Here is a 144,179-nt window from a genome sequence, read left to right as displayed (position 1 = left end):
ATAGTTTCTAATAATTCCTTTTACATTTTTTGTTTGTAATTTAGTTTTTCACCTTTCTTTAAATAAGCTTGCCTAATAGCTTAACTATTTAGGGTTTTTTTTTCCTTCTTTTTTTAAATCATTAGCTATAGTACCTGTTAAATCATTAGCTATAATACCTGTCAATGACAGCTTTTTATTGGGTTTTTAAGTTTCTAGTTTATTTATTAATTCAGTTAGTTTTTCCTTTTAATTTTTAAAATCTCTTTTATGAGCTTCAGGATTTTCAGTTTTATGCTTAAATGAGATGTTTTAATTTATTGGCTTTCTAAGGTTATTTTTGAGTTGCATATTCAATTCATTAATATGTTCCTTCTCTCTTTTACTATTAAAGTGTTTGGAGAGAAACATTTTCTCCTAAAGATTGTTTTGGTTGCATCCTCAAAATTTTGATGTGTTATCTCATTTTGTGATTATCTTCAATAAATTATCTATAATTTTTGTTTTTTGTTAATTCATCAATTCTTTAAGATTATATTATTTATTTTCCACTTAATTTTTAACTCTGTCTCCATCAGCTCTTTTTAAAGTATCATTTTATTTTATTTCATTGTGTTGAGCAAAGAATATGTTTAGAATGTCTGCTTATCTGCATTTCTGTAGAAGATTTATGCCTTAAAATATGTTCAATTTTTTTAAGTAGCATATGTAACTAAAATATATGTGTGTATCTATATCTATATAGACATAGATATTTAGATATAAATTCTCATTCAATAATTGACATCAGTGTATCTAAAATGTTCAAAAATTCTATTTTGGTCCTTAACTTTTTTTTTAACTTTTATTTACATTTGTATAACTCTGAAATGCATTGAGATCCTCCATTGTTATAGTGTTATTGTTTATTTCTCCCTGAAATTCAAATTCAGTAGATCCTATGTCTTTTGTTCCAAATATATTAGACACTTATATTAGTCATTACCTAAAGTACTTTATCATAATGTAGTTTCCATGTTTATCTCTTTTAAGCAAGGCTATTTTTTCTGTTGCCTACTCTGAGATTATATATATATATATTTATTTATTTAAGTCCAATTAAAATAAAATAGATTTTACTTTCACCCTTTATTTTAACTCTGTGTTAATCTTTATGTTTCAAGTGTGGTTCTTATAAACAATATGTGGTTGGATTCTACTTTCTAACCCATTCTTCCTTTTTCTCGGTTTCTTATGGCTAAGTTTATTTCATTCACATTCAGTTATGATTCTTGATTGTATATTTCTTTCTATTTTTTTCTATTTTTATTATACTTCTGATTTATTTCTGAATCTTTTTTCCTTTTCCCCCTTCCTTTCTCTTGTTCCTAGTTCTTGCTGCCACTATATTCCTTGAATAATATCTGCTATGTTCTTCAAAGACCACAAGAGTGCTTGGGTCAAAAATAAACTTTAATCAGATCCTATGTGGTCTGACTAAAGACCCACTCTGGTATCTGCCTTTCTGAGATTTCTAGGAACCCTAACATGGGTTTTGGCAATACACATGCAGATTTGGATCTGGAAGCTGAAGGGTCAGAGAGATAGCATTACCTCTAAAAGCATCTAGGTGGCACAATAGATAAAATGCTAGGCCTGGAGTTTGGAACACAAGTTCAAATCCAGTCTCAGAAATTACCTAATTGTATGATTCTGGTCAAGACCATTAAGCTCTGTCTGCCTCAGTTTCCTCATCTGTAAAATGAGGCTAACAAAGGTATTTCACCAAGAATATCAACTGAAATAATATTTATCAAGTGCCTAGTATATAGTAAGCATTTAATAAATATTTATTCCCTTCCCTTATCCCTGTTCACTTGCACTCATGTTCTCTCTCTCTCTCTCTCTCTCTCTCTCTCTCTCTCTCTCTCTCTCTCTCTCTGTCAAAGGGATAACACTATGGCTTGTTCAGTACCCAAAGTCCAGTTCATAGATTCCTTCTCCTGTATTAGAGCCACAATTAGAGTCAGAATGGCCTTTCTGTTTCTGAGATCTGATTCTGAGATTTTCTCCCATGGGTTAGTGAACTAGCACTATATCCTAGTTCTGCCCCTCAGGGTTTGAGATCCACTTTCATGGGTTAAAGCAACAATACCACATCCCCTAAATCCACTTAGGAGTTAAAGATCCAAATCCCTTCCCAGGGATCAGATATGGGGTCAGCACTATGACCCCGTTCTCCTGGAATTTGGGTCCTTGATCCCAAGCAACCTCTGTCTCTGTTCTGATCATTTGCTGTGCTTGTGATCTTGTGTTGGAAAGTTGACCCACAATGATTTTCTTAGATTTCAGATCTCTACTCAGACTGGTGATTTTCTGAAATCTTTGTGGAGTAGTTGTAAGGAGAGCTGGGTTGCACTGCTTACTCTTGCTGTTCCATTTGGGTTTGCCTGCTAGGTTTGGGGAGTGTTTTTATCAACTTTGTTATAATAATTACCTCCTGTGCCAATAAGTAGAACATATTGCCAAATGCTAGTTCCTAATGCTGAGTCTATATTTACTTCCCCCACATGATGAACTATGATAGGAAAATACTTGGTTATGCATATAAAAAATTCTGATGTGATTATTGGACTAAAAGGGACTAAAATTAGTATACTAGCAGTAGGAATGAAAAGAATGACTATGTGATGGTGATATTCAAAGAAGAATTGAAAAACCTTGGTGATTCGCTGAATTTAGGGATGAAGGAGAGATGCAAAAATGACATCATATTTTATAAGCTTGAATGATTAGAAGAAAGCTGAAACCATTGACAAAGATGAGAAAAAATAACAAGAAGAGATAATGTTATGAGAAATTGATAAGTTTTACTGGGAATTGTTGAATTCCTTATGACAATGAGAAAACAAAGTGGAAATTTTAGTCAGTAGGCAGCTGAAGATGTAGAAGTCAAGTTCCAGCAAGAGGCAACAACTAAAGATACTGATTTAGGAATAATAAACATAAAGGTGATGATTGAAAACATCAGAATGCATGAGCTTTCTGAAATATGTCAGAGAATGAGATACATTGGCATAGAAAAAAAGAGGTAAGAGAGTGAGACAGAAGATAGGAGACAAGAAAAATGGCTAACTAACTCACTGATAATAGCTCAGTTTAGATAAACCAATAAATCTACTGATTTGCTATTGCACAACTCTACTTTAAGCTATTACCTCAAACCCTACTCAAGCTGACAGTTTTCCTGTCTCAAGAGCAGCTCACAGCTGAAGAATGATTTTCTAATATTAATGACATTCTTATTTTAAGAGAAATTCAATATGTCATTGATATCATCATTTCATTCATCTTCTACACTAGCTATTCTGAAATTGCCTCTTCTAGATTAATCATTTCATTTGACTGTCTTTGGAAAAGTAATGTTATTCAACAAGGAGAACATTAATTTTCCAAGACTATGACATACAGCAAAAGGGAAGCATAATACTGTAGAACTCACCTTGGCTCCAAAAATCATCACCTCTCTTCAGGAAATAGCTTCAATTTGCCATCAGTTCTATATTATTTCATCTATAACACTTTGTACATAGTGAGGAAATTAATTGATTCTTTTAAAGTGTAATCAGAATGAGTCAAGTGTATGTGATTAAGTCTTTAATAACAGAATGGATTATATATACATACACCCATACACATATGCACATATGTAAACACAATAAATATATATACATGTACGTATATACATTCACATATACATATATTACAATACATGTATGTCCTTATTCTTTATATTATATTTACATGCACATATATATGATTCGTCTATTAAAGACTCAATCATACACTTGACATATACACATACATTCATATATACATACATACATGCATGCATACACATGTGTATATTTCCTTTCTTGCATTAGGTCCCTAGATACTACTGATTTTAGGATTCTGTAGTAGCTTTGTTTCTAAAACATCTCATAAGCCCCCTGCAATGTATTTTCATTTAACAATCAGTTTTACATTTAAATGTGTCTGTTTTTAGCTCTCTTAAACCTTCAATTTTTGTTGGTCTCTCCCCTTATATATACATTACACCAATCATCCAAATGAAAATCGAAAAAAATCTAATTAATTGTATTGATGTATCCAAATATGAGAGTTTGACATCATGTGAACTAAGTGTCTAGATATTTCAGTGAAATTGAAATCTATTCAGGGTGAAATGAGTTATTTGCCATCATTTATTATGTTTGTCTTTGCTTAGAGAGGCTGATTTTTCCATTGAGGCACTGTGCAAAACAGCTATCTAGGCCCAAAATTTTAGTTTATCCCAAGGGTAGATAACTGAAATAAAATATGAAGGTAGCACAGATTCAGAATGCCATCATTTCCAATCTTTCTTCACTTTCATAACTAAACGAATAATTATTTCTCCTATTTCCTTCTACTTACTTTTAAACCTCTAGCTTATAGCCCTACTATTACAATGAAATATATTTAAGTTTATTAAAAATCTACTAAATTTGGAGTAGTTAGATAGCACACTGGATAGGGTACCAGCCCTGAAGTCAGGAAGACCTGAGTTCAAATCTGATCTCAGACACTTAACAGTTCCTAGCTGTGTGACCTTAGACAAGTTACTTAATCCCAAATTCCTCAGCAATAATAATAATAATAATAATAATCTACTAAACTACCAGTTCTGGGGAAGGTCACTTCTGACCCTTTTCCGGTTGTTATTCTCCTCAATGTTTCCAGTTTCTGATAATATAAACCACTTTGTCTTCTTAGATTTCTCTCCTTTAGGTTCTATGACCTTAGAACCTAATGACATATCCAATGATAGATCACCTTCCATATTCTTCCCTCTTAGCAAGGTGCTCCCCAAAATATCTGCTTTCCACATTCTCCCTTGTAACATCTTCATTTACTATGGATTCAGTTTTCATCTCTGTGGTGAGGATGCCCATGTCATGCAGCCTTCATCTCTTTCCTTGACTACAGTTTATAATCCTCCACTATCATCTGAACATCTTCATTATGTATCCAAGGGAAAATGATTGTCTTTAACATGTCTCTCTGGGGGAAAAAAATCCTGTTTCTAGTGAGAAAACTGTTATTCCTTAGTCACCTAGATTCATAATTTTAAAGACATCCTTAATTCTTTCCCTTTCTTCACTCATCAAAACTAATAAGTTGCCATATTTTGTTAATTCTACCATTGTTCCATATGCTTGTTCAAGCCTTCAATATTCTCATTATTATAATTATAATGGACTTCTAATTTATCTCCTTACTTCTAACTTTTTCACTCTGTAGGACACTCTGATTTATTCCCTCTACTACTGTGTTTTCAGATTGCATTGCTAGGGGATTGATTACTCCTCGATTCTCAGGTATAATCTGTAGATACCTCATAGTGTACTTCTTATTAATTGTCAGTTAATAAACACAATTACCACATAACAAAGAAATTTTCCAGGATGGGATAGAAGAACCAGAAGCTACTAATCATTTCCATTATAACCTTTTGCATTCTCCCACAAATACACACAGTGTCTTTAAGAAGAGTGGGGATAAACACTGTATGGTGGCAATGAGACGTGTGCAGGGAACAAATAGAGACAAGACTACTTACTCTTCTGTTATAAGTGGGTCTTAAAGATTCCTATGGGGCCCTCACAAAGCTTCCCTCTGGATCTAACATCTCTGCTAGAAAGCAAGGTCTTCTCTTCTCTACATGTCTACTTTTGATAGTGAGAGCTAACGTTTTCTCAAATCCTTAGATATTTATCTTCTTTGCTTGTTAAAAGCCATTCCCTGAAACTGATTCTGTCTTTAAGTGTCTACCTTTTTGTGTCTAGGTCTATCTGAATTATATATGTGTCTGCTGCCTCAGCAAGGCCAGAAATTTTCATGAGCTGACTCTCTAACTGCTAGGTATAGTATCCCTTACAAACTGAGTAATTCTACTGTTAAGTTTCCTAATGCATTAGAAATAAAGAAGTTGAAGAGAGGGAAAAACATTCCAGATTCAAGATTGTTTCTCTCTTAAGAGTCAATTTCTTCTTCCATACTGGCTTCCAAGATGGACTCAATTTTTTTTTTTTGGGGGGGGGGGTTTAAGTGACTTGCCAGGTTCACACAACCAGGAATTGTTAAGTACCTGAGGTCAAATTTGAACTGAGATCCTCCTGACTTCAAGGCTGGTACTCTATCCACTACACCAACTAGCTGCCCCTCAAAGATTAATTTCAAAGAACTCAAGATGGACAAATCATTTATGTGTTGTTCCTGGAAATGTATTACATATATTTAAGATTGACATCAGTAGTTAAATAACTCACAAGAAAGACTTGGGCAGGGTTGAGTATGATCTGATTCTAAAATGCCATATTGTTTAAGAAAAGATAAAAATAGTAATTATGTTATACAAATGAGGTACAAAGGAAGAACCGATGCAGAGGCATTAGAAGGGAAGAAGAACTCATAGTTCCAAAAACCTACTCATGTTGGGAATGAGTTAAATAGGGAACACGACATATAAATACTATGATGGTTATAGCACCCTCCAAGATCTATAAAGAATTAAGGGGGAGGGAATAAGATAAGGTGGAGTATAGGAAAATATGTAGCTTTATGGCAGTGGGACAAGGTATGTAGATTAATGAGAAAGGAATAAAGTGAGGGAAAAGGGTAGTAGAAGATAAGGTGGGGTACAGAAGGGTGTTAAAGGGTGGAGGGAGAAGATAAGGGAGGGAGAAGATAAAGGAGAGATCCATGGGTGAGGGGAGGCTATGTAACAGCAAGGCAAGTTAAGGAGCAGAATTAAAGTACAAGATTTAGCAGGCATAGGAAATAAGAGATATACACAAAGACTGCAAGGATCGGGGTAAAATTTATTAGAAAAAAAGTGGGGCTAGTAATCACTGATCTTAAACAAAGTGACTTAAAGATGCAATCAAGAGAGAAATGTCAGCAATATTATTATTAATTATTAAGATTGTTTTAGGTCCATGTTTACATATGGGTAAATGCATATGCATATATATGTGTATGTGTTTATGTATTTCTGAGTATATGTGTGTGTGTATATATATATATATACACATAGTACATGTGTATGTACATAGATATATGTATATATGTATAGTATATATATACATAGTACATATGTATGTACATAGATATATGTATATATGTATGAATCTGTATCTGGGTGGTATGCTTAACTGTAGCCTGCTTAGGAGAGGAAAGGGGGAATAAAAAGAGAAAAAAGAATAAAGTAAAAAGTTCATAGAAGAGAACAAAAGAATAATCTACAAGGAAGCAAAGAAAACATGGACACTCATAACTAGAATTTTTTCTATTATTATATATTCTTTCTCAAAATGGAAATTTATTGTTATATATTTTGAACCCTCCCTGATGTTCTGCTAGGCACATGGCAATATTTCATTTTGTTTTGTTTATTTTCCTTTTCTGTCTTCTTTCTATGCTTTTTTTTTTCTTATTTTCTATTTAGTTCAACAAATAAAGTTAAAAAATATATAGAGAGAGAAGCCAAAAGAGAAGTTTTCAGAAGGGGACACAGAAAAGCAGAGTAATATTAGTACCATCATATTAAATTTAATCAGTTAATTAATAAACAGTTATTAAATACCTACTATATACCAGGCTTATGATAACTCTCTGAAAGTATAAGTTGCAATGAATGTGCAAATCTTCACAGGTAAGGGAATTTCCTTATATGGATATTGCTTTTTATTCCCAAATTTATTTTATTTAAAGAAACAAGATAAGAAAAAAGAAAAATAGAAAAGGAATACAAAACAAAATTAAACAAAACAAAAGAGAATATTGTTAAGTACTTACAGAACGTCAGGGAGGATTCAAAATATATAACAACAAATACCAGTTCAAAAAAGTATATATATAATATTAGTAGAAGAAATTACATTCATGAGTGTCCATCTTTTATTTCCTTATAAATTGTTCTTTTATTCCTTCCTATTACTTAACCTCCCCTAACCCATGGATTTCTTCCTTGTCTTCTTCCTTTATACTTATCCTCTCATCCCTCCCTCCTTATTTCTATAAGGGGATGCTATACCCTTCTTATATACGTAGTGTTGCTGATTTAACTCCTTCCCAATGTGAATAGATTTTCAGAACCATGAGCCCTACTCTTCCCTCCAATACCTCTGTAGCTATTCTTTCTCTGCACCTCATTTGTATGACATAATTACTATTTTTACCTTAATTCTGCCCCAATCTTTCTTTTGAGCTGTTGATAATCTTAAACGCATTATATGAATTTCCCATGTAAAAAAAATAAATAAATAAACAATTAATTTATCCATGTTGAATTCCTTGAAATTGCTCTTTGATATTGGCACTTACATGTTAAATTTCCTGTTGTCAGATTTAGTTGACAGAAAGTCCTGAAAATCTGCAAGTTCATTGAGTGTCCAATTTTTCTTCTTCAATATTATAGATAACTTTGTTGGATATAATATTTTTGGCTGAAATTCTAGTTCTTTTGATTGTCAGTAGATATGATTCCAGAACCTGCAGTCTTTTATTATGACTGCTGATAAATCCTGTTCAATTCTAATTGTAGTTCCAGAATATTAGCATTGTTTTTATCTTATTTCTGGCAAAATGTTCTCTTTGATCTGAGGTTTTTGAAATTTGACAATAATATTCCTATATGTCCACAAATGATATTACTGAGATAGTGATCAATAGAATTTTTTCTGTTTCTACTTTCCCCTCATATTCTATCATTTGAGTTATTCTATGCATTATTGTATCAAGGTCCTTTTTCTGGTCACAACTTTCAGGCAGTCCAATTATTCTTATTATTTCTCATCTTGATCTGTTCTCCAGATCTGCCATTTTTCTTATAAGATGTTTCACCTTCTGCTCTATTTTTTCATTCTTTATAATCTGTTTTTTTTTAACTTGTAGGCCTCTCATAGCTTCACTAGCTTCCCCTTGCCCAATTCTAATTTTTAAAGCGTTATTTTCATCTTTCAAACTCTGTATTTCCTTTTCTAGGGTTTTTTTTTTAATTTTTTTTGTTTCTCTTGGATGGTTTTCATTTATTATTTGTTTGTTTGTTTTTAGTTTTTCCTCAGTGTCTCTCATTTGATTTCAAAATTCTTTTTTCAGCTCTTCCACAAATTTTCTCTGGGCAGGGAGCCAGTTCACATTACTATTTGGAGTGGAAGCTTTTTTTTACTTCAGTGTCTTCCTCTGAAGATGAACTCTGGTCTTCCCTGTTCCCATAGTAGGGTTCTTTCTTCTTTACCAGCTCATTTTTTTTAAAATAAGAGGCATTAGTGTAAGCATATCTAATCTTGGAGTGGGAGGGATGGTGTCTCTGACTTCTCAGAGCTTCTCAGAGCTCTCTTCTCTGACTTGGAACCCCAAACCAAAAGCTTGGCCCTCCAGCAAGTGCCTGCAGCCAGCAGTGTGCTTGTCCCAGTGCCTCTGCACTTATAGGATGTTGATACTCTCTCACCCAGGGTCATATCTCTGCAGCACAACTAGAATTCCTAATCAGGTTTACTCAGTCTTCCCAGACTCAGACCCCAACTTGACCAACAGTCCAGGGAAAGGAAAGTTTCTGTATTTCCTGCTGGGGCTCAAACCACATCCAGCTCATTCTGGAGCTCCCCAATTGGTGTTTCTGTGGAGCTAGCCTGGAGGTGTTTGCACTTCACAAGAGTTAAATTCAGCCCAGGGTCTTTCTTTGGATCTTCTTCAGTTGTATAAAGAGGACCCCTGTTCTACTCCAAATCTTCCTGATTTTTTCATGTCTATTTTCTCCCTGAAGCACAGAGTTGTTCTGTTTATAGGAAAATCAGAAGAGTTGAAATTTATGAACCTACTCCACCCTCTTCCCAGAATCCTCCCCCTATATGGATATTCCTATGCTAATGAAAGCACAGGCCTAGACCGTATACATAACAGCAACTACTACAACACACATTTATATTGAACTTGAAGTTTATAAAACTGCTAGAATACTGAGTGAAAGCAAGATGGTAGAATGAAGGTCTCTAACTAAACCCACTTCTCTTACTTCCACCTAAAAAAAATGTGTCAAATGAAATAAAATAACCATCATCAAAAAAAAGTAAAAATCAAATAAATTCCCACGAAGTATATCTCTTAGAATTTTTTTGAAAGCACAAGTTATACCATGGACATATTGTCTGTCTACCCTCTACCCAGGCCCCTCATTTCAAGCTTGTAATGATGTAAAATAAAAGAAAAGTTTTAATTATTTGAAGCTGGATCAGACAACCATGAACCTATCCATCCCAAAGTCCATCACAATTTTTGACTCTTCAAACCACTTCTAAGAGAAAAGCAAACATTCATTTTACATTTTAATTTTATAATTGATTTTGTCCTGTAACTGCATGTCATGGTTCGTTATCTTTGAAAAGTGTTCAAAACTTCATCTGGCCTAAAAGAAATCAAGTCTAGAAATCCAAATTTTTGAGAGGTAGAACCAAGATGGCAGGAAAAAACCCAACAATTCCTCCAAACCACTCCAAATTCCTTTAAATAATGACTCTAAACAAATTTTAGAGCATCAGAACACCTAAAAATATGGAGTAGAACATTTTCCAGTCAAAGATCAGACCCAGCCCCAGCCCAGGCCCAGCCCTGGCCCCAGTGTCTGAATCAATGGCAATACAGGTGACTTCCAGACCTTTCAGCCCAGAGACAGGCTTCAGGGGTTTGGCCCAGGCTTCAGGGGTTTTGTGCAGCGGTTTTCAGAGTCCTTCTGGGAATCTGACCACAAGCACCCTTTTCTGCTGTGGAGCTGTTAGGAATGTCCCTGCCCCACTGTAGCTGTAAGATCTAGTGTACTAGATCTTGTACTAGTGATCTTGAAAGATCAGCAGAAAAGGTCTGTGGAATCAGGGAGGGAGCCCAATGCACAATCCCAGCATAGGTCACACCAGCACAGCCCCAGCCCAAACCCCAGTGTCAGTGAGGCAGGAGCTCTGAATCAGCAGCAGTGCTGGAGGCTTCTGGACCTCTCAGACCAAGGACACCAGAGAGGACTTAGAAGGTCAATGGAAAGGGTCTATGGCAATAGTATAGGAGTTTTCTGTGCAATCCTAGACCTAGTCAGCAGAGCCCAAGCCCTGGCTAGTACACTAGATCTTACAGCTACAGTGGGGCAGGGACATTCCTAACAGCTCCACAGCAGAAAAGGGTGCTTGTGGTCAGATTCCCAGAAGGACTCTGAAAACCGCTGCACAAAACCCCTGAAGCCTGGGCCAGTGCACTCTCTACCCTGGAAACAGAGGCCTGTTTTAACAAAGAGTTAAAAGCAGAGTAATAGACTAGGAAAATGAGCGACAACAAAAAAAGTTTCTGATTATTGGAAGTTATTATGGTGACAAGGAAGATCAAAACACACACTCAGGTTGAGGAGAAAATATTGCAAACCTCCACAAAGAAACAATTCAAATATAGTGGAACCACAGTCAGGATAATACGAGACTTAGAAGCTTCTACATTAAAGGACCAGAGAGTTTGAAATATGATATTCCAGAGAGCAGTGGAGCAAGGATTACACCAAGAATCACCTACTCAGCAAAACTGAATATAATCCTTCAGAGAAAAAGGTAGTCATTCAATGAAATACAGTGTTTTCAAGCATTAACGATGAAAAGACAAGAGGTGAATGGAAAATTTGATTTCAAATATAGGACTCTTGAGAACTATAAGGAAGTAACCAGGAAAGTGATATCATAAGGGACTTAAGGTTTATTTATTTACATTCCTACATGGGAGGATGATACTAGTAATAACTCATTAGAACTTTTTCATTGACCGTTAAAAGGAGTATATATAGACAGAGGACACAAGTATGAGAATATGAAGGAATAATATCTTTTTTTATGATGAAATAAAGGGGTGAGAGAGGAATGTACTGAGAGAAAGGGAAAGAAAAAAAATGGAATTGTATAAATTATCTGTCATAAAAAAGAGGCCAGAAAAAGCTTTTACAGTAGAGAGGAAAGGAGGAGGTGAGAAGTGAGTGAGTGAACCTTACTCTCATCAGAATTGACTTAAAGAGGAAATAACATATATACTCAATAGGAATATAGAAATCCATTTTACCCCGCAGGAAAATAGAACAGGAATGGAATATAAGAAAATAAAGATGATATAAAAGAGAAGACTTATTGGGGGAGGGAATCATCAATACCAAAACACTTTTGAGGAGGGACAAGGTAAAAGAAGAGAGAGAATAAATGGGAGAAATACAGTTAGCAATAGTAATTTTAAAAAATAAAAGATGAAGCGGTTTCTTTGATAAGGCCTCATTTCTCAAACATAGAAGGAACTGAGTCAAATTTATTAATATATATAATCGATAAAAATTGATAAATGATCAAAAGATATGATCTGTGCCCAAAGGGCTATAAACTCATAAATATCCTTTGACCTAACAACACCACTACTAGGCATGAATATCAAAAGAGATTTTTAAAAATCAGAAAATGACTGATATGTACCAAAAAATATTTATAGCAGGTCTTTTCTCAGGGCCAAAAAAAAAATGGAAATTGAGGGGAAGCCCATCAATTGGGGAGTGACTCAATAAATTGTGGTATGTGTTTGTGATGGAATATTATTTTTCAAAGAGAAATGATAAGCAGGATGCTCTAAGGAAAAAAATAAAGACAACAACAATCTGGAAAGTCCTCTATGAGCTCAAGCAAAGTGAAACATACTGTATACAAAGTAATAGCAATAGCAATGTTCTGGGATGATCAGCTGTTAATGACTTTACTATTCTCAGTAGTACAATTATCCATGATTATGCTGAAAGATTTAATGATGAAAAAATTTATCCATATCCAAAGATGGAATTGATTGTGTCTGGATAGAGATTAAAGTATTTTCTCTGTCTCTCTATCTCTCTGTCTCTCTGTCTCTCTTTCTCTCTCTGTCTCTCTGTTTCTCTCTTTCTCTCTCTCTCTCTCTCAGTATGTGTGTGTGTGTGTGTGTGTATGTCTGTCTGTCTGTCTGTCTCTTCCCCTTTCTCTCCCCTTAATTTTTCTTGAGAGTTTTTATTTTTATTTGTTTTGCTAACTTCACATATGGCTTCTTAATTGTGGCTAGGGATAAGGGAAAGAACCTACAGTGGTTCTCAAACCTTTGTTCTCAATATCTTCATGTTGTTAAAAAACTATCAAGGATCTGTTCAAAGAGTTTTTGTTCACATGGTCTATATTTATAGCTATTTACTATATTAGAAATAAAAAATAATAATTTTGAATTTGTAGACCCTCTGAAAGGGTTTCAGAAACTCCAGCAATTCTTTGGACTACACTTTGAGGACCACTGAACCTAAAACCAAAAATTTTAAAAACAGATGTTTAAAAACACTTTCTTTTTAATGTACTTGAGGGGAAATATTAAATAAACAAGAAGAAGAAATCCAATTCTTCTGCTAATTATTGTTCTGTTCTTACTTCAAAGAAACCTGCTATCCTTGAAAGATGCAGATAGACACCAAGAAGATTGGTCCAGTATCTATATACCAATAACTTATCCTTTGAGGATGTTTGGTGCATTGTCTCTGGCCTCATAGGTAGACTCAATCAATAAACATTTCTTAGTCACATAATGAAAGGAGAGAATGGTTCCTAGGCCCTCTTTCCCGTCTTAGAACCAATCAAATTGTTACCTGCGCCTCATCCATGTAACCAATCATGTTGTCATCAGCCTCATGATGTTATCAACCCAATAACCAATTATGGTATTTCCTCAACTACCTGATCTGTTCTTTGTTCCAATTCATTTTTTTGAAAAAATCTCTGTCTTGATCTAGTGATCTTAGGCTGAGACAGAGACATTGACCTGCTTATTAAATTATCTTGCTTGGAGAAAATATGCTTCAGTCTATGTTTGTTGAATTTCACTCACAATATTCAGAAATAGGCACTAAAAATTTGAACTTCACCTAACAGCACTGGAGTAAAAAAAAAGTATGAAATTAAATGAAGTTTAGATAATTAACAAGGCCCTAAATAAATGACTTTGGAGTCTCTCCTCAACATCAATTCATCTGTCCCTCAATTGGTAGAATATTAAAAGTTAATTTTTTATCACAGAGTATAAAGAAAATGAAAAAAGCAAAAATCTCCCAATACAATGAAGAAACACTGTTATTAGATAAATTCCCAGAATAATTTTGCAATAATAAAAACCAAGGGAGTTGTTAGAAGATATAGAAAAAATAACAAAAGAAATGAGTACAAAATTGAATTGATCCCCTAGAATAGAAACTAAGAATCTTGGCAAAGCTGTGATTAATAAGTAGCATGCTTTGTCCTAAATAGTGGACTACAAAAGGTAATGGTCTCTACTTTCAAGCACCTAATGGGGGAGACAACATTTAAACAACTAAGTGCATGTGTATGTTGTGTATTAGGGAGATTATATATATATGAAATAAATGGGAAGTGGGTAGCTAGATGGTCCTGTGGTTAGCATACAAGATCTAGAATTTAAATCTGCTTCAGACAGTAGCTTGTGAGCCTGGATAAGTCACTTAGCCCTACTTGCCTCAATTTCCTCATCTGTAAAATAAGCTGGAAAAGGTAATGGCAAACTACTCTAATATCTTTGCCAAGAAACTCCAAATGGAGTCATGAAGAGTCAGACACAACTGAAAAATAATAAACAACAAAAATGGAAGGTAATCTTAGAAAGAAGGTACTAGCAGTGACGATGGAAGTGGGGAGAGAAAACAAGCCTTCTTGCCAAAAGTGGAATTTAAACTGAGTCTTAAAGTAAGCCAGAGAAGTTAATAATCAGAGTTAATAAGGAAAAGCATTCCAGGCATAGCCAACAGTTAGTGAAAAGACACAAGGTCAAGAGAAAAAGTTTCATGTACAAGGAACAACACAAAGGCCAGTGTTACTGAAGATAGAGCAGTGGTATCAAATTCTTATAGAAACTGGGGCCATTAAATCTTACCCAAGATTTCCTTACATAAGAATGTCCACCTCCCAATTACTCTGCGTGTGTGTGTGTGTGTGTATATATATATATATATATATATATACACATACATACAGAGAGAGAGAGAAAAAGAGACAGAGACAGAGACAGAGAGAAAGAGACAGAGAGAGAGAGAGACACAGAGAGAGAGAGAGAGAGAGAGAGAGAGAGAGAGAGAGAGAGAGAGAGAGAGAGAATTTGATCCTGAGAATAATAGTGAGCTACTGGAATTCATTGAGTAGGAATGGTCAGATCTGAGTTTTAGGAATGCCACTTTAATTTCTGAGTGGAGAATAAACCAAAATAAAAGAAACTCCAAGCAAAGAAATCAACCAGCAGGAAAAGTCTGGGATACAGGTATGAGGATCTATATGGCTGCATAAGGGTGGAGAAAAGATGTGGTATATAAGAGATGCTTCAAAGGCTTGGCAACAGCTTGGTTATATGGAATGAGTGAGAAGAGGTAAGGATGTCACCTAAGTTATGAGTGCCCTAAACAGAAATAAGGGAGTGAGGAAGAATAAAGGATTTAGGGGGGAAATTAAATCATATGAAGTCAGTGATTGCCAGACTTTTTAATCCCACATCCTTATCAATAAAAAATGTTTGAGGATGCACTTTAAATATGGATATACTTATTGTAAATTACATATATGCACTATTGAGTGGATAATGTATCATCTATATGATAAAATATACATAAAAATCAAATTAAAATGATACAATAAAGATAAAATAAACCTTTTAGTTAACAGAAAAAGACATATGAACTGAGAAGGCATTTAATTGTCAGTCAATATTAAATGTTAGTATTATTAAATTATTAAAATTTTTGTTAATTTAATTTTTATTTTATTATTATTAAATATTATTAAAGCTCCTTTTCATTCTTACTTTTTTTTTAAATAAAAATAAGTAGAAATTGAAGTTGCAACATTTTCCCCACATCCTAATGGATCTTCTTTCATCCTCCCTTCCCCCATCCACTTTGGAGACTATTGATCTAGGTAGTACAAGCAATTTTCCCAATTTAACAAATAAGGACCTAAGATCCAAAGAGTGGCCATTTCTATTCTCCTCCTGCCCCATTAAAATTCCGAGACCAGGGCCTTGTTCTTTATTATCTGACTCTGAGACTCCTTTTTTTTCCAAGCCAATCTCTGAGGCACTTAATACATGGTATATACCTTATATCAAGAACCAAATGCTCAAAGCTTTCTTGGCTATGTGTCACTATTAACCCCCCAGCAGCCCTTCTTCTATGTAGGGACCTCCTCACTGACAAAGATAAAATGAAGGTAGGAAAGATTACTTGCCTCTTGGTATTAATAATAAAAAGATATGGTCACTTTAAATGTTTAGGTATGCATATTTAATTTTCAAGATGTGTTTGCAATTACAAAGAATTGAAATTGTAATTAGAGTAAAATGTCACCAGGTGGAGATGGTGTCTTCCTGGGAACAATAGGCTTAGCCAGAAATTAAATTTGCTTGAAACTACAGTAATAAAAAAAAAAAATTATTGTTTTGCAAAACCAGAATAGCTCTTAAAGAGCATAAACCTCAATATTAGACAGTATTACCGAGCTTTAGATTTAAACTAGGATCTTAATAACACACTTTTAAATAAAATTAACATTTTATTTTCATAAAAGCCTTAAATATTATCACATTAGCTATTCAAGGTTTTTTATAGTTTACTCCCTTTTATCTTTATATGAAACATAGAATATGAATTTCTTAAAGGCAGGATTGTTAAATTTTTTACTTTGTAATACATAGTACTTAACAAGATACCTTGTGTATGGCAGAAATTAGGCAAGGACCCATACTTAACACCACATACCAAGATAAGATCAAAATGGGTCCATGACCTAGGCATAAAGAACAAGATTATAAATAAATTAGAGGAACATAGGATAGTTTATCTCTCAGACTTGTGGAGGAGAAAGAAATTTGTGACCAAAGATGAACTAGAGACCATTACCGATCACAAAATAGAAAATTTTGATTATATCAAATTAAAAAGCCTTTGTACAAACAGAACGAATGCAAACAAGATTAGTAGGGAAGCAACAAACTGGGAAAACATCTTTACAATTAAAGGTTCTGATAAAGGCCTCATTTCCAAAATATATAGAGAACTGACTCAAATTTATAAAAAATCAAGCCATTCTCCAATTGATAAATGGTCAAAGGATATGAACAGACAATTTTCAGATGAAGAAATTGAAACTATTACCACTCACATGAAAGAGTGTTCCAAATCACTATTGATCAGAGAAATGTAAATTAAGACAACTCTGAGATATCACTACACACCTGTCAGATTGGCTAAGATGACAGGAAAAAATAATGATGAATGTTGGAGGGGATGCGGGAAAACGGGGACACTGATGCATTGTTGGTGGAGTTGTGAACGAATCCAGCCATTCTGGAGAGCAATCTGGAATTATGCCCAAAAAGTTATCAAACTGTGCATACCCTTTGATCCAGCAGTGTTTCTATTGGGCCTATACCCCAAAGAGATACTAAAAAAGGGAAAGGGACCTGAATGTGCCAAAATGTTTGTAGCAGCCCTGTTTGTAGTGGCTAGAAACTGGAAAATGAATGGATGCCCATCAATTGGAGAATGGCTGGGTAAATTGTGGTATATGAATGTTATGGAATATTATTGCTCTGTAAGGAATGACCAGCAGGATGAATACAGAGAGGACTGGCGAGACTTACATGAACTGATGCTAAGTGAAATGAGCAGAACCAGGAGATCATTATACACTTCGACAACGATATTGTATGAGGATGTATTCTGATGGAAGTGGATTTCTCTGACAAAGAGACGTAACTGAGTTTCATTGGATAAATGATGGACAGAAACAGCTACACCCAAAGAAGGAACACTGGGAAATGAATGTGAACTATCTGATTTTTGATTTTCTTCCTGAGTTATTTTTACCTTCTGAATCCAATTCTCCCTGTGCAGCGGGAGAACTGTTCGGTTCTGCAAATATGTATTGTATCTAGGATATACTGCAACATATTTAACATATATAGGACTGCTTGCCATCTTGGGTGGGGGGAGGGAGGGAGGGAAAAAAAACGAAACATAAGTGATTGCAAGGGATAATGCTGTGTAAAAATTATCCTGGCATGGATTCTGTCAATACAAAGTTATTATTAAATAAAATAAAAAAAAAACAAGATAACTTGTACATAATTACCACTAAATAAATAAATGTCATTTAAAATTGAATTAAAATGAAATCTTTTATAGGATATGTAAATATCCAAGTTTTATCTGGTGTCAAATTATCTTCAACATTTTCCTCTATAGAAAGAAAATTTAAAATCATTAGAAAAATACAATTCTCTATCTGTACTGACTTTCAAAAGAAACATTAATTTGCTTTTCTGGCTTCTCAGTTCTTCAATTCCAACCTTTTCTTCCAAAGGTTAAGTTAAATGTAATGGCTACTGTTTATTCATCATTGACATAGATGATCTCATTTAATCCTTACAAGCAACCCTTAGTCTTTAATATTAGTGTAAAATAGAGATAAATCAGTACCTAACTTACAGGGTTGTTATGAGTATAAAAAGACATATTTTAAGGCACTTAGCAAAGTGCCTAGCACATAGTAGGTATTATATAAATATTTATTCTCTTCCATTACTCTTTCCCTCTGAGATTATTTTCAATTAATTCTGTATAGATTTTGTTTGTACATATTTGTTTGCATGCTGATTAAAGTTCCTAGAAAGCCTTTTTTTATTCTTTATTTTTGCCTTTCTTTATATTCTCAGAGTTTAGCACATGCCTGACATATAGTATGTACTTCAAATTGTTTATTGACATATTATTTGTATCCATATGACACTATACATCAAGAACTTCCTAGGGATTGTGTTTCTAATGCAAAAATTAAAGATAAACCATCATAGCTAACAATTTTTATCCCTGGAAAAAGCATTTATAAAATCCCACAATAGAATCAAAAGTGAATTTTTAAACCACTGGTTAGCTGAGAGATTTTCATAGCATTCTATGGCTTTAGCCAGGGAACAAGAGTAGCTTACATTGACAGTTTGATGGGGCTGTCTGGCTTGCTTTATTTACCATCAAACTTCAAATTTCGGTTTCTCAATCTGAATGTGACATGGTGACAGGCCTAAAGCTGATTAAAAAAAAAAGGCAGGTAAAGTCTGTAAGAAAAGACACAGAACAGGAGGCAGCCAACAACTGGAATATCATCAAAGCTAAAAACAAAAGACCCCAACTCTTGTTCACAATTAACCTGATGAGACATGATCCTAAAATTTGAGTAATTTTTGTTACTGTCTCTAAAGTCCCAGAAAGAAGAGGGGGCAGGTCATGACAAGGGAGAAAGAGTAACACTAACAGCAAGTGTCAGTTCTTATATAATTAAGATTTGTCCATGTGATTTTCATGAAAAGGTGGCTCTTGCTAAAAAATTGTGACCATGATGACTAGAGGGAGAGTGTTGAAATGTAGCAGGCACTAAAATGGGAGTCAGAAGAGACTGAGATTCAAATTATATTTCTAGTATTTTCTACTTGGGGACTATGGGCAGGTGATTTATACTTTCTGAGCCCTAATTTATTTATCCAAAAATGAAAATTTATATCACTAGTACCTTGACCTCACAAATTGATGTAAGAATCCAATGAAATAATGTAAATGAAATATTCCTCAAATTGTAAAGTCTTACACATATATAAATGTCATGTATTATCATTATTTTCTTATTCCCCCTTTTGGATGATATTCAAATTAAAAACTATACTAGGACAAGTTGCTCCCTGCAATTATCTCTTTTAACATTGTATTTACTTTTATTCATTTAAAACAGACTACTATGTCACTGGATAAAATAGATTGCATCTTGTTTCCATACATGATTTTACTTTCTGTCACTAGGTTTCTAGATTTTGAAAGCTTTCCATGCCATGTTTGTTCCTGTTGTTCAATCATTTTTAGTCATGTCCAATTTTTCATGACCCCTTTTCAGATTTTCTTGGTAAAGATATTGGACCATTCCAATATTTTTTCTTTTCCAACTCATTTTTACAAATGAAGAAACTGAGGCAAACATAGTTAAGTGACTTGCTGAAAGTCATACAGCTAGTAATTATCTAAGGCCAGATTTGAACTCAGGTCTTCCTGACCCCAAGCCTGGTGATTTATCCATTATACTATCTAGTAACCCATTCGTGGAATGTTGGACATTATAGCTGTAATAGGGATGATTCAATGGGACAATCACTCTGGCTCCATGGCAATAGGTATGTTCATTAATCTCTTATGGAGGGACAAGAGTTTCAGTTTTACTAATTTAATAGACTTTATTAGTCCCTGTGACTATGGCGTAGTTGATTGTATCACCTCAGAAATAGGCAAATACAACAAATCAAGATTTGCTTCACTTTTTTTGGTTGATTGTCTAGACAAGAAAGTGATGGAGAAAATATTATTAACATTTTAAATTTTTTGTTAACATTATTAATGCAGATTAAATTTAAAACTATGTCATGCATTTGCAAAGAGCTGGGTGTTACATTTGCCAGAACACTCATGATTATAATCCCTTGCTATGCTTGACTTTTTATTCCTTCCAATAAATTTTGTAATTATTTTACCTAATTCCTAAAGCATCTTCTTGGTAACTGTGTTTTAATTTAAATCCATGAATCATATGAGTAGTGTTATCATTTTGACCATATTGTTGCAGCCAAGCCACAAATGCTAAATATATGTCCAAGGTTTTCCTTTTTTTCCCATAAATTATTTTGGAATCTTATTTCTGTAAATCTTACATGCATTTTGGGGTTTTCTTGATAAATTTTTTATTCACTTTAAGCCTAAATACAAAATGAGAAAAGAAAAGGAAAAGAATCTTTTCATATACCTAGCAGAACATGAGAGGATTCAATATAAAACAATAAATTTCCCTTTTAAGAAGAATTACATAATAAACAGTACACATTGTTTTCAAAGGTATTTATTTAGCTTTCCTTTGCTTCCTTCTAGGTTTTCTTTTGTTTTCTGTTGTGCATATTTTACTTCATTTTTTTCTCCTCTCTCCCCCATCCAACTCTAAAAAAAGGTACAATTAAATGCAGATATAGATAGATATAGACCTAGATTTATACTTATCTATAAACATAGATAGATATAGATATATACATCCATATACATAGATATAAGACTATACTGTGAATATTTCCACTTGTCATCTCTTTTTCTGGAGGCATATAGTTTCTTCCTTTATAGGTCCAATTAAAGACTTGTTTTTCTAAATCAATTCACTCATGATTTCCTACATCACAGCAATATCCCAAAACAATCACTATCTATTTAAGAGATTGTTTATCCAACTCTGAGATACCACTACACACCCGTCAGATTGGCTAAGATGACAGGAAAAAATAATGATGAATGTTGGAGGGGATGCGGGAAAACTGGGACACTGATGCATTGTTGATGGAGTTGTGAACGAATTCAACCATTCTGGAGAGCAATCTGGAATTATGCCCCAAAAGTTATCAAATTGTGCATACCCTTTGATCCAGCAGTGTTTCTATTGGGCTTATATCCCAAAGAAATACTAAAGAAGGGAAAGGGACCTGTATGTGCCAAATGTTTGTGGCAGCCCTGTTTGTAGTGGCTAGAAACTGGAAATTGAATGGATGCCCATCGATTGGAGAATGGCTGGGTAAATTGTGGTATATGAATGTTATGGAATATTATTGTTCTATAAGAAATGACCAGCAGGATGAATACAGAGAGGACTGGCGAGACTGACATGAACTGATGCTAAGTGAAATGAGCAGAACCAGGAGGTCATTATACACTTCGACAACAATACTGTATGAGGATGTATTCTGATGGAAGTGGATTTCTTTGACAAAGAGACCTGAGTTTCAATTGATAAATGACGGACAGAATCAGCTACACCCAAAGAAAGAACACTGGGAAATGAATGTGAACTATTTGCATTTTTGTTTTTCTTCCCGGGTTATTTTTACCTTCTGAATCCAATTCTCCCTGGACAAGAGAACTATTTGGTTCTACAAACATATATTGTATCTAGGATATACTGCAACATATCTAACATATATAGGACTGCTTGCCATCTAGGCCCATCTAGGGGAGGGGGTGGAGGGAGGGAGGGGAAAAATTGGAACAGAAGTGAGTGCGAGGGATAATGTTGTAAAAAATTACCCTGGCATGGGTTCTGTCAATATAAAGTTATTATAAAATAAAATAAAATGTTAAAAAAAATAACTGGTTACCAGGTGAAACCATAGATAAAGTCTTGGATTTGGAATCAAGATGACCTGTGTACACATGTACTCAGGTACTAATAAAGTGTATGACTGGAAGCAAGTAAAAAAAAAAAAAGAGAGAGATTGTCTAACAAAGTTTTCCCAAAATTTTCTGCATTCCTTCTATTCTTAATTATATTGGTTTTATTTATATGAGAAAATTTTAATTTCAAATAATGGAAATTATCCATTTTATACTTCAACAATGCTGACACTTTATGATAAAGTTTAAGGTCTAACACTGCTAATTCCCCGTTCTTTATATCTCTTCTCCTAGTGTCTTTGAAATTCCTGACCTTTTGTTCTTCCAGATAAACTATTTTTTTCTAACTCAGTAAAATAATTTTTAGTAATTTAATTGGGATGGCATTAAATATATTAGACAAAAAATTATCATTTTTATTATATTGGTTTTACCTATTCCCTGAATAATAAATATTATTCCGATTACTTAAGTCTAACTATCGTTGTATAAAAAATGTTTTATGTTTATGTTCATATAGTTCCTTTATCTGTTTTGGCAGATACACTTTTAGGTATTTTATACTGTCTGGATATTTTAAATGGTTTAAAATAATATTGAATAATATTGGCAACATGTAGTATAGTTCTCCTGGTTTTTCTTTTAATTCAATCTATGTTAATTTTAACTTAGAGCTCATAAATGCTATCTTTTTTTTTACATAATAAATTCTACTCTAGTCCTTTATTTTATCTTTGTATGTAGTTCTCATTTTTGTTGTGTTTTCTGAAAGCAACATATTGTTGAATTCAGATTTTTAATCTGCTATATGTTTCTGCTTTATGAGCAATTTAGTATGAGCTATAATTATTTGTTGTGTGTTTTCTCCTTCCTATTTTTCTTCACAATCCTTCTCAACTTAATTACCCTATTCCTCCTCAGTCCTTTAATTTACTTCTACCTACTACCTTGCCTTCCTATTTCTTAGCCTACTTACTCTGAGATCCTCCCTATTCTCTTCCCCAACCTTATCCCTTCACCCTCTTATTTCTCTCTAAATTTAGAAGACTGCTCTAAATGTGTCTATCGATATAAACATATAATAATGTATATATGTTGTTCTCTCTTAAACCCTTTTCTGATAAGAGTGAGTTTCTAGTACTACCCACCCATCCGTTTTACTTCCTTGTTCGGCATCAATTCTTCCTTTCATGTTTCATTCACTCTCTACACAGTTTTATATTTTTAGAATCACCTTATCATATACTACTCAGCCCAAGCCTTTATGTCAAACTATCCAAATAATGATAATAAGAATACTGATAACATTTTCACATATTAGATGTAAGCAATTTACTTTATTGAGTCCTTTATAATTGATCTTTAATGTTTAATATATTTATCTTGAATTTTTTATGCTGAATTTCTATTAAATTCTGCTGGTTTTGTCACAAATACCTGAAAGTCTTTTAGTTTATTGCATATCCTCTTGTTTTTCTATTCAGGATTGTACTTAACTTTGCTGGATAAGTTATCATTGGATGTAACCTTAGCTCTTTTGCTCTACAAAATAAAGTATTCCAAAGAACGGATCATGTCTGAATGCACATCGAAGCATAGTTTTTTTTTTTTTTTTTTTTTACTTTTACTTTCTTTTTTTGTGGTGGGGGAGAATCTTTTCTTTCACAACATGACTTTTATGGAAATGTTTTACATAACTACACATGTGCCTTCTCAATAGGGGAGGAGAGGCCAGGAGGGAGGAAAGGGAAAAATCTAGAACTCAATGTTTTTTAAAACAAATGTTAAAAATGTTTTACAAGAAACTAAGGGAAAATAAAATATTAAATTATATATATATATATATATATATATATATATATATATATATATTATATATATATATATATATATATATCCAAGACTTACAAGCCTTTAGTGTAGTAACTACTGGGTCTTATGTAATCCTTATTGTAACTTCATGATATTTAAATTGTATTTTTCTTGTTTATAATATTTTCTCTTTAACTTGGAAGCTTTCAAACTTGGCTATAATCTTCCTGTAAGTTTTCTTTCTGATATCTCTTTCAAATGGAGATAGTGGATTTTTTTTTCTATTTCTGCTTTCCCTTTTTGTTCTAGAACTGTAGGAAAATTTTCCTTGATAATTTCTTCTAATATTACAATATTGATTCTTTTTTTATCATATCTTTCAGACAGTACAACCACTTCAGTATTGCCTGTCCTCAATCTGTCCTACAGATCAGTTGTTTTTTGATGAAATGTTTCATATTCTTTTCTATTTTTTTCATTCTTTTGATTTTGTTTTATTATTTCTTGGTGTCTTAAAACATCATTAGCTTCCCCTTGCCCAATTCTAGTTTTCAACGAATTATTTTCCTCCTTAAGTTTTTGATTTCCAGTTGGTTGACTTTTTTTTTTATAATTTTCTTGATTTCCTTGGATTTCTCTTTTCCCCCCTAATTTTTCATTAATCTCTCTTATTTTATTTTTAAAGCTCTTTTTGAGTTTTTCCAAGAACTCTTTCTGGGCTTGGGACAACTTGATGTTTCTCATTGAAAAAGGAATAGCATTTTTTAATTCCACTATCTTCCTCTGAATATGAAGCCAAATCTTATCTATTAACTTATTCATTTTTATTTTGTTTTATTTTGTTTTTATCAGCTATTATTATAATCAAGTTCTAGTCTCAAGATATGGGAATGATAACACAAGCCTCAGACCTTCTTACTCAAATTTTCTGAACTTCGCCCTTAGGACCCAACCCTTGGGCATTCCTCACTACCCTGAAGTCATAGCTAGGACCTCAGCTATGTTGTTCAAAAAATACTCTTGCTCTCTGTAGTGCCTCTGGTAGCTTCAGACTATAGCTTTCCTCTCCACCCTGGAACTGAAAACAGGGGCTGTGCTCTCCTGCAAGTGCCCACAGCAAGCAGGATCCCCATCCCTCTGCTGTCATACTCACCAGACCTGTGCTAGCTCCTTCTCTGTGTAAATGAGCTGTTGTTGCTTCTCTGTGCTAAGCATTAAAGTTCTTCAGACTATATGAGTGGAGTTTTTCATTAACCAGTTAGTATTAACTTATCTAATTTGAAAGTAAAAAAATAATTGCTTCCCCAATGAGCCAAACTTATTTAAGATCCACTGAGGACATGTTCTAAGTTCTGTCTCTATTTGCATCTGTGACACCTGCCATAATACAGCACATATTCAGTCAGATCTGACTCTTTGTGACTCCATGTGCAGTATTCCTGGTAATTCTACTAAAGTGGTTTGCCATTTCCTTCTTCAGCTCATTTTATAGAAGAGGAACTAAGGCAAACAGGGTTAGGTGACTTGTCCAAGATCACAGAAGCTGGATTTTCAATCACAAAGATGAATCTTCTTTACTCCAGGCCCAGCACTATACCACCTAAAAATCTTTCATAAATATTCACTGGATTGTCATAAAAGAAGTTGAAGTTCACTAAGGCCTGATGGTCTAATCAACCAGATCTTCCCTAGAAAAAGAGATTCTTCCCCATACAATGAAACTACTATTCTTTCTGGTATTATAATTTTAAAAATAAAAATATGATGTTCAACTCAAAAGATAAGAATAAACATTAATCAATGTATTCTGTAGGATAATTAATAGAAATAATTCAGCTTCTGCCTCTGACACTGTCAGACTGACTATCATGATTCATCTAAGTGTTAGAGTTGACAATAAATAAATGATCTGACAACAAGCAATGAGTAAGTATATGGTTATCACACACATTGATCAAGGATGTAATTTATTTATTAACTATTCATGCCATATGTATCTTATGTATGGGGCAGCTAGTAGTACAGTGGATAGAACCTAAAGTCAGGAAGCTATAAGTTCAAGTCCAGCCTCAAACACTTACCAACTATGTGACCCTGAGCAAGTCATTTATTCCTATTTGCTTCAGTTTCTTCATCTGTCAAATGAGCTGAAGAAAGAAATGGCATACTACTCCAGTATCTTTGCCATGAAAAGCACAAATGCAGTCACGGAGACTTAGCTGTGACTGAAGTGACTAAACAACACAAACAACATTTTATATGTACTTGCAGGTTTCTGGGAATGTCATTTAATATGCATTTATCTGTTTCCCCATCTGCAAAATAGGGATCATAATAGCATTTATCTCACAGGGTTGTTGTAAGGATCAAATGAGGTGACATTTATAAAGCTCTTACAGTGCCTGGCACATAGTAGGTGCTATATAAGTATTAGTTATTATTGTTGTTGTTATCTGCCACTAAAATCTTAAGTTCTTTGTGAATAAAAAAACTTCTCTCTTTGTACTTGTATTCTAACACTGAGGACATGTTCTAAGTTCTGTCTCTATTTGCATCTGTGACACCTGCCATAATACAGCACATATTCAGTCAGATCTGACTCTTTGTGACTCCATGTGCAGTATTCCTGGTAATTCTAACTAAAGTGGTTTGCCATTTCCTTCTTCAGCTCATTTTATAGAAGAGGAACTAAGGCAAACAGGGTTAGGTGACTTGTCCAAGATCACAGAAGCTGGATTTTCAATCACAAAGATGAATCTTCTTTACTCCAGGCCCAGCACTATACCACCTAAAAATCTTTCATAAATATTCACTGGATTGTCATAAAAGAAGTTGAAGTTCACTAAGGCCTGATGGTCTAATCAACCAGATCTTCCCTAGAAAAAGAGATTCTTCCCCATACAATAAAACTACTATTCTTTCTGGTATTATAATTTTAAAAATAAAAATATGATGTTCAACTCAAAAGATAAGAATAAACATTAATCAATGTATTCTGTAGGATAATTAATAGAAATAATTCAGCTTCTGCCTCTGACACTGTCAGACTGACTATCATGATTCATCTAAATGTTAGAGTTGACAATAAATAAATGATCTGACAACAAGCAATGAGTAAGTATATGGTTATCACACACATTGATCAAGGATGTAATTTATTTATTAACTATTCATGCCATATGTATCTTATGTATGGGGCGGCTAGTAGTACAGTGGATAGAACCTAAAGTCAGGAAGCTATAAGTTCAAGTCCAGCCTCAAACACTTACCAACTATGTGACCCTGAGCAAGTCATTTATTCCTATTTGCTTCAGTTTCTTCATCTGTCAAATGAGCTGAAGAAAGAAATGGCATACTACTCCAGTATCTTTGCCATGAAAAGCACAAATGCGGTCACGGAGACTTAGATGTGACTGAAGTGACTGAACAACAACAAACAACATTTTATATGTACTTGCAGGTTTCTGGGAATGTCATTTAATATGCATTTATCTGTTTCCCCATCTGCAAAATAGGGATCATAATAGCATTTATCTCACAGGGTTGTTGTAAGGATCAAATGAGGTGACATTTATAAAGCTCTTACAGTGCCTGGCACATAGTAGGTGCTATATAAGTATTAGTTATTATTGTTGTTGTTATCTGCCACTAAAATCTTAAGTTCTTTGTGAATAAAAAAACTTCTCTCTTTGTACTTGTATTCTAACACTTAGCACAATACATAGTAGGAGCCTGATCATATCTTGTTGATTAATCTATTATGAACCAATAGTTCTAGTAGTCTAAATCTATTTTGACTCTCTATTACCCTAACAATGGATGGGGCAATGCAGTGGGCTTAAGGAGGCTCAGACCATCCCAACACCATTCCCCATCCCACTTCTTCCTTCCACTGGATAACTTTATTTCTAGTTGAGTTTGCCAGGCACTATCTCACCAGGGTAAAATCTTTGTTTTAACAAAGAAACTGTCATGCCCTTTCCATTTGGTTACAGGCTATATGTAGGTTATAGATTATATATAGGTCAGTTTTAAGCAAAAATACTAGACTTTGTGTATTGTCTATTGGTTTTCATGTTCTTAAATCTTTTACTTATTTTAATTTAAAAAAGGAAATTGTGTATATTTATGGTATTAACAGATAAAATATCTTGATATTTCATGCATTTCTGAGTTTCTAAACTACTTCTGTCTCATCTGCTGGACTTTATATGTCATCTATGGCTTCTGCAAAACTCTCAAAAAATTCCCATTTAATTTCTTATGCTAACCTGTAATATATCAAAGCCTCAATAGAATAAGTCATAATATAATATGAAAGGAATAACTGGCTATAGCTTTATTTTGTGAGAGGCAATTTCTTTAAAGGTCACACAGCTAGTAAGTGTTAAGTATCTGAGGCTGGATTTGAATTCTAGTCCTCCTAACTCCAAGGTCAGTGTTCTGATACAGCACTATCCACCTCAGCATCGAGCTGCCCCTGGCCATAACTTTATCATGATCTGGAAAAAGTCACCTGACTTTGTAATATTCCCAGGAAAGTTTCTGACATTTAAAATTTTTTAACTTTTTTTCATAAATTCACTACTCAATGGATTTGTTCATTTATGTCATTTACAAACTACACATGAACATAAATTCCTAGAAATCAAGCATTGAAACCAATCCTTTGAAACCATCTTTATGAATAGTATGTAATAAAAAGCTATAAAATGTACTAGAAAGAGATTCTGTCCACTGTCACAAAATAAAGCCTGTTTCTTTTCTGGAGATGCATTAAGACAAGGTCTACTGTAAAAGCTAACTGAGCAGTCTGATTCTGATCCAGTCACTTCTATGAATGGCATCAGGACTACATCTCAATAAGCATTTGATAAGCAGTGCTACCATTATAATGTCTACTAATGGAGATCTTCATTTATTCTGCAATAAGTTGCTTGAGACATTGAAAAGTTAAGAGTTTTGCCCTCAGACTCACAGGCAGTATGCATCAGAAATAAGACTTGATCCAGATCTTCTTGGGGGAAGATAGGTGGCACAGTGAATAGAGTACCCACCCAGGAGTCAGGAGGATTTGAGTTCAGATACAGCTTCAAACTCTTACTAGCTGTGTGACCCTAGACAAGTCACTTAATTCTGTTTGCCTCCAGTTTCTTCTTCTATAAAAATAAGTTAAAGAAGCAAACCACTCCAGTATCTTTGCCAAGAAAATCTCAGATACAATTGAAATGACTAAATAACAACATATCATCCTGATGCAGGCTAGATTTCAATCTGATTCCATGTGGTAATATTCATTAATACTTATGCTTAATTTCTTACTAAGGTATTTTTATATTAAAACTTAAACATGTAAAATCAAAGATTTAGAAAACTAGGAAAGATCTTAGCAACTATTGAATCCAACCCTCTGGTTGTACACATGATGAAACTGAGGAACAGAGGAAAAAAAATAACTTGCCCATGATCATAATGTTAATAAGTGTCTAAGACAAAATCCAAATTCAAATCTTCCTGACTCCAGAATGAGCTCTATGCTCCATACCATGTAGAAATGCTTCCATGTGTACTGGAATCAGAAAGATCTAGTTTGAAACACATAGGGTTAATAAGATTTTGGACAAATAACAGCCTCTTTAGTGACCAAAGCATCTCCTTAATACTGTAGGTTGCAGAGAAAGTGTTGATCTGAATTGGAAAATTCTTCCCTGGTAGCTCCCTTTGCCAGGTCTAGAAAGAAAGACAGAGAGAGTAGAGTCAGAGACAAAGAGTCAGAAAGATGGAGACAGAGTAAATCAGAGATAGAGACAAAGAGAGAGGCAAGAAAGAAAGAAAAAAACAAAGAGATAGAGAAAGAGAGAGAAGAGACAGAATTACAAAGAGAGAAGAGACATAGTCAAAGTCAGAAAAACAGAGAGACAAAAAGAGACAGAGACAGACACAAAGAAAAAGAGAGAGAAACAGGTAAATCGAGAGAGAGAGAGAGAGAGAGAAGAGAGAACAGAGAGAGAGAAGAGAGAAGAGAGAGAGAGAGAGAGAGAAAGAGAAAGAGAGAGAGAGAGAGAGAGAGAGAGAGAGAGAGAGAGAGAGAGAGAGAGAGAGAGAGAGAGAGAGAAAGGGGGGGAGGAGAGAAAACTGAAAGAGGCATAGAGACAGAGGTTAACAATGATACAAAATGTCAACAAATACAAACCTTAGATACATTTTAATTTGTTTCTTGATATTTAACTTTCATTATTCTCAATTAGATTCTAATTTCATCCCCTGATTTGTATACACCTAGTTTTTCAATTCTATTTATCTTTATATGTCCAATCAAAAATCTTTTGTGCTTCCAGACACTGTAGTACCAAAAATCCTATCAGCTTCTGTTGTTAATAAGCAGTGACTTCCATCCATCAGACCCACAAATGTCCTAGTACCCAGTTAAGTCAGCAGATCCAAGCAGAGACTTTTATTCCTATTTCCCCAGCTTTTCCATGAAAAGACAGAAAGTGGGAAGTTACAATCATGCAGGATATACTCATTACAGAAATATTATATTAGTAAGAACCAACATTTACATAAAGGTTGAAGGTTTACAAAACATCTTACATGTTTTCTCAGTTGATACTCACAACAACCTTGTAAAGTCAATATTATTATTAATCCCATTTTACAGATGAAGAAACAGATGCTAAGAAAAGTTAACTGATTTGCCTACGCTCAAATTGTAAGTATCTGAGGCAAAATTTGAACTCAGGTCTATTTCTGATTGCAGCACCTGAAATCCTACCTATTGTTCCACTCAGCTGCTCAAAAAATACAACTTTCCTACGCCTGCCTTTCCTAATGAGAAGAATGTTCCTTTATTTCAAGATGAAGTACACAAAGAGTCACAGAATGTTAAAGTTAGAAAGGCACTTTGAAATTCTTTTGTACAATCCTCTGGTTTTTCAAATGAGGAAACTGAGACCTAGAAAAGTGAAATGATCTGTTCAGGGTCACAATAAGATTCCTTTTCCCAATAGAGAATACGAGATACAAGCTGTTGCTTTAAAAATTTTAAATATAATAGTTTTGTTTATTCATTAATCATTTTTCTGCAGTTGCAATTCAGAAGCTTGATTTAAATATATCCACTTCCTTATATAGATTATATATATTTTAACGTGGACTATATCCTTTCACATTTACAATAAATCCAAACAGTGTAATATAGCTTTTAAAAAAGTAAAAATCTAAACAAAATTTAACAAGCTTTAAAATGGTTTACTTGCAAGTCACATCTCTAAGAGACTGCTGATGGCTAAAAAAAAAAAAAAAATATCACAAAATATACCCTCATACCAATTTTTTAAAAAAATATTCAAATTAAGTAAAAAAAATAAGAAAAATCATTAATTAGCATCACTGAGCATTCTACTCAAAAACATGATACAAAACTAAATTAATACTTAAATACAAACACAAATGTTAAGTATTTTTCTTGTCAACTCTTAACTTTTATCAATCACTTCTTAATCTAACACTCTTCCATGAATTTATCCGCATCCTTGAACAGAATTTGTTTTTCAGCTCACCCTGACTAAGTGAAAAAGAAATCAAAGATTCGAGTTCAATTCCGAACTGTTAAATATTATCAGTGTGACTCTAAGTAAGTCACTTAACTTCTCTGGGTCTTAGTTTCCTATTTTATAAAATGAGAGGGTTATGCTAACTAGTCTCCAGAGTTCTTTCCCTTTATAAATCTATGTTCTAGAACCAAGCTTCTTAACTGTGGGTCATGACACTAAATGGGGTCTCATAACTGAATGTGGGGGGGTCACAAAATTATGATTTATTATCATTAAATTTTTAGTTTGTATACCTATTTTATATACCTCTATACTCGGGATAATATCATAATTTCTCAGATGAAAAGAGGTCATAAATGGAAAAGTTTAAGAAACCATGCTCTAGGACAAGGATTCTTCATCCCTTGTATAAAGTGGATCCCTTTGACAAAATGATAAAGCCTAGGGAATTCTTTTCAGAAAAATTTAACTAAATAAAATAAAATACAAATAATCACAAAGATTTTGCAAAAAATGGTATTAAAACAGCTACCAAAATATTTTTTTAAAGTTTAGAGAACCCCTGATCCAGATCCAGAAAGAATTATGCCCCTATTCCATATGCCACCATCCTGATAGTTAAGTCCGTTAAGTTTGCTTAAGAAAGAAATTTTTTTAAATTCCATTTTACCGTCTTTGTACAACAGAAATTATTGGCCCTTTTTGTGCCACAGAACCTTTTGACAATTTGATAAAGCAATAGCCCCTTTCTCAGATTAATGATTTAAATTCATAAAATAAAATACCTAGCACTCCAAAGAAAATCAACCATATAGAAATATAGCTCCCAAAATATTCACAAAACAACTGCTCATTTAAGAACCTCTGAGCCTAGATCCTAAGCCTAGCATACAAAAATTTTTCCTGTTTAAGGAATAATTTCATTAATCAAAAATGCATCTTTAACCTGAATAATCAAAATTAAATTATCATTAAAATTTTATCTGCAGAATTATTTCCACCTCAAATCATGATACAAATAATGGAAATTTGAAGCATAGGACTCAAAGACTAAAAAGAGAGAGATTTATGTGACTCTATTCTTATAATAGGACCAACTGTAAATCTAGCAAATATTAATCAGTAAATGTTCATTTATTATGATGATTAAGTCATAAAAGAACGGTTTCTTCAAATAGTCTATTGCATGTAATTACACTTATCAAAAGATTTTTGCCCAGAATAAATAGTTAAAACCCTGTTAAAAATTAATCTGAGGTTATCTCAGTATCATATGATATGCAGAATTGCTTTCTTACCCCTTCCCTTTTTAAGTCTTAACTTGAAAACATAATTGAATCATAACTTGGGAAGGAGAGTAGAATGGTCTGCAAGTTTTTTCCCCTCAATAGTGTTATGTCTTTTCCAAATACATGTCAACATAGTTTTCAACATTCATTTTTGTAAGATCTTTTGCTCCAAATTTTTCTCCCTCCTCCCCAACATAGCAAACAATCTAATTTAGGTTAAATACGTGCAATCCTTTTAAACATATTTCTATATTTGTCATATTGCGCAAGAAAAATCAGGTGTTCTGCAAGTTTAAAAGCATATAGAATACCTCATTAAAAAGAAATATGAATATGAAAATAAAAATCTGTTCCAAGCAATAACCACATTACTTGTTTCTATGATGCACATTAACCCTCATCCTCACAGGCTCACAAGTTACATAAGTGACATAATGAACTCTGATGATCTCTTTCCTTTGTGTCTTCCACTTCTATTCAGATCTACCTGTTTTACCTTCTGTTTATGCTTGACTATCAAGGAATGCCATGGCAGAGTACATTGAGTTGGAACTTGATGTCACAAAGACCTAGGTTAAAATTTTATCTTAGACATGTACTAGCTATGTGACCATGAGCAAGTCACTCTACATTTCAAAGCCTCAATTTCTTCATCTGTGAATTAGACATTATAGTATCTATCTCAATGTTTTCTACAGTGTTCAAATGAGAAAAAAGAAATAATTTGTTATTATGGTTGAGTCACATCTGACTCTTCATGACCCCCTTTGGGATTTTCTTGGCAAAGATACTGGAGTGATTTGCTGTTTCCTTCTTCAATTAATTTTACAGATGGGGAAATTAAGGCAAATAAGGTTAAGTGACTTGTCTAGGATCACAAAATTAATAAGTGTGTGGAGCCAAGTCTGAACTCAGAAAGATGAGTCTTCCTGACTTTAGACCCAGCATTCTAACCACTATGACACCTAGCTACACATTTTAATATTCATTCTCTCATTTAAATCTCACAACAATCCTGCAAAAAATAGCAGATGTTGAGAAGCTAAATGGCTCCATTAAGAAAGCACAAAACCTGGAGTCAAGAAGAGCTCGGTTTAAACTCTGCTTCAGATATATACTAGCTGTGTATCACTAGACAAGTCATATATCACTTTCCTCATCTGTAAAACAGGGTGCAATAAAAACGTGTTTCATTCAGAATTGTAAAGATAAACTAAAATAATATTTCCAAAATAATTTATGTTAGGATAGTAGTATTTTCATTTTCCCAATGGAGGTTAAGTGACTTGTAAGATATAGTAATAAAAGATTGAGCCAGAATTGTTTTGACATATTCCAACTCCTGGCTAGGTGGTCTTCATTCTATACCCCACTGCTTCTGGAATTAGTTGAGCAACATGACAAAAAAATTGACTGGATTTTTCATGAATATGAATAAGAAACATAGCAGAATCCAGCAAAAAACCAGAATCTTCTCTTGAACACAGAATGTGTCCTAAACATTATGCTTAATATTCAAAGATCTCACCAGGCATATTGAGCATGTAAATTTGAAAAGGGAACCAAACATAATGCATTGTGAGAAAAGACAAACTTGAAAGGTTTCATTTCATTTATCCATAAGGAAGAATTTCATTATTGTAAGAATAATATATTAGAATGAATCACTAAGGAAAATGATTGCATTTATACCTCTGGAAATTTCTTTTAAGAAAAACATGGAGGACCTTCAGTCCTTGAAAGTTCTGATAAATGCATGAAGACTGGATGAGATAATCTCTCAGGTTCTTTTTGAAGGCCTCATCCTCAAGGAAAGGCATAAAATCTTGAAGAATTTTTTTTCTGAGAATCTCAGATAAGTCTCACCATTCTATTTTAATGAAGTTTTATCAAACTTTTAGTGTTGCTCTAAATTACAAGGATTTTTTCTTTCTCATATTGTCTTATATCATCATTTCCAGTGAGATCAATTATGACTTCTATGCAAATAACTCACAAATCCAATCATTTAACACCAAATGCTTACTGGCATCTCCAAATGGATTTCCCATTAGTTTCCCAAACTCTACGTATCCAAAACAGAAACCCTTAGCTTTACCATCTTCTTATTCCTCCTCTGAATTTCCCCCTGTTGAAGGCAACACCATCCATTTGCTCAGGTACCTTAGATATCTTGGAGTCATCCTCAACTACATACTCTTCTTGACCTCCTCTACCCCCATAACTAGGCATTTAACAAGTCTTATCAATATCATCTTTTAATCATTTCTCATATTCAAATCACTTTTTGCACTACGGCTAAAATAACCTAATTACTCTTCCTGATTCTAATCTTTAACTTTTTAAATCCAAATCACACAGATTATCTGAAATAATCTTCCTAAAATGCACATCCCTCTATATCACTTTTCAGTTCAAGAGTCATTATTGGCTCCTTCATCTCTAAAAGGTCCCACAGTGTGTGTGTGTATATATATATATATATATATATATATATATACACAGAGAGAGAGAGAGATAACAATACACTCACATATATACATATATTTATACATACATATGTATATTTATAGGTTGCATGTTGGGGTGATCAGATATGCCTTTTCTCTTCTCCCCTCCTCCAATCTCCCTCCCACCCCACCTCTTCACCATCTTCTTCAGCATGGAGGGATCCCTAAGCCTGTCATTTGGAAATCTGGAACAAGACATATGTGCTGGGGATATTTTTCATAAATTGGGGGAGTGTCTTTCTCTAACCCCTCACTGTCTGAAGCTCAGAGATGTTATATTTTACTCCCTTCCCATATTTCTCCAGGACCTTTAAGGGGATTTAGGAGTGCCTGGTTTCTCTGACATTTACTCAAACCTTCTCCAATTATGTTCTCCAGTTTTATAATTTCCCTCCATCCTAGTTCCATTTAACCACTTACCAGATTAACTTTAACAAAGGAATAATTATTTCAAAGGTATAGTGAGAATAAATACAAATGTGCCTCCTCCAAGTACCAGGAGAAACATAATACCCATTTATACCTTATGTCTGGAGAGGGGAGGGAAATTAGGTTCACAGCTTAACACAGTTTCTGCATTGCAAAAGTCTCATCAAGTTCTGAGTCCAAAGTTCCTCTAGGCCTGCATAACCCAATAGACTGGCAGCAACATCCAGTTGGGAATTCTGGCTTCAAGTTCTCCATGGCTCAAGTTCCATAGTCCAGGAACTCTACTACTACCTGTTGAATGAAAGGATCAACAAAATAGATTTTTAGTACTAGTGCTATGTTTGAACAAGACAGGAGACTTGGGGAGGCGTAGGAGGAGAAGAGGAAGGAAGGAAAGAAGAGAGGGAGGAAGAGAGGAAAAAAGAAAGGGAGGAAGGAAGGAAGGGAGGGAGGGAGGGAGGGAGGGAGGAAGGAAGGAAGGGAGGGAAAAAAGAAAGGGAGGAAGGAAAGGAAGGGAGGGAGGGGAAGGAGGGAGGGAGGAAGGAGGGAAGGAGGGAAGGAAGGAAGGAGAAAAAGTCTGGTAGTGTTAAAACAGCATCCTATTCCTGTTATACAGACTATAAAAAGAGCTTTCTCCCATCCATGTGTTTGAGAAACACAATATGTTTTCTCTCAGGAGAAGCAGACTCCTGTTATCTCTCACAATCATAGGTAATTTGGTCACATGCATCACATATGTGTGTAGGACACTTTGAATAAAAGATACTACCACCTGGAGACATCAGGAAGGGCTTCATATAGAAAGTGACACTTGAGATGAGATTTGAAAAAACTAAGAGGTGGATATGAGGAGATGAGCTCATTCCCATAGCAGGAAATGGGCAAGGCAATGGCACAGAGATAAGCGATGGAGCTTCATGTATTAATAAAAGTAAGAACTCAATATGGCTGAACCCATAGTGTTCATGAAAAGGAATAATGTGTTAAAAGGTTGTAAGATTGGTTGGAATAAGATTGCAAAGAGTTTTCACAGCCAAATAACTTGTATTTCATCCTAGAAGCATTAGAATTTATTGATTTACATAGTCAGATCTGTACTTTAGGAAAATCAATTTGGCAACAGTGTGGAATATGAATTTAAGTGGGAAGCCATCTAGGGCCATTTAGTTCCTAAGGTTCCTAATGAGATTTGAAACTAGAGTGGTAACTGTATGAGTGAAAAAGACATATAAAAGAAATTTGAAGGTAGAAATGAAATTATAAGATTTGGCAACTGATCGGCAATATGGGCTAAGTGAAAGTGAGAAGTTCTTAAATTGAAAACATGATAAGTTGGTACAAAAAAAAAAAAGAGAAAAAAAATCTTGTTTCAGATCTTCTTGTATAAAGTGATAAATTAAATTTCTGACCTTGGAAAACTGAGGAAGAAGTACTACAGTCTAAGTGGAAAAGGCAAGCAAAAGTGAAACCTAGTCTAAACAACCAAAACCCCATTTAGAATAGTCAGTAAACATGTTATCTTATTAGCATTTAGAACTCTTTGACAAGGAAATTTCTTCTACCAATGCAGAATAGTATCTTTTCTGAAATGTAGTCTTAAAGAATAGCCTAGATGAGCAGACAAGTGATTTGACCAGGTTCCTAGAGGCATGAGGCAAGTATTAGCCCAGGTCTCCCTGGCTGGGAGAACTTTGTTTCCTCATTACCACATCATTATTATAATACTGAATCCATACTCAACACCTAAAAATGGGTTACATATTTTTCTTAGCAAATCTTTGCAGTTTCCTTTTTTGTGTTTAGATTTGTTTACTTTGAAAATGTGTTAAGATAAATAATCTCCTTGCCCATCGATAACTTCTAGGAAGCAGTCATCCATTGGCTGATAATAGTCTGGGAAAAGTCAATTGGTTTTGTTTTAAAAGAACAGGCATCAAGGGGTCAAAGCTCTATAGTTCCATGACCTTTGCTAACCTTGCATGCTATGAGTTTTGTTCTTTCCTTGGCAGTCATTCTCTGTTTGCCTTAAAATAATTAACAGTGACTTAGGACAAAGGACTGCTTCAAGGAAAATTATTAGGGTCATTAAATAATATGACAATTAGTGATGAATTATAGATATTTACCTCAGGGAATTCTACCTAAAAGAGACTGCCTATTAATTAAGCAAAGTCTATCTGAATGAGACTATTTCAAAGTATGGTATCTTCAGCAAAAACATTGTGTACTATAATACATAAGCCTTTTCTAGATCTAATTCCAATATAGGACAGTTAGGTGGTACAGTGGGTAGAATATAAGGATTGAAATCAGGAAGAACTTTTATCAAATCTGCCATTTAATAACTGTGTGATCCTAGCATAGTCACCTAACCTCCATTTTTTCCCTGCAAAATGGGTTTAATAATAGCACCTACCTCCAGGAGTTATTGTGAAAATCGAATGAGATAATAATTGCAAAGCATTTAGCACTAGGTGCCTGACACCTAGTAAGTGCTATATAAATGTTAGCTACTATTATTTCTGAGTGGACTGACTCCCAAAATAGTATCTTTTCTGCCAAGAACTTCAGGCTTTGAGACTCTTATAGTATAGAAATATGTAGTCAGGAGATCATGATAAGACTTACTTATGTCATCTGTGCTTTATATGCAATATTGTACATGTCTAATAATAAATCTGTTAACTATTGCCTGTTCTGAATTATGCTGGTATTCACTGCTTATATGCATTTGTTTTTGCACCAGGGTCATGTAAAAAAAAAAACCATAGCTACATTTAGCTAATATATACTAATGTTTAAACATGTTCTTTATTTAATCTGCTCAAAGATATTACATTGCTTGCTGTTAAGCTTCTTTGCTAGTGGTTTTTAGATATCCATGTAATAGTAAGACAGATGTATGGAACATGTGCAACATATACTTTAGATACGATTCTTGTCCCTGAAACAATCTGTCAAGTTATGCTTTGCACTGTGTTATGTCATTGCTTTGAGGTTTTCTGAGAGTAGCATCCTAAGGAATACTAAGATAATCATCATCATTTTTTTAAGTATAGATTGCTATTTTGTTACTCCTGCCATATATTTACAGATATCTTCCATACCACTACAGATTTCACAGAGGACTAATAAATTTTCTGGCTCCAACGAGAAACGTAAACTGCCTTAGAGTGGAGAAATTTAGGGAGAGGGAGTAGTCTTAATTTCCAAGCAGGAAGAGGAGATTAGAAAGATGAGTAAATAGGAGGAAAAGATATGAGAGTCAAGATGGCAAAGAGCAGCTGTTGAGAAATAAATTATGATAGTGCATAATAAAATCTAGACTAACACTGTGCTATAATACTCTAGTAAACAGACTCATAGCACCAGAGATCTGCAGTCCTAGTGTGGTAGTCAAACAAAGGAACAGCCACACAAGTACTTTTTTTCTCTTCCTATGAGTTGGGTGTGGAAGTTTCTATATCTATTGATTTCATATTAGACTTCTTTTACTTAAAATAAACCCTAGTAACCTACAGAAATAAAAAGTCGTGCTTATTTTTTATTCCAAGCCAAGCAATAGAGAGAAAAGGAAAAACACATTCCTTATTCTAAGAAAGTGAAAGATTTGATCAGCAATAGCTGACATAAAGGGCAGCTAGACCTGGAATCAAAAAGACTCATCTTCATGAGTTCAAATCAGGTCTCAAACTAACTGTGTGACCTTGGGCAAGCTACTTAACTCTATTTGCTTTGGTTCCTCATCTGTAAATTGAGCTGGAGAAGAAAATAGCAAAACATTCCAATAAGTTTGCCAAGGAAACCCCAAATAGAGTCATGGACCTATTGGTGCCTGAAAAATGACTTAACAACAACAGTCGATATGACAGCTAAGAGTTATTGGTTATTAGACAGGTATAAGCTGGCTATATGAAAATGGATTTCAAATACTCCTCAAAATAAATCACAAACTAATTTGAATAGGCAATGAGTTTTTCATTTAAGAGATGCCATTTTTGGCAGTTTGGATTAAAAAGAAAGCTACTCCCCTTGAAGGAGACTCCACAGAAGAATTTTCTTCCTTCCCCAGGGCATCAATGGTTTTTTTTAGCTCTTTCCTCTTAGGACACTTTCTACCTTCAATTGTGATGGGTTTTATGTTTGTTTGTTTGTTTGTGGGGGGGGGGGGGTTCAAATGTTCTGGCATCCATTTCATTCACTTAAACTGGCCTTTCTTCTAGTTTCTTCAAATAACATTTAACAGAAAATCATCACATAGAATCCATCGGATAGAATCAGTCAGTACAGAGAGAAAAATGGTTCTAGTTCACATCAGAATGGAGAAAGAAGAAATGTGAGGATTGAGAAATCAGGTGAAAATGTGAAATTATGAATGCTATAGTTAGCTATTAGAAAATATCTAGTTCACTCATCCCAGATAAAGAAACTGAGGCAGGAAAAAGTTAAGTTTCAGAAACTGAGACACAGAATGGTTAAGATATTTGCCCAAGATCCCTCAAGGAATAAGCATCAACTGCTAGAAGCAGCAAGGTGACATAGTAGGTAGTGTGCTGAGCTCAAAGGCTGAAAGACTTGAGTTCAAAATTCATTTCACATATTCATTAGTTGTTTACACATATATAAATTGCCTCAGTTTTGTCCTCTCTAAAATGAGAATAACAGCACTAGAGTTAACAAGTAAAGTGCTTTGCAAACTTAAAATGCTATGTAAATGACAACTATTATTATCAAGTCTAATTGCTTCATCAGGGAAGGATTTTAGAAGTGAAATGACTTGTCAAAGATCATTCAGTTATACTCTGTCAAAGGGAGAACTTGAACCCAAGTAGTCCAGATTGAACCCCACCCCACCATTTTAAACCATTCTACCTCTTACTTGGTATAGTTATTAAATTAAGTTGTTAACTTACCTGCCAAAGTGTTATAAATTCATGCATATTCTTTGATCTAACAATTTCACTACTAGGCATGAATACCAAAAGATTTTTTTTTTTTAAGGAAAAGGATCTATATTGGGGGGGGGGGGAGTATAGCAGCTCTCTTCTTAGGGAAAAAAAATGGAAATTAAGAAGCCACTCATTAACTGGGGAATGGCTGAATGAATTGTGGTATGTGCTTGTGATAGAATTTTGTTGTTCTCTGTGAAATGATGAACAGGATGCTCTCAGAATAAAAACCTAAAAAGTCTTCCATGAACTCAAGCAAAGTGAAATACACTTTATTCAAAGTAATAGCAATGTTCTACTATGACCAGCTGTAAATGTTTGCTATTCTCAGCATATAATTAATGATCCATACTCCTTTGAAGGATTTATGAAAAATTCTATCCCTACTCAGAGAAGGAACAGATTGTATTTGAATATTTATTGAAGCATTCTCTCTCTCTCTCTCTCTCTCTCTCTCTCTCTCTCTCTCTCTCTCTCTCTCTCTCTCTCTCTCTCTCTCTCTCTTTCTCTCTCTCTCTCTCTCTAATTTTTCTTAAGGAAGTTTTTATTATGGTAGGGAACTGTTTTCTTACACAACATGACTTTCATAAAAATGTTTTGCATAACTTCACATGTATCTTTTAATGAAGGCTGGAAGCGAGAATAAGGGAGAGAACTTGGAAATCAAAAATTTTAAAAAGTAAACGTAAAAAAGTCTTTTAAATGTAATTGGGGAAAACATTAAATAAATATTTTTTTAAAATAAGGTAAATGCCTACTTTAGGAATTAGTTATATTGTCTTAGAGGAAATCACTAGTTGGGAAAGTGTAAGAAGCTAAAAATGGGATTATTAAGGAAACATTCAACAGAATGAAGTTAATAGAAATTAACTTTGCAAATAAATAAAAACAATTTGTGAACAAGTTACTATAAAGATTTTTTAAAGGAGTCATCTGTAAACAGTGTGCCTCTTTCCAAATTACAGAGCAAACAAAGGCAAGAATTGCGTTTATCAGTCGAAATTGGGGGCGGGGGAGAGGGAAGCAGACAAAAAAAATGGTAAAAGTTAAAGTTCATCTTCAACCCATCTTATCAGGAGCATAACGGCAAAGAAGAGAGCAAAGAGCAATGGATGTTTACGCTTTAGTTGAGGTTCCCAGCTGCAGTTAATAAAGTAACAAGATCACTAGGAACCTCTGGGGAAAGGTGAGTAGGTCCTGCCTCCCAGTAAAGCCTGAGGTGTGGTGTGGTAGTACCAAGTGCTGATCTCGCGCTAACACCGGGGACAGAGGGTGGAGACACTAAAGGTACCTCACAGGGTGCTCTATAAACTGGCTGTGCACTGGGAGGGACTGAGCCTCTGCGCGCTGGATGCTGCTAGCCAACTGGACCAGAAGGTAACGACCCAACCTGAACCATAAGGTAAAAACGCACCTACAGCCCAGCTTCCCCTATCCTCTTGGTAGTAGTACGAGATCTAGACCTGAGCCCGGTGCGCTGGAGTTATTTCAGCTTGGCACCAAGACACAGGTGCCGGGAGCGAGCATCTTCCTATTGAGCGCGATCCAGCTCCATCAGTCGCTAGCTCTCGGACACGTCTCCCTTGACGCTGGATTGGAGCTGTCTTCGCAGCTCAATTAAATCTGCTGGAAGGCTGCCTGCTTGACTGTGTGGTTAGCGGCGCCGGCAGCTGTTCTCTGCACCTAGCCCTGTGAGAACACAGTTTCCTAAGCGGGTCAACTGGTGCTTCCCAAGTTACTGAAAGTTCCTAAGAAGACGATGAACAGATTCTTGAAAACTGGAAGGGAACTTAAAAAAAAAAAGATCTAGTCAAGGGATTCCTAACCGTTTTTGTGTCCTGATCCCCTCCCTCACTCAGATAAAACCCATGAACCTCATTTCAGCATGTTTTTTTTTAATTTAATAGTTTTACTTTTTCTCAATTACATTTAAAGCATTTTATATCCATTTTTATATTTTAAAAAATCTGTGGGTTCTAAACTCTCTCCCTTATCTCCACCTTCATCCCCTATTAAGAAAGCACATGTGAAGTTATGCAAAACATTTTATATTATATATTTATAATTAAATATTTTATATTAAAATTCTGAATCTGCTACTTAACTACAAATGTTATTCTACCTCAGGTTTATCATCTGTAAAATTTGAAATGGGAAGGGTATGGACTAGATATAAACTTTCTCACAATTCTCATTCTTTTGAACAGTTATGAAACTGACTTATAATTTATGAAAATTACTGGTTAGCTAGAGTTTTGAAAAATTGGAACTGTCTAGATATCAGTTTTCCTCCAATAAATGGAGGAAGTTACTCCATTTGAACCTTTCCTTTCCAAACCCATGCTACAAGTGCAGAAGTGAGGAAAGGAAGACCAGAGTCCTCCCCACCTCTCCTTGTGATTATATCTTTGACCTTAGTTGCCCATTTGAAAAAGTTGGCAAGCTGCTAGTACAAAAGAATTGAAATAAAGAATTAGCTAATAAAAGGGATTGTTGTCCCAAGCTGGTTAGTAAGGATAATAGTGTCCAGATTAAAAGAAATGATTGTTCTAGTCTGCCCTACTTAGACCACAATTTAGAATACTATGTTCAGGTGTGGGAAATGTATTTTTGCAATGATATCTGTCAATAAACTATCAAAGAGAGGTCAACTACGAGAGTGACAAAATGATGGCATGTGAAGCAATCAACTGGAAAAGAGAAGACTTAAGTAGGAAATGACAATGGTTTTCATGTTTTTGCAAGGATGTCACATGGTAGAAATATTAGATTTGTTCTGTTTTGACTCTAAAAAACACAACTAGGACCAATGAATGAAAAGTACAAGGAAGCTGATTTTGATTCAGAATAAGGAAAAACTAATAATAATAATAATTAGAATTTTATAGAGCTTTAATAGTTTCAATGTGCTTTAACATATTTTAACTTATTTGATCCTCAGGACAATCCTGTGAGATAGGTGCTAGTATTATCTTGATTTAGATGAGGAAACTGAGGCTAAATAGAGTTGCCTAGGGTTATACAACTGAGTATCTGAAGCAGGATTGAAATTTGAGTGTTCCTAACTTTGAGTCCTACATTCTATCTGCTGCCCACTTATTTATTTGATAATTAGAGTTCATTCTAAAATAAAGGCGATTGCCCAGGGAAATAAATGAACACCCTTTCATTGGAGGTATTCAAGTAGATGATCTTTGGTTGGGCCTTGGTGGTAGGGACTCATGTTTCAGATAAGCTGGATTAAATCTAGGGTCCCTTTTCAACACTAAGGTACTGTGATTCTCAGTGTTATAAAGTTTTAGATTTCTGCAGAAGGGAGCTGGAACTAGAACACTTCTCTTTTGCCTGTCCAGTGCAAAATGTTTGGGATTCCATAGCTTTGTGCTCCTGGAATTTCCTTGCTACTCACAGTTTAAAAAATAGTGATTAACACTAAATTGCCCCATGGTGAAAGCTCCTGGAAAGAAAACCTAATGAAACTCAAATATAGAACTCTTAGACACTAGGGCATTCTCATTATTAAGCAGTCACACTTTTTACTTTCCATAATTATTTAATTAAGAATCAACTTAAACCAGAATAATCACAGGAGAAAGAATTTTCATAGTGTCCACTGAATTAAATTATACAATAATAGCATATCTCCTGGGAGAAAGAGTAGTTTAATTGTTAAAGGATGGGCTTTGCAATCAGGAATTGTTGTGCAGTTGTTTTTTCAGTCATATCCAAGTTTTTGTGACCCTGTTTGGGATTTTCTTGGCAAAAAAAAAAACAAAAACCAGGAATAGTTTGCAATTTCTTTCTCTAGCTCACTTTACAGGTGAGGAAACTCAGGCAAACAGGATTGTTTAAATAGTTTTCCCAGGGTTACACAGCTAGTGAGTGTCTGAGGTCATTTTTGAACTCAGAAAGATGAAGTTTCCTAACTCCAGGTCCAGTACTCTGCATTCTGATGCCATCTAGCTGTTCTTGGAGTCAGAATACCTGGTTTTAAACTCTATTTCACACAGATAAAAATGGTGTGACCTTGAACAAATCACTTATTCCCTCAGAGTCAGAGACAGCTTTAAAGTAATAATTATAGATTAGTTGCAGATTTGTGTCTATATGCCTCAGAAGATTCCCACACCAACGAAATCAAAGGTCAAAACTCTATTTCCAAGATAGCTCTACTCAGTTCTCTACAGGAAGATAAAGTGTCAAGGGTAGGAGTAGAACAAGAAATATTTAATAATTAGCTCTCAAAAATAAATCACATATATAACACTTAGGTTTAATTTACATTATTAATATTTATCCATCATTTTCTTGAGTCTAGACAATTAACAAAACAGTAAATCAAGACCTGATTTGTAGCATTTGCCAATTTGCAAGGTGTAGCATCTACATAGAAAATATAATAATCAGCGTTCATGAACAGGTTTGAGATGGCTCTATCATATTTCTGGTATGAGAAAATTCTCTTGGTAGAAAAATATTTGTAGACACTCATAGTCACATGCTACAGACCAGAAAATTCCTATTTTTTATTAGAAGGTTAAACACCCTCAGTCCATCATGGGTGCCTTCAAGGATGTTTAACTGATTGAAAGGATAAATTAAGTAATAATACAGATTGTAGAACTCAAGACAAATAATCCAAATTTCAATGTAGCAAATGTGACTTCTTCAAAGAAACCTCAAGTCAAAAGACTAAAAGCTAGAACCAATATATCCCTTATGGCTCAAGCTGTCAGAAAATCTGATTTCTAGAAATGGGTTCTACCTTGAGCAACTTAATTTTTTATGCTCTCCTCTTCCATTTTAATTCCTGATTAATCAATTCAGTTCTTCTTGAGCCCCTTGTCCCTTAAACTCATCACCAATGTTGCACAGCCAAGTTTCATCTTAACATTACTTCCTACATTTGCTGCCCCCATTCTTATTCATTGGTTACTCAACAAAGCTATAGAAAGTAATGAAATCTGCTGACTGAGTCTACTACAAACATATTTAATATTATTTCAACTGGGCTCTCACTGCTCCCAAAGCAATCCTTTTACATCTCCCTAATTGATTCACTGAGGTGGGTAAATGGAAGAATGAATAGGATGTCTGACTTGGAGTCAGAAAGATTCATCTTCATGAGTTCAAATCCAGCCCCATTTACTTGCTAGCTGTGACTCTGGAAAAGTCATCTAACTCTGCTTGAGTTCCTCATTTGTAAAATGAGCTGGAAAAGAAAATGGCAAGCCATTCCAGTATCTTTACAAAACAAACAAACAAACAAACAAAAGCCTCAGGAAAAGTTAAAAAACGACTGAATAACAATAATTAACTTACTGTCCCATTTATCATGATGGTTTCTCCCAAACTTTTCATTTTTTTGTCATTTCCCAAAGCTTCTTTCCCCTGCTTCAGCTGAGAACTGTGCTTAATGTTTCACTGAAAAAAATTGAAATCATTTGCCAGAGATTCTCCATCTCATATGATCACTCAGATGCCTTTCCTTATTATCTCTTTCTTCACCCCAAGGCAAACCCTCTCCATATACAAGTGACACCATTCCATCCCATCTTCTTCAGCTGATTACTTATCATATCCCACTGCAATTAAATTCAGTCACTCCCTCTATGCCTATTACTTCTCTGCTTCCTACAAACATGCCCAAGTTTCTCCTATCAAAAAAATTCTCACTTGATCCATCCATTTCCATTAGCCATTATCCCTATTTGTGGCTTGGCTCTTTGAAAAGAAATTCACAATCTTGCCTCCACTTGCTTTTCTCTAATCTGTTCTTTACTCACTGATATTGTAAACACCCTGGTATAAACCTTCATCCTTTCATACATAGATTACTATAATTGTCTTCTGATTGTTCTTCCTGTCTCAAGTTTCTCCACAACTCTATTCTTCCACCCTGTCAAATTGATTTTCCTAAATTACATGTCTTACAATGTCATCACTGCTACCATCAGTTCACTCCCTCTTACCCTCAGGATCAAATATGAAATATGTTATCTGGTGTTCAAAGTCCTTTATGTTTTCACCTTACCTAGTTTTCTAATTAACTTATGCCTTTCTTTACCCCCATATACTCTGTAATGCAGTGATCCTGGCCTTTTGCTGTTCCCCACATTTGCACATGTTCTCCCATAGTGCTCTGGATTCTCTTCCTCATTGTATTTTTTTTTCTGGTTTCCTTCAAACCCCAGCTAAAATCCCACTTTCTAGAAGAAATGTTTTCTGATCCCCCTTAATGCTAGAGTCTTCCCTCTGATCACTTTTAATTATCTTATATGTATTTTCTTTTTATGTCCTATTTCACTGTTGACTCACATTGTTTGTAGTCTGAAAAGATCCCAGATCTTTTTTTATAAATCCCCCATCTTGTATTTCTGAAATTGTTTTTTTTTTAAATTTTGTTTTCTATTGTCCAAATATTCAAATGCAAATCACTCTGGTTTTCATTGATTGGCCAACCAACAATAATTGGTCCCAGCCCAAGCTTCACTTGGCCATTTTAGGGTCCTGATTGGCTCAGTGAATGTAAATAACAATTGCTTAGTTTGGCCAGAAACCTCAAACTCTTCCCCTCACAGATTGATTTTTTTCCCCGTTTTTCTTTCTTTCTTTCTTTCTTTTTTTTTTTTTTTTTGAGTAGGTAATATAGGTCATTTTTTGCCTCATTTCTCACCTGGCTTTAATCATTGAATGGGTGTTGCCTCAGTCTAAATGAGACCTCTTAAAGACCTTAACTTTAAAAGTCTAAAGCAGGGGTCCTCAAACTTTTTAAACAGGGGGCCAGTTCAATGTCCCTCAGATTGTTGGAGGGCCGGACTATAGTAAAAACAAAAACTTTGTTTTGTGGGCCTTTAAATAAAGAAACTTCATAGCCCTGGGTGAGGGGGATCAACGTTCTCAGCTGCCGCATCTGATCTGTGGGCCATAGTTTGGGGACCCCTGGAAGTCTCCAACTGCTTCCTGGGTAACCTCCAGTTGTCTTGATCTATATTTTACCAGTGGACCCAGATGGGTGTGGAGAAAAGAGTGAGGTTATTGCCCAGCCCTCCCTCATTTAAATCCAATTTATTTGCAAGTCACTGCATCATCTCCTTGATATCCTAGTCCTCTCTGAAAAGAAAGAACAAACAGTGATTCAGGTATAACACATTGCATTTATCTTTCAGTCAGATTTAATCCAATGCCTTAGCTGTCAGGATTATTTGGGATCCCAATTTAGCCATCTAATATGTTAGCTATTCCTCTGAAGATATCCATAAGTTTAATGAGCATTCAAATCATCTGTTTTTTCAAATCATTGGTTAAGAAAAATATTAAGAGTATTATTCTTTTGGGGACATATTGAGTTTTAGACACCTTTGGGGCATCCAGACAGAGATGCGGGCAATTGGTAATGAAGGCTGGAAATGAAAATCTTTTGCATTGAGATGATAATTGAACTTGGGGTCAAGCTGAACTAGGACTTAATGATCTGTAAAGTACCTTCCAGCTTTCAAATTCTTTGATTCTGTAATTTATGCTACTGAGCCTGATTGAGAATTACAAAGACTCTAAAATCTTCCCTCTTGCAAAATAGAGTACTTTTTTTAAAGGGCAAGATTCTGTAGAGTTTGTTATTATCTGAAACCCTCTCAGAAATCCACATAATAAGATTACAAATATAGATCTTTTGTCAATAGGAATACATTTAACCATAATGATTCAAGGTGGCTTCTGTTGTTCCCCCTCCAGAAGTACCATGCTGCGTCTCCTGGCCCCCCGGTTATCTGGTCTTTGTAGAAAGGTTGCTCCCTTCTCCTCTGCTGCATCTCTTCCGAACCCTGTGCTACAGCCAGATGTCCGCTATGACAAACTCTTCATCAATAACGAGTGGAGGGATGCAGTCAGCAAGAAGACATTCCCAACGGTCAATCCCTCCACGGGAGAGGTCATCACTCATGTAGCTGAAGGGGATAAGGCAGATGTGGACTTGGCTGTCAAAGCTGCCCGGGAGGCCTTTCGGCTGGGGTCACCATGGCGACAGATGGATGCTTCTGAAAGGGGGCGGTTGCTTTACCGCCTAGCTGACCTGGTAGAGAGAGATCGAGTCTACCTCGCCTCCCTGGAGACTCTGGACAACGGCAAGCCTTTCCAAGAATCCTATGTCCTAGACCTTGATGAGGTCATTAAGGTGTATCGGTACTTTGCAGGCTGGGCAGACAAATGCCATGGGAAGACCATCCCTATGGATGGAGAACATTTCTGCTTCACAAGGCATGAGCCTGTTGGAGTGTGTGGCCAGATCATTCCATGGAACTTCCCCTTGGTCATGCAGGGCTGGAAACTTGCCCCAGCTCTTGCTGCCGGCAATACCGTTGTCATGAAGGTGGCCGAACAGACCCCACTCTCTGCCTTGTACCTTGCCTCCTTGATTAAAGAAGCTGGCTTTCCTCCCGGAGTTGTAAACATCATCACAGGTTATGGACCTACTGCGGGAGCTGCTGTGGCCCAACACATGGACGTTGATAAAGTGGCCTTTACTGGCTCTACCGAGGTTGGGCATCTGATCCAGAAGGCAGCAGGAGACTCCAATCTGAAGAGGGTCACCCTAGAGCTGGGGGGGAAAAGCCCCAGTATTGTCCTGGCCGATGCAGACATGAATCACGCTGTGGAGCAATGCCATGAAGCCCTCTTCTTCAACATGGGTCAGTGCTGCTGTGCAGGTTCTCGGACCTTTGTGGAAGACTCGATCTATGATGAATTTCTGGAAAGGACTGTAGAAAAAGCCAAACAGAGGAAAGTTGGGAATCCCTTTGCGCTTGACACACAGCAAGGGCCCCAGGTGGACAAGGAACAGTTTGAAAAAATCCTGAGTTACATCCAAGTGGGCCAGAAAGAAGGAGCTAAGTTGATGTGTGGGGGAGAACGCTTTGGGGAGAAGGGCTTCTTCATCAAGCCCACTGTCTTTGGCAATGTACAAGACAGCATGAGGATTGCCAAGGAGGAGATCTTTGGGCCCGTGCAGCCCGTCTTCAAGTTCAAAAAGATCAGTGAGGTTATTGAGAGAGCCAACAATACCAAGTATGGATTGGCAGCGGCGGTGTTTACCAAGGATCTGGACAAGGCTATGTATTTGACCCAAGCCCTGCAAGCTGGAACTGTGTGGGTCAATACTTATAACATCGTAACATGTCACACGCCTTTTGGAGGCTTCAAGGAATCTGGAAATGGAAGAGAGCTAGGGGAAGATGGGCTCAGAGAATATGTGGAAGTAAAGACTGTAACAGTGAAAATTCCTCAGAAAAATTCATGAAAAGCTCATGGATCAGACTCCAATGGATCCTACAACAACCTGGGTTTTACAGATTGCTCTTTTGTTCTATGTGATTACTTTCAAAAAAGACAATGATTCTGACTCAAAAGTAGACTCTGGTGTACTTTAAGTATGAAGTCTTAAAAACGGACAGATTTTTCCAATCTTGATTCTTCTTCACTTTGAATTGTTGGGTTCTATGGTTTTGATTTTTATTATCTTGTTTGTTGTTATTTTTTCTAACTTACAACCAGAATCTCTTTCCCTTTTACTATTGATTTGTACTTACATTTTATCTCTTTTTTGAAAAAAAATACAGTTAATAAATTCTGATCTTTAAATCAAGATTGTAAAATGATTTTTGTCTCCAAATATACCGTATTGGTACACCTTAAATTGACATCTCAATAATGTGCCATAATTAAATAAATACACGATGAATATAAGAGATAAGATAGTTTAGAGTTCTGAATTAGGAGTCAATGGATTCAGGTTCAAATTCTGTTACATATTATCCATGAGCCAGTCATTTCACTGTTCTGTGCCTCAGTTTCTCCATGTGAAAAAATGAGGGGCTTCTTGATTACGAGTCCACATACAACCAGATATCAGACATTGCATGAACTTGAATAAGAAAAAAATGACCTTTTTATTTCAATGTAATTGAAATATAAATGAAATGGAATAGGTTCTCATTTTCTTCTACAGCTGATTTTACAGATGAGGAAACTGAGGCAAACAGGGTTACATAATTTGACTAGGGTCACACAGTGCCTATAAGGGACATAAGTGTCTGAGGCTAAATTTGAACTCATGAAGCTGAATCTTCCTGCCTCTAGGCCCAATACTCTAGCCACTCTGCTACCTAGCTGCCCTGAAAGTGACTTTATAGCCCATAAATTCCAACCTCCTTGTTTTACAGTTGAAGAAACTTGAGACTTTTCTCATTACCTATTATTTTTCTCTCTTCTCTTTCCTTCTACATAGAATGCATAGCACTGTGTAAAGTTCCTTCAGTGATTTTCTAATCTCACTACCACCTTACCACTGCCAAAAAATCCTATTCTTGATAAAAGTCTGCTTCATTTCTGAGGATCATTTCTTCAATAATTAGGTAATCTTAGTGGCTATTCACTATAACCCAAGCACAGAATGACAGTTCAATAGTTATTCACAATGTTTGCTAGTTCTGTACTAGAAGAAAAAAACATTATTGCTGCTAAATTATATGTTAGACTATGAAAACACCTCAAAATAGCCCACTAGTTCAATGTTATTAGACACAAACAAGGTTAAGAATACTTTTTCTAAATCCTGGAGCATATGAGCTGAGTATTTTCCCAATTCTTTGCTCTTTGATTCAGTTAAAACTAAGTATTTTACTTCAAACATTTATGTTCTTTCTCTTATTTCCTAACGTGATAAAAACCTAAAGGCAGATGTGAAAATGGCTAAGTAAAGGCTAAGTAAAAATGGTTATCCAATACAAGTCATGAGTTAGCATGACATCACAGTATCTTATGAAAATAAACTAGTAAAAATTTAGGATTAGAAAACAGCTTCCCCCCCAAATCACAACAGCAACCACATCACAAAATCTCGGCTTTAGACTCCTCAGTTGAGGAAATGTTTAGAGTGTCACAGTGTAAGCATGAGGGAAGACAGCTAAGAAATATAATTGCCATCTGACATACATCAGACTTGAACAGTACCAGATTTAATTTTGTGAGACCCTAACCCATGAAGTCATGAGTCACCATGACCAATCATCAGATAATTGCAATAGCTCAGGTATGAAATGATGGGGGCCTATGTCACTATGGTAACACTGTTAAGGAAGAGGGCAAGACAGTGGTTTGTGTCTATCCCATTTACCATTATAAAGAGTATCTACAGGGACAAGGAATCTACAATTCCTTTGATTTCGTTTCATTATTTGAAAATCAGTTGGAGAGGCAGTTATTGGGAACTGGGCCGTATAAGTTGCAGTGGACTTGAAGTCAGATGCTAGCTCTGTAACTATAGCTACATCGTTAATTCTCTATGAGACTTAGTATTTTTTATGCCCAATTTAGAGATGAGAAAACTATCTAGCCAACTGTGAAGAAAGCTTAATTACTTTAAAAGATTAATGGTAACAGAATATTAAATAATAGCAGGTAAAGCCATAATGTGGATTAAAAGAGTATTTCTCCTACTGTTCTATCCCCCAAATTCATCATAGGCTTCCTCATTTTCCATGTCTTTGCTCGTGTTGTTCAACACTGAGAATGTCTTCCCCTGTTGTTCCCATCCGATTTCTCGTGTTTCTTGAAAGCAAACCAATTCTATTATTTCACTATGAAGCGGTCCCTTCACTCTCCACTTCATAATAATCTCTCCCCTCCTCAGATACAGCTTTTTTTTTTTTTTTTTTTTTTTGGCTGAGGCAATCAGGGTTAAATGACTTGCCCAGGGTCACACAGCTAGGAAGTATTAAGTGTCTGAGGCCAGATTTGAACTCACATCCTCCTAATTTCGGGGCCAGTGCTCTGTCCACTACGCCACCTAGTTGCCCCACAACATTTTTATATGATGCTTACCATCTGTGTTAATCACAGGAAGTCACCTAATCCTTCTGACCTTCAGTTTTCTCATCTATGCAATGGGCATAAAAATTCTTAGAGTTGTCATGGAGAAATAATTCTGTTAGCCTCAGAGTACTATGTAAATATGAGTTACCCTCTATTTGGTCCTTAATCACACATATTCCGTTGCCACATTTTGTATTCTGCTAGTGTTCCTTTGATTTCAAAGGAGTAGCGTCAGCATCCTCCAGGTATCTCTGCAGCCAGAAGCCTGCCAGGGAATGATATAATATTGTGCTAAATCCATCCAAGTTACCTTCAAGGAATGAATAAAGCATTTATCAAGTGCTTACTATGTGCAACACACCATGCTAAGTATGGTTGCTACAAATAGAAAAAGCTCTTATTTTAATGGAAACCACATATGGAAGGTCTCATTTTAAGTCAGATGGAACAATCTCATGGTTCTTAGGATGCAGCAGCAAAGCAATGTTAATGCATCTTCCTTAAGGAAATTTTCAGTGCTTCTGGAATCTAATTTTTAATGCTGAACCATTTGACCATACCAAAGACTTTGGGGGCAAGAATGTTTCATCCTTGGAGCTAGGATAGCCAGATGGCCAGAACTAACATCCTCAATTAAATTGAAGTCACTAAAGTTCTTCAAACTGACTAAGGATGAGAGTAACCATTAAGAACCTATGATGTTGGTATCAGGCTCTATACTAAGTGCTGTATAAATATTCTCATTGGATCTTCACAACAACCTTATGATGGAAATGCTAATTATAATCCCCATTTGAAAGTTGAGGAACCTGGAGGGAAGCAAAGGTTAAGGGGTCTAGCTGGGGTTACACAATTAGGAAATCTCTGAGGCTAGATTTAAACTGGGATTTTCCTGCCCAGCACTCTATCCACTGCACCACCTAGCTGCCAGGCATAAAATCAGGAAGATACATCTTTTTTTTAATTCAAATCTGACTTCAGATACTAGCTGTATGACCCTGGGCAAATCACTTAACCCTGTTTGCCTCAGATTTCTCATCTATAAAATGAGTTGTGGAAGGAAATGGCAAACCACTCCAATATTTTTGCCAAGAAAACCTCAAATAAGGTCATAAAAAGTCAGACACAATTCAACAAAATCCGTTTTTTTTTTTTACTTCAAAACTATTTCCTTCTCAGAATCAATTTTAAAAAAAGAAATAGAACAACATTTTTTGGGGGGGAGGGGGAGGTTTGTTTTGTTTTGCAAGGCGGTCAAGGCTAAATGACTTGCCCAGGGTGATATAGTTAATAAGTACCAAGTGTGTAAGATCATATTTAAGCTCAAGTCCTCCTGATTTCAGAGTTAATGTCTATCCATCATCCCACTTACCTGCCCAGAGACTACCTTTATAAAAAATCTTAAAAAGCTATTTCTGACCTTTGTGAAATAGTTTTAGTTTTAAGATAGAGAATAAATACCTTTAAAATTGATTAGTGCTAGGAAAAAGGATCACAGAAGAAAGAAATATTAAAGTAAACTATGTATAACATAAACAAGAAATAAGTATGTTCACAAGCACGTTAGGAACATTAATCAGCCCTCAGATGTCAAGAGTCAAATGGAAATGGAGCACTGGGAGATAGATACCATCTAGGTGGTGTATTAATTAATAATTATCAATGCAATAATATAAGTAATAATTAATGTTTTACTGTATCTGATATATCTGATGTGAAGTAAAGCATGGAGGTGTGAATGAAAATGGGAAATGTGAAAGGATAATAAAGGGGATGGAATAAATACAAGTCTATTTGTCTAATTCCAAACAACAAGACTGAACACACAACTTCAAAATAGTTTATTTTCAATGTACAGAACTATGTGACATCACAGTATCTTATGAAAATAAACTAGTAAAAATTCAGGATTAGAAAACAGTCCCCCCCCCAAATCGCAACAGCAAACACATCACAAAATCTTGGCTTTAGACTCCTCAGTTGAGGAAATTTTCAGGGTGTCACAGTGTAAGCATGAGGGAAGACAAAGATATCTAAAAAAATTACTACATTTTTGGGATGTGAAAATTCCAGAAATGGCTACAGATATCCTTCAGAAAGACAAAAAGCAGTTGGAGCTTCCAGTATTATCAAAATGACTGAAAAATAGTTTTGATCTTGAAGACTAAGACCTGATAGCATTAACTGAATTTTTGCATATAAAAAAAGATGCTGATATTGCCCTTTCCAATCCTCAGCCCCCACCAAATCGATGACTGGAAGATTTTGTGGTCTACTCTGTATCTTCAATCAAGGCTTCAAATGTGTTATTGAAGATGGAGTTAAGTGACCAGTCCTGCCTCCAGAAGACAGATGAGGAGCTAATTGTCCTACCTCACAGGGTCAAGGTGGTAGACCACAGTGCTGTCAGATGCTGCTGCAGTGATGCAGTGACAGGAGTCACCTAGAAAGCACTGGTGACTCTTTCTGCAGAAGGTCCTTAATCAGAATGTACTCATAAAATTCATTACAAAGAAAAGTAATATCCATGACCTTAGTCTACTATGATTTGTCCCAGATTAGAATTTGGTTTCAAAATATCGAATTTGGCCTAAAAACAATCTCCAAAGTTTGAAATGTAGTTTATTTAACTTTAACCAGGAGAATAAGATATTTTCTATCAGGGAGGAGTGCCATATTTGAGAGTCCAGAGACCAGAGTTTAAAATCCTCTCTATGACACCTACTAGCTGCAATTCATTTTCTCATGCTGAGCCTCAGCTTTCCCATCTATAAAATGGGGATAAAAATATTTGTGCTGCTGACATCATAGATCTAAGTGAAAGTGTTATGAGTCTTTAGAGTTTTAGATGGGCAGCTAGGTGACACTGGGCTTGGAATCAGAAAGAAGAGTTCAAATCCAATCTCAGACACTTAATAGCTGTGTGACCCTCATTTGCCTCAGTTTCTTTGCCAAGAAAACCCCATGGACAACGCCATAAAATCACAAAGAGTCAGACATGACTAGAACAATAAGAGATTTAGACATCCAGGATCGTATTATATAGCTCAGATCTGCAATATTTAAAAAAAAGAAATCCCACTATATTCATTGACAAAGTAGAAATATTCAAAAGTAAAATCTATACTATTACAACATTTCTATTTTCATATCCAACTAGATGCAGTTAGCATTTGACATTGTAATTCTAACACAATGTTCACCAAATAATGTATAGGTATTCTCCCCAGATAGAAACTGTGTTACAAAAAATTAGCATCTTGATTGCCTAACGTGAACCTGTGGCAAGTACCTTGTAAGTTTCATTAACTATCAGTTGATAGAATATTATATGCTTCAAAGTAGAATGCAAAACAATAAGGGGACCTTTTATTATTCAATACTTTATCCCCTGAGGCAGTATAATTTTTAAAAAGAAATTTTCCCTCTTACAAGGTCACCTGAGAGGTAAGGACACATCATCTAAACAATCATTATGCAGTTGGAATAAATTAAGAAGCAGGAGTGTGAATACTTCCACTTCTAAGCGTACATGTACACAAGGGAGAGATTTCCCTTGGGAGACATCAGCTTAAAAAAAAAAAAAAAAACCACAAGTTATATACAGAAAGTCATTTCTCAAAAGCTGCCTGTGATTTTGTTTTGATTTGTTTTCCTTGTTCATTACTTCCCAGCTAAAAATTACATCTGTATCTTTTTTGTTCTAGTTTTTAATCTAAATTGAAAAGCACATAAAAATGGGTCAGTGTTTTCTAGCTCATGCTGCACAATAAAACAAAACAATCCACTAATTGATTCTTCTCCGTTTTTCGATCAGCTTCCCTGGCATCCTAGAAGGAAAAGAAAAGAAGAAAAATGGGTTTAGAGAAAAGAAATCCAGAGCAGTGTGGCATATAACTTGATTTATGTACACAAAACAAATCATTTTTAAAAACCAGATTAGATCTTAACATAATTGTATAAAGTCAAGGGGCAAATAGACATTATTTGTCAATCAATAAAAATTTATTAATCACCTACTATGTGCCAGACACTATGCTAAGGGTGGAGGATAAAAAGGGGAGGGAAGGGAGCAGATAGTCCCTGTCTTCAAGGATCTCACAGTCTAATGTGTGAGATAATAAGTAAACAGATGTGTACAAATTAGCTGCATATAGGATAAATAGGGAAAAAAATGAGTAAGAAAGAAAACACTAGTTTTCTTTTTTTTTTTTTAATAGAATCTCAGCTGAGACTTAAAAGAAGTGAAGAAAGATAGGAAGAGAAATAAAAAGGCAGCACATTCTAGGCACGAAGAACAGCCAGAGAAAATGCCTAAAGCTAAGAGATAAGGTCTTTTTTTTATAGAACAGCAAAGTGATCAATGTTACTGAATCAAAGAGTATATGGTGAATCAACTTAGTGCAACTCTGCTTGACTTCAATGGTTTTGCACCTTCATCGTCCTTCCTGATTTCCTTTTATTAATAAGGATAGCCTACTCATAAATAGAAGAAAACATTCTATTACTATTAACAAATAAGCATCAAATATGTGACTTTTTGGTTTTTTCTCATTCACAATCAAACAACCATTTACTGAGTTGCTGCTGCACTGTACTAAGTGATGATAGATACAAAGAGAAAAGTGAAACAATCTCTGCCCACAAAAAGATTACATCCTATTAGAAGAATCAACATGTTCATCACATTTACACAAAGTCTTGTGTCTGAGACAGGTGATTTCCAGGTGAATGTGTCCTTGGTTAATATTCTCATCCAGGTCAAAAGGAATGCATCCTTTCTTTGACAAAGAGATCTAACTCAGTTTCACTTGATCAATGATGGACAGAAACAGCAACACCCAAAGAAAGTACACTGAGAAATGAATGTAAACTGCTTGCATTTTTGTTTTCCTTCTCAGGTTATTTTTACCTTCTGAATCCAATTCTCCCTGTGCAACAAGAGAACTGTTCAGTTCTGCACACATATATTGTATCTAGGATATACTGTGACATATTCAACATGTAAAGAACTGCTTGCCATCTGGAGGAGGGGGTGGAGGGAGGGAGGGGAAAAGTCAGAACAGAAGTGAGTGCAAGGGATAATGCTGTAAAAAATTACCCAGGCATGAGTTCTGTCAATAAAAAGTTATAATTATGAAAAAATTTAAAAAAAAAAAACTAAACACAAAATAAGAAAAAATACAAAAAGAAAGATAGAAAAAGGAAAATAAAATAAAACATTGTCATGTTCCCAGCACAACATCAGGGTTAATTCAAAATATGTAACAAATTTTCTTTTCAAGAAAGAATATATCATAATAGAAAACATTAAATTCATGACTGTCAAAAAAAAAAAAAAAGGAATACATCCTATCCTGGGGAAAAATACACACAGTTCCTTCAAATTATTTGAGTCTCAAATCTAATAGCTCCCAAACCTGAGTCTAAAGCAGTATAAAGATTCCTCATAAGACAGCCTACATTCATTCCCTCAGAACCAATTTCTCTTGATGCTTGGCTATTAAGGAAGGAAATATTTGCCAATCATACAAAGGATGTTTTGACCCATAAATCTAACAGCATAGAAACTGGAATAGTGAGAGAAATGCTTATTAATAACTATTTGGGGAAATCCAGCTTCTCCTCTTTTCCTAAAGACCTGATTTTTAAGAGTTCAGTTTCTTGAAGGTCATTATTGATAACAAGGTTGTTCTCAGAATCAATTTTTTAAAAAAGAAATAGAACAACATTTTTTTAGGGGGGGAGGTTTGTTTTGTTTTTCAAGGCAGTCAAGGCTAAATGACTTGCCCAGGGTGATATAGTTAATAAGTACTAAATGTGTAAGATCATAGATCATCAACTTTCTTGTTCAAATTCCATCCATGTGGAGTAGCAACTATGTTCTGACCAGGCTTTGGTAGGGCATAAATTCTTTAACACATTGCCCAAGGCTGGGAGTGGTCTGGATATAGAGATAGTCTCTCTAAGAGTGATATGATGTACCTCTCCTCCTTCCACTGTAATTAATATTCATTTTGTGATTAATTGTTAACTAATCAGAGTTCATTGTCACTCTTTCAAAAGAACATATAGGTCTACTTTGCCATGATTTGTCTCTAAGAGACACAGCCAAATAGCCATATTTTTGTTAATAAATGTGGTGGCTTTATTAACAGTGATTAAATTACCCAGAAATTATGTCTCTCAAACCTTTTTAATTGCCAGAATAGTTATGCATGGTCCCTCACATCCCTTAGGCCTTACACATCCACTTGCACTCTCTTAAGAAAGAGAATATGGAGTGAGATAGGTATGGCATTTCTCTGAGCTGCAGCTTTCAACTAGAATTCAGGTCCTTAAGAAAGAAATAATTCCAAATCACGGTCACAAAGTGATGGTGCCTATCAATGGCCCTTCCAGGAGAAAAAATAAATGGAATCAGGATCTTGCCAAAGATTCCATGAAATTCCCAGAGAGGGACAAATATCCCCAAAGAGAAGTAACAAAACTATGACATCACTATAACCAAAATGTCAGCTAGAAAGAAGCTTGATTTGGTTCAGATGAAGCTTATAGTCAATGATGAATTCTTGGAAATGGTTTTATCAGCCGTGGCTCCTAAGTTGAGTTCTCCCTTTAGAAATATGATACTATTTTTGGTGTATCTATATTATAGCCCAAATAAACCAACTTTGCATATGTTCAGAACAACAAATCAACAAATAGCAATGAAAGTCGCATGGTTGGTATGTTACCCTTTAGTAGCTAATTCACTCTGGGGTGCTGAACTATTTACTTCTGGCAGCAATATTTGTATTGGGTGTTTTTCATGCCTGATTGAAGAAACAATTGAGTCCTCTCTAAGATCACAAGTTAAGGAAGTCAATTTTACTCAATGCTTTCTGGAAATGAACAACCTTAGAGGTCAAATCTCATAGATCTGTGGAGACAATGAAGGACATCGATAAATTGGAAAGCTGTCCAAATTGGGTGAACAGATTTGAGATTATGATCTAAGAGGTTCAGTTGAAAGAAATGAAGAAGAAAACATTTTTGAGGAACATGAGAGCTTATAAGTTTTTTCAAGTATCTTTCTCTCATTGGTTCTTATGCAAAAGAGGAATTAGTTATAGTCAATCATTCAACTAGCATTAAATGCTTATGATGGAACAAGCAAGCATTGTGCTAAGCATGAGCCATACTAAGAAAGGCAAAACATATTCCCTTACCTCTGAGAACTCATAATCTAATGGAGACAATGACATGCAAACAACTATGTACAAACAAATAGGATAAAATGAGAATAATGAACCAAGGAAAGATGCTAGCATTGAGGCTTTGGAAAGGCTTCTAACAAGATGGGATATCAACCAAGATCTGAAGGAAACCAAGGAGTAGAGAAGAGGAAAAGTGTTCCAAGCATGAGAGATAACAAGTGAAATCTCTTGGAGTCAGGAGATGGAGTTTCTTGTTTGAGGAATAGCCAAGAGGCTGGATCAAAAAGTCTGGAAGTAAGATAGAAAACTGGAAAGACAGGAGAAGGGTATGTTATATAGGGCTTTGGAAGACAAATAGAGGATTTTGTATTTGATTCTGAAGAAAATAAGGAACTACTGGAGTTTATTGAGAGATTAGCATGGTCAGAATTCTGCTTTAGAAAGATCACTCTGACAGCTGAGTGGAGGATGGACTGCAATGAGGAGAGACTCCACTATAGACTTGCCCTGAGAGCTGAAGTGGGAGAAATGAGTGAAAACTGCTAAGAAGCAAATTTAAGAATTATGTAAGAACAAACTTGCTTACAAATGGAGGTAAATGGTCAAAGGATATAAACAATTCTCAAAAGAAGAAATCCAAGTAGTCTATGGCCACATGAAGGAAAAAAATGCTCTAAATTACTAATAATTGGAGAAATGTATATTAAAGAAGTTCTGGGATTTTATTTCACACCCAAAAGATTGGCAAAGTTGACAAGAAAGAAAGATAATGGGAGGGACACGCAGAGAGAGACAAAGAGAGAGAGAAAGAGGGAGGAGAGGGGAAGGGAGGAAGGAAGGGAGGAAGGAAGGAAGGAAGGAAGGAAGGAAGGAAGGAAGGAAGGAAGGAAGGAAGGAAGGAAGGAAGGAAGGAAGGAAGGAAGGAAGGAAGGAAGGAGGGAAGGAAGGAAGGAAGGAAGGGAGAAAGGGAGAAAGGAAGAAGGAAGGAAGGAAGGAAGGAAGGAAGTAAGGAAGGAAGGAAGGAGGAAGGAAGGAAGGAAGGAAGGAAGGAAGGAAGGAAGGAAGGAAAAAAGTAAAGAAAGGAGAAAGGAAGAGAGGGAGGGAAGAGAAAGGGAAAAAAGGAGAAGGAGGGAAGAAAGAAGAAAACAAATAGTAGAAGAAAACAGGCATATGGATGAATTGTTGGAGGAGATGTAAATTGGTCCAGTCACCCCTGAAAGCAATTAGGAACCATGCCCCATGAGTCACTAAACTCTTTATCCTCTACTACAGTGTTTATGCTCCAAAGTGATGAAAGTGTGGAAGAATAGATTGCCTGAATACTGCAGTGTCACTCCTCCCTCAATACTAAAAGAAACAGAATTTCTCTAATATGATGGCTGATTACTCTTTGGAGGATATGATGGAATGCATATTAGGAAGCGGAATGACACAATGGATAGAATGCTGAGCCTAGAGTCATGAAGATCAGAGTTCAAATCAGGATTCATATGCTTACTAGCTTTGTGACCCTGGATAAGTCACCTGACTTCTATTTGTCTCACAAATAGATAATAAGGATAATAAGTACCTATATTCAAGAATTGTTATGAGAATCAAATTAGATAATACCTGTAAGGCATTTAGCAGAGTACTAACACAGCACATAACAGGCACTATATAAATGGTAGCTATTATTATCATTATGCTACAGACAAGAATCATACTGAATGTGATACATCAGGACTGTGATGTATACCCACAAAAGGATAACTGCTTAGCCATCATCCTTAATATCATCATATACATCATGGGAAACCTTTTTATTTCATTAGATGTTGGTAACAAGAGGACATAATAATTTACCTATCCCCTATTCATTTTCAGGCTGAACAATTAGTCTTATGAAAATGAACAGCAATAAGTTGTTGTAACTGGATGAAATAAGTAGTTTTCTGTTGTTAATAATATTGGATTTCCTGGACTCAAAACTTGCCTGTTCCTCATAAAGAGGTAATACTTCTAATGGTTATATGATTAAAAAAAAGAGCTTGGAATTCAGAAGTTGTGGTGTTGTCTGCAGGCTTCAGAGGTACTGAAATACCGAATATTAAGATTCTAGTAACATAGAAAATCATTTAGACTTGGGAGCAAATTGAGGGAAGAGCTGGGTTTTTTTTTCCTTTGTTTGTATCACCAGCACTTAGCACACAGTACATAGTAAATGACTAATAAATGTTCATTGACTTGATTTGTTGATAAATCCCAAGTAGACCCCAAAAACATCTAATTCCACCATACAGGAATATTTAAGTTCCTTATATTCCAAATTTAAGAATTATATTCTCATTTTCTTGAAATACTTTTTTTTCCTTGTATATAATATAGACATATATGCATAAAATGGATATAAATATAATATATATAATAATGTATTTCTTTGTTGGTAGAAGAGCCATCTTTAATCATGGTGATCTATATCTGGCCACGGGACCCAGATGGCTCTGGAGGGGAAAGTGAGGCAGATGACCTTGCCCAGCCCTCTCTCACTTAAATGCAATTCACTTGCATGTCATAGTATCAACTCTCTGAGGTTATGGTCCTCTTCAAGAACGAAGGATAAACAACCACTGAACTAGGAATTTCTCTGAATGGATTTCCTTGTCCACACATATATATCTGTCCCTTTGAGCACCACTATCTATTTCTTTAATGTTGTTCAGCCACTCAATTGTTTTATATTCCATTGTTTATAGATGGTAAGTTAATGAAAGGGATACCCCCAAATTCCTGTCTAGAGCAGCAGCCTAAATATAAGATATTGATATCAATGAGACTATAGTTCTGATACTCAAATTACCTCATTACATGTCATCATCTGGCGCTATGAAATTCATTTTTTTGTATTTATTCAGATCTGTGACCTTTATTGTACCATAGGATTGGGTCTCCCCCACCATGTTAGTGGCATGGCACTGGTACACCCCTTCATCCTCCTTTGTCAGGGGGTTTATCTAGAAAAAAGATAAGAGAAAATATGATGGTAAACACATTTTTTAACAATAAATATTTTATGAAATAAATTAATATTAAATATTTTGTCAGATAATTTAGTGAATTATTAATGAATATTTATGTTTAAATAATCTTAATAAATTAAGAAATTTATCTTCATGAATATTTATTAAGAGTGGGCCCTTAATAAGTATTTTTTTACTGAATTCAAATCAGTAATGCCACAGAATGAAAATCTGTTGAAATCTTCTATTAAAATGAAATCTTCAGATTTTTTACAATTGTTCAGGATCTAAAAGAAAAGATCATACACATCTTTTCTCCTACTAAATTTTCTTCTGAAAATAAGGAAAATTTTTGTCTTTTTTTAAAAAAACATATTAACTTCGCTTTGTCCAAATTATCTAGATCACACAGAAGCTGCAAATTTTTTACATATCAAACATAGTAAAGACTTAAAATAATAAGTCTTTAATAAATATTTGTTGAATCAAGTTGTTTGCATGAAACCTTCATGGGGTATTAGTGTAGGTTTTTTAAAAGCAGTGGAAAGGCATTTTTGCAGGACTCCTGACCAATTTTTCCATTGGAAATGAGCAAATTCAGATGTCCAAGGAAGTTCCCACCTACTCATTCTTTTCTCTTCAATAGGCTCTTACAATCGTCCAAACTTTATTCCCTGTTCTTCATTGCCATATTGTACTTTGTACTTGAAATTTAATAATATGAATAAATAAATGAACAAATTAATGAATGAATAAAAGCATTCATTAAATGCTTACTATATGCCACATATTGTGTTAAGTTTGGGAATACAAATACAAGTGAGTTAAAGGAGTGGTGGCTAAGGGAGGATACAAGCAATAGTGATACTTACTAAAACCCAACCTGTACTTTCATGTTTGGATGGACCACCACGAACCTGGACAGCCATATTAACTCGGTCTCCAGGCAACTCCTCCAACAACTTGACCCCTTTGGGAGATTCTGTGATCTGTAAAAGTAATTAAAATTATTTGAGATTTGATAGCCAAAATACTACCAATATCTTCCATCAGCCTGTCTATACTCTAGTTTATTACTGTGCACTCTATGGATGTCCAAAAATATTTCACAGATTTCATCATGGTTTCAGCATGCATTACTTGCTTGTAGTACTATTAATGTCTATGTGAGTTATAATTTTTATTCTTATAAAAATCCTTGTTCAAAACTTTGCTTTGATCATTTTGTATTCTTCAAATGCAAGCCAAGTTCTGCATCTGGATTATTGCTGTTGAATAGTTGAATATAGTTGAATAGTTGAAAATAGTTGAAAAAAGAGGAAAAAAAGATGTTAAATACCATTATCGTACACATTTGCAACAAAACTTGAGATATTAAGGGGTATATTTTAATCTGTACTATTCTCAAAAGTATTTGATGCTTCTGAGACAAAAAAAAAGAGTTCCTAAGACATAGGTAGGATCATGGATTTAGAGACAAAAGAGGCATCAGATGCCATTTTATCAATCTTTTTATAGATGAAAAACAGAGAGAGGTAAGAGACGTCAGTGCCATGGTTAAGGTCATGCAAGAAAGCTATGGACAAGTTATATGGAAGAAACTGAATGCCATTCTGATTTTGAACTAAAGTCTGTTAAAATCAATGCAATTAAGTACTTTGCTTTTGGTACTTGCTCAGATGGTATTCTGGTCAAACAGAGAGCCACACTATCTCCATCCGGATCAAGAGCTCTGATTACAAGCATTTTCCAGATAGTATATCAAGCATATCCCCAAATGTGTCATTGCAAGTTTAAGCTTTAATAGTTTAAGTGGCTTATCAAACTATTAATAGCTTGTATTAAAAATTAAGCTTTAAGAGACTGCTAGGTAGTGCAGTGGATAGAGATTAGCCCTGGAGTCAGGAGGACCTAAGATGAAATCTGATCTTAGACATTTACTAGCTGTGTGATCCTGGGCAAGTCACTTAACTCAAATTTTTTCCCCCTTCCCTCCCTGCAAAAAGAAAAAAAAAGTTGAGCATTAATAATTTAAAGCTGCAGTAAGACTTTTGAGATACCCAGCATGGCAGAATTTTTTAAATTGGGAGCAATTAGGCTTAATGAAACATTTCTATTAGTACAAGATTAAAAAAAAAAAAAACATTTCTTTCAAGAAGAGTAGAGAGTTTTCAAGATATGTATATCTCAGTGACAAAAGAAACTACAGTAATGATAAGAAAATAGAACAATCCCAGTTGGTCAGCAGTTTGCATTTATAGGGCGTCCATTACATAACCCTCCCCTTTTTAATGACATTGACTTTTAAAAACAAAAATACTTGGTATCTGTGATACATCAAGAGGAAAAAGATAAGTATATTTGCATGTTACATTATATAAATGTGTATAGATGTCTTTGACCAATAGTTATGGAGTTCCCAACATTTAGACTAACCATCCCACAATGTAAATATTTGTGAAACAATTTTTACAATAGTCTTTAGAGGCTGAAGTCCTTTCTTTAAAATACACCCAATAGTGATGAATCTTCATCTATCTAGAATGGATTTGATTTTTGGAAACAGGCAAAAGTGACTTAAGGTCAAAACATACTTCATCAAATTATATATTTATAATATTAGCCTTTTGGCTCAATAATGTAGATATCTAAAGGATAAATGAGGGGTAATCTTAGAGTAAAAGTATTAGGAGGATCAGTAGAAACCTCTTACAGAAGCTAGGTATTCAATGAAGACTTGATGGAAGCCAGAAAGTATAGCTAGAGAACTAGATAATTCTTTTTTTTTTCTTTTTTTAAAACTTTTTATTTTCAAAACATATGCAAAACCTTATATTTCAACTTTTTTTTTTCTCTTGGAAGGAAGAGAATTCAAAGGATACAGGACAGCCAGTGAAAAATCCAAGAATTGGAAGATGGAATGATATATACAAGGAACAGCAAAGAAACTTCTTCTTTGGAATTGTCTTCTTGAAGATGTAGAACAGAGTAAATTGTTAGAAGACTAGAAAGGTAGAAATGGGCCAGATTATAAAGGGATCTAAAACTCAAATAAAAGATTTTATATTAGATCCTGGTAGTCATAGGGAACCACTGGACTTTATCCAACAGGGGGTGACATGGTTCGATTTTCTTTAGAAGATCACGTTGGCAACTGAGTTAAGGGTAGACTAAGTGTAGAGAGACTTAAATCAAAGAGACCAATCAAAAGGCTTCTTGCAATAATCTAGATATGAGATGATAAGGGCACGCACTTCAATGGTAACAAAATCAGAGGAAAGAAGGGGACTTAGAGATGTTGTAAAAGCAGAAACAACAGCCATAGCAACAAATTGAATTTGGAGGATAAGAGAGAGTGAGAAATTGAGGATCATACCTATGTTATAATTTTGGGTGGCTGTGAGGACATATTCTACTGAATATGGAAAAGAAGGTATCAGGAAAAGACAATAAATTCAGTACTGGATATGTTGTGTTTAAGATGTCTACAAGACGCCCAATTTAAAATGACCAATAAAGAGATGAAAATGCAAGGCTAGAGGTCAAGAGAGATTATAATTGAATGAATAGATCTGATAACTTCAACATAGATATAATATTTGAAATTGAAAGTTGATATGATCTCCAAGTGAAATAATATAAAGGGGGACAAAGAGAGCAGGCCTCCTTAGGAGATATCTCAAGCAATTTTTGTCTCTAAGTTTGTCATGTGAGTATTTTAAAGTGTTATATAAACACACATTATTATTAATAATAAAGAAGCATAGCATACTGGATTTGGAAATAAAGGGAACCTGTTTGGTTGCTGATTTTTTCAGTTATTGATTGTATTAACTTGGACAAATAGTAACCTTTCTGGGCCTCAAAATCTTTAGTGGCAAAATATTAAATTACAAATATTAAATCACTTTATCCTCATAATAATCCTTGGAGGCAAATGTTATTACCATCCCCATTTCATAGTAGAAGACAGTGAGGCAGACAGAGGTTAAATAATTTGTCCATATTCTAAAACCTGATTTGAACTGAGGTCTTCTTGACTCCAGACCTAACACTCTACCTGCTGAACCATCTAGCTGCTTTTGTATATCCTATTTTCTTCTTTTGTTTTTTTTTTTCTTTGTTAAAAGGGATGATATGTAAGCCTGTGTAGGTTATTTTTGTTACTATAGTACCCAAGATAACATCTGTGATAACCATCAAGTACAAACATTGTGAACATCTGTGACGCTGCTCTTGTCAGTGTTCTGTAACTCACCTTCCTCCAGGTAATGACTGGTGTTGGAACAGCCTTCACTTCACAGGACAGGTAGACTTGGGCCCCGGTTACATTGTGAATCTTTTTAGGTGGCATAACAATCACAGGAGCTGGAGAAAAAATGAGAATAATACTATCAATATGATGAATTCTTTTATTCTGTGCCAGTCTTAAAGTACCAAAAATATCTTTCCTCCCCCAATCATAGCTTGCTCAGAACTCATTTTTCTAAGGTTGTATATAATAAAAACAAGAATACTAATAGTAAGAGCTCAAATTTATATAGCATTTTAAGGTTTTCAAAGGTTTTTTTTACACCTCTGAGCCAGACTAGAACAAAATCTAAGCACAAACCCAAACTTATTTTTCCTTTTTTTGTTTGCTTTTTAAAACATTTCTCACTAGATAGATAAATATATAAATAAACCCCCCAAATGATAAATAACTATATAAAAGGACTATGAACAGCTTTCCTTGGGAGGAGAAGGAAAACAAGCATTTATTAAGCACCCACCATATGCAAGGTATTATATGCGAAGCACTTTACAAATAATATCTTATTTGATCCTCACAACAACATTATGAGGTAAGGACTAGTATGGTTCCCATTTTACAGTTAAGAAAATTGAAGTAAACAGGTTATGGGACTTGCCCAGAATCATACAACTAATGAGTATATGAGACCATATTTCAATTCAGGTACTATATTGAATGTGCCACTATATTGAATGTACCCTTAATTACTAAAAACAGAAAATTTAATCTGTATGTAAGACAGATAATTAGACAGCTAAAACAACTGTAGTATTTAAGGAATAGTGTTTTAGAACTGAAGATGTTAAAAATAATTTCAGTAATGTTGTTAAACAGTTCATTGTTAAACCAAGAACATAGAGTGCAAAGTAATTCCAGTAATACACAACTGTGTCCTGATTAGTGTGAATAATTAATCCAATGAAGCAATTGCATATTAATAAATTACTATATAAATATAACTGCTAGACATTTTAGTTTCCAACCCAATGGAAATAAGCAGTTTGAATGTGAAATAAGGAAACAATTTGAATAGTGCCACAACTTTATAGTATTCTTTATTCTTGCTAATAGAATCTAACTAAAACATCAAAATTCATATTATATACTATTTCTAATCTTGGTTTCAGAGAGCCAATGATGAAACATTGCCCTCCTCTTGATAGAAAAGAGGTTGACTTTGGGTATAGATTATAACATATGTTGTCAAATGCAATCACTGTGTCTATTTTTCTTTGTTTTATGGGAGGAGGGAAAGAAGACTATTGGGAATAAAAGACAGAAAATAAAATATATGTGGTTTTGAGTGGATTCAAAGTATCTTCTGGAATAACTAAATAAGGAATGGAGGGAAGATGTCTCCAGATGTTTAAAAAAAATAATAGGAGTCCCAGCCCAAATTGGTCAATAAAAGTGGAGAAAGTGAAAGAAGCCAAATCAGTTTTCACTTGAAGAAAAATGCACATCCAGTCAGAACTCCTATGTTTCTGTTTTCATAATATAATGATACCAATATAGAAGCTCAGAACTATTTTCCTAATGTCAGATTAAATTAAGTTCATATTTTTATTTCTAAGCTTTGTATCCAGTTGAGCACCTGCTGCTGGCTAGTAAGACTGAGTAGGCAGATGCTACCACTGCTCAATATGTGCAGTTTATTCCTGACTTGCTGAATCTGGTGCTCAGCCCAGATCCTGATAAGAATATGAAAGGATGAAGAGGAAAGAGAATATAAATGGAAAGAGGATCTCATTAACATTTTTAAATAAAATAAATTATTGTTTTATGATTTATCCTTCGACCCATTCATTCTTTAGGATTACATTGCTGTATATATGTTACCTCATTTGAACTTCACAACCCTGAATGGTAGGTATTATTATTATCCCCATTTTACAGAGAATGAAATGGAGTCTGAGAGATGTTAAATAATTTGCCCAGGATCATACAGTGAATAGGTGTCTTAGATGGGTTTTCTATTAGATTGAGGTTAGTAAAATACACATTTACTATTTACTGTTTCTGTTTTTCTGTATTTATTTACAAGATTTTTATGCTCTAGTCAGTTTTTATAAAGGAGGCATGAAAAGATGAGAAATTTTCCTTTGTCATTCTCATTCTCATTTTTACAGACCCAAAAGTCTGTCATATTGAATTTTTCTTAAATTCAAATCATGTCTTTTGCATTTTTCTTATTTAGGTTTTTCTTATATTTGTCTACATCTGAAAGAAGCATATTGAAATCTTCATGATAATTATTTGTTTCTATCTAAGTCCACAAATATTTCTTAAATATTTACTATGTACCAGCACTGTGCTGAATGCAAGAGAAATAAAAGAAGACAACAATTCTAGCCTTCAAAAAGCTTACATTATAATGGGGGGAAATCATATGCCAACAAATGTGTTAATATAGATATCTACAGAGTAAATGTTAAGTAATCCCAGAAGAATGTTACTAGCATTGACAAGGACTGAAAAAAGCTTCTTACCCGATGTAGTATTTGTATTGAAACTTGAAGGAAGTCACAAAGGCCAGAAGGTGAAAATGATGAGGGAGGAAAATGCATGTGGGACTGTCAGTTTAAAAAAAAAAAAAAAAAAAAAAAGGAATGGCTTCTTCCTCTCCAGGAAGTTTGGCCTAAGACAGCAAAGTAGAAACACTGTTTCTACACATGATGAAGTATGCTATCCACCTCCACAGGAAAAAAACTGATACTGTCTAAATACAGACTGAAGCATGTTATTTCTCTCTCATACTTTCTTTCTTGCCTTTTAATTCAAGTCATCTTTTACAAAATGACTAATATGGAAATGTTTTATATGATGGCACATATATAACCTACATGGAATTGCTTACCATATCAGGGAGAGGAGAAGAGAAGGAGGGAGGAAGGAATAGAATTTAGAACTCAAAAATAAAGCACATATAAAGTAAATGCATATATATAGGAAGAAAGAAAGAAAGAGAAAGAAAGAAAGAAAGAAAGAAAGAAAGAAAGAAAGAAAGAAAGAAAGAAAGAAAGAAAGAAAAAAGAAAGAAAGAAAGAAAGAAAAAAGAAAGAAAGAAAGAAAGAAAGAAAGAAAGAAAGAAAGAAAGAAAAAAAGAAAGAAGGAAGGAAGGAAAGAGAGAGACAGAAAGAGGGGAGAGAGAAAGGGGAAGAGAGAGGGGGAGAGAAGAAAGAAAAAGGGAAAGAGAGAGATAGAAAGAGAGGAGAGAGAAAGGGGAAGAGAGAGGGGGAGAGAGGGGGAGAGAGAGAGAGAGAGAGAAAGAGAGAGAGAGAGAGAGAGAGAGAGAGAAGGAGAAAGAGAGAGGCAGAGGGAAAGGGAGAGGGAGAGAGAGAGAGAGAGAGAGAGAGAGGGAGAGGAAGAGAGGGAGAGACAGAGAGACAGAGAGACAGAGAGAGAATCAGTCTATTAAAAAACAAGAAGAGAAATACTGGTCCTATTTAGGCTAGTTGAACCTGGAATCTCACTCTCCCTGTGTATCCTGATATACTCCTTGCTACTCTAGATGGAATAATCAAGCTGGGTTTCCAATGGTACCATAATTTTCAATTGGAAGTCAACTTGTCTCCCATAATCACTGATGGGGTGAGTAGGTAAAGAGATTCAATTCTCACTCCCAGCCATGATCCTAGAGTTTAATATACCAGGCTCAAACACTTCTCTGCTTCCCTAGTCAGAGTCCAGACACTATTCCCTGCCACACTCTCCTTCCATCTTCTCCCCAATAAAGCAATAGAATCTGACATCTTTCACAGTACTAGACTCATTCTGGAAACCAGGTCCAAACCTGCCCTGCCACAATCTCTAACTAGAAAGTTAAATCAATTCTAGACTACGGCACAAGTCTAGAACTAGAACCAGAACCAAGCCCTGTCCCTGCCATAATCCTTAACTAGGAAGTTGGGTCATGGCTAGGCTTTGTGTTCTGTTTCAGTTCCAGACAGGTTAAAGATTCTGGAAAATTGAGCTCCATGGTTCTGAAGTACAGGATGCCATACTCTATCTTGTCTCCTCTCTACAATTCTGTGTGAGATAGTATGGGTAGGAAGACCTAAGCAGAGCCCCCTTTATACTGACTCAGATATGTAGTTTATAGAAATGATGGTAGGTTTTTTTGGGAGGAGGGTTGGGAGTGGGAAGTGATAGGGATTAGGTTATCCCTAGTTGTTTGTTTCAATGCAGGGGAGCTAATTTTCATGGTCCTTAAGATCAATAGTGACAAATGCAACTAGAAATAGATCCTCACATGACCAGCTTATTTTCTAAGAAAATCACAAATGAACATTTTTGTATGTTTTATTGTATTTTTATTTGTTTTGTTAAACATTTTCTAATTACATTTTAATTTGATTCAGGCCATCAGTTTGACATGGCTACTTGAGGTGGTTTTTTTGGAGAACAAGGTATGGCTAAAATCTTTCATGTGGTCATTTTAGTCAGAAATGTCATTTCTGTTTTTCTTCTCCCAACAAATACCCTCTATTGTGTCTTTTTCTCTCTCGATCCATCTGCCTCACAAGCTCTCTTTGTTCTCATTTTTTATTATGAGCTCCCCACAATTGAAGATCTAAGGAAAACAATTTTCCCTCCCTTCCTCTTCTTCCCCTCTCCCTCTCAGTCCTGTATAGCCACCATCAGATGCCACAAAGGCTGGTTAAGAGATAAATACTGCTGAGATTGGTTCTTTATGATATGACTGTATTTGTGAACACCTGATTTCAGTGTAACAAATGGGAATGACATGAAAAGATTCAGGATCCAATGACATTTGGTAAGCCTAGAAATGCATTTGTATTAACCTTTATCAAAAAAGATACTTGAAAATCCTCACCCCCTTCAATGATGGCATTTTTAAGCCTATTATGGTATTTAATATCTTCTGAATTTTTTGGATTTTCAAATATTCATGCATTTTATTTCCAGTCCCTCCTACACACACACACACACACACACACACACACACACACACACGCGCGCGCGCCAAAGAATGGACTTCTGAAAATAGGTACTAGTTGCCTTAGAATTTGAAGAATTCTGAAAAAAACTATAATTATTTTAACCAAAATACCCATAGCACTACAAAACACTTTTCATACATTCATTATCTCTGAAACAGGGCTTTAACAAATTCCTGAGCTACCTAATATGTACATGCTCCTGTAAGAGGCAACAGGGACCTGATTATAGGAGGAGGTATTCTGTGGTCACTTAAGAGTGAATGGAATCAGTCTCTCTCCATTGGCTGTGTAGTAGAAAAAAGGCTTTGTCATTAAAACTACCAGACTGGAACTGTAAGTCTTTCTCTCCATCTATCTCTAATTGTCTCTGTTTCTCTCTGTGTGTCTCTGTCTACATCTGGTTCTCTCTGTTTCTGTCTCTCTGTCTCTCTGTCTCTCTGTCTCTCTCTCTCTCCCCCTCTTTCTCCCTCTCCTTCTCTCCCTCTCTCCCCCTTTTTTCTCCCATTCTGTCCCTGTCTGTCTCTGTCTCTGTCTCTGACTCTCTGTCTTTCTGTCTCTCTCTGGCTCTCTCTCTGTCTTTCTCTCTCTCTCTAAGAGACCACCTCTCCCTCTCCTTTCCCTTCTCTTGCCAGTGGCTTCCAAATAAAAAGGCCTTATTCCCTCACAACAGGAAGCTATCCAGGTAAGAGCTCTGTTCCTCTCTCCTTAAACCTTCTGGTCTCAGGGCCTCAAGAATTTAGCTTTAGTCCCATTTTATTTGTCTTATTCAGTCCAAGTCTTTTCACCTTGTTTGTCTCCATTTCCTCATCTGTAAAATGAGCTACAAAAGGAAATGGCAAAATACTCTAGTATCTCTGCCAAAAAAAAAAAAAAAACCTAAATGCAGTTGTACATGACTGAAAATGATTTAACAACAATCTGGTGGAAAATCTTATCCACCTTGAGAGAAAACTGATAAACTGAAACTTTTTGTAAACTTTATTTTTTCTTGTTTTGCTTTGAGTTTGGTTTTTTTTTTTTTGGGGGGGAGGTTTGTGTTTTCTTTCAAGACATGATTAATAGGGAAATATGTTTAATAACTACAAGTGCATAATCTATATTAAATGAGGAGGGGGAATAAACAAGAAAATTTGGAACTCAAATTTTTTTCATAGTTATTTATTTAAAACTAAATACAAAATAAGAAAAAAAACAAAATTGAAAAAGAAAGACAGAAAGGGAAAATGTAAAAAAAAAAAATCATAATCATGGGCCCAGCAGAACATCAGGGAGGATTCAAAACATGTAACAATAAATTTCTATTTCAAGTAACCCTATATATAATAATAGAAGATATTATATTTATGACTGTCCATATTTCTTTGATTACTTGTAGATTATTCTTCTCTTCTGTGTACTCTTTACTTTATTCTTTTTTCTCTTTCATCTCCAACACTCCCTCAAGCAGGCTACAATTGGAACTCAAAATTTAAAAAAAAATGTTAAAAATTGTTTTTAAGTGCAATGGGAAAAAAAGAGTTAGGAAGGAAGGAAGGAAGGAAGGAGGCAAGAAGGAAGGAAGGAGGGAAGAAAAGAAGAGAGGAAGGAAGGAAGGAAGGAAAGAAGGAAGGAAGGAAGGAAGGAAGGAAGGAAGGAAGGAAGGAAGAAGGAAGGAAAGAAGGAAAAAAGGAAGGAAGGAAGGAAGGAAGGAAGGAAGGAAGGAAGGAAGGAAGGAAGGAAGGAAGGAAGGAAGGAAGGAAGGAAAGAAAGAAGAAAGGAAGGAGGGAGGAAGGAAGGAAGGAAGTCAAGAAAGAACAAAAGGAAGGAAGGAAGGAAGGAAGGCAGGTAGGAAGGAAGGAAGGAAGGAAGGAGGGAGAAAGGGAAGGAGGAAAGGAAGGAAAAGGAAGGGAAAGGAAGGGAAGAAGAAAAATGTAAGGATGGAAATAATCACAATTAAAAATCATTTGAGCCTCACAAGTGTTAATATCTTCACTTTATAGTTGAAGAAACAGAGGTCCATAGAAGTTAAGCTTACTCATTGTTGCAAAGCTAGGTAATATCAGAAATGAGTCTTGAAACCAAGGTCTTACTAATTCAAAGCCTTTGATACTCTCCTTAATTGCCTACCTTCTCTATAAAATATGAAATGCTATAATTGCTAACAAAAATAATGGTTACTAAACAGTATTAAAAAGGATATACTTCCTCAATTTATTGAAACTTTTGGTTTTTGCTTTTATTTTGTAAATTAATCAATATGTCTTTTTGTAACCCCATCCAAGGTTTTCTTGATAAATAGTCTGTCAGTTCCTTCTTCAGGAAACTGAGGCAAATAGGATGAATTGATTTGCCCAGAATCATATAACTAGAAAATATCTGAGGCTGGATTTGAATTCAGGTTCTCCTGATTTCATAACTAGTAATCTATCCACTGTACCATCTAACTGCCCAACATTGTGTTTTGCACATAATGAATACTAAATAAATGTTGGTTCAATTAAACCTAAAGGTAGGCTTTAAAAACCTCTTTTTTTTATTTGGTAATTCCGCTTTTTAAAGCATTCTTCTCCTCATTGACTTTTTGTACCTCTTAACATAGTTCTCCCCCAAACCTCTCTGTTTTCAAAGGCTTATTTTCCTTACTATTTTTTCCTCCTCCACCAAGCTATTGAATCTTTTTCATGATTTTCTTGCATCGCTCTCATTTTTCTTCCCAATTTTTTACTCTACTTCTCTTACTTGATATTAAAAATCCCTTCCTGTTCTTTCATGGCCTGAGATCAATTCATAATTTTCATGGATGCTTTGGGTGTAGGAGTTTTGACTTTTTTATCTTCTTTTGATGTGTTTTGATCTTCCTTGTCAACAAAGTAATTTTCTACAGTCAGATTTTTTCTCTGTTGTTTGCTCTTTTCCCAAGCCTATTGCTTCACTTTTAATTCTTTGTTAAGAAGGTCTCTGCTTACAGGATCCCAAACTTTAGAAGTTTTATGCAGCTATTTTTAGAGATACTTCTAGAGACATAAATTTTCAATCCATCCAAGTTGGTATAATTTAAGGAGAGGTGTGTTTACTACTGTCCTAGATTGTGTTCTGGTCTGTGAGTGAACACAAGCACCCTTTCTTGTTCCAGAACTGTGTGGAGGTTCTCACTCCACTGTTGCTGCAAAGTCTTTTGTGCTAGTGCTCTTCCTTATCCTGGGGCTGCCTCCAAGGACTGCAACCCTGATCTAAGTATGGGCTAAGTAACAGAGTCCTGCCCCTTTGCCCTGGCAAAGAGGCCCCTGTAATCTCCTTCTGATTTATTGTTGGACCATCTTATCATCAACAGGCTGAAAGCTCTGGAAGCAACTGCTATCACTTCTGAGTCATTGGCTCCCAAAGCCTGCTCCTGGTTTGCTGGGTTACGCTGGTGCAACCTGTGCTGGACTGTGCTCCAGTCTCACCCAGGTGCAACAGACCTTTGCTGCTGAGCTTTTAAGTTTTCTTTGTCTTTGGTGGGTTCTGCCACTCAGGAATTGTTTTATGGCATTATTTTAAAGTATTTAGAGAGGTTTGGGGGAGAACTCAGGTGAGCCATTGCCTTTTCTCCACTACCTTAGTTCCTCTCCTTCACACATAGTACCCTTAAACATCACATCATGATTCAAGGACTGGAAGTTTCCTATTTTATCATAGTTTATTGCTATTAATTGGAGCCAAAATATCAGTTGGTCAACTTGGTTACAATTGAGGAATTGAAGGGATGAGGTAGGGAACAGGAGGCTGGGGGGGACCATCTCCTTGACATTTTTAAAGAAAAAATTGTTCTTATATTACACTAAGAGGGCTCAGATCCGTGAAGTAAGGGGGTATCTCAGTACACAATCAGAAACACTAGATAGGACACCATGATGAAAGCTCTTTTAAGTATTGGGGAAATCCTGGAGCTTCATCAGATTGATCACCCTGGGATCATGAAGCCTGGGAGATGTTCCACCTGACTAATGTGAGCCCAGAACTTCAAGGTTCTATTCGGGACAAGACTTTGCTTTCTAGGTGTTTTCTGAATCAGGAATCTGTGGATTTTCAGATTTCAAATTCCTGGTTTGTCTTTTGTTAGGTCAGAAAAGCTGTCCTTTCTCTGCAGTCTCTGGAGCCCCTCTGTGGCAGGTAAATGTATGGCACACCACCCAGACCGACATAAACTACTGGCAGATTTCTTTCCCAGCTTCCAGCCTATGATCTTAGACATAGAAAATACTTAATGATGTTTATTGAAGTAAACTAAATTGAATAATAGCATTATTAGCTGCAAATTCTGAGTTAAGGTACACTGGAGGCAGGGTGCAAATCAATTATCAAGTAATGGATGGGGTGGAGTAGAATATTCCTTTTTGGGGCTGAGAGACAAAGAAAAAACACTGAAAAAACAATTCAGCTGTAACTCCCTCAGGGACAGGAGTATTTTGGTTGCTTCTTTTGTTTGACAAGTGAAAATAAAAAGAAATCATTTTTAATACTCATCATTTCTCCAAAATTTGTCTATTCATAATTCATTTTAGTAATTTATATTGTTGTACATAGGAACAATTGTATACGCAGGATGCTAGATAGCTCAATGGATAGAGTGCTGAACTGGAGTAAGGAAAACCCAAGTTCAAATGTGGCCTCAGATATTTATTTGCTATGTGAACCTGGGCTGTTTGCCTTAATATACAGGAAAAAGAAATGAAATGGTAAAACCACTCCAGTTTCTTTACCAAGAAAAGTTCATGGATAGTATAGTCCATGCAGTCAAAAAGAGTTGGATGTGATCATACAACTCAATAACAACACAAGAATTGTTTTGATCTTTGTACAGTACTTATAAACTTAGTACCTAGCCTAATACTTGACAGGTAGTAAAGTACTGGATATAATTGCCTATTGATTAATCATCTCTTTCCTATATATTTTCTGATGTGTTAGAATTATGTAATTTCCCTACTGGTATTTTTAATTTATTTTGCATGTAATGGGACTGTGGCACATGTCAGTAACAAACACCTGAGAATCCAGGATCAAAGGATACCTTCCCAACTTTTGGGCTCTTGGTGGGACCAATACTTAGGACAATGTATTGAGGTTCAGGAGGAGATCCCAATGGTTGGAGTCACAGACCAGTGTCAGGAGGTATCATCAAAGAATTTGCAGGCTTGAACCCATCTCCAAGTCAAGGAGCAAAGTTTATTTAATTGTAAGGCCAATTGAAATGGGTTAAGTTTCAAAAGGATTTAGCAAAGAATCAGGAACAAGAAGATAAATTTATAGGAAAAGACAGAGAGATACTGATATGCTAATTTTATGGTTCAGAGGTAGAACTGAGGAATATTGACTATTGTCTCAGGAACTTGGTTATCACTGATCAGCAAATTATCTATCTGATAGTCAGCAATGCTGTAAGACTATCCTAAAGCCAGAAAATTTTAAAATCCTTGACAGACAGATAGTTAGAACAATAGCTCTGTAAAGTCAGGGAACCTTAGGATTACTGCTATATTTCCCTTAAAAGCTGTACTCTCTTCAAAAGCAGTCACCCCCACCATGAGCACTAGAATATGAGAAATGGACCAAGGTCTGAGGAGTGAGACTACCAGTATAGAAAATGTGCAACTAGGACTAAGCAGATGCTCTGGTGATAATCTGCTCTTCCATTCTCTGCTTCCTTTAGACACTCTCGTCCTCTCAAGAGAGATTAACAATTCATTTTGCTTTATATTTCATTGTCGGGTTTAGAAGAAAATAGTTCAAATAATGTGGCCATTCATTGAAAAGTGATTTTTGCATGCTTCTGGAAAAATAAATGTAGCCAAGAAGGTACAATTAGTTGGTAAAAATATATTAGAGAGAGATAAAAGAGATTTTATACTGTGGTGCACAAAGAAGGAGTCTAATTTCTAGGATTTGCCCAACTGAGATCTTGAAGTGAATAGATTTTGATTCACACCAAAGAGAACACCCACAATAAAGAATAAATGTGGACCATACCTAGACTCTTATGAGCCTAACAGTTTGTATAGTTAGATGAACTGAAATTGGCATTGGAGGTGATCATTTGGTCTTTGTTTCCCTTTGTTCTTTCTCTAGGCAGGTCTGAAAGAAAATTCATTCCTTCCTCTCCCACAGCTTCACCCCTTCCCTCAATAATGCTAAGAGCATTGACTAAAGAGAAGCCTAAAAGCAGTGACTGAAGGGCAGCTCTGAAAATGACTCAAATGACTCACTGGCGGATAGCATGGGCAACCAAAAGAAAGTAACTAATCTTGCTCATCAAACTTTTATCTTTAACTCCACACTCTCTGAAAGCACTTTATTTCTACCCTATTCACTCTTCCTCCTATTCCTCACCTCCTACCTTGCCACATACATGTCAGAAAGAGAAAAATCTGGGGCTTTTTTTTTTCCTTAATAGAATAAAAAAGTATCTACTTGGTCTCCAAAAGAATCTACTGATATAATATGCAAATTAAACACATTCCCATTAAAATAGCTACAAAATAAGGATGTCCACTTTTATCTCTTTTATTTGACATCTAAAATTCTGATCTTTATAGGAAAACAGGAAAAATTATTAGCAGGATTAAAATTGGAAATAATGTTAGCAAAAATATCATTGTTTAAGGGTGATAAAAAATCTAACTCATCTGAAAAACTAATAGAGGTGATAAATGAGTTTAGTAAATATAACAATAAATACACAGAAATAATATTTATTGCTAAAAATGAGAATATAAGTTAAAAACCTTATTTGTAACAAGACTATATGATATTTGAGAATATCTTTTAAAAGAAAGTTTGAATGAGCATTGTTTAGCAATTTAGACATAAAGAACAAAGTATAAGGAAAGAACATTAGTTTTGGAGGTAGACCATTGGCTTTAAATCTTCCAACACTTACTGCTTCCTAAATGATCTTGGGCAAGTCATTAAAACTCTCTAGGCCTCAGTTTCCTCATTTCTAAAATAGAAGTCTTATTCTCCAGTTGATAAATGGTCAAAAGATATGAACAGACAATTTTCAGATGATGAAATTGAAACTATTTCTATCTATATGAAAGGGTGTTCCAAATCACTATTAATCAGAGAAATGAAAATTAAGACAACTCTGAGATACCACTACACACCTGTCAGATTGGCTAAGATGACAGGAAAAGATAATGACCGATATTGGAGGGAATGAGGGAAAACTGGGACGCTGATGCATTATTGGTGGAATTGTGAATGTACCCAACCATTCTGGAGAGCCATCTGGAATTATGCTCAAAAAGTTGTCAAACTGTGCATACCCTTTGATCCAGCAGTGTTACTACTGGGCTTATATCCCAAAGAGATCTTAAAGAAGGGAAAGGGACCTGTATGTGCCAAAATGTTTGTGGCAGCCCTGTTTGTAGTGGCTAGAAACTGGAAAATGAATGGATGCCCATTAATTGGAGAATGGCTGGGCAAATTGTGGTATATGAATGTTATGGAATATTATTGTTCTGTAAGAAATGACCAGCAGGATGAATACAGAGAGGCTTGGGGAGACTTACATGAACTGATGCTGAGTGAAATGGGCCGAACCAGGAGATCATTATACACTTCAACAACGATACTGTATGAGGATGTATTCTGATGGAAGTGGATCTCTTCAACAAAGAGATCTAATTTAGCTCCAATTGATCTATATTGGACAGACTCAGCTACATCCAGAGAAGAAACACTGGGAAATGAATGTGAACTGTGTGCATTTTTAATTTTTCTTCCTAGGTTATTTTTACCTTCTGAATTCAATTCTTCCTGTGCCACAAGAGAACAGTATGGTTTTGCACACATATATTGTATCTAGGATATACTGTAACATATTTAACATGTATAAGACTGCCAACTAGGGGAGGAAGTAGAAGGAAGGAAGGGAAAAGTCAGAACAGAAGTGAGTGCAAGGGACAATATTGTAAAAAATTACCCATGTATATGTACTGTCAATAAAAAGTTTTAATAATAAAAATAAAATAAAATAGAAGGTTTTCTGAATATAAGATCTCTTCAAGACCTAGCTTTATAATTCTTTGATGTAGATTTAGATGAACACCTTACACCACATATCTCAGTAATTTATAACTGAATTAAAGCATTTTTCATAAAGAAAACATAGAAAAAAAGAAAAATGTACTGATTTGCTTATAAATTAGGAGGGAGATGACTTATTAAACAGAAGGAATTATTAGGGACAAGATAGATATACTTAATCTCATCAAATATTTTTTAAATCTATACAACAATATGATTAAAATAATAAGAAAACTAACATATGGGGAAAACATTTGTGAAAAATAGAAAAATTAGACACCTAAAATGCATAAGGGATTTCTAAAAATTTATAAAGAGGACAGCTAGATGGTTTAATGGACAGAGCACCAGCCCTGAAGTCAGTTGGACCTGAGTTCATATCTGGCCTCAAATACTTAAAACTTCCTAGTTCTGTGTGTGACTCTGGATAAGTCAGTAACCCCAATTGCCTCAGCAATATAAATAAATAAATGAAAATGTATAAAGGCTTTTATATATCATTATTTAATAAATTAAGAAACTATTTTCAAAAGAAGTACAAAATTATAAATAATACCCTTTAAAAACACTCAAATTCTTAAATAATCAAAAGGGTGCAAATTAAAACAACTCTGAAATCTCTCCATATACCTATTAAACTGGCAAGATTAATCAAATCAAAGAAAATGCTGACTCTGTCATGGGGAGGAAGGAGGGGCAAGCATCCATTAAGTGTGCCAGACACTGTGTTAGGTGCTTTATAAATATTATTTCATTATCTCCTCACAACCTTGAGGATTATGCACTATTAATGGTCCCAAATGAGAGCTGAGAAAACTGAGGCATAGAGAGGTTAAGTGACTTGCCCAGATTCTCACATCTACTAAGTATTTGAAGCCACAATTGAACTAAAGTTCTATCTACTACATCAACAAACCCACATTCATTGTTGATGGAATTTTAAACATATAGAATTTTTTTGAGAAAACTTGGCAATTTTCAGTGAAAGTTTTGGAAAAATTATGCATTTTTGACCCAATAATTTTACTGTTTGTTACAAACTCTGAATTTTTTTTAAAGAGGAACTTTCTGGTTATAGATTTTCATGAATAAATGATTTGATGAGATGAGATCTGAAATGATTTTTATGAAACAATTCAAAATTTTTAAAGAAAAAATAAAATAAAATAGAGAACATATAGGAACTTCTGCCATAAAAGAAGAAAAGTAAATTTGAACAAATGGACAAAGAATCTTGACAGCAAAGCAAATGATTTAAAAGTTATAATATTTAATGCACTGACATTTAGTAATTTAAATGTAAATCAAGCATAACTTGTACTTATGCTTACCCGATGTACACCATTTAACACCAGAGGGCACCCTAAGGATTTATCCTACAAACTCTCACTGTCTCTCAGACTGAGAAGCTCATCCTCATTCATGCCTTAGCTCCCCATATTCTTAAATCAATCTACAGATTGTGTCTGTTTCATCCAAATAAATCTTAAGACTCAGGAGTCCATTCCACTCACTTCCCCCATTCATCTCTTACTTGCTATGGCATTTATAGGGCATACTGTTAAAAAGATTTTCTTCAAAATGGCAAAATCATGGCAAGAATCATTAATGGAGCCAAAGTTTATATTATCCACTTAAGAGTTTTTTCATTCCTAGTTTAACAAGAACAGCAAATGTTGAATGAAAGATGACTAAAGTGGTCTTTGTCTCCCTCTCAAATAAAAGGGCCCTCTCAGATCTGGATTCATTTACTCCTTTTAAGATTTAATCCTGCAGAAGATAACTTCATAAAATTTTTTGCATTATGGACCACTTTGACAATCTCATGAAGCCTATGGTTAACTACCTTTTAGTAATGTACTATATGCCTTTTAAATATAATTTTAATTATATTAATTAATATATTATATATAAATAATATATAATTAAATATAATTTTAATTTAAAAATTTTAATATAAAAAAGATATGCCATAGGATGGCAACAGAAACCGATTATGTTGAAATATAGTGGTAGAAATATTTTTTTTAATTTTATGGATTACCAGTTATTCCATGTTACTTCCAATTAGAAAGAGGGAACAGGGTCTTTTCTCACACATCTTTAGGCTTTATACACAGGCCCAATGCTGATATCTCATACTGAAAGCTTAAGTTTGGCTAATATCTAGGATTTTCTCAAAAAAGTCAAAGAGAAGAAAAATACTTAATATACATCATCAAAAGGACAGCTATTTATTAACTCCACTCAAAAGAAATGCTTAACACAAAAAGGCTCACATGCATACATCAATAAAAACTTTTTTTAATTGGCAATACTTCATGTATACTGTTCTGGGAGACCATAATTAAAGCATCAAAGCATAAAACATTTTGTGAGTCTGCTGAATTGACATTTGATTTTCATCCTTGTGGGGTTTGGGGGGGGGGTTGTTTGTTTTTTCCCAATAATTTTCTCAAGATGCATATTTTTGGAAAACCAGGCTAGAAGTTAAGTCTCATCTACCTACTGGTGGTAATCTTCTCCAAGAAGTGCTGTGGTATTTGCTGAGATCTTCTTATAAAGTAAAACCTATATCATCTGAGGACCCAAGAGCTCCCAAAGTTTTTAACTTATCAGTTTATCTCCAAGGCTGGTAACATCTATTTCAGGTTGGCTATTCTATAACCATAGTTTTTCCTGGGTCAGGAAAGGAACATAAAGGAGAGGCGGCTAGGGCTTTGAGTTCTGGTCTGAAGCTTTCCTAAGCCAATATGTGCTTTTGGCTATCAAATGCTAACTGCCCCCATGTTGCTAAGATGTGTGAACAAGGGTATGTCCTTCCTTCGTCCCTTAAGAGAAATCAAGGGAAAGGCTTGAAGAATCCTGATTAATTATATAAAAAAGGGAAAGGTCTAGAGTGTGGGATCCCTCCAGTTAAGATCAAGTAGGTGGGCAGCTTTTCTAGACTTTAGTGGCCAATTCTCTATGCCTTAGGTTTGAAAGTTTCCCCCAGTTTCACTATTTTTTTGGAGGGGAGGAACAAGGGGCTACCTAAGATGTGCTATATCATCAAAAAGTGACTTAATTTGATAATTGAGACATCTTTCTCCAGAAGTTACTGAGAAAGCAAGCTAATTTACTAATAGAGAGGTCCTTTCATTTCATGTGTGTTCCATGAGGTATATTCCATTTCAACCCACTCCAACACATACATGAGCACACACACAAATATATATATATATATATATATATATATATATATATATATATATATATATATATATATATATATGGAACTTGGGGAAAGGATGAAAGGAGGCAGTCAGAGTTCAATGACTTTGCCAGTGTCACAAGCTAGAAAGTATCAGGTATTTGAACTCAGGTCCTCCTGATTCCAGCACCACACCATCTAGCTGCCCCAAAACATTAATAATTAAAGTTGTTCAAAAACACAATGAGCCAGCTTATGTAGAAGCCATCTCCCAGGTACTAGAAGTGGTTCAAACTGAAGTAAATGGTCTCTGAAATTCCTTTCAACTCTCAGATTCTATAATTCTAAAAGAATAATATTTCTCATTAAATTTAATCTGTGACTTAGTTTCCTTAATCTGTAAAACGAGAGAGCTCAGACAAGATAAAATGTAAAATACCAAGCTTCAGTGGTTATGTTGAATGTAAGATTTAATTCCTGCCTACCTCCCAACTTTGCAATCTAATTAGGATGAGATATTGCATGCACACACAAAAAGATATTGCACACTACCTCAATGTGTTACTTAAATGTCTAATAATTAGGAGGAAAAATAATAAGTCAATAAGTCTTTATTAACTGCTTTTTTCTATTAGGAATTGTGTTAATCATTGGAATTACTGATCAGCTGTGTTAGTCTTTAGAAGTTAAGAGGAGGGAAAAGAGTTTACTGAGAAGCTGATGATAGTTAGAAATTTGCAGGGGAATATGAGCCTCATTTCTTCATCTGTAAAACTTAGGTAATAATTCTGCAGTATCCACCTCACAAGGTACTTGTGAGGACCAAAGTGATAATTCATGTAATTAGTTTGTCAAATCTTGGAAGTTCTATAAAAATATCAGTTATATTCACCATCATTATCATTCTTATTAAAAAAAATAAAATGGTTGATTTGGCATGTAGAAATTATAGGTAAATAATTAATCAATTAATAAATTGAACCTGCTATGTGCTGGTCATTGTACAAGGTGCTAGAGTACAAATACAAAGAAAGAACCAATTCCTACACTATTCTAGTGGGGAGCAGTCGTTAGGTCACAATGAACCAATACAAGTTGTGGCACTAATCAACATAGCTTGATGCTGGCTGCCTGATTGCCTTCCACTGTGCTGCCTTTGGTATGAGCTGCATTTGTAATTATAGCAACAGTTATTAACAGATGCTGACATAGTTGCTTGAAGTAAATGAGCAGTGCTCAATTAGGGCAATGAATATATTAGCACTAGATCCTTCAAACTTCATTTTGCAATTCCTTCCCTAGGTTTCCTTCCTTCATTTTTATTGTGTCTTCATATTTCCAGAAAAAAAAATTCCAGGAGGTAACTGCTCAGTGATGATGTGAGCAGACAAACTTTCCAGGAAGAAAGTTTCCATTTCTAACATTACTTTCTAAAATAAGCATAATAAAAATATTAAGTTCTCTTCAGAGAATACAGGAGGAAAAACAAATGTATAGAAGCCATAGATACAAGCAGAATCCTGAATAACTTGCCAAGTGAGCGGGGGAAGGGGCAACTTTTTAGCTGGAATAGGAAAAAAAAAACCAACACTGGGGGTGGGGGGGAATAGTGAAGGGGAAAGGGTAGCAGCTGTCCTAAGTGACTTCATTCTTTTATAACAAGGACAAGGAAAATACCATCTGTTACAAGATTTTTTGATTGGCAAAAATCACTACTGTGACAGTGTTTTACCATTTACTATCTGTGACAAATTATTTTAACTGAGTCCTTAAACAAGTGAGTGTATGCTACAGAGGATCCCAGGTTTGGGCCCTTCTGATTACAAAGATTAATCTTTATCCAGCCCTTTCAGCTTATCAGTCATTCTGATAATTAGGTAACATAAAGTATTGAACACTGACAACAGCAATCCTAAAAAGTTAATATTAGTTTGAATAATTTTTCTAGTTTGAATAATAACATAGTTTTAAGAGGCTTTGAAGAAGAAAAAAAAAAAAGATTGCAATCCTAAGAATTATGTACCATTGCAAAATCAAAGAATTTTAGAATTGCAAAATTATAGAAATTATGTACCATTGGGAGATCAAAGAATTTTAGAGCTGGAATGTGCAATGATTTCATTTTACAGATGGGTAAGATCAAGGAGATGTGACATGGCCAAATTAGCTGAAAAATTAGAACTAGAATTCTCATTATCTTATCTTTAAGATCAATGTTCATTTCACTGTATCACAATCATTATCTAAATACGCCAAGAGTAACTCAGATATCCATATATTTGCGTTGTTGGTATATTAAAGATAATTTATAAAAGACTAACAGTAAATCTCTATATGACTTCCTAAAATTTAAACCAATTGTCTCTAAAATGAAGGGGGATGGATTTCCTCCACTGGCTTGCTCCTAAAGAGAACATGATCTGACTATTAGAGGTATATGAACAGCTAATGAGTATGAGAAAATTAGTCACATAACATATTCTCTACCATAGGCAATTTGGGGCTTGCCACCAACACAGTCAGGCAGCTAGGTGACACAATACATAGAATACAGGGTTGAGAATCAGGAAGACTTCTTCCTGAGTTCAAATCCACACCCAGATACTTAAAACACTTACAAGTGACCCTGGACCAGTTGCTTAACCCAGTTCGCCTCAGTTTCACCATCTGTGAAATGAGCCAGAGAAGGAAGTAGCAAACTATTCTGGTATCTTTGCCAAGAAAATCCCAAAGTGGGTCACAAAGAGTCAGACATGATGGAAAAAACATGAATAATAACAAATATATGCTAATAATAACAAATGATATCACATATAAGAATATATATATTCTGTATATATGCATATAAAATATATACATACTTAGATACACAAAATAATATATGGAATATTTTTATTTCTTGTTTGTCCACAGTTGTTTCATTAGCTTTTAGAACAATATGTGTTTATTAATATCCAACTAAATGAGATCAGATAGAACAATAAATTTTAAATCAGTGCCACTTTCTTCTTCTGAGTCAATCTGATTTTTCCCCAGATTATCTGACATCTGTTGCTTTTATACGAATTATCTATTCTAATATACTTGAAATTCCCCTCAAAACAAACAGTTCTCCCCTTCCACTCATGCTATCTCTAGGGTGTGGTCAACTCTTCTCATTGACCTTTCAGTGATTGATCCTGAGCTTCAAACACTAATTTCTTGCCTCTTGCTTTTTTCCCTTTGGATTCTATTGCCTGGAAATTTCCAAATTCTTCTCTCTTAGATAATAAAATTTATGTGGCCACTTCAGATTGACGAGATACATCATCTTTCAGACAGAATGTAAACTCCATGGATATAGAGACGTTCATGTTTTTGTCTTTGTCTCCCCGATGCTTAGCACATAGTAGGTGCTTAATAAAAGCTTGTTGATTAAGGGACTAATTGATTTTTTTAATTTTAATTATGAACCAAAATCAGAAATTTTGGGAACCTGAGAAATATTGGAAAAACTGTAGAAAGTATAGGTATCATGGCAGGGTAATGGGGAGATTATTTTTTTTTAATTGTTTTTTGCTAGGTACCTCTGCTTTAATTCATATCCCATAGACAATGACCTGCTACTGACCCATGAGATCAGGCCATAATTTCTATGCATTCTCCAGCTGGAGCAGGGAAGAAGAATTGGAGGACTCATGTTGGACCAATTTGTGTGTGCCCAAAGCAGGAAAAACTTAAGTGTCAAGAATAAGGACCATATTCTGAAGCATGACTGCTTCAGAAGCCTCAGGTGAGGGAATAAACATTTTAGATCTTCTGAAAGCAGAGATGGACTCCATTTCCCCTGAGCAAGACATTCTGACTCTATAATACACTTACAAAGCCATCCTCACTTTAATGTACGATGTACTTGAGCAAAACACTCAGGAAAAGAGACATCCTTGGCATAAATTATCTATGAAGAGGTCCCTTTGAAGAAGCTTCATAATTTATTAGACCCAGAATTCATAACCATAGCACGTAGGTCTTTGGTTTAGCTAAATGTATATTTTAATGGATTCCATATACCAATGTTCTCAATTTTTAAAGTGACATTTTTCTGATGCAAACAATCCCCTAGCTTCTATAACCCATGTTTCCATGTAACAAAAGAACTAGACTGCTGCTTAAGCCAAGACTCAATTGGCTACATATCCCTGTCTCATGCAGATAATGAATTATACCATATAATGTATTCATACCCTTGCTCCTAGAGCCTCATTAGGAATGCACAAACCAGGCAAGGTTTGGGGTTCAAAGCAATATCCCAAACTGTTTATCAAATGCTTCAGCTAGGGAAAAAACCACAATCATAATTTACACAGAAATTTTAGGACTCTGGATTTCAAGTAAAGAGAGAGTGGAAGAGAGACAGAGACAGAAAGAATGAATCCATGTATTTCGGGCTCCTACATCTTTACTTTAGAAAAATTTTCATGAGTTGGTGGTCAACCTTTTATAAGGTTAATGAATATTCACATCTCTCTCCCTTCTCCTCTCTGCTCTGTAATTCAGAAATCTTTAAGTAAAAAGCCTATTGTCACTGACTTTTTGTCATTGGAGAAAGACTCCAGGTGTTATAATTAAAGTTAAATACTTGTTATCAATTCCAGTTTGAATCAGATCCATCACCTAAGCAGAAGAATGGAAAATCCCCAAGCTCCACTTGGAAGTGATATTTGTTGAGATACCATAAGCATGATCTACAGCAAAGAGTACTTAGGATCAAAGACCCAGAACACGAAGGACCTCAAAGGTCATTTAGTCCAACCCCCTTATTTATAGATCAGGAAAATGGGGCAGAGAAAGGTTAAGGGATTTTCTCAAGATCACAGACATTGTAATCAGTAGATGCAGGATATCCTGACAGGAAGCCACTAATATAATCCCAATAGCATGATCTTCATTCACCAGGGTACCAGAAGGCAGATATGGAATACCTGAAGCCAAAAGAGGAAAAACAGCAGAGTAGACTGTGTCCTGAAACACTTTCTGGAAGAGTTACTAGTGAGTTGGGTTTGGGCACAGGTTTTTGTTGTTGTTTGTTTGTTTGTTTATTTTTACTCTTCCAGGAATAACTAGAATTTTCAGAAAGTAGAGTAAGCCATAAGAATCCCAACACTATCAGGCTGTCTAAGAAGAAGGTCAAATTCCCATACCAATCCAATAGTGGATGAGGAGTCCTGGGCTCTTTGTTACCTGAACCAAGAAACCAAGATGTTAGATTGTCTCCAAACAAAAGCAGAGATGAAATGTTGAGATTGTCTATAGTCAATTCGCAGTCAATTTTCAGATAGGTCCCTTTGTCCATTCTCAAACAATACTTCAAAAAAAATTAGTTACCTATTTTTCTCCCTTTTGTTACCTTTTACTTTTACCACACAATTAAATGAGTAGTTCAAAATCATCCCTTCCTTCCACTCCACCAACCTCTCATTTATGGTAACTCTGATACTGGACCTTTTTTCTAAAAATTTTTCTTTTGCTTTGTCCTCCTCATCAGATCTCTTCTAGTAAAAGCATTTTTTTGTGTGTGCAAGTTATTCCAGCACAGGTTCAGGATTTATCTAGCAAAGGCATTTGAGCAATTTCTTTTCTATCCAGTCTAGCTATCTTAAAATTTTCTCCTGCCGCAGATTGCCTTGAAAATTTACAAATCAATACTGAATTTTATTATCTCTCACCCAATAGTTCTTTTTTGTTATTGTTAGAATCTCCCTAGGCTTTTAAAAAAAATTCATATGGTCTGTCTTTCTGTACATCATAGAGGAATCTCTCTTTTTTCATAGAAATAATAACCTATACACCAGAGATAATTTCATTTCTCTTTTCCTAATTATTGGAATTTACTTTTCTCATGCTTCTGCTTATTAATAGCTTACAATATTTCAGGCATTAAATTGGAATAAATAAATAATAAATAATTGGAATAAATAAATAAAAGAGATGGAGTTATTACCCTCAAGGACCTTACATTCTATTAGGAGGAGAGAGCATATATACAAGAGTGATGGCCAGGTAGGAGAATTTTGGCTTAGGAAATCACAAGGATGATGAATGAAATCATAAGACAATTCTTTGGCATATTCTTTCCAGTAATGGGAATATTGATTTGATCAATATACACAATAGAGCAAGAAGGGAACTTAGGAATTCTATTTTACAGAAGCAGAAACTGGGGTCCAAAGTGATTTTAGTGACTTACCCATAATCATACAGGTTGTTAAATGGCAGACTGGGAGGAGATACTTCATTTCAGATTGCAGATTTATTTCAATTTTTCAGAAAAAATATAATGATTTTTTCAAGAACTCAGTGACTAATTTTCAAAAACCCCAATTTGACCCCAATGTTGAGCTAATGGAAGAAACTTGCACACACATCCATTTAGTAACAAAGGTTATCTCTTAGAAAGAATAATAATATAAATCTAAATCTCTTTTGCTTTTCAGTAATGGGTGAAATGTATAGTCTTGCATAGCATAAATGCTTATCAGTTTGGCAAATTTGCTGGAAGATAATAATAAGATAAATATAAAATAACTTTGTTGTTTTTTTTAATAGTCTAGGTTTGAAGAAGATCTAACTGCAGGGGCAAAAAAGACATCTGGTCAATCCAGGTTTCATACGGTATAGGATAAAATCCTCCATTGTTTTTTACATCTAGATGTGACTAGATTAACCTCTTCCCTGACTACTTGGAGTATCTCATTGTATTTCAATGATTTCCTTGTCTATCTGCACCTGCAACTGCAAAAAGTGGAGACAAATTGATGTGGGTTGACATGTGAACATTACTAAGATACAGCAAGTCTTATTTAATTATTTACACTTTTCTTTAAAAACAAAAGGAAATGATCCTGTCTGCAGAAAGCCGTATTCAACAACCCGGCTCTTCCTGTTCTTCTTTGAATTTGCAATATGACCCAAACCAAAATGAGGCACAGCTTGCTAGAGAGAGGCTGACCCATTAATTTTGTTTAGAGTTAATCATCCATGGAAGTGTTAGTGCACCTCAATGGGAAAGTTTGCCATTCTCCCAGCTTTGTTCCAGAATTAACATTGCTGTTTCAATGTACCACTACATATTTTTTTTTTTTTTGCATTCAATAAAGGGAGGAAAACTAAAACAGGCTTTTAGTGAAGAGATGGTCTAAGAATAGAGAGAATATCCACTCTTTTCTACTACTAAGCCCCTTTCATTAAATGGATAGGGACAAGCCTGTTCATTTTTTTGTGATTAATTATACCTAAGATGTTTGTTCATTTTCAAAGACTTGCCATTAATAAATGGAATTTCATTCTATTGTTGCTGGATTTCAAATTAGTTTAATTCTATTATTTTAGAAGTATATTTTGATATGAAATACCCTTTCTTTTCTCACATTTTTTTATCCCCAAATAGCAGCTTCTTTTTAACTCTTTTATAAAGTAAGACTAATGCTTATTGTAGCACTCCTTCCAGAAAACAAAGAAGTTCACATCTTTTCTTCAGTGCCAAAAAAAAAGATCAAGGATGTTTATAGAGTGTCTTCTGGTTCTCATGGTTTGCGGACACTGAATTCTTCCAGACTGATCGAGTTCTTGCCCCCAGAAAGAAAAGAGGGACTTGGTTTCCCAGGCTTGCTAAGACAAGACCCTAGGCTCAAGAGCAATTGATGATGTGGCCTTCATGCTCAGTAGGGTCATCTGTTGGTTATATCTGAGTTCACAACATTTAGTCACATACTCAAGGAAGTCAGTTTGAACCTGTATGGATAAGGAAGCAAAACCTGGGTCATAAGAACTAGATTAAGAACAAATAGTAGAGGACAGTTTTTTTTTTCCCTAGTTTCCTAGTCCTTGACAAAACTGAAAGTGCTACAATACACCATCAGCTTCATTCCTTTGAAACGCACAAGATTTCTTAAAGCCAAGTAATCCCTCAAGTCAGGAATGTGCTGAATACCAGAAAGTCAATTGTTAAAAATCCAAATTGTTAAAAATTCACTGTAAACCTTTATACTTCAGAAATTAGCAAATGACATATACCAAGGCTTGATTTATCATTTTGCTGTTTATCTAGACTTAAAAAATGATGGAGAAAATGTTATTAATACAGATTAAAATTAAAAGTGGGGCTAACCATTCTCCCTCTCCCTAAGAGCTGGTTGTTAAACATTCACTAGCATACCCCTTACTGAAATTTACCATTACAAATTAATTCCTTTAATTAACTAAAGTCTTGTTTTTGCTAATTTTTTGGTTAAAATGCAAACACCATGTGTAGTAACTTACATCTATCTACTTGGCAAAAAAAAATTGATAACTATTTTAATTTAATTGATTTCCTTTGAAACCCTATATACTTTATATTACATATTTAAAAGCATTATTGTAAAAGAGTGTTCATAGGCTTCTCCAAATTGTTATGACATAAGAAAATATAAAGAAAACCTAAAATATTATTGTAAGACAATCAATGGAGGGGAATCAGACATTATCGTCACCCACCATGGTTGTCACTAATCATTACTGATCATTAACTCTTGAGGTATTAGTTTATTGAATTGCTGCTACTGTGATAGCTATTTGGGACAGAATGGAATATAGAAAGTCAGTTCTGCAAAGAAAAAAGGGAAATATCCTCAGTGAGAAACACAGAGAGAAAAAGGAAGAGGAGGAGAATCGGAACAAACCACTACAATAACTAATATATCGATGAGAAATTATAGCCATAGGATCACTAAGGGGAAATTTTGTTTAAATCTTGGAGGAGAGGGGAATTAAAAAAAAAACAACAACATTTATTTTAGAGATCTTGGAAAGTCAAAAAAGTGTTGACTTTCCTTTCAATAGCTTCATGTTGGAAATTTTCTTCCTTTCTGTTTTTGCAAACAACTGATACCATTCATGGAACTGATTAGTTTTAAGTCCAGTCATGTAAATTTGCATGAAGCTACATATCCAAGTAAGTCATTTATGACTTTAGTCTTAAAGACTTAAATAAGGATTTTAATAAAAATTGAAAATGTATATGTGGTGTTAGTGGTCATATCAAACTGGCACTGAGAGCTGGAATGAAAACTAATCCTCAGATTCCTCTGAGGCTCCTTTGAGTTTATTGGGAAAGAAATTAACAAAGAAATAATGTCAAAAGGCATCTGCATACCCTTTCTTTCCATATTATAATACTGTAACCAAATAACAGAATAACCAATGAGCTGCACAACATTAATTTATGCTAATCACTGCTGAAGTTACATTTCTGAGGCAGAACATGAAATGGCTTCATCCACAGCATGGAATTTGAAATCTCAGCATGAAAGGTTTCATGCATGAGACTCTTATTTCTTTGTTCCTTTGACAAAGTGGCATTCACAGTCTTCCCAGTTACTTAGTAACATGCTACAAAAGCAAATCTTGACTTGTCAGTAGAGTTGGAGTTTCCATTGGTATGAAAATACAAAAACTTCAGTATTTTACAGAAATGCAGCCTTCAGGTTCTTAATTCTTCAGGCATTCAAAACATTAGTTCAATTTACTGTTTTCCTGATCCTACCCACTGATACTGGACAAGAATTAAGGCAGGAGTACAGCACACTAAACAAGTGAGCCCTTAAAAAAATTTGCATGAGACTGCTTGCAGAAGATGCACTGAACAGATTGGAAAGGGAGAAAAAAATAATGAACCTTTTGTGCTTCTCTTTCCAGTTCACTCCATCTCCACATGAAAAATAAAAACCCTTTGTTTTTGTGTGGATTTAGTCATACCAAAGAGGAGAAGGCATAAAAGGGGAAGTTAGGTGGAGGTTTTGTTTTTTTTTTTTAAACTGATGACATACTTTCTTAAAAATAATTGCTAAGAAAGCCCCTTCAATCCAATTAATCTCCTTGAAATGGGAAACAAAATTATGGGAAATTCCAAACTTTATATACATGGCATAAATGGATAGGTTGGTGACTACTCATGCTTAGTGATCACTACTACCAATCCTAAATTTTCATAAGCCATATATTTCTTCTGTAATTTTTAGGAGAAGCCAAAGTGCCAATTTTTCAAAAAAAAGTGTAGGAGAGTAGAATATACAAACTTTAAGCCAGTGAGCTGGGTTTCATTTTCTGGGAACTAGTCACATAAGAGAAGGTATCCCCTATTCTTTGAATTCCAAAATTGAAAAGGAAATCAAGAGCCATTCCATTAAATGCATATACAGAGTCTCATATATATTTATCCAACAGATCATGTAGCCTCTAGTTGAAAACTTATATAACCCCACTGCCTACTGGAGCAATCCATTCCACTTTTGGAGTGTTCTAAGTGTTAAAATTTTATTTTCCTCTTCAATTTTTACCCATTGCCCTTAGTTCTACCTTCTGATGGTTGTGTATAGCCCTTCAAAAGTTGAAAACAGATATTATGTGCTGAGTGAAATGAGAAGAACCAGGAGATCATTATATACTTCAACAACAATACTATATGATGATCAGTTCTGATGGATGTGACAATCTTCAACAATGAGATGAACCAAATCAGTTGCAATTGTTCTGTAATGAAAAGAACCAGCTACACCCAGCAAAAGAACTCTGGGAAATGAGTGTGGACCACAACATAGCATTTCCACTCCTGTTATTGTCTCCTTACATTTTTTGTTTTCCTTCTCAAGTTATTTTTTACCTTATTTCTAAATCCGGTCTTTCTTGTACAGCAAGATAACTGTATAAATATGCATACATATATTGCATTTAACATATACTTTAACATATTCAACATGTATTGGTCTTCCTGCCATTTAGGGGAGAAGGTAGGGGGAAGGAGGGGAAAAGTTGGAACAGAAGGTTTTGCAAGGGTCAATGCTAAAAAATTATCCATTATGGCTTTTAAATAAAAAGCTATAATAAAAAAAAGAAAGAAAACATATCATGTTTCCCTTAACTATTCTTTTCTCCAGGCTAAGCATCCTCAATTATTTCAATTCATCTTCATATGTCATGACTTCAAGCCTTTCATCATGCTGAATGAACATTTTCTACTTTATCAAATTATTTCCTAAAATGTGGCTTCCTATAGAGAACATGATACTCCAGATATGGTTCAAACAGGTCAGAGTATAGCAATGCTATTATCTTATTAGTCTTAGACACTATACTTCTCTCTTAATGTAACATAAGACCATATTAGCTTTTTTGGACACCATATCACACTACTGGCTTGTTTGGAACTTGTAGTCTACCAAGTGCCCCCATAAGTTTTTCAGACTACTGTCCCAGGGGTCTCAAACTTTTTAAATAGGGGGCCAGTTCACTGTCCCTCAGACTGTTGGAGGGCCGGACTATAGTAAAAACAAAAACTTTGTTTTGTGGGTCTTTAAATAAAGAAACTTCATAGCCCTGGGTGAGGGGGATAAACGTCCTCAGCTGCCGCATCTGGCCTGCGGACAGTAGTTTGAGGACCCCTAGGCCCTAGACAAATAATTTCCTATATTTATGAAGTTTATTTGCTGAATCCAAATGTAAGACTATATTATCCAAGCAGCTAGGTAATACAGAAATAGTAGAATGGTGGGTTCAAAATCAGTAAGTACTGAGTTCTAATATAAACTCTAACTATGAACAAGGCACTTAATCTCTTCCCACCTCATTTTCCTTACCTGTTTAAAAAGGGTATGGGATGGAGAGACATAGGATCAAATGAGTAGTGCCAAATAAATGCTAGCTACTATTATTAGCCCTATTGAACTGTGTTCTATTAGATTCAGTGCAGTGTTACAGCCTGTTGAGATCTTTTTTAGATCTAGGCTATCTCATCCAACAAAAGGCTACTGGACAAATGGGTCAGAAAAATATCATCAACATTCAGATTTCAACAAAATATTGGACAAAGTCAAATGGAAAAGATGGTAATATGTAGGTTATTCACATAGTCAGGCTGATTCAGAATTTAGCAAGTCCAAATAAAAACAATAAATAGAACTGTGACAATTAGAAAAATGTTTTTTAGTGGAATCGTCAAGAAACTGTCCTTGGCTTTATTTTGTGCAATAATTTATCCATTTTGTGTTTCATATCTAAAGCTATCAATTGTTCCTCAATTCCTTTCAAAGGAGCTTTCTTCTTCTACTAGGTGTAATATCAGTTTATTAAGGTCTCTTGCAAGAATTTTGCCAGTAATGACTAAGATGAGAGACCCCCTGTGAGTGCCATAGGACATTCTATTCCCTTTACCTTTATAAAGACGGTCAGAGAAGGCATCTTTGAACTTCTAGAGCATAACCTCTTCTTGTCAAATAATCTATAAGATTTTAGTCAGCTTTTGTATGAGCAATGGACCCCTCACCTTTTAAATCTCAGCTAGAAGAGAATCAGCCAATAATTTACCATAAAAGAAGCCTAATGTGATTCAAAATCTCTTCTTCAAATGGAACTTCAACTAGAGAGGGATGGATTTCAACCTGAGATAAACAATCAGTAGCTTCAACACTGATTGATGATGGTCTGTTGAGAATACCACAGAAGTGTTTGGCCCATTTCTCTAGAATCATATTCTTATCTCTAATCAATGTGGTTCCATCGTCACTGAGTAGTTGAAATGCCCCATAGATTTTTGGCCTATAAATAGCTTTCAGAGCAACATAAAAGTACTTTGGATTGCTACTACCAGCATAAAACTGAATTTTATCTGCCTTCTTATTGAACCAAGAATCCTGCATCTCTCTTAGTTTCGTTTTCATTTTACTTTTGATGGAATTGAATTGGATAAGCTCCTGCTAATACACCTTGTGGCATTCTTGTTTTTCATTTAGCAACTTCTGACCTCCCCCATCACTTTCATAAAACCACTTTTGATGTTTCCAAATGTTCTGATCCAGATGAGCAAATGCAGTGCTGTATAACAAATCTCTAAAAACTGACCACTCCTTTTCTGCTCCACTGTTGTCAACTGTGTGTTAGCTCAACTTACCCTCAGAGTGAGCAACAAACTGTTTTCTCTCAGAAAAATGCTCTAATCTGGGGCTGCTGCTTTTGTTGAATGTGAATATTCAGCTTGGAGAGAAGTCCATGGTCAGTGCAGAACTCTGTACCACACATTGTCTTTGTCACTTTCACATTCTGTCTTTTTCTTCTCCTTACAATATATTAAAGACCAATGTTTGCTGCAAGGGTGCATCCATGAAGTTTTACTGTGTTTAGAATAAATGGAAGACAGTGTGGGTGATGAGGTTATAAGATGCACAAGTCTCCACTATTCAGTGGCCATTGCTGTTGTTGTTTCTAACTCCATTCCTCCCAAAGACTCCTGCCATGTATGGTAGTTTGAGCCCACGCTAGCATTAAAGTCACCTGTAGAGAGCCACAGATAGTGGGGGAACTCAGAGTGAGGTATAAGACCCTTCAGCCCAGAGGGAACCTGCTGACAATGTCTGCTTTGGCTCCCCACCTCCCTTGGGTGCATCTCCTCCTTCCTGAGAAGTCAAGGAGGGCGTGACCACCTGTGCTCTACTTGAAGCAAGGAATATTTAAAGTAAAGAGAGGTATTTACATATCAAAGCAGGGTGCTTATAGTTAGCACTTGCACAGAGTGCTCTGGTGATGTAATGGTTCTACAGTTGGCACATGCTCAGTGTGCTGTAATTGAACTAAGGTATTTTAAGTGCTGAGAGGAATTGAAATAAATGGACTCCATCTTTGACCATCCTTATGGAGCTCCTGCCTTCTTCACTCCTCCACTAAGACTAAGGACTCGGGCTGGTCCCGAGATCCTCCAGAGAGCTAGTCCGGACCATATATTTTGGCACTCCAGTTTGGGGGCTCTAGAAAGCACACTACAGTCACCCGAAATATGTTTGTCCTCTTTTGGCACATTGATGGTAAAGGTCTCTCAGTCTTCATAAAATGATGTTTGCTGCTTGACAAATTCAGATGCTAGGAGCAGAACAGAGATCTATATACATTTGTAGATCTGACTAAGGGCTTTGATATTGTTAGTTGTGAGGGCTTTTGGAAAACTATGTCAAAATCTGATTGCCCAGAAAAACTCATCAGTATTGTAAATCATTTTCCTGATGTCACGCTTGATGAAGCTCTGGACTGAAAATTGTTCTTTCTTGGTCACAGTAGAGCAATACAAGACTGTGAGCTTGTTCCCATGCTTTTTAGCATGATGTTTTCAGCAAATGTTATCAAATTCAGCTTTCAATGAAGACAAATATAACATCCAGGTCACAGCTATTCCCTGATGATAAATGCTTCAATTTGAAAAGGCTACAAAGCCAGAACTAAAGTGGAGGGAGTATTGGTGCATGATTTTTTGTTTGCAGATGATTGTGCCCTCAGTGTAGTCTCCAAAATAGAGATATAAAAAGCATGGATTGATTCTCTGCTACTTATGCTCATTTTGGCCTAAGAATTAACAGTAAGAAAACACAGGCATTCCATCAACCAGTACCATGTCATCCATAGGTGGAAGCATTGATGACAGAAAATAGAGAAGTTTTGAATGCTAGGGATAAGTTCATTTGTCTTTCTAGGGATGTTCGTATTGAGGTTGAAACATGCATTGCCAGAGCCAAATCAGTGTTTGGGAGGCTCTGAAGGGAAGGGTGAGAGAAAAGAGGTTTTAGATGATTAATAAACTGAAAATATAGAGCCATTGTACTGACTTCATTGTTTAATGCCTGTGGATCTGGACAATATACCAGTGTCATGCTAGGAAACAATCACTTTCTTTTGAATTGTCTTAGGAATCTTCTTCTCTGAAGATTCTGAAGATTTGCCAGGAAAAGACACCAGACACTGAGATCTTTTCTCAAACTGCCAAACTGCCAAAAATTCAAACTCTACCACAGATAGCTTAGCTCCATTGTGTTGGCTACATAGCTTAAATGCCAGACCTACACTTGCCAAAAAGATTTTTTCATGGAGAACTCACACAAGGCAAGTATTCACATGGTGGTCAGAAAAAGTGATACAAGGACACTCTCAAGGTTACTCTTAAGAACTTTAGAATTAACTCAGTTTCAATTGATCAATGATGGACAGAAGCAGTTACACCCAAAGAAAGAACACTGGGAAATGAATGTAAGCTATTTGCATTTATGTTTTTCTTCCCAGGTTATTTTTACCTTCTGAATCCAATTCTCCCTGTGCAACAAGAGAACTGTTCGGTTCTGCACACATTTATTGTATCTAGGATATACTATGACATATTTAATATGTATGGGACTGCTTGCCATCTGGGGGAGGGGATGGAGAGAGGAAGGGGAAAAATCAGAACAGAAGCGAGTGCAAGGGATAATATAAAAAAATTACCCAAGCATGGGCTCTGTCAATAAAAAGTTATAATTATTAAAAAAAGAAGAAGAACTTTAGAATTACTTGCATGACAAGGGAGACACAGAACTTCCCAGCATGGCAGGTCCTCATCAGAGAAGGTGCTATGCTCTAGTAGCAAAGAGGAATCGAATTCAGAAGAAACTTGAGATGCACAAAGTTAGAGAATCCACCCCAAATGTTCATATAGACCATTTTGAAGATCAGGAACATTCCGAGTTGCTGATCAAGCACAGTCAGACACTATAACTTCACACTAATATAAAGATGTCATTTTGGTCCTCTTCAACAATGAAAAACAACCAAAACTATTAATTGCATGAATATCAACTTTTTTATGACTCAAAGTTAGGAAGGGTGGCTAACACATAGGATCCAAAAAGATATATAGAAAAGCTAGAGTGTTATATCAAATCTAAGAAAATAAAAATGAAAGGGGATAATCCTGAAGTCTTAAGTTAAAAAAAAATAAACTGCCTAAGAACAGATTGGGACATGGGTTTAATTGTACAAAGTGCATATGAAAAAAAAGCACAATTTTAGTGTCCTCTGTATTCAGTGAAAGTGAAAGATACAACATGACATGCAAAAAAACGCATAGTCATGGATATTAATATAAGTCATGGACATATTGATAAAGATCTTGATTCCAGAAAAAGGGGATCTGACAATCCCATTGTATTCTGCCCAGTCTGAGTTCTATGTATCATTTTGACAATGTAAAATATATCCAGAGCAGGGTGACCTATATGGCAATGGATTATGAGATATGAAGACCAGTGTAAGAAAATAAGGATGCTTCTCCTAGAAAACAGAAATTCTCCAAGAGAATGGAAATAGTAACCATGGATTAACATTATAAAGAGACAGAAAGAGGTTTGACGTAAGGTAGAACTTTCTAATAATGAGTGCTATCTCAGAATGGACTGGGTCAGCTCAAGAATTAACTAAAAAAAAAAAAAAAAAAAACACAGTAATCTATATAACAATTTAAAGTTTATAAAATATTTTCCCCATAACAACCTTTTAAAATTTAGAATTCAAAAAATGTTCAAAGAATGTCAGAAGATCCTGGAAATTTATAGATGATACAAATGAGGCACAAGTCACAAAGCCACAGAGCCAGGATTCTGACTTCAAAGCCAATATCACAGCATACTTCCTCCCTTCCTCTAGGTGGGTATTATAAGTTTTTAGCTTTGTTTTTTTTATAGACAGGGAGGAGGGACCTGTTATTTCATTCATTTAGAGAATTCCCAGTATGCAAGTCTGTTTCCTAGTTCCTGATGCAAATCTGTTAACTACTGCATAATTTAAACTTAGAGAATGGCCAAAGAATGTAACCTGCAATGGGTACAAATGTTTACTGATTGATTAGCAAAGCAGAATCCCTGTCATAAGATATATTCTAGAACTGGAAGTGACCTTAAAGATAATGAAATTTAAATCCCTTAATTTGCAGATAAGGAAATAGAAATACAGAAAGGTAAAGTGACTTGCCTATACTGCAAGGTTTTTCTTCTATTCACTTCACCTTGTTGCCTTTTATTATTACTCCCATTTTACAGATGAAAAAACTAAGGCTCAGAGAAGTCAAAAGACTTGTACAACTGATACAACTGGTAAGTGTTAAAATTTGAATTTGGTTCTCTTAATAGATTTCAAAGTAGATTTCTTACAGAACACCATACTTCCCATTCCTGGAAGTTTTCAACAGAGGGTAGGTGACCACCTGTCATAAATAGTGTATTAAAGAATCTTACTCAAAAATAACTTGGACTATATATGCCATGTAGTCCTTTCTAACTAGAAGATTCTGTTATTTCTATTCAGTTAATAGCAGCTAAGCATGTAGTTTTAATATCTCCTTATAATCAAGCCAAGAGGGAATAAGACTAAGCTGTCTCAAGTATGTTATAAAATTAAATATTTCTATCTCTTATATCCACTAGTGTTAATTTTTATATCTCAGACTCCGGCCATTGCCTCTGTAACATCTCAGGGAAGCAATATTACAGAAATAACTCAGATTCCAAATTATTATAAAATGTCATTGAGTTAGAGCCCATTAATTCAGAATGTGATTATTCCAAATCAGTTTTTGCCTCCAATTCGCCTTTATACTATGAAATTAATAGAGTACAATCCATAGCCAACATTAAAAAATTCTAAGAACTAAAATTTGCAGGGATGCTCATCAATCGGGGAATGGCTGAACAAGTTGTGATATATGATTGTGACAGAATACTACTGTGCTATAAGAAAATAATTGCAAAAAAATATGAAAAGACTTGAACAAAATAGTGAAGAGCAAATTGAGAAACCAAGAGATCATTGTATACAATAATAACAATATTGTTTTAAGAATGACTTGGAGTGAAGATGTCATTTCACTATGTCATAATAAAAATAAAGGATATATAAAGAAAGACTCAATCTGCATCCAGAAAAAGAATTGATAAACAGAAATATGTATAGGATATTTTTACATATATATATATATGTGTGTGTGTGTATGTATATACACACACACACACACACACACACACACACACACAGATAGGTAGATAGATGTGTGTGCACACATACCCCTATTGTGTATAATGATAGCCATCTCTAAGGGGGGCTAAGGGGAAGGGAAGAAAAAATTAATAAGATAGTTTCATTATAAATTTAAAAGAAATGGCAAGTTGTACATAATAAATTTATAGTTTCATGTACAATCATCTTTTCATTATATATGTTGTGTTAATGTTTGTTTTATTCCAAACATTAAAAATAAAATAAATAAATTGAAAGAATAAAATTATTCATTATTAATGACTCTAATATTAAGCTCTGAAAAAATGAAAATATTCTACATTTCTATTCCTGGTCGATGCTACTATAAATAGAGCTCATAAGAGTTTCTAAAAAAAATTTGTATAATTTAAACATTGCACTGTCATAGTGTTCTTTATAATTAAGGGAAATCAGCAACATTTTGTGTCTGTTTTTCAGAATGGCTAGAATCACATAGGAGACTAGTCCTATAGGAGAGGTCAGATTTATATAGAAGGCCAATGTGTTCCGGCAAAATATTTTATTTACTCAACTTATTAATTCTTTCTTTAAATTATTTTTCCTGTTCTTTTATTATGTGAATTGTCTAATAATTTTCCATAACCACCATTATCACACAGATATTTATCAAATGACCACTAGATGCATAGCATCAGGTTTAATTCAAATGTGGTATCTATCTTTCAGGAACAGAGATATGAGACCAAAGATTGATAATATATAAATGAATAATCTTTCTTGTCTCCATTCTCCATTCTCCAATCTATATGAATCACTCATCATCATGCTATGACAATAAATAGGAATTTTTTTAATACTGGGGGAAAAAAGATCAACAAAAGATAGAATGACTTTTCAAGGTAGATAAGATAATGAAAATAAATGACAGAGAGAAGGCTGTCTTCTTTTTTTTTTTCTTTTGAAGAAAATTACTTTTACACTGGAATGGGCAGATAAAAATATCTAATGAGAAATTGATACTAAAAATAAAAAAAGGAAATAGAGGGCACACAGCTGCCTTTGATGAGTTCAAATTACTGGGTATAGATGAAAAAACTCTCAGATTACTGAGGGAGTTCAAGGTGAAGGACCTTTGAAAGATTATAGAGAATAGGAGAATTGAAGAAAGGGAGGTATTATCCTTGTTTGTTTGTTTGTTTGTTTTAATGGAATATGATGAAGTCTGAAACAACAGGCCCATTGAATTTTTATTTCTGTTGAAAAATCTTAAAACATGTTATTGAAAGGGATGTTTAATGAATATCTAGAAAAGGAAGTTGTCTAATATAGTTACATCAATAAGTAGCCCAAGGAACCTAATGAGCAATTATTAATAGCCCAATGTCAATTTGAAGGGAAATCTCTAGTGAAGTACCTCAGATGTCTGTACTAGATCTGGTGTTGTTTAAAGAAACACATATTAAATTTGTAGGTGTTATAAAGCTAAAAAAAAAGTTAAAATGTTAGATATTTTTGTCTTGAACCTGGAAGGACTTATATGAACTGAATAAGAGTAAAGTGAGCAAAATAATTTATAGATATAACGATATTATATTATAATAATAACAGCACTGTAAGAATCAACAACTATGGAAGACAAAGATCTCTGATTAGCAGAATGATCAAATATAATTCCAAAGTATTTATGATGAAAATGCTACTCATCACCAAGAGATGATGGACTAAATATGCAGAATCTCAAAATGAGACATATTTTCAGAGTGAGTCAATAGGGGAATATTTGTTACAAGGACTTTGTTTTCTTTCTCTTTTTTCCCAATTGTAGGTAAATAGGGAGGAAAGGAAGGAGAAAGTACACAGGGAGGAGGGAGGAAGGAAAGAGAGAGGAAGGGAAGGTGAAAGGAAGGAAGAAAAGGGGAATTCCTTGTACAATTTTTTTAATGATTTGCTATGTACTTGTAAATTCAAGTTTTTCAAATAAAATATAAAATAAGTGCGTATTATCCAAAAGTATAATGGATTAATTGAGCACTAATAGAGTATCTCTCACTAGAGGTCCTTAAACAAACTTAGAATGACTGTTGCAAATATTTTATAAGCTTTAACATTAGTTAAAGGCCTGTGAGGTCTTCCCAAGTATGAAATTCTATGATTTTGTGAATTATCAAAATAAACAGTGTGGACAGCAGGCATATACACATGAATAGAAATCATTACAAGACAAGTAATTGTGCTAGATTATGTGGTGCAGATTATATAGGAGTCTCAGAAAGCAATAAGAAATCACAAATTCAAGCTAAAGAAGACCTCAGATTTATTTTTATCTGAAATGACATTATTTTTATCTGAAACGACATAACTGGAGTTCAGAGAAGAAGAGTGACTTGTCCAAGATCTCACAACTGGCAGAACCAGGGGGAACCAGGTCCTTTTAAGTTCTTGCTTTTTTTCTTACAATGTCTGCCTATTCAAATGTGGCCAGATGCTGCTTTTCTCATTAGTTTGCTGAACAGACGACTGATGTTGATGACTCAAGGTTCATTAAAATCATTAAGGTATAAACATTTACTGGTCATATTTATAAAAATGCAGCTAGAGCAAGATCTCGTTTTAACTACTCTCAATATACCTGATTCTCACGATCAATTTCCCACCAAGGGTAAATGTAATTCCTTCTGAACCTTTTAATTTGCACCCCAAAGTTCTTCCGGGGGAAAAAAAACTCCTCCAGTTTGCTTTTGAGTTTCAAGGTAGTTGAAAATTAAAAATTAATGGACTGCCAGCTGTTTCCATTTAGTCTAATTAAAAAGATGATCTAACCACTCCCTTCAGCTTCTCTGCTCTCACCTACTGGATTTTGGGAGCTGTCAAGCTTGTCTTCAATTCAGCTCTAGTTTCACTGAGAGTTGAAAGATCCAGTTCTTCATAGCCTTAGGCAAAGATTTAACTACCCCTGCTTTCTCAGCTTCTCCCTTATTTCTACTAAAGTAATTGCTCCCTTCCCTTCGGACTTCCATTCTCCCCTTCTGTATAGGATGGTCAAAGCCAAAAAAGACAAACATCAAAGTCTCTTTGTGTGTCTGGACATGAACGGAATAAATTCTCATCATTTTCTTTGGAAAGTTTTCTCCTTCCAAAACAATGGACCTTCCTCAGCCTTCGACCCACTTCTCCCCTTCTTTTATGTCTTCCCTCTCCCCATATCCAACCTCCAGATATCTTTTGGCTTATGATAAACATAGGATTTGCCTGTTTTGCATATAGATTTTCTTCTTTTACAAGGACCATGTCTCTTCTCAAAATATAATATTCAAATAAGCTTAACAGGAAGATGATTTTCTTTTGTTTTTTAATAAAGCAATAAAATAATTTTTTCCACAAGCATAGAGACAAAAGTTGAAGCCATAGTAACAGAAATGGCATTAGAAGGAAAGAGAATGTAATTTAGAGAGAACAAAGGGAATAAGAAATCTGGCCTTAGACACTTAACACTCCCTGGCTGTGTGATCCTGGGCAAGTCACTTAACTGCAATTGCCTCAGCAAATGAAGAAGAAGAAGAAGGAGGAGGAGGAGGAGGAAGAGGAGGAGGAGGAGGAGGAGGAGGAGGAGGAGGAGGAGGAGGAGGAGGAGGAGGAGGAGGAGGAGAAGTTAATAAAAATTGAGAAGAAATAGTTGGAGAAGGCAGAGGAATATCAGAAATATGGATTATTTCAGAAATCAAAGGAAGGATTGGTTCCAAAAGAAGGAACCTCTGTAAAAGGGTAGGGGACTATATGCAGAATGCCAAATTCACTACCAGATTCAGTCACAGTATTGGCTGAATTTGCTTAACTGTTTTGTTGTTATTGTTGTTTTTAGAGAAATGTTATCTGGAAATTATTATTATGAAACAAAATATTTTTAAAATAAAAGTAAAAGTATAGTGAATGATCCCAAGTGTCTGAGAGAAGATGAGAAGAAGGAGGAGGAGGAGGAGGAGGAGGAGGAGGAGGAGGAGGAGGAGGAGGAGGAGGAGGAGGAGGAGGAGGAGGAGGAGGAGGAGGAGGAGGAGGAGGAAGAGGAGGAAAAGGCAAGGGAATAGCAAATATTGGCAACCTTTCATAAGGATAATTCTAGGAAAGTTGTGGATACCAAATTCAGCTTGCAGGAAAATATATAGATTAAAAAATAACTAAAAGGAGAAATGGATATAATTCTGCTTTATATGAAAATCTTACTAAAAATATTCAATACAATCAAAACAGTTTCTTTAAGGTTCCCTTTTTGACTTGGATTACCATCTCAGTGAGTTAGAGAAATCTTTATAGAAGCTGTATTGTCTTAAAAAACAAAAAACAAAAAAATACATCTGTAAAAGGCACTCACACACAAAATGATTTGTTATCTTTAGACTACAGAGAGGGCTATCTGATACCAACAGCCAGAACCAAGAATTAAAGTATCAGGATGCCACAAATCTTTTCTACTGGCCTCTTTCCAGGCTCTATTCTCTGCAGGAAAGAGATCTCAAAAGCCAAGAAACCCATCTACTCATCTATTTTTATGTATCTGATACTGCATTTTAAACTTAGTACAAACCGGAAACAACAATCTATAAATAGAGTGAGGAAACAATTACCAGTTCTTAAATTAAAAAAAAAAAAAAAAGTCATATCATTTGACACTATTGGAAATGCTAATAGTACAATTTTATATTTCAGTTTTAAATAAAGTAGTTCGTTTCAATGCTACTTTTCTTTCTGAGTTTATACAGATTTTATGCAAATTTTGAAATAGTCCCTACTTTTACTTCAATCTGATTGTGATTAAGGTTAAAAAAAAAAAGTGAACTATTACTCAATTAAGTTACTACACCTTCATATGCTTTTCAAATTTAGAATGAGAAATTTGCTTCCCAAACAAAACAATTTTTCATTTGGATAAAACACTAGATCTGGAGTTAGGAAGATCTGAGTTCAAATCCTAGCTTCAAATACTTCCTTGCTATGTGAGCCTGGGCAAGTCACTTAACTTCGATTTACTTCAGTCTGCTCATCTATAAAATGCAGATAAAAATAATACTATTTCCCAGAGTTGTGAAAGTCAAATAAGATAATATTTGCAAAGTGCTTAGCACAGTACCTGGCAAATTGTAAGCATAATATAAATGTTGACTAGTAGCAGTAGTAGTGGCAGTGGTAGAGCGTGGTAGTCATACTACTAATCTTTGTGAACTCTTAAGCCCACTCACTAAGTGTCACAATGGCTAGTTTATTAGGAACTTAGCCCACCTTAATGATGTCTTCCCTCTTTTTAATGGTTTCAACAGAAAAGTGAGTCAGTGTTTTCCCTTGTTAGTCTCTAACTCCCTTCTAGAAAGGAGTCAATGGTATAATAATAAAATCTTTGCCTCTAGATTTGGAAATGGTCTAAGCCAACAAATTCTCCTGAGACACTTCATGACACCAGACTGAAATCCCAATGTGTTTGGGGGGTTCAGCACTTCTGCATCTCTATACCCCAAAGGTATATATTATATAATATTACTCTGCAGATTTAATATGGTAGAAAATTATGCGCCGAGGAAAAAAAATCTATGTTAGGAATAAATGTAAACTTTTCACACAAGATTTATAACAATTTACATTTAATGTAACTCTGACCTAAGATCATCAGCATAGCTAACTACAATCCTAAAAATCAGAGAAATTCTTATAAGTCAAAGCCATGAGGACTATTAGCATGGACTTGAATTAAATAAATTCTTAATCAATAAAGAACAAGTAATATTACCTTTTTTAGTCTTTCAAAGTCACCAAAGCACACTTTTCAAATATTTCACTGTCAGTTTAATCCTGCTAGGATTTTTTGCCTTTCATTAAGATTTTATTGAAATAAATTACTTCATAAACAATTTGCTTTAAGAGGCAATAATCCTCTGCCTCTTAGCTTACCTGGTTTCTTTCTTTTTTTAAGCTTTTTGTTTTCAAAACATATGCATAGATAGTTTTCAACATTCACCCGTGCAAAATCTTGTGTTCCAAATTTTTTTCTCCCTCCCTTCCCCCAACACCCTCCCCTAGATGGCAACTAATCCAATATATGTTAAGCATGTGAAATTCTTCTATTATGTTTTTTTTCACAATTATCATTCTGCATAAGAAAAATCACATTAAAAAAAAGGGAAAAACGAGAAAGAAAACAAAGTGCAAGCAAACAACAACAAAAAAGTGAAAATACTATGTTGTGATTGAGTGTGAATCACACTCAATCCTCACAGTCCTCTCTTGGGGTGTAGATAGCTTTCTCCATCACAAGACTATTGGAATTGGCCTGAATCACCTCATTGCTGAAAAGAGCCACATCCATCAGAAATAATCATCGTATAATCTTGTTGTTGCTGTGTACAATTCTCTTGGTCCTGCTCATTGTACTCAGCATCATTTCATGTAAGTGTCTCCAGGACTTTCTAAAATCATCCTGCTGATCTTTTCTTATAGAACAATAATATTCCATAACATTCATATAATATAACTTACTCAGCCTCTCTCCAACTGCTGGGTATCTACTCAGCTTCCAGTTCCTTGCTACACAAAAGGTTGCTACAAACATTTTCACACATGTGGGTCCTTTTCCCTTTTTTATGATCTCTTTGAGATCCTGCTACTTCTAAAGCAAACATAATCTGATTGCTAATACTCCCCTCAATATATGCTGACAAGTCAGTTGATTTTGAATGATCTAAAATATTTCCCTAAGTTTCTAAAAGGTTTTCTGCAAATGGATATACTTGTCTATAAAGTATAACATCTGGATCCATTTGATTAGTATAAGGAACATCTGGTGAAGAACTTGCTCTTAAATGGCACTCTCTAATCTTAAAGAGATCTCAAAATAATGAGAGCGTAAGTGATTCTCCTGAGGTAACATAGCCATTATGTATCAGAGTTGGAATGTGAAACTAAATCTTTGTCCACTAGACTACATGACCTTTCTTTGCCTATAGAAAACCTATAAAACCCTGTTGTTATATCAGTATGGGTCCTCAATCTACAAATATCAATTATAAATCTTCCATTTTTAGTTGACTATTTCATGAGTTTCTTGTGAAAGAAAGTCATTACCTAATAGCCAATCTTCTAGTAATGAGACTCTTAAGGATTTCACTAGGCTGTTTTCTGCCCAGCAATAAGAGGAAAACTCAGCAACTAAAGGGTTATTCAGTTTGAGGCAGTCCCTTATCCCTTATTTTTTGACAAGAAAGGTTAACCAATTTAATTGAAGACTTAGCAAAGTGATAGTTTAGAAGACCAGAGAGCAGCAAACTTTGTCCTTAAACTTTATCCTGTGGATCTGTATGGTTCCTGGTCACCAAAGAAACCCAAGCTAAAGAGGCAAGGAAACTGAAAGAAAGAATGGACTTCTTTAAAAATATATTGGTTTACCCATCCCCATAAACTAGAAATGTAACATCTCATCAAAGCACTAACTGTTTTAACTCATCCTCAGCTTTCCAGAATGGTGATATATCTCTGTAGAGATCCTTACCATTTGTTATTATTGCTGTTATCAAAATCTAGGACAAGCTCCAGTAAAAGACAAAGGCAAGAGGAGTTATATTTGACTGCAATTGTTTTTAGATCTAATTTTTTTGTTCTGCACTCTTGATCAATAATGTTCCTATATATTTTGATGATCTTAGTCAAGATATAATTAGCAATATTGTAGTCTGAGAGTATTCATTCTGAGCTGAATATGGAACCTGAGGCCCCTCGGGGTAAATTCATTAGATATTACCAAAAAGAAAATTCCAATTTCCTCTTTATAATGAGGGATTTGGGAAAGAATGATAGGAAGACCTTTGTTTTCCTTCCATTAAAAAGTGACCTCCTCTTACTTCCCCCTCAGGGACCTCATAATTTATGATGAATGGATTGTGAAGAAAACCATAAATGGAAGAAATTGTAGCAGATAAAAGCAAATAAGTTTTAAATGTCTTTTAATGTTATTATTTTGTTCATGAATACGACCTCATTCAGGCTATGTGAAAGTACACATTCGTGAATGCTTTCATATAGCATATATATCTTATATATTTTGCATCATTCAGGCTTTCCACATAATTAAATTTTCCAGATAATTTCTTTTTATGTTTAAGCAACTATCAGTTGATTATGTTGGTAGAAAGAAAATTTTAAACATGCTGATTCTGGTGAACTCAGATTAGCTGTAATGATGCTTGTTGGTTCCAGAAAACAGATGGTGAAACAAATTAATCTCCTTTCAATAGAAATGTGGAAAACTAGAGACAGAATGCTGCACATGCTTTCAAATGCAACTGTTTGTTATTCTACAGCCCATCTTTCATATCATGAGTGAGCTGAGACCCTGACTTCAGGTTTTCTAAACTGATGACCATCAATACTATGGGAAATAAGAATCAAGTCTGTTTTAAGAATTGTGTTGTTGCACTTCTTTAATTAAAGGATTACTTAACCAATATAGTTCCTAGCACTGTAGGTACAAAGCTACACTGTTGTCTAGGAGGTGGGAGTGGGGCACTACAGTATCTAGCTGCTTGATAGATATTTACTAATTTTTTTTTACCATTTTAATATTTACTATTATCAACTGTTTATTGATATTGTTTATTTTATTGATTTTAAGCTAAGAACAAAAATACTATATGCATTATTTCAACATGTTTCTGTGGAAATTTGCAAATTCTTTTTTTCTCAAAAAAGACCAAAATTACATCACTATGTTAGAGTTGTTAGTGTGTCTGACTGTGGCTGATCAGATCAATACAACCTCAGAATACTTTGCCATAGATCAGACACAATCAGTCCCATTGAACAATTGGAATGAATTGTCTTAACTTTGCATTTCTTCTGAGCTAATTCAATCCTGTTTTGCTCATAGAGCACAGCACCTTCTCTGATGAGGGCACGCCATGCAGGGCAGTCTGTGCCAGTGTCTCCCATGTCATACAATTGATTCCAAAGTTCTTAAGAGAGACCCTGAGAGTGTCCTTGTATCACTTTTTTCTGAGCACCTTGTGAATGTTTGCCCTGTGTGAATTCTTTATAAAATAGTTTTTTTGGCAAGCATACATTTGGTATTTGAATAATGTGGCCAGCCCAATGGAGTTGTGTTCTCTGCAGTAGAGTTTGAATGTTAGACACTTAGTTCTAGAAAGTTATCCTCCAGGTGATTCCTGGCAATTCCTAAGACAATTCACATGGAAGCGATTCAATTTCCTGGCATAGTGCTGATATATACTGTTCAGCTTTTACAAGCATATAACAATTGAAGTCAGCCTGATGGCTTTGTAGACCTTCAGTTTAGTAGTCAATCTAATACTTTTTCTCTCCTATTTTCTCTACTACTTTCTTCAGAATTTCCCAAACACTGAGCCATCTCTGCCCATTAGAGAAGCAGATCTGAAGGACCAAAGGTCTCATACTCTCATACATCCTAACTAAAAAGATCACAATATCTAGTCAGTACTCCCACTCCACCAGGTCATATACAAACTATCAAGATGATCTAATAATTTTAGATTCTATCCCTCAAGACAGCTATGTCTTCTTTGGGGGGAAAGGAGAGAAAAGGCATTTATATAGTATCTATTACATACTCCTCATTTGATGCTCATAATAATTCTACAAGATAGGTGCTATTATTATTCCCATTTTGCAGTCAAAGAAATTGAAGTAAACAGAGTTTAACTGACTTGGCCAGGATCACATAACCAATGTCTGAATCCAAATATCAACTCAGTCTTTTTTGACTCCAGAGACAGAACTCTATCCATTAAACAACTAGCTACCTCTAACTTCAACCTATGCTTCTTGTTCTATTTGTTTTGCAAGAATAAATGGGTTCAGGAGAATGAATTTTACCTTTTTCAAGTAATTTGAAATTATTTATAATTATAAGCCTCAGTCCTAGGGCTCATATCTAGGTCTTTTAGTTCCAAATACACAAAGCAAAAGATATGAAATTTAACACTAGGAAATAACAGAAATTTACTTTGGAATAACTATGCCAATAATGAAAAATCTATCATTATAAATGCTGAATCAGAGAATACTCCTTTGTGGACTGTGAGAAAAAAATTCAAATGACATCAAATAGCATGCCTTAATAAATAATAATGATTCAATTTTTCAAGCATTAAAATTACAATTAGATTCTACTAGAGTTTGTATTTAACAACAAAAAACCTCCATTAGAATATAGATAAATGTTTAATTGAATATATCAGTGCTCATTTACCACAAAAAGTGAGGTTGAAATTAATATTATCTTGTTTATTTTATATTAATTAGTAAAAAAAACCAACATAAAAGACCGAATGAAAGCTAGTTACAGATAAAGTGTTCTTGTGGTAAAACTAGCCAAGAATTATGATTTGCCTTGCATCCTTAACTGTTTTTTAAAGATCTGAATAGTCAGCATGATATAGTGGAAAAAACCACTAATTTTATATTTAAAGTAAAGTTCAAATCATGACACTTATTATCTATATGATCTTGTTACAGTAACTGAACTTTACTGCACTTCAGTTTTCTCATCATATTGAGAGCAAATTCCTCAGTTAATTTCACAACATTTCTTTGACTATTGCTAGCTTTCATTCAGAATATGTGTGTGTGTGTGTGTGTGTGTGTGTGTGTGTGTGTGTGTGTGTGTATCTAGAGAGTCCACTGGGGCACACTTTCCCTGCCTATTGTACACCTTTCAATAGGTATTTCCTTTCCATTCAGGATATGTTTCTTTGTCTCAGTAACTACTAGTTTACAGGATCTACAATGTTAAATTTATTGAATATTCATGCCTGTTTTCCTTTTGGTAAAAGGATTAGATAAATAAAATATTTACAATTGTCACTATTTATCTAGTGTCCAGTTCCAATAAGAATAACTTATTCTGAGTTATAATGCCTAATTAGGTTTTCTAGCCAACCCAGATTTGCCAGCACTGGTCTAGCTTCAAAGTCTACAGGTAACTTATTCTTTTTATCATCTTATTTAACCATGAGATCCTATGACATCAAGTTAGCTTCTTCACCTGCCACTCCCCATCAATCCCAGTCATCTCCAAAGCCAACTTATCTAGCCCAGACCTATTCATTCTCAGGTATTCTCAAAGAACATCTAGAGTTTTTAATAGGTGTTGAGTGTTGACAAAGATCATCTTTTCCAGACAGGGCTCGACAGCAAGCACTAAAATTTATTAATATTTATAATTTAGAAAACACAACACATCAGTAACTTCCCATTTACCCTCTAGTTTGCTCCTACTTGAGGAAGGAGGTTAAGTTCTAGGAGGCAAAACATAACAGGAAAAATACTAAAACTGAAATAAAGGGAACTCAATTTCAATACTGGCTCTGACATTTGTTAAATGTTTGAAAATAGACAAATCATTTAATTTCTATGAGTCTCAGTTTCTCTATCAGTAAATAGAGATTCTATTTATACTATCTGACTTATTGGGATGTTACAAGCAGATGCTATAAGAAGCTGCTAATTAGAAGCTAAAGTACCTCTTGGTTCAACCTAGCATTTAAAGCAATGTGTAAATAAGTTATTATCATCATCATCATCACCATTAGTGTAAAAGAAGATTTTAGATTAAGAGTTTTATTCAAACTATGTTTCAGAGAAACCTGGACTTTTGTAAAGTAGTTCAACTATTTTATTTCAAATGTAGATCAACTAAAGAGGGCATTGATTCAGTGTTTGATGCTTTATTATACATTTTAAGAAGTTTTTTAAAATAGAAAGGATATTGATCATTCCATGAGCCCGAAAATAGATTTTTGATGTGTCCATCTATCATGAATGAAACAACCGTGTGTAATGGTGCTTACTAAAACAAGAAGTAAAAGCAATGTTTCCATAAATTTTTTCTCTTATAGAAAAACTGATGTACTCATTTGAAAAATTTTAATATGCAAATTAGAAGAGACAGTTTTATTAAAGGTATTAGAAGAACAGCTGCTACTCAGGCTTAGGTCTTCTTCATTCAATCCTCCTCCCAAAGGGGGCTGTTAAAACACTGTTCCTGCTGTTTATGGCTGAGTGAATGGTTGCTCTGGGTCAGCATATAATTAGGTACTTACTGGTCTATAAAATGACCCCTCTGGCTACATTTTTTATCTTGCTCCCATCAGAAAACTGTCATGGAGTGCAACAAAATATGCTTCAGTGCAAAAAAAGAATTTATGACAAATTCTAGAGAGAAATATGCAAATTTTAAATGGAAAATATCAGATCCTTGGTTGACATTTGATCCTTATATTACTAATATTATATTTTAAAAACAGCCTCTTTAATTTCCTCAGTTTAATGATATGTAGAATTGCAATCCCATAACTGACATTTATGGAGCATTTAATGGTTTACAACACTTTTTTTTTTTACAACAGCCATGTTAAAAAAAAATGTTATTATCATCTCCCTTTTACAGATACTAATAACAGTTCACATTTATATAAGCGCTAAAAGACTTACAGAGCTTTTACATATATTATCCCAATTGATCTTCAGCACAATTTGTCACAAACTGCTCTTGTTAATGCTACTCCACAGGATAGAGAAACAGAAGCTCAGGGAGGTTTAGTCACTTTACTGTGCTCACACTGCTAGTCAGCATCTGAATTTAAAACTAGATTTTCTTAACCCCTCCCCCAGTCAATTATTTTAGTCACAGGGAAAACACAAGTTCAGAATGACTATTTGACATGGTTTACTCAGTTACTACTCTATGATTAGAAATTATAATTTTCCAAACTCTCAACAATTTGTTTCACATGTATTAAACTTGACAGCTCTGTTCCAGGCCTTGAGCTAGGAACTGAGAATACAAGAAACAGTGCCTCCTCTCATGAAATATATAAACTACTATGAGAAAAGAACATATAAGTATTTTTGATACAAAAATCTGAGAAAAAAAAGATACACTAAAAACTAGAAGATATGGGAAAGGTGTACAATTAGAGAGGATACCTAAACTGAGCTTTGAAGAACGCTAAGAATTTCAGAATTGAAGAAGGAATAGATTCTTCTTAGGGTGGAGGGGAAGAGTCTATGCAAAAAAGATGGAAGAGAAAGATAGAATTTTGTTGTTTAGTTTTGTCCAACTCTTTGTGATCCCACATGGATTTTTCTTGAAAATGATACTAGAATCATTTGCCATTTTTCTTCTCCTGCTCATTTTACAGAAGAGGAAACTGAAGCAAACAGGGTTAATCTATTTATCCAGAGTCACACAGCTAGCTAGTAACTTTCTGAAGCCAAATATGAACTTAGTCCCCATGATTTAGCTAATAGGTCGGTTGGATGGAATGTAAAGGGAGTAAATTCATACTCTAAAAGTAGTTTAAAGTAGGTTAAACTCAAATTGTGAAGGAGTTTGCCTGCTAAGTTAAGAATTTAGTGAGTGTTCTTCCACTATATCATACTACCTCTTAAAAGAATACCAACTTTTTCTAACATATTTGGAATCTAATTTCAGTGCTAAGGATCATAAATGTAAAGTTAGAAGAGACTCTAAGGTCACTCTAAGGATTCAATCTCTTCATTTTACAGAAGAGGAAATGGAGACTCAGAGATCAAAAGATAATAACTTAGATATTTGAACCCAGACATTCCTGTCAAAAAGTCCAACACTCTAGCCACTACACCTCACTACCTCATTCATTATGAGATTTATTCAGTACTTACATTTTTAAGACTAAAATCATGTTGCTTCAATGAGAAAGTATTTGTCTTAGGTTATTAGTATGCTCCAACTCTAGTTCTTAAACAAAGAAAAGATCGTTGTTGTTGTTTTTTTAATCTTTAGAGCAGAATCCTGGAAAATGTTAGTTGTTTCTCCATTGATATGAATTATTGTGTATTAGTTGTTGAGAAATGTTATTTATGAGGTGAGCAAGAGAAACGATACCAAAAGAACATTTAAAAAGCTTTTTCTTTAACATCTTGAGTACTAACTATGACTATCTAAATTAAAACTGCCCATTTTAGAAAGTAATGAATTGAGTGGAGGAAATAGATAGCTGTCCTAGAGCTAATCTACTTTGTATAGTTAGTCTTTTTTGTTGTTGTTTAAGGATCTCTATGAATCTTTTGGGGGGAGATTTAAATAGGGGTCATTTAGAAGCTTTGAGTTAGAGATTTTTCCCAATAGTTTTACTTTGTGGGTATAATGAGCCAGAGAATAATAATAATAATAATTTTTTAAAATCCTGATCCCTTTTCTTTGGAATCAGGCTCTCTCAAGATTGAACCCTGTCTGTCTGAGCCCAGAGCTGGGCCCCTAAGTGGGAAGAAGGCATCTCATAACAGACAATGCATCAGATCTACAGGGTTTCATTCAAGGCCCCCTAAGTATCTCTTTTGTCTCATCTCTGTTTCTTTCGATTTCTTTAATCCCTTTCAATTTACCCAAGAATTCTTTGTTTATCCACCACATCTTCCTAATTCATCAATCTTATCTTTAGAGTAATACACAGAATCAAAAGGAACTACATGTGAAAATCTAAAAATTGTTTTGTTATGCATCTTCTTGTTTCATTTAAAGAGAAAAATCTTAATTTTCAGAACAAAAAAAAATACTTTCAGTTCTACGAGATTTTCTCAACTCAAAACAGAAGTAGGCAATGTTAAAGGATAGCAGCTAGTTACAATTTCCTAAGAAATCAACTTAATAATGACTTGGTTCAATCCAACCTTAGATTGTGGGAGGTGGGAATGGAGGAGGGGGAGAGAAAGGGAGGTTAGACTGCATTGACCCAGAACCGAGGGGGGAAAAAAAAAGAAAAAAAAAATCTTCCCCAGCAAGAAGCCAATAGGTCATTGAGGATTACTGCACCGTTCAGCCCCTACAAAACCCAAACAGGAATAATGAGTGCTCTTGTTTCAAAAATAAAAATAAAAACAATGGAATTTGTCGAAACCGTGAAAGTCTGGCGTTTCCATCCCACCATCCCACCAAGTTTGTTAATAGACACTCAAGTGTGGGGAGGAGAGGAAAGAAATGAAGGGAACGTTTGACTTAAACCTATTCAGAAAAAGGCTTCTATGAGTTTCGTGTTCTTGCTTTTTCTCATCTCCAGATCTTCAGGACTTTTGATCTAGAAGGGCTGTGCCTAGGAGACCAGTCGAGGGGACCAACATCGGACTTAGTAACAGAACCTGATACCTGCCTTTTTTTTTCTCCTCTACCCCGAAATACTCCACCTTTCTAAGTCACGGATACAGTTAAGAGTGGGCGCACACCGAAGTAAGAGGGGTCGCGGGGCAGGCTCTCCCCGGCTCAGCTCTTTCCTCCATCCCTTCTGGCTTCGGATCCCCCACCTGCGTCAGATAAAGCACTCACCCAACTTGCATTCGCCATCGTGAGCTTTGTGGACGCGCTCATGGCCAGCCCTGACCGAGATCCAGCTGTGCAGGTGTAGGGCGCACACGCTCTGGTAGGAACGCCCGTCCGAGCCGCACACGGCGCCGTCCTCCTTGCACACACACAGCCCCGTGCCCTCCAACTCCTCGGGGAGCTGCTCCTGGGACGCGGCAGCTCCCAGCACTTCCCGAGACTGGCTCACGCAGACTAGTCCCGGGCCGCAGCGGGCTTGGCGCCTCCTGCCCACGCTACCTCTGCCCCCGCACAGCTCGCCCTCGGTGCCCAAGCACTGCTCACAGCATCCACAGTCGTCCCGTACCGAGAGCTCCCGAGCCTTGCATCGCACCGGCTCACAGCTCTCGGGGATGCACTGGCCGCACTCATTGGTGCTAGTGCTGTCGTCTGCCCCTGTCAAACGATGGGACCAGTGGCATAGGAGCAGCGAAAGCAGCAGGAGCTCGGGCAAAGTGGAACGGGGCATGGTAGTCCCCGGAGGGTAAAGAAAGAGCAAGGAAGAGTGGCTGGCTTGGGAAAGAGGCACTCTGCTCTGACTGATTCCAAATAGACAGTAGCAGCTGAGTGGCGGCGTTGGTGGAGACACACCCAATTCCTTTGGGGGAGTGGGGGGATGGGGCGGGGAAAGAGCTGGCAGCCCCCGACTAACCCCAACTCTCTAGAGCAAAAACTAGATAGACTGGAACAAAGTCAGAACGGGGAATAAGAACATCATCGCACCGAATCGTGACAGATTGTACTAGTTCTTACATTTGTCTATTCTCTAAATTGTAAAATATGGGTCACAGAATTTTTTTAAGTCTAAAGGAACTTTCGAGTGTTCCATACCTCTCAATTTACAAATGTGGATATTAAGGTCGGGGACTTGGTCCAACATAGTAGGATAAAGAACTGGAATTGGACCATTTTGACTCCAAATCTGGTGTTCCTTACACCACACCATACTGTCTCCCTAAGGTTTCTATCACATTCTAATATGCCAGCATCCGGAGCCGTCTGGTACTACAACCCTTCTGTTTCAGTTGTTCTGAGAGAAGTTGAGGAATTCTTCACATATGGTGATTAAAACAGTTTAGTTTTTTAAAATCATGTTGAAATAATAACTAAGTATCTACCATGAGAAGAAAATTTGATTAAGAAGTAGGAAAGAGACAAGAATATGCATAAGATTTACGATATCTGTGATCAGGCAGCATCCAATTTAGAGAGAAGATAAAATAAATGAGTATCATACAAAATATTAGATGATCAGTACTCTAGAAAAATGCAAAGCGTCAGTGTAAAGTCTAAAAGGGGCCAGAATTATTACATTTGTGCCTTGCATGATAGTTAATGAAAAGTATTTTTTAAATTCCACTAAGCCACCTAGGTAAATAAAACCGTTTTGTTGTGATGGTTTCAATCGGTCTGACTGTTTCTATTCCCATTTGGAATTTTCTTGGCAAAGATATTAGAGTGATTTGCGATTTCTTTCTCCATTCATTTTACAGATGAAGAAACGGAGGCAAAAAGGGACACACACTATTCCTGACTCCAAGTCAACTGCTCTATCCACTATGCCACTTAGCTGCCCAAACAGCAAACTATCTTGCTTCTTATAACAATAACTGACCATACTTTAATAGTAAATATGTATTTCATGATGATAATAAGCTTATATCATACTTTAAGATTTTCAAAGTACTTTGATATATGTTGCCTGAGTAATCATACAATTATGACAGCTGAGTCACTTATTTATATTCTCAATTCTCTGCTAAAAGAGGTGGCTGAGTTTAATTGATAAAGTAGGCAACCTCAGACTCTGGAAGACCTAGATTTACATCCCACTTCTCACCTCTAATGGCTATGTCACCTCAGGCAAGTCACTTTCTCTCTCACTGGGCAAGGCAGTTAAGACTAATTTTCAGTTTAGTTGTCTATGAGCATTGGGAGAGGGAGTTTCCTCCTCTACTAGTTTTCTATGTCAATAAAACTTTAGGTCTGTAACCCCTTTTCAAAAAAAAAGAAATTTACACAGTACCAACACTATTCTTGGGGCAGTCTTTCCTTTCTCCCCTAAATGACCATCAATCACTTTTTTCTCTTCAGTCTCAACATACCATCTATCTCCATTCTCCTAATCAACAGAAGATCTCGATTTCAATTTAATTAAGAAAATAAAAGCCATTTTGTATTTCAAAGCTTTACGGGTTGTCCTAGCCAAAGAACTGCATTGTTCTACTGGAGATTGGTCTTTCTCTATTTTCTGGCTTTCAGAAAGTGAACCCAGTACCACACTCAAGAATATTTCCAGTGGCCTTCAAGAATCTAGGATTACCTGATCACTATAATGAGACCCTAGAGCAGAACTTCTGGGATGGTCTACTAGAATATAGACCTTATATTACACCATCAAGACTAAAACACACACAAAGATATATATGGTTTCAGAACCTTGATCAAAGAATTAAATTATTCATGATTTTAGGATAAAATGCATGTTGTTCATGTCTATCATATCTGACTCTTTATGACCCATTTGTTAGAGTCTTCTAGGCACAGTTACTGGAATGATTTGGCATTTTCTTCTCCAGCTCATTTTACAGATGAGGAAAAGAAGACTCATATTCCTGAGTTCAACTCTGGCCTCAGACACTTATTAGCTGGGCAAGTCACTTTATTCTGTTGACCTCAGTTTCCTCACTCTATCCACTGAGCCACTTATCTTTTTACACATTATTTTACATACTAAAATGTATGACCACTTTATAAAATACTATTGTGATTAGAAGAAAAAAGAGATTATGTATAATTATATGTCTACTCTCCTTTTGTGTAAATAGTGAAAGAGTATTGATTCAGGGTGTAATTATTATCTAGAATGAACTGTGTTCATCCCTAGTGTGAAGTGTATTAAGAGCAGATGCATATCTATACATAGCCTGCAGCATTTTTAATTGGCATAGCATACATTATATATGTGCAACAAACCTTTGCTTAAATTAAAACACAAAATCCATTTCCCAGAATAGAGCATTTGGTATATAGCAGACTGTCTGGGCGGAAGAAGCTATCCCAAGTGTCAAAGGAGATCATCAATATTCATTGAAAATTTCAAAAGCACTGCAACTCAATAGGCATTTTTCTTCCTTTGTTATGTTCTCAGAGCTCCAATTAACACTTATCTTCAATGCACATGTGCAAAGGAAGGTAATGGGTAAATATATGCATTGAATTTATCAAGCTGGAGAAAGTACCTTTAAGTTTCTTTCAGTGTAGACTTCAGAGACAGCATGTTATATAGTGAAGCAAAAACTGAGCCTGAAGTTGAGAAGACCAAATTCTTTCATACAGTGATACTGGACAGGCCTCTTAACCTCTTAGTCCCCCCCAGGCAGTTCTCTAACACCAATATCTTAACATTATTCCCAGATCTCCATTGGTAAAGAAGTTTCCTCCCAGGGAATTCCCTACACGAATCAAATAGTAGGTTTGGATTCCCCTGAATAAAGATAGATTATTAATTTACAATGCAAATGATACTTTCTTCCTTTCTAATTAAGGAACAAGGATAATTTTTGCCTTTAACTTTTATATGCATTTTATCTTCATTTTATATTGAATATTAACAAATAGACAATGAAAACCCTGAATAGAACAAGATAATGAGAGCTGGTTGGATTGCTTTAGGGAAATTACAATATGATTTTGATTAAAATCAGTTTCATTCCCATAAAGAAAAAAATCAGTATTCTTCTGGTGATATTGTATGGCTTAGAATTTCCCAAAGCAGGGAATATACTGGAACTCCAATCAACATCTAAGAGTTAATTGTTAAATTTCCCGTGTGAATTATTTGCATCTTGGAAACCGACAAATGCTACAAATCAGGCCTTGATTTATTGTTTTGTTGGTTGCCCAAACTGCCCAAAGTAAAGGAGAAAATGTTAATATTTCAGATTAAGTTATATAACTATGAATAGCTAATTTAACTTTCTAAACTTCTTATTTGTAGAACAGTAAATATAGTACTTCACAGGATTGTTTTATGGGTCAAGGGAGATAATTTATGAAAGCCTAGCATCTGATAATTTATGAAAGGTAGTCTAGCATAATGAATTAATTGACCTGGCATTAGGGAGATACCACCTTTCAAATTTGTTATTTTGTAACAAATATTTTTACTCCTCAAATCCCATTTCCAAAATTTGTTACTTTTGTGACCATAAGCAAGTCATTTAGCATTTTTTCAAGTTCTCATGCAACTCTGATTTAAATGAGCTATAGACAAACCATCTCTACATGTAACTGGAAAAAATTAAATACTATTTAAGAAGAAAAAATGTGTATATACCTAAGCAATTTGACTAAAATATTTTGATGGGCTTGTGGAATCATGTCACAGAAGAAATATTTGGAGGAACAACATAGTACACTGGCTTTGGATTCAGAGGACATAGGTTCAAACCCAACCTCAGCTACTGCTACCTGGTGATATTTCATTATTCACTATCATCTCATGGTCTGAAATGCTCCTGAGGTATGAATGTCTACTTAAATAAGTGAGATTAATGATAAGTCACCTCCCTGGATTTGCTATTTATTGTAGACTGAAACAGTAGACAGTAAACAACTATTAAGCACTTATTTTGAGCTGAGAATTGTCAAAGGAAAACAAAGAAAACAAATATATGGTCCCTGCCCTCAAGGAGCATACTTTCTAATTGGTGAGGCAGCCTATTTTAAAGTGTATAAAACAAAATACATAGTATACAAAAGAAATCAATTATATTGAAAGACAGTTTATAAAATATTACTTACACGAGTTCACAGATCCCACTTTAAGAATCCCTGATTTAGAGATATGGAAGGGTAATTAATTTGTGTTTTTACAATTTGTTCTAAGGAAATGTGATGTGTTTGAGATTCTGCATAAATGATGAGATTGATATAGACACCAAATATTGAGTCATGTGATGAATTCACAATAGCCAATCTCTTTGGCAAAAGGTAGCTTTACTTAGGAGAAGAGATTATAGATAAAATGAAGAGAGGAATAATAGACATCAGGAATGGTAAATATGAAATAAATTTGAGAGATCATATAATTAACAATGGAAAATACAAGTTCCCAAATGGAACTCACAATTAAGCAGGAGAAAGGAAATACTCCATGAGGCAGGAATATGCCATTGACTGGCAGCCTAAATCCATAGAGGAATTTAGCATCCTAAAAGAGTTAGATACAAGAAAGAAGAAAACACTGTGAGGCACAGTGGGGAGATGAAAGGAAAGACACTTTGAAGCATGGAGGAAGAGTGAAGAGAAAGACATTATAAAGCAGAACAACACAGTGGGCTAACTCAAAAGGAATTGAGCAAAGAGAGCATGGGCCATAGTTTTGTAGGAAAATATATAATCTTAGAGGTTTGACATAACTTGAATTTCTGATTGGATGCAGCAAGGTGAGGCTATCCAAGATCTCCACAGAGGGTAGGAAGAACTGTAGGGTTGAACTGATCTCCAACAGTGCCTTTCCCTGTTTGCCTCGGGGAGTAATCTTATGTTACTTCAAGCTTTCTCTGCCAATCCTACCTAGTTATCCAGCACCTCATCAAAGTGTACACAAGCTGTAGTTAGTTATTTAATTACTTAATGGTAATATGTGGTTTATCCAGACATGCTTCTAATATTCTATTTTTATAAGTCCAGTATCAATTTTTTAAAAATGTTCTAGTGATACTTTCTGTAAAGTAAGTGTACATCTACATTGAACTCTAGTATCTTATTTCCTAATAATAATATTTAATCTTTTGTATAAAAATAGATTCTTCTTGTCACGTGGAAAAGTAAAAAATGAATTAGAACAAACACTTTCCTCTTCACTAAGTGCTTAAACTATGGCCATGACTGATTACTAGGTAGCTATCTAGCTTCCTGATAATAGTGGGTTTCTCTAAGTCAGATTTGCTAAATCTAACAATTTATATTAATTCCTTATCAACAGAAACTCCTAAATGATTAAATTCCCAGCAACAATACTTGACAAACTACAAATAGATGCCTCTTGCTTTCTGATGAAATATTAAGCAAATTGAAATATATTAGTTGGATTTACATTCCTCATAATGATAGTAGCTTTTGCTACTAAGTTTCTAGGGATTTGCATGAATCCCACATCTATAATAAATTTTGAGTGTGGTACTTGGAGAAATATCAGTATATAATTGTATTCTACTTCAATAGCTTATTTCTGACAATATTTCACCCCATTACTTAGAGCTGTTGGGTTATTTTGAGCAATACAAAACAAGTTGGAGGAAATAACCAGGACATTTGACAACACATGCATGATCTCATATCAGTAGGAACTCAATAATGAGACTGGGTTTGGTGTCAGTGGATAAGTAATTTCCATTTCAATGGTATGTTTGATAATAATAATATCTCAATCCATTAGTTAAATATAAATCCTTTGTAGTATTTTATTACTCAGTCATGTTCAATTCTTTATGATTCTTTGCGATTTTCGCAGCAGCAAATATACTGGAATGGTTTGCCATTTCTTTTTCAACTCATTTTACAGATGTGGAAACTGAGGCAAATAGGGTTAAGTATCTTGTCCAGGGTCACACAGCTAGGAAGTGTCTGAGCCAGATTTGAACTCAGAAAGATGAGTCTTCCATATTCTAGGCCTGGCACTCTATATCATTCAGCTTTTGTTGTACTTAGGTCAATATAAAACAAATTGAAATTAATTATACATTTGATTATATATTCTATCTATTTATCTATCCATCCATCCATCTATCTATCTATCCTACATAGATATAGATATATAGTCTATATATAAAGAGAGAAAGAAAAAGAGAGAGGTGGGGAGGGAAAGAGAGAAAACACACAGAGAGACAAAGAGAGAGAGAGACTATATATTTCCTTTAAAAGATGTTCATGTTTTCAAGTTTCCTACTCAGCTTCCTAATGGAAACATTGCATTTATCTGGGTAAGCTTATAGCATTTTAGCTATTTAAAATGATCCAACCTTAATAAGAATATTCTATTTGGATATGGTCCAATGTTAACATATAACAATATAGCAGGTTATTAAATACAATCTTGCTTATAATTCTCTTCTCTGCCTGTCAACTTAGTTTATTGCAATGTATTTAACTTTACTATCCTGATTTCTGTCACAATTTAAGGGTATGGTATTAAGAAACTTATTTTTTCCACTATTTACTAGCTCTTGCTCCCGCTTTTAGTTGATTAAATATTAATTATTTAGTCAAATACTATCTATAGAAATCCTCTTTACTAAGAGAAATTACCCTCACTTTTTAATATACCAAATTCATTCATTTCTATAATTAAATGTTAACATCACCAAATACATACAATTTATTAATAAATGAAACCCATAACACACATGAAGATAATTCTTTTTTATTTGTCTAGAAACATAGTCCCAAATAAACCAACTTATTGCAGAGACTGATTAAAATTTCTTAAAATCTTAAAATATCTTAAGTCTCTTCATCCTTCTCCTCAAGATCAGATTCAAATTAACAACTCAGAAAATAAGATTTGTTCTTTTTCTTTGTTGTCTTTTCAGTTGTAATAGGAAAACTCTCATTGATTCTTCATAGAATTCTCTCCATAATGTTTCTTTATAATTTAAAATTTAAGACAGTTTTGATGAGGAAGAAGTTTCACTTCATCATCTCTCTGCCTTATCCACAGGTTGCTCATAGAACCTTATTAATAATAAATAAAACTCACACAATTAGCTTAAAGCCACTTACGTGGTCAAAAGTCATCTAGAGCAGTGATATCAAATTCAAAGAGAAACAAGGTCATTAAACCATACTTGAGGACAGGTTACATAGAAAACCACATATTAACATTATCTTTTTACTATTATTTTTATTTATTTTGTTAATATTTCCCAATTATATTTTCATCTGATTCAAATGCGCTGAGGAGTGTTGAAACCATTGGGTATTTCACACTTCTCTGTTAAAAAATCTTTAGAACCTTCACATCAAGGGATGTGATGTAGTAGAATTCTGAGTATCTATTTTGGAGTTAGTTATTGGTTAGTTTTTGGTTAAGAAGTATTAAAAGTATCTGAAGATTTTATTGGCTCAGGACAAAGGCTCAGGACATTTGCAATTTAAGCACAAAAAAAAAAAAAAAGTCCATGAGGAAATTGGAGAGGCTCTCTCTCAGACTTGACTAACCTAGCTAATTTTGTATCATTGTTGAATATATTTTCTCTACTGTTTAAGTAAATCTTCTTTAACTTACTGTGGTCTACAAGTATCTCGTTTCCTTTCACACTAAACCAGCTTCAATCATGGACATTTTAAAGGAAAAATGTGGTTCAACATAAAGGAATTGTTGCTTTGGAATAAAGTAGAGACACCTGGGAGGTACCTTAGTCTTTTCTATGATACCTGTAATAGGAGTTGTTTTATATGTTTAAAAGTCTCTCCTAGCTATAGATACGTCCTACCTAAAGAAGACCACACCTGAGAGTTTGACTGTTTACTGTGTTTTGTTTTCTTTCCCTGAGTATAGGGGACTGAACAATGATTCTAAAACAAATGTGTTCAGCCTTGGAGGCAGTCGCATAAGTTCAAGATATGAAGAGATCCCAAGTCCCTCTATGTTGCTGACTGGTAACAAGGAGTTGTATTTTACAAGCCATTCTACAATTGATTAATGGTCAGAGGATATGAGTAGACAGTTTTCAGGAAAAGAAGTCAGAGTCATTCATAGACATATGAAAAAGTGCTCTAAATCACTTTTGATTAGAAAAATGCAAATTAAAACAACTTTGAAGTATAACCTCATACCTATTAGATTGACCAAAATGACAAAAAAGGAAAGTTATAAATGGTGAAAGAGGATGTCAGAAAATTGGCCCACCAATGAATTGATGATGGAGTTGTGAACTGATCCAACCTTTCTGTAGACTGATTTGGAAATATGCCCAAAGGGCAACCAAATTATGCCTACCCTTTAACCCAATAATATCACCATTAGGTCTATATCCCAAGAGGATAATAAAAAGAGAAAGGATCTATATGTTGAAAAATAGTTATAGCAGTTTTTCATGATGGCAAAATATTGGAAATTGAGGTGATGCCCATCTACTGAGGAATGACTGATCAAGTTGTGATACATGAATGTAATAGATACTATTTTACAAAAAGAAATGATGAATAGACATTTCAGAAAAATCTGAAAGACTTATATGAACTGCTGCAAAGTGAAATGAGCAGAACTAGGATCAACAATTATTGACTCGGCTCTTTGCAACCCAATGATCCAAAACAAGTATAAAGAACTTGATACGGGCTGAATAAGACCCTTAGATTTTTGGTAGAAAGAAGTATCATTAGGAGAGAACCTGAATTACTTTAAACAATCTGGAAGCCTAGTTACTGCAGAAGCAATAGGATTATCTCAGATTTAGGTGGCCCTTTTGTTAAATGGATTTTATTACTATAGCTCTATCCCAGGTGGAAGTCTCTGGTAGAATTCTTAGCTGAATTCTTTTCATTGGCCAAACCATTATAACCTCACATTTATGACATCAAATCCCCAAGCAAATATTTCCCCTATAAAAGACATACTCTGCTATAATTCCCTAGCTAACTCTTTTAGACGGCTAAATTCCTTTAGGGTTAGCCTACTAGCCAATATCATCCCCTTCCCATTCAATCCTTTTTAAGGTTGTTTGCTAAATTTCAGAATAACGACTATCTCTTAGGACCCTAAACTCCTTTTAGGGTTAATCCTGTAATTCCTACTAGCCACACCTTAAGGGCATGTCTGATAGGAATTTCTTTTCCTTATTAAAGACTATTATGGATTTAGCCAGTTCTTAGCAACATAATAAAATCTTTGCCCCTTGATTTGGGGGAGGTCTAAAACTACAAATTCTCTTGAGACAATTCATGATACTGGCCTATAACCCCATTGTACTTTGGGGGTCCTACACTCCCCAAATTCTATTATTTTGGTGAGTAACCACATCATTTGATAACTCTTTATGGGGAAAATCTAACTGTACTCCTGTTACCTTGACAAATTCACAAAACAAACAATATCCATAACCAGATAAAGAATTTATGGACTTAGAATGCAGATTAAACATTTTTTTAACTTATTTTTTTCTTGTTTTTTTTCCTTTTGATCTGTTTCTTCTTTCACAACTGTAACTAATGTGGAAATGTGTTTTACTTGACAGCACATATATAAACTATATCAAACTGCCTATCATCTTAGGAAAGGGGAAAGGAGAGGAAAAGGGGAAAAATTTTGGAACTCAAAATCTTGTAAAAATAAATGCAAAAATATACTTAATATGTAAGTGGGTAAAAAATTAAATACCATTTTTTTAAATTAAAAAAATAATGATGACCAATATGCTTTCATAAAAACCTGGAAAGATTTACATGAACTGATACAAAGTGAAGTAAGTAAAAACAGTAGAACAGTTATATAGTAACAGCAATGTTATATGATCATCAACTGTGAATGCTATCTATTCTCAGCATACATTGATAATCCAAGATCATTTCAAAGAATTTATGGTGAAAAAATGCTATCTATCTCCAGAGAAAGAACTGATAAAGTCTGACTGTAGACCCAAATATATTTTGGAGGGGAGGGGTAATCTATATTTATTTTCACAATATGATTAATATGGAAATATGGTGTGAGAAATAAATATTTCTCTCTTATATTTAACAACTAGCTAGTATATCAGAATCAAGATTTATCCTCTTTTCTACTTCCTTATCCAGAAATCAATTAGTGTGGGGAATCCCTCTTAAATTTGACCCAAGCCCAGATCTAATCAGAAAGTTAAAAAAAAAAGCTAAATTTTGTATAATGGGTGTATTTCTCTTATTATGTTTCCTCAGATAGGCCTGGGAAAATGCTGATTCTCCCTATCATCAAGAAAGGTAATATGGAAATTGATATCTCTTTGACCAAGATTTGAGTAACTTAAGTATGCTATTTCTAGATAGCTTACCTCCCATTTTGTTAACCAATTAGAAATGATTAGGCACATTTTGTGAACAACTCCTCTTTTTGAAGGGCATATAAACTGTGACCCCACCACCATTAGGAATCTTTGGTCTAAGAGAGATGGTTAAGTTCTCATCTATGCTAAAAAATTTTTTTTAAAATAAAAGATAGATATAGAAAAAATCTTTTATAACATGACTAAAAGTACTTGATTTGGCAGCATATATGCTATTGATATGATTAGAAGTATATTTATAAGCCAAAAGTTAGCATTGTTTGTATGGAAAAACATTAGAGCTGGACAACAATCATGTCCCACTATTCCTATTATACTTTCCTAGAGGTAAAAAAAGAATTCCTTTTTTCCACCTTATCATTATAGTTTTAGAAATATACAGATTTTTATTATTTTTCTAAAATAATACATAAATTAAAGGTATATAAATTTTCAAAGAGGAGTTAAAATTTAACTTATTTGAAAGAAATAATACTTACTTAGAAAATCCTAAAGAATCATCAAAGACAGTACCTTGAGCTATTTTTTTATTATCATACTTAACCAAATAGTCATAAATCTCTATTGTTAATAATGAATATTATTATCTAAAATATTATATTTCATTGAATTAATAGTATAAAAATAAACCCACAGTGCCCAGTCTCTCTTCTCTGAATTGCAGCCATGTCCTCCTAGGACCCACCTTGCCTATCCTTGGGAAGAGAGCTTTATTCCCATCATCTCCCCAAAGAAGGCAAGATCCAGTGAGATCAGGTTAAGTGCTTCTAATGTTTATGTGAGCGTGGCCTTGTAAGAACATGTGTGCATCAGGGATGAGATGACATTTCTTGTGTGGTGACCCTTAGCGTTCCCCTCCTCTGGCGGCTCTGGGTGTGTGAGTATGTGGCTGTGTGGCTGTGTGTATGTGTGGTGAGTGTGTGGGGTGTGTTTGAGTGTCAGTGGTTTCTACATCCCTGGGATGCTGACCCGGGAGTTCATGGACATGATCACAACCTTATGTACAGAGCTTTCTTTTGTATTAAAAAAAAATACTCTTTCAATAAATGTATCATTTTGTGCACAGAAAAATAAATAAATAAAAATAAACCCACAACATCCTTAACATCTCTAAATAGAATAACAAAAGACAAGAAATAATAGAAGGAAATTTTCACTTAAAATACCTACAAAATACATAAAATATCTGAAAGTCAATCTATTAATATGAACTCAAGATTTATGTAAGTAAAAAATAGAATATGTTGAGTAATTGAAAGTATACTCAAATTCATGATTGGACCATGAAATGTTCAATAAAATTAGAAATAAAAACTACTTGGGGAAAAACTTAGCTGAAAAAACTGGAAAGTTTTGTTTTTAAAAATAGGTTTAGAGCAACATCTTATATCATCTACATACATGATAATAAAAAGATTCCAAATGGTTAGTCATCTTAAATATAAAAGGTTATATATATATATATATGTGTGTGTGTGTGTGTGTGTGTGTGTGTGTATGTATGTATATGTATGTGTATATATATACATACATACACACACACACACACACACACACATATATATATACATATGGAGTAAACTGGATAGAAGCTTTTTGCTTGTTTTTATAATTATGGTTGGAAAGGGAGGGGAGACTGAAAAAAAAATTAGGCTATTTATTTACACTGAGAGCTTCTTCTTCTCCCCTTCTCATCTTATATCATCTAGATGCCTTTTACCACTTTCTCCTTCTTCACTCCTGTTTCCCAAAGGCAAACCTGTGTCTATACAGGTGATTTAATTTGTTCTTATCTTTTCCAGCATATTGTCCCCTTTATCAATCTCATTTTGTCTTATCTTCAGACTCTCTTTATCTTTTGACTGCTTTTCTACTTCCTATAAATGTGTATAAATTTCCCCGAAACCCTCACTTGATCCATCCATCCCTGATGGCTATCATCTCATATCTCTAGGCTCTAGGTTTGGAATCAGCTGGACTCCCTGGGCAAGTCACAACCTCAGTTCCTCATCTGTAAAATAGCAAATCATTCCAGTATCTTTGGTAACAAACCTCCAAATGTAGTCAAGAAGAGTTTGATATGACTGAAACAACTAAATAACAACAAAGGCAATGATATTAGGTGACTCTACTCTATTTCCTTTCACTTTTTAACTCTCTGCAGTCTGGATTCTGATGTAATCATTCAACTGAAACTGCTCTCCCAAAAAGTTACCAATGATCTTTTAATCTTTTAAGTGTAATTGTTGAGGTTGGGAAGGGACCCCAAAAAGTTGAGGTCACAGACTAGTGTCATGAGGTATCTCAAAAGAATTTGCAGGCTTAAACTCATTTCCAAATCAAGAGGGCAAAGTATATTGTAATTATAATGCCATTCGAAGTAATCTAAATTCCAAGAGAATGTAGCAAAGAAACAGAAGCAAAGAGACACATTTATCTAGTTCTTCATATTATAGACATGCTATTTTTATGGCCTGGGATAGAACCAAGGAGAGGTCTCAAGAATTTGATTATCACTGACCAATAGATAGTAATGTTTGGGGGACTAGTCTAAGGCCAGAAGACTTGAAATCATTGACAGATTGTTAGAACAATAATCTCAGAATCACTAATATATCTTCCCTAAAGTCTAAGGGAAAACATATTTATATTATATCAGAGGACTTTTATAATCATTGCCAGAACAATAGCATTCTTAGATCAGAGGGCCTCAGGATCAGAGATTACAAAACCAGAAGATTTAGAATCACTGACTTATTGTTAGAACAGAAGCCCCCTAAGATCAGGGGACTTTAACATTATTGTTATGTCCCCTAGAAGCTATATTCCATCACAGTGACTTATTCTTACCCTCTTAACCTGTCTATAATTTTTGATACTGACATCTTCTCTTTTTCTGGACCTTCTTCTAATCTTCCTCTATGTTATTTCACTTGGTGATTTCATCAATCCTGTGGATCTAATTATCATCTAACCTCTCTTTTGATCTTCACTCTCACAACTGTCTATAGAACAGTTTGAACTGGATGTTTCATAGACATCTTAAACACAATATTTTCAAAATGGAACTCATGGTTTTCTCCAAATTTTCCCCTCTGTTTAATTTCCCTGTTACATTGGAGGGTACCACCATCCTTCCAGTCATTCAGGCTCATATCCTAGCTAACATACTCTACTTTCTCTCTCATCCTCTCTTAATCACTCAGTTGCCATGATCTGTCATTTTTATCCTTTCAATATTTGTAGTGTCCTTCTGGAGGTTGGCGCCAAAATATAGTGTCTGGACTAGCTCTCTGGAGGATCTCGAGACCAGCCTTGGTCTTAGTGCAGGAATGAAGGAGGAGGAGAGCCAACAGGATGGAGGTCAAAGATGGAGTCTCTCATTTCCAGTCCTCTCAGCTCTTAAATACCTCAGTATGATTACATCATTACAGCACACTAAGTATGTGTGAACTAGAGAATCATTATCTCATCAATTACACTGAGTAAGTACTTAAGCACCCTGCTGTAAGTATCCCTTGTTTCAAGTAGAACACAGGTGGTCACACTTTCCCTGACTTCTCAGGAAGGGGGGTGGGCACCAAAGGGAAATGGGGAGCCAAACCAGATATTGTTAGCAGGTCTCCTCAGGGGTGAAGGGTGTTATACCTTACCTAGAATTCCCCCACTATCTGCAGTCCTCTACAAATATCTTTCTCTCCTCTGATACTACCACCTGGTGCAAGCCCTCATCACCCCACATCTGAATTATTGCAATAGCCTTTTGAGTAGTTTCCCTCTTTCAGATCTCTCCCTATTTCTATTACTTCTCTACTTAGTTGCTAATGAGATCTCTTTAAAACACAAATCTTCCATATTGTCTCCAGGATCAAATATAAAATCTTCTGATTTTTAAAGTCCCTCATAATCTGTTCCCTTTCTTCCTCTCTAATCTTCCTACATCTTATTCCTACCTTTCACTCCCACCTAATTACTTTGTGATTCAGTGATACTGGAGTTCTTAGTATTCCCCAAATAAAATACTTCATCTTCCAAATCTGGGGATTTTCAATAACTATCCTCTGTGCCTGGAATAATGTCCTTTCCATTTCCACCTCCAGGTTTCCCTGGCTTTCTACAATTTTCAATCTCATCCTGTATTAGAAACATGATCCTAATAGCCCTTAATTCTGGTGCTTTTTCTTTATTAATCATGTTTAATATATTCTTTAAGAAGCTCTCAACTTATTTTTCAACATAACTGTTTGCATATCATCTCTCTCATTAGATTGTGAGCATATTGAAAACAGGAACTGTCTTAGTATTTTTTTTTTTTACTCTCTACAACACTCTACCCAGTGACTGGTACAGAACAGGTATTTAATATTTATATATTTTTATTTATATAAACTTATTTATATAAATAAAATTTAATATTTACTGACATATACTGACCCATAACAACAGGCTAACCAGCTTTGTTGAAACAGGAAGATACTTTGAGACACAAAAGGCAACATATGCCAAACAAGTCAAATTATCATTACCACCATCTTGACCATCATTCCTCCTCCAAAGATAAAGACATTGTTCAAGATTCTAACGTCAACAGAATTTGGAATAGCAATGTTTATAAATTATTTTCCACAACCACAAACTTGGGAAACGGGACCATTTCTAGAGTGTGCAGTGTAGATGAGGAGAATTATGTTTTAAGAATTGAAGTTCCTGTCTATATAAACAATTTGATTAAAATTGTGTTATAAAATTAATAGATTCATGTGAACTATATTGATTTATCAAAATAATTAATTTACAATATTCAATTTTTCATTTGAAGTATTGCAGTTTAAAACACTAAACCACACTGAACTTAAACGACTTTGGATTACTATTGTAGTCTGAGGACCACTCCTTATAGTTCTGTGTATAATGAGCAACCTCTAAGAATTAAAGAAAGAATCCCCACCCATCCATCCTCTCAACTATTTGCAATATTCTTCTTCAGATATTTAAAGAAAACAGTTTATATCTTAATAGCTCAGATTACTTTTAAGTTGCTAGTAGTCCCTTAGTCCCTCAACATGCCACAAATATTCATAATTTCATTTTCAAAGTGCCCCTTTGACATCTGATACCTTGAATGTATTCTAATACATCAAATAGACTCCTGTCTTTCCTAAACAACATATATTCCAAGAAAAACTGAAATTTTTTCTTCTTTTAGTAACAGTGTGTGTCAAAAAATAAAACATGGTGAATTTCAAAAACTTTATCATTGACTGGAATTCTATTTGGCATGTTTTGTGTGGAAAAAAAAAGGACCTTTATATATGGCCCTAATAGTGATATTATTTTCAAGAAAGGGATAATTTTATAGATTTTTTTTGAGTCTTACATTAAATTTTACACTGCTTTTTAAAATTGCTTTTTATTTTGGCAGTACAACTAAAGTAGATAATGGAATATTGATACTGCTTTTACTTTTTATAGTACCCTCTTTTTAAAAATCTCAGACATAATAACGCTAGCTTTCTTTAAATTAATGTAATAATTACTTTATATTAAATATGTAAAATATATCAAAATTTTAATTCAAAAGAATGAAATCAAGTGGATTTTACATTAAAATTTTGATACAAACTTTGGCAAAGTTTTCTTGTTAAAATTGATATTACATCTTGAACTTTTTTTTACTAGTGTTTATACTAACATAAAAACACAATCACAAAAAGTACAAAATTAAAAATTGGTATGTACATTAATCAGCCATTCTCTAAGATAATGTCACATAACAAAAGATACTATCTCTACAATATGATGAACTAGAGCACATGCTCTATTGTCGTGCGAGGATCACTCCTCATAGTTCTGTACATAATGGACAACCTCTAAGAATTAAATAAAGAATCCCCATCTAAGATCACTGAGCTCATCATTTCTTATAAGACAGTAGTATTCTGTCACAATCCTATACCACAACTTACTCAGCCATTTCCAAATTGATGGGCATACCTGCAGTTTCCAGTTCTTTTCCACCACAAAGAGAGCTGCTACAAACATTTTAAAATAGAGTTTCTTTTCCTTTTTCCCTAATCATCTTTGGAAATACACTGAGTTGTGTGTTGCTGGGTCAAAGAGAGTTAAATAATTCTTTGGGCAAAATTCCAGATTGCTTTCTAAAATGGTTGAATCAATTCACAATTCATTGGTGTCCCAATTTTTCTATAACCTCTCCAACATCTGTCACTTTCCCCTTCAATCTTTTTGGCCAGTCTGATAGGGGTAAAATGGTATCCCAAAGTTGTTTTAATTTGCATCTCTCTAATCAATAATGATTTAGAGCATATTTTCATATGACTATAAAATGTTTTGATTTCTTAATTGTAAAACTAACTATTCATATCCTTTGACCATTTATCAATTGGGGAATGACTTTCTTATAGATTTTAAAAAGTTCTTTATATATTTGAGCTATGAGACCTTTATCTGGGAAACTATCCTTTAAATTTTCTCCCCCAATTTTCTGCTTTCTTCCTACTCTTGGTTACATTTATTTTATTTGTACAAAACATTTTTAGTTTAATATATATCTATTTTACATCTAACTTCGCTCTCTCTCTCTTGTTTATTCAGTTACTTTCTTATCTATGATCTGACAATATGTTCCATATTCTTTTGTCTTTCAAAATCTCACTATATCTAGGCCATATAGCCATTTTGATTATATTTTGATAAATAATGTAGGATATTGGTGTATGCTTAATTTCTGCCATATAGCTTTCTCGTTTCTTCTCTGCATTTCATGGGGTAAGGGCAATAATGCTAGAAAGCAACATAGAATAGCATTTATTGAAGACCTAAAAATTTGTCTCCACTGGAAAAGGGTCTTTCCCACAGAAAAGTTCTAATCGCCAAAATCTTTGCATTGTTAAATGGTTAGACATCAGTTACTGATATGATTAAATCAGTGGAAATTACATCAAAAAAGTGAAATCACTATCTACTTTGCCATTCATTGTACTCTAAGCATTACTGGGACCTTTTCACCTGACCTGAAGTTGAAACCTTCCGTATATGTTTTCTCCACCATTAGAAAGTGAATTTCTTGAGAGCAAGAACTGTTTTATTTTTCTATTTATATCCCCAGTGCTTTGCATATTGTAAACACTTAATAAAAGCTTCATTAATTTATTACATTCATGAACCACAATTTGTTTAACTATTCCCTCAATTGATAGGCATTTATCTACTCTGTTTCCACTTTACATAATGTTTTCAAATAACCTCCAAGTTTCTTCCAGAAGTAAAGGCACATCTTAAATGACAAATACATACATACATATATATATATATATATATATATATATATATATATATATATATATATATATATATATATTGTTCTTCTGGTAATTTGTGTGGCTGTAAATTGTGGAATGCCAGAGTTTCTGAAAAATTAGAATTGAGGATCATTTTTTTAAAGAGGCAATTGATAAGGAAGAGGTGGAAGGAAGCAAGCATTTATTAAGTGACTATGATGTGCCAGACACTGTGCTAAGCATTTTTATATTGTCCCATTTTATTCTCACAACAACCCTGAGAAAAAGATATTGTTATTATCTTCATTGTAATCCCCATTTAAGGAAACAAGGCAGATGTAAATTAAGGAATTTGTTCAGTATCATATGATTTGTCCACATGTGTTTGGGATTGATTCAAACTCAGGTTTTCCTGACTCCAGAACTATCATTCTATTGCGCCATATAGTTGCCTCCATGGTAAGCATGAACAGGCCATAAGGCATTATCCATAAATACTCAATTTGTTTTAAATGGCTATCATCAGAGATATATGTATAACTAAAAACAAAAGGGGAATTAGAGAGTGTGTACCCTATTGTATCCATGCAGGATCAGTGTCTTAGGTTTAAAAGGCAGGAAAGCGTTCCATATGTGAACTGTACACATATCATAAATCAAGTGGAAGCTTTGAATGGCAATTAAGCCTTTTCCTATTTGTCCTTTTAATTTGTAACTTTTGACTACATCAGGACTTCACTGAAAGAAATGAAGAAATATTACTAGCACTGAAAGAGAAAGAGAAGAAAACTGCTGAACTACTTACTTTTAAAAGTTCCTTGGTTCTGTTCTAGTCCAAATCTGTTTAAAATGTTGTGGACACATGGCAAAATTATTTTTTGTAAACTCTTATTCCCAAAGAATGTGGGGAAAAGAGAAAACATACTGGCCTGAGATTTAGAATTACAGTAAACATTGAACTGTACTGACTTAAATTAAGAATAGCCAGCGCTTCTGCCATCACTGGCACAACTTTAATATAGGAACAGGAATCAGAAATCAATAGGTGGAATTTATAAATAGGATAAGCAAATGAGCAGAGCTGGGCTATAGATCACCATCACTATTATCATAAGTCACTCCCCAATCTGATGTATTTGTATCTGAACTATTTAGAAACAAAATAAGTATATTTTTTATTCCTAATTTAGATCAGAAACTGATGGAGAAAGGGGAAGTGAGGTAGATCTTTAGTGGGTCTATACATTAGTGAGTGTATACATTTGAATATGAGTGATGAAGAACATCCTAAGAATATCACCTAGAGCCACTGTGACAGCTCCAAAGCACTCACTCCAAAACAAAGGACTTAAATGTGATAGATTAGCAGCCTTGCAAGCCTCAGTTTCCCTTTCTACATCACCATTTTTGGTGCATCTATGAGCTGAAAATTATTTTCACTTTTTGCATAGCTCATGAGTTAAGAATCATTTTTATATTTTTATGATAAAAATGATTAGAATTGCTTGTTTAATATTTGTTTGGTGATTTATTAATAAATGGAAGCCACTTAGGTCTATTAATATTGCTCATTAATTTAATTTTTTAGTTGTCAACAAGTATTTATTAATGGGTATACTTTTTATAATAAAAATGTAAAAATTATTCTTAGCTCATGGTCTGTATAAAAACAGGTAACGCTTGTGGTTTGCAGTTCCTGACTAAAAATCTGATATTTATTAAATGCTTACTAAGTATATAGCTAAGATATCATGTTAGGTGCTAAGATAATAAAGCAAAACAGAAAGAAAATTTAACCCTTGCCCTCAAGGAGTTTTCATTCTAGTAGCAGGTGAGAGAAAAGGGATTCTTTATAATATATAAACAGGTAAATAAGCAATTCAGATCCCCTTTAATTAAAGAAATTTAGAATTCTAAATCCATGAACCTTTGGTTAGGAGAAGGCAATTCTCTCTTCAGATTTAAGAAGTTGAAGAAGGACAATAGAAGGGCTAAGAATGAGGCAAACAAGAAGAGGCAATCATAAATGGGTTCTGGGTTAGAAAATCTTGTTCTTCAATACACAAAAGCAAGTATGAACATAACTCAGAAAATTACTGCTTGCACATAAGGCTGTAATACCTTAAAACAATATGACATATCACATACATTTTCTCTCACATGGATTATTATTTTTCTAAAATGAGTCATCATCTTTCAGAAAAGCCTGAAAAGACTTACCTGAACTGACGCTGAGGGAAATAAGTAGAACTAAAAGAACATTGAACACAGCAACAACAAGACTACGTAATGATCCAACTGTGATGGACGTGACTCTTTTCTACAATGAGATAATTCAAGGCAAATCTAATAGACTTGGGATGAAAAATGTCATTTACATCCAGAGAGAAAACGATGGAAACTAAATGTGGATAAAAGCATAGTATTTTTACCTTTGTTGTCATTGTTTGTTTTCTTTCTTGTGGCTTTTTCCCTTTTGATCTGATTTTTCTTGTTCTAGCATGACGAATACTGAAATATGTTTAGAAGAATTGCACATATTTAGCCTGTATCAAACGGCTTCCTATCTTGAGAATGAAGGAGGAAAAAAGGAAGGAAGGGAAAAAAATTGTAAAACAAGGTTTTACAGGGTGAAAGTTAAAAACTCTTTGCATATATTTGGAAAAATAATATATATTAAAAACAAAATGAAATTATCATCTAGAGATGCTATAGAACTACTATTGACTACAGTAACCCCAGATGTTGTTATGGTGACTCTAGAGCAGAGGTTCTTAATCTGGGGTCCATGGTTAGATATCAATCAGCATTGAGGTAGGGGGGTTTGAGGAGAAAAGTCATAAACTTAGATGAAAAACTATTTTTATTTACTTTCAACCGAAAGTATTTTCTTTAATTGTGAAGGTATGCAACAAAGCATTATCCTGAGAAGGGGTTCATAGTAGACTTCATCTATGGTACCCCCGTCACCCATTCTCCCACAAGTTAATAATCCCTTCCTATACTTATAATAGGAGTCAGTGGGCCTTGCTAGCTAGAAAAGAGCTCCATCTTGTGGAAAATAGTGATTTAACATTAATATAAATTCAACTAAAATTCTATTACAATCGTCTAAACCCAACCAGCATCCTGAGGAGGAAAAATATCTTTTGATTTTCTCATTGTCTACTATTTGGCCACCAATTTCTATTATATTTCAGCATCCATTAATATGGTCCTCCCTTAGTACAGACTATTATCACCTCTTGTAAGAATTAGACTTCCAAATTGTTCCTCCTGTCACTAGTCTCTTCCCTCTCCAGTACATTTTGTTCAGTTGTTTTTCAGTCATGTCTGACTCTTTGTGACCCTTTGTTGTTTTCTTGGCAAAAAAGTAGAGTGGTTTGACATTTCCTTGTCAAGATGAGGAAACTGAGGCAAACAGGGTTAAGGGACTTGTCTACAGTCACAAAGTTAGTATCTGAGGTCAGATTTGAACTTACTAAGATCAATCTTCCTGACTCCAGACCCAACACTCTCCCCACAGCATCACCTAGCTGGCAGCCCTGTTCACAATGGCACCCAAATGCTCACTTATCTCTGTTCCCCACAGTATAGGATGGACTGCTCTCACTACCCAGAGACTTATCAAAGGTAGATCTGTCCCCCTTTCCCATTCTGAGAGCCCAGGGCCAGAGGCAAGCTTCAAATACCCAATTATTGAAGCCGGTGCTGACTTGTAACTCCTCGGTTCAGAGGGTTGACTGGGCTCAAGTTCATTTGTGAGAATTCTCACTGGTTTCCAGAATTTGGGTTATTTCTTCTAGCACAATCATAAATCACTTATTTTTAATTATTAGTACAGCCTTCTTTCCAGGTTCCACTTACTTGCATTTATCTGAGCTAGCAATGGTTATCCTTTCACTAACTTTTGCCTTCTTTAGTTGTTGGTGAGTGTATGTGTGAGTGATATGTGCAAATATATGGAAGTACTGCCTCCTTTTTGATTTTTTTTGTCTGATATTTGAAGAGGGGTGGTTTCAACTATCTGCTGGAGTTTGTGTGAATGGACAAGGCTTCTCCATAAGACTGAATTATAAGTCCTAAACTATCTTTTTCAACTTTCCTTCCACCATCCTTGAACATTCCCAAATTTTAATGAAATGTTGTAGTACTGAAGCATATCTGGAAGGTTATTCATGGAATTTCTATCCTTTTCAGTGTGGACATTATCATACAATCTTCAGTTATCAGTTTTTTGGCTATTACTGGTAACTTTTGTTTTTACATTATTTCTATTTCTAAATGTCCCTTTCCCATCAAATGAGCCATCCCTTATACCAAAGAATAAAAAAAGAAAGAAAGAAAATTGCCATTCAGCAGAACTAACCAATATCTCAATTGAATCTAACAGTATATGTTGGATTCTACACTCTTATACTCTCCAGGTCTGTATTAAAAAAAGAAGGATTGAGGCTATTTTCACTGTGCTCTTTTTGCAAATATTTATCATGTATACTGAAATATATGATGAATGATTGCCTCATTAAATAATATTTACTGCTACCTTTGGATGCATGACAAAACCACTTTGCCAGCTCCTTTTATTTGTCTCTCCAAAGTAAATGACCCCATTTTTTCATTAACTTACAGGTTTCCTTGTAAATTCTGGTTTCATTTGTAGTAAAAATGTCAGGATTCATACAATTTAGTTCTTCCATTTATGTGTCCACTGTTCATTAGACAAAGAGCTCACATTATAGTGCCAACAATTAGGTAAAGTTTATAGAAGGTCTCAAAACTTTAATTTTCAGCACAAACACAATACATGCAGTTAGAATTAGAAAAGAATGAGTGACTTGGGAGAAAATATCTTTTCAAGTTTCTCTACTAAATATCTCACATATCTTAGCTATTTAGGAAATTAATATAAATATATAAGAAAAGTACCTATACCCCAATCGACAAATGGTCAAAGGATATGTTCAAGTAGTTTTCAAAGAAGAAATGCAAGTTATCAGCAACCCTATAAAATGCTCTAAATAATTATGAATATATGGATTATAAATTAAAATTACCACATCTATCAATTTCAAGGAAGGCCAAAAAAGAAAATGACAATTGTTGGAGAGAACAGATATAATAAAGCATTTTTGTTTGAGTTATGAATTAGTTCAACCATTCTGGGAAACAATATGGAACTATACAGAAAATATCATCAAATTGTACTTATCCTTTGAGGTAGTAATACAACTATTAGGATATACTCCTGAAGGAAACAAAGATATATACAAAAATATATTTGTAGTTGAACTTTCTGTTGTAACAAAAAACTGGAAGTCAAATGGATGACTATTAAATATGAAATGCCTACACAAATTATAATATATAAATTCAGTAGTATGGTATGTTATAAGAAATTATGAAAATATGAATTGAGAGAAATCTAGAAGACCAATATGAAATGATTCATAACTACAATACAATAAAAGAAAACAATTTTTTTTTTTTTTTACTGAGGCAGTTGGGGTTAAATGACTTGCCCAGGATCACACAGCTAGAAAGTATTAAATGTCTGAGGCTAGATTTAAACTCAGGTCCTCCTGACTTCAGGGCTAGTGGTCTATCCAACACCAACGAGGTGCCCCAAGAAAACAACTTTTTAAGACTTAAAAACTCTGATCAATGCAGTGATGAACACAACTCTAGAAGACTAATGATGGAGCCTTCCTTCCACTTCATGGAAAAGAGAAGTAATATATTATGCAGAAGATGTCATTATCAGTTATAATCAACATGTGACTTTGCTTTGTTTCACTATACTTATTTGTTAGAATGATGGACTTTTATTTAGGAGTAGTTAGGAAATTGTAATGTTATGATTACCACCCCCCCCCAAAAAAAAACGGATTATCAATGAAACATCTTTAAAATATAGTATAGAGCAGCAGAATGTTCAGTAGGGGACATAGACATAGTGATAGCATATTCAATTTATTACATTTTTTTTAAAAAATCATGCATAATTGAGATTTATAATTTATAAATATATTTATATTTATGAGGACCAAATAAATTAATATAACTAAAGGGCTTTGTAAATCTTAAAATAATATATTGATATTATAGTGATGATAATGATAATGATGTTCTATGTACAAAAACCACAAATCTCAATATCTAAGAAACAGCTTGCATTCTATTTTTTTCCAGAAAAGTTTAGCATTCATAATAGGGAAGCCAATATGAGACTAACTTGATGGGTATGGGGCCATTCATGCATTTCACTCGCCAATATTTTGCCACCATGTTTCAGCTGCCTTCTTTGACTCCTAGTGCCCCTTTCTCTCAATGGTGAGTTCATGTATATGTTTTATGAGTGTGTGTTGTCTTTCCTTTTTGATATAAACTCTTTGGAGTAAGGGATGGTCTTTATGTTTGTATTTTTATCCTCAATACTTAGCACAATGCCTGGCCTATTTTGTTGTTCAGTCGTTTCAGTCATGTTTGATTTTTGTGATCCCATTTGGGGTTTTCCTGTCAAAGATACTCAAGTGATTTGCCATTTCCTTCTTCAGTTCCTTTTAGAAATGAGACAAACAGGGTTAAGTGACTTGACTAAGGTCATTCAGCTAATAGGGGTCTGAGTGCCAATTTGAACTCAGGTCTTCCTGATTCCAGGTCCAAAGCACTATGTACTGTGTCACCTAGATGTCCTGTCTGGAATATAAGTACTTCATACATACTTATTAACTTGAATAGAGATTGATTTTTCAATGTCTTCATCAAGATCTCCTTGACAACTAGCCTTCAGACTGCCATACCAACATACCTTTAAGGAATGGCAATAAAAGGGCAATATAAAAGGGCAAAAACTAAAAGAGAACTGATGGCATGATGGAGGGACCAATCCACCCTGCCTCCCAAATAGGTAGATATACTAATATAAGTATGCTAAATGGCACAGTGCATAGAGTATCAGGCTTGGAATCAAGAAGACCTGAGCTAAAATCTGGCCTCAGACAATTAATTAGCTGTCTAACTCTGATCAAGTCACTTAATCCTGTTTGCCTCAGTTTCCTAATTTGTAAAATGAGTTGGAGAAGAAATGGCAAAGCACTCCAGTATCTTTGTCAAGAAATCCCCAAATAGAGTCACAAAGGGTTGGATGCAACTCAGCAATAACAATCTATTTTTCAAGAATATTTGATATTTCAGTGCTTTTTTGCCTATCATATCATTATAACTTTGGGGAATTTGCTTTGATTTTCAGTCTCCTCAAATCTTTCAACTTTTGCTTCTTTGGAGTTTAGTAGTATATCCATTTTGCCTCTTTTTTTTTTTTAATTTAAGCTAAGTTTAGGGATTTTAACAGGGTTTAATGAACCTTTTACTCCTGTATTGATTTTCATGATATCTTCTTGTCTGTATTTCTATGATCCTTTCTTGCTATCTATAAAAAGATATGGTTTTGCTTCTTAGCATTTTGTAACTGCATGTTATACTTCTTTATCCTGAGGAATATAAATAAATCAATGTTGCTTGCTTTAGAACATACTCATGTACATAGAGATATAACTATATAACTATACTAATAAATGAATTAGTATAATAACTAACATTAAATAATAGCAGCATTCATTTTAAAATTTGAAAAGCCCTTTACAAATATCATCTCATTTTATCCTTACCATCACCTTGGTAGGTACTATTATTATTATCTCTATTTTATAAATGAAGAAACAGAGGTAAACTGAAAGTAAGTCATTTGCCCAGGGTGACAAGATAGTAACTATCTATCTCAGGCTGGATTTGAACTTCAGCTCCAAACACTGATCTACACAGGGAATGAAGAGTGAACTCTTATAGAATCTGAGTTCAGATTCTATAATCTGAATTATAGATTAATTCTTATTAATCTATAGTTGAACTGTCTATAGTTGAACTATAGAATCTTTAAAGCATTTCATATGGAGAATCTGAAGGGAAAAAAAAACAGCTCTTCTGTAAAGCAAAGAGTTTTATTTTTTCTGAAGACCTTGGAGGAGAAAAAAACCCAAAAACAAAACCAATTATCCTGCAGGCATCTTCTCTGGCTTCTCATTTCATTTCCAGGTGGGCTGAGACAATTTCCAAGTATATGTCTATTGAGCAACTTTTAGAGTAAAACTCAAGTTTTGATCTGAGCTATGCTAAAATAACCCCCAATACTCAGGCTCAGTGGAACTGGTAATTCTCTCTTTTTATATGATCCTAGATTTAGAGTTGGAAAGGATTATTTAGTCCAACATTCTTATTTTAAAGATAAAGAAACTGAGGTCCATAGAGGTGAGGTCATTTATTCATAACTAGGAAGTGGCAGAATCAGGATCAGAAGTGATGTTCTAAAGCTGTCCTTATTCCCTTGTAACAGAAAGTCTATGGGTTTCAGTCATAGCTTCATTTAGGACTTTATGATGGAAGAGGAGGAGAATCAGTTAAAGTTGCTGCTTTTCCAATAGGAAAATGGGAAGAACCCAAAAGAACAGCAAGCATTATTACTTAATCAGGAAGTCATATGATCTCATTTCCCTGGTAAATGTTTGACTACATATTTGTCTTTTCTCTCTGAAGAGAACATGATTTTAGAGCTGAGCTACTAGGAACACATGGAAACAATTATAGCTCAAGAACCAGGGAGAGGATACAGAAAGAGGCAGATGAGTTCCAATTTGAGCTGAGCCCTCATTATTCACCAGGTTGCAGTTGAGGGAAAGCTGATACTTGAGAGTGAAAAACTCTCCCTTTTTAAGGAACCAAGATGCTTTCTACATATGTATGGTAAGTTCTTGTGCAGACCTAAAGTATAATAAAATCTGGTCTCTCACTGTTTATGTTCTTTAAATTAACTCATTTATATGAAAATGTGAAAGGGGTTGTTTGATCATTACATTTGCTTTGTATGTCATGGTGACTAAAAACAATAGATGAGGGCTTAGTAATTCTTCATGGGGTTCTTTAGTTGGGAAATATTTGGGTTTTTTTTTTTCCTTTAGTTTCTCACAGCTAAAATCTCTGACTTGAAAATCCAAGACCAAGTAGTCATTAACTTAAAGAAGAAAACTCTTGTAGACTTTATATGTGAGTGATAACT

At 34.8% G+C, this 144,179-nt stretch overlaps 2 protein-coding genes across 4 annotated transcripts; one reads left to right on the top strand and one right to left on the bottom strand.

Moving 5' to 3' along the window:
• Positions 1–42,128: 42,128 nt before the first annotated feature.
• On the top strand, positions 42,129–50,533 carry ALDH1B1 (aldehyde dehydrogenase 1 family member B1). Of its 3 annotated transcripts, none has more exons than XM_051995764.1 (2): positions 42,129–42,270; positions 48,628–50,533. In XM_051995764.1, the coding sequence occupies exons 1-2, from the start codon at positions 42,245–42,247 to the stop codon at positions 50,186–50,188; spliced, it is 1,587 nt and encodes a 528-aa protein (XP_051851724.1). In that variant the 5' UTR covers positions 42,129–42,244; the 3' UTR covers positions 50,189–50,533. The 3 variants fall into 3 exon arrangements, with proteins under 3 accessions (XP_051851724.1, XP_051851734.1, XP_051851744.1); XM_051995774.1 differs by having other exon boundaries at positions 42,130–42,295; XM_051995784.1 differs by lacking the exon at positions 42,129–42,270 and adding an exon at positions 47,660–48,035.
• Positions 50,534–54,587: 4,054 nt separating this feature from the next.
• Positions 54,588–117,366, bottom strand: IGFBPL1 (insulin like growth factor binding protein like 1). Its single transcript, XM_051995795.1, has 5 exons — positions 116,686–117,366; positions 67,218–67,327; positions 63,832–63,948; positions 62,800–62,953; positions 54,588–56,591 (listed from the first exon to the last, which is right to left on the bottom strand). The coding sequence occupies exons 1-4, from the start codon at positions 117,185–117,187 to the stop codon at positions 62,804–62,806; spliced, it is 879 nt and encodes a 292-aa protein (XP_051851755.1). The 5' UTR covers positions 117,188–117,366; the 3' UTR covers positions 54,588–56,591; positions 62,800–62,803.
• Between the last annotated feature and the right edge of the window lie 26,813 nt (positions 117,367–144,179).

The sequence above is a fragment of the Antechinus flavipes genome, chromosome 1 (genome assembly GCF_016432865.1).
Source record: "Antechinus flavipes isolate AdamAnt ecotype Samford, QLD, Australia chromosome 1, AdamAnt_v2, whole genome shotgun sequence".
In the NCBI taxonomy this organism is placed as follows: domain Eukaryota; kingdom Metazoa; phylum Chordata; class Mammalia; order Dasyuromorphia; family Dasyuridae; genus Antechinus; species Antechinus flavipes.
The sequence above is the reverse complement of the archived record's forward strand: the minus strand, read 5'-3'. Positions and strand labels throughout refer to the sequence as shown.

Coding starts and splice junctions, on each gene's coding strand:
- ALDH1B1 (XM_051995764.1), top strand. CDS start 42,245: ATGCTGCTAGCCAACTGGACCAGAAG. Junction 42,271..48,627: donor CTAGCCAACTGGACCAGAAG/GTAACGACCCAA, acceptor TTCCCCCTCCAG/AAGTACCATGCTGCGTCTCC.
- IGFBPL1 (XM_051995795.1), bottom strand. CDS start 117,187: ATGCCCCGTTCCACTTTGCCCGAGCTCCTGCTGCTTTCGCTGCTCCTA. Junction 67,328..116,685: donor CGATGGCGAATGCAAGTTGG/GTGAGTGCTTTA, acceptor TTTTTTCTCCAG/CTCCTGTGATTGTTATGCCA. Junction 62,954..63,831: donor AAAGTACAGGTTGGGTTTTA/GTAAGTATCACT, acceptor TCTTTTTTCTAG/ATAAACCCCCTGACAAAGGA.